The following is a 123,741-nucleotide window of genomic DNA, read 5'->3' as shown; positions in this document are numbered from 1 at the left end:
GGAGGAGCTTGAAGGGGGGGCGAACCGAGTACTGTACGTGTATTCTAAGCGACTCGGCTGCGGGTTTCTCGTTTCTCCGCCCTTTATATTTTATTAAATTTCCACACATTTCACATATACATCCCAATATATAATTGATTTTTTTTGTCGACTTCCCACCCCATTTTCTAGGGGTTCACCCCTTTCTGCACCCTATCTTCTCTCTCTTACAGTGCTTTTTTAAATAGAAAAATAGGTGCAGGTGCTCACCATAAAATTACAGTAAGTGCAACACTTTTTAACACAAAAAAGAGGGGCAGGTTCTGTGTACCCTGGAGTACCCGCTGAAAAGAGCACCGCTCTCTTATGACAATAAAGTAATAATCACTAATTCATTCTGTTGCTCATAGTTCAAATCTTGCTTGCGAATGCCTCATACTATAATATTTCTTTATATAGTCCAAAAAAGGCTCCCATAAAACAATCATCATTAGGCTCTCTTATTTTAGCTGTTAACTTTGCTGGTTCAGCATAGTTAGGGTTTCTAATTTCTTAATAGGCGATGCATGTGACTTTAGATCACTCTCAGTCAATTAATTTGCAATAAAATGGCTCTTCCTATCACTCTGGATTCTGACGTGGTTGCTTGATGGCCTCTGGTCCAAATAACAACAACTACTACTACTATTTTTATTTCTATACCACCCTTCATCCAAGGATCACAGGGCGGTTTACAATATAAAAAAACCAAAATACATTTTAGAAGTTTCACACTCTCTCTCCCCACTTGTTACACACTGTATATTTAAAGCCCGCCCCCCAATAACAATGCTGGGAACTAGTTTAACCTGCACAGGTCAGTGTTAAAAAGGCTGGAGGATGAGTAAGAGAAGACACTTTTTTCAAGACTCTGCTGCACCACAACTCCCAAAAACGCTTGCTGTGTTGTGTGAACAGAGAAACCCAGTGGGATGGAAAATACAGCCTAGTCAGAGCTAGAGACAAACTGCCATTGCAAGAGACAGGCTCTGCAGAGGGCAGGAAGACCCCCAGGAGAGCACATAGGCAGAGGCAGGTTAGGGTTGCCATATGTCCAGAATTTCCTGGACATGTCTGGGATCCAAATGGCGAAATTAGCGTTCGGGGGGGATTTTGAAAAATTGGTAAAATGTCCAGGGTTTTGCCAACAGAACCAGGAAGTATACGTTTGAGTATGTATTCTTTGTGGTGCAGCACCACTTTTGCTTGTATTTATTTTTTATTCATGACCAATGGCTAGTATAATAAAGTTATTTGGATTTGGAGTATCAAATTGGATTTGGAATATCACCCTTTGGGGGCAAATTCCCCCCAAAAGCTCTCTTCCCCCCAAAATGCATTTTGAGTGAACCGCCGCAAAAGCATGGGGCTGGGAAAGTAGCCCAACCTGGAGGGCCACCAAATACATGGTACAGGTCAGGTGGAAGCTCAACACCAACGCTGGTAGTAACATGTGCAGACCGTGCACAGCAGTTGGTGCCAGGGGGGCTCTCAGCACTGCAAGGGTGGCACAGATGGATGAGAAGGGAATGAAGGGAGTGTACAGCAACAGCAGAACGCCATGGCAACATTGAGTACCTGGGTGGTGGGATGGGGGCCAGCTGAAGGCAACATGTGTGAAGCTCAGGGACATGGAAGGGGGGATATAGGCATGGGGAGAAGCAACAGAGGCACATTGGCGTGGGCAGCATCATGGTCTGAAGAGCTCCATGACCTCCTAATCTGGCCACAGAGGGTCCTGCCAATCAATATGCACAATCATGACCAAGTACCACGGCAGCACCATGTTTTGGACCACCACTTTTACCACCTCTGCATTTATTCCTATGGAGAAAAACCATGAAACAGTGGGAGAAAAACTTAATCTGTATTCCTGTTGAGTACCCTACTGAGTGAGATCCTACAGGTGCGTGCATGCATTGCACAGTATGTTTTAGCGTGCAGAGCGCATGGAGTTACACTGTGCTCTAGCCAGGAGTCTCTTGAAATAGGGAAGACCTTCCTATGCATGTACGCACACACAAACAATAATAATAATAATAATGGGCATTTTAGGAGCATGGAATAATTCGCACACCCTGGTTTCACATTCACAGCCCATTTCCTTCATTTAAGTGTCTTGAAAATGTTGGTTAAAAATGCCATCTTTCAGTACCCTGACAGCATCATGCCCTCCAACATTTCTCTGATGAAAATAGAGCCATATAATAATAATATTTATATCCCACCCATCTGACTGGGTTGCCCCAGCCACTCTGGGAGGCTTCCAACATATATAAAAACTATAATAAAACATTAAACATTAAAGAACTTCCCTAATACAGGGCCGCCTTCAGATGTCTTCTAAAGCTTGTACTGTATGTTTACTTATCTCCTCTGCTTGAGTGTCACATAACCTTCCAACATTTCTCTGATGAAAATAGGGATGCCCTAAGGAAAAGTGGGACATTCCGGCATCAAATCAGGACGGCTTTTGTAAATCCAGGTCTGTCCCTGGAAAATAGGGACACTTAGGGGGTGGCTCTAGGATTTACAGGAGGTTTACTTAAGTCTCCATCTGGGAATTTCTAAAACAATGAGCCACGTCGCTCAAAGACCTTTCGAGGCAGAAACAATCCCGACTGCTACAATCACCTTCCGCAGATAGGGGGAGAAACTCTCCTTTCCTTTTTATTTGTTAAGTGCTTTTGGTTTTTGTTTTCCCACCACCACCACCACTTCATTTTAGACGGGGCGGCGGGTCACCGAGGACAAGAGCAGACAGAACATCACTAAGCCATGGAAGTCAGCATGGAGGCAGGTCAGTTTTCCTTTCCCGTCTTGTGATGAGAATGCACATGGGGGTTCCCACCTCCCCCCCCAAAAAAAAACAGATTTCACAGGGAGAGGAACAACAACAGGGTGTCCTCACCTAAGACTTATCGTAACCTTGAGTTCATTTGCGCGTGGAGCAACTGGGGCTTCCCTGGGTCAGGGAAGAGAGCGCCTTGGAGGAGGAAAACGTGGGGCGGCAAATAAAATAAAACAAGAGAGCAAGCTGGCGGGCTGAGCAATGTGCTCAGCCTTTTCTAAATATAAAACCCGAGCAGGGTGGGGAAGGGTGTGCAAGGCAAGCGTGCGAGGCACATGCACACGCGGAGGGGAGAGTCGCGGGGCATCGAGCCCCGCCGTCGCCTCGACGGTGGTTGGCGTTTCAGGGGAGAGTCACACGAGAGGGAGGAGGAGGAGAAGGAGAAGAAGAAGGAAAGCAGCCCTTTTCTCTGCCTCTCTTTCCCTCCGCGGGCTCAACTCTCAGCAAGAGAAGCTCATACAGGGGGGGAAAGCGGGGTGACGTCGGTGGAAGGAAAGGGGGCGACGGGTGCGGAGCCCGGAGGGCGACCGGCTAAGCCTCCCTTCTTCTCCTCCCTTCTTTTTCCCACACCCCCCCAGCTGACAACATGGCTGCGGCCGCTAACGCTGCCCAGGACGAGCTGAGTAAGTGGGGGGCTCTGGCACAGAGAGGAGTTTGGGGAGGGGGATTTTTTTTGGTGTGGGGGGCAGAGGTGGGCTGACAAGTTTTAATTCCCCCTCCCCATAGTCTTCTAGTGGCTCCCTCTTTTTTTGTGGGGCTCCTTGCAGCAGGGGAGTGGCCGGGCCCTTCTTTATAGGGCGGGCGCCGGAGGAGGGCCCTGCACCCCGCTCGCTTTGGAGATCCTTGTTTCGCATGGGGGGGGGCAAATGTGGAGCCGGCAGAGGGGCAGGAGGAGGGGGTTTTGCCCCGAAAGGATGGGGGAGAGGAAGGGAAGGAGGGAGGAGGAGGAGGAAGCCGGGCGCCTAGGCCTCTGTTGTGCAAAGTCATATTAGGAAATTGAAAGTAACGCATCGGGGCGGAGGAGGCTTGGGGAGGGGGCGCGCAATATACTGTATATATCTATCTATATCGGTGCCCTGACACCCTTCTTCTTCCCACCCTGCTTTTTTAATATATATAAGCCCTTCTTTTGAAGAATCGTGTGTACGTGCGCTTCGTTATTCTCGATGGAAACGAGGCATGCTTGCCATAGATATGCTCCCGTTGGGGATTTGACGAATCCAAAGCCGCCCTCCCCCCCCCCTTATATTCTTCTGGGGCAGTAAATCCAAAGCGCCCACCCCCCATAACCCCCGGTTGATTTGATTCTTCCTGTCCTATCACACTGAAAAGTGCAGGCCAGGCGGCAATAATGACTTTGCTTTTCCGGGTTAGCATCCGGCTCTAGGGAGTCTCTTGGATCCACCTAGAATTGGGATGGTTTTTTGGAGGGTGGGGAGCTGGGGTGGGGGAGATCCTGTTAAGGGTCACCTTCCTTTCACCCCCCCCTCCTCCGTCTTTCAGACGTGGAGATGTTGGGGAAGGAAAGAGCATGTTGCCAGCGCGAGAGAAGCTTTTGATTTCCCAACGTGTCTTGCCTGGTGCAAGTCTCCTTCACCCCCACCCCCCATTGCCTTCCAAATTTAGTGCTTCTCTCTCTCTCTTTCAAACCCCCCCCCCCATGTTAAAGGGACCCAAGCCTTGCTCTGCTGGGGCGTGGAAGTAATTCTTTGTGACAGGAAATGCCTGCAGTTTGTGGCACTGAAGCAAGCTGGGAAATGTATTTTTCTTTTTCGTCTCATTGAAAATGGTTCTTTCACAATCTCCGCATGTTCCTGCTTCGTCCCTGCAGAAGAAATCCTAGAGGAACAGTGATGGGACTTGGTAGAAAGTCACGTTGTGGAATGTAATATTTATTTTGAGCAAAGATGCAGAGGCTGGGGCTGTAATTGTGATTTCTGTGGGGCTTGGGTGGAACATTCCCTTAATAAAACCTTCTGATCTCCGTTTCCTCCTTCAGGATATGTAATCCTGTCTGATCTTGAGTAAGCCTTCTCCGTGCCCCAATCCTTTGGTTTTCTTGGGTTTGAAATGACATGATTTGTCTCTGTACTTGTTCCAAAATGTTGGGAGGTGAAATGATACAGTACTTAGAAATGCTTAGCTCGTGAATTATTCCATTTCTGTTATGCTCCTCACCAGAACGGCTGACTTAAAGCATAAGTAAACTTTCTCTGCCTTCTGCCTAATTTACCTGCAGCATGTATTTTTAAAAGCAGTCTTAGCTGATACTTGATTTTGGAGACTTGGTGTAACAAAAATTATTTGTACATTTCAAACGTGTAAAGCAACCCACATACATGCAGTTTCCATCTGTGGCCTGGTTGTCACCTAACTTAACAGGTCCACTTAGCATGTTACATTAAGCCAAACCATGGCTAAGTGTGAAAGAGAAACACTGTGAGTACATGGAACAAAAATCTGAACCATTTTGCTCCTCTCCGGCTCTTTCTCCAACCGGAAGCTAAGCCATAATTTTGCTCGGTGTGATAAGTGAAATTGGACCCATGGTTTGCCTCACTTCAAACAAGCTGCAAGTTGTAGCTAAGGTTTGTTCTTGACCAGTACTGTACTCATGGTTTGTTTGCTGGGAGACAAACTATGTGTGTGGGTTCGCACATACCTAAACCTCCTTGTCTTATCTCTGGGTAATGCAGCAGTAGCAGGACTGGGACTGGAGTGAAGTGGCAGCAGTTTTATTTATGAATACCTGTCTGCTTGCTTGTTCACACTTAGTTTTGGTTTGGCTTAGTCTGAGAGGGGATGCATTGCTTAATGCCATATGCAATGCATTCAGAAGCACCTTTACTGGGAAGTGAGACCTACTAAGTTCTGTAGAAATTTACGTACATTCTGGTGGGTGTGCTTAGACTTGTAGTCCCTTTGAATCTATGACAGAGGTTTCAAAAACAACAGATGCTGCCACGATTGTTGCAATTGTTTTGTGAAAGTCCATGATGATGCTAAGTTTGAAATGAGGAATCGTGCCAGCACTTGAGTGGCGTGCACCTATCGCATGCGAGATTTGGAAAGTGTGTGTCACTGGCACCATTTGGTCAGTACTTTTGACATCTCTGATGAAAGGTGACACAACATCTTTTGACACGCCACCTCATGATTTTTATTAAATTTACAATTCCTTCATGAAATAGTGCTGACTGTTAAGCTGTTGAAATATTAAGCAGTTTATAAATGATAATAAAATAAATAAATACCAGCAATACTTCTCTTTCCTAGTGTGCCCTGTAATTTAATTATCACTGTTAAGTCTGCAGTTCAGGAAGGTTTGCAGCACAATTTCTTCCTAAGGCTATCAGTGGTTACTATTATTATTGTGATTACATTTATTTCCTGCCCTTCACAAGCAGGTCTTAGGGCAGTTTATAACAATTTTAAACAGTTAAAACATATTGCATTCACAAATATAGGGTGGGTCCTGAAAACGCACATCTCAAGTGCCGAATGGCTGTACTTTGCTTCCATGGTTGGAGGCAGTATACGCCCTGAGTTGAGTATACTGGGTGGCGCTGTGGTCTAAACCACTGAGCCTCTTGGACTTGCCGATCGGAAGGTCAGCGATTCGAATCTGCACAATGGAGTGAGTTCCCGTTGCTCTGTCCCAGCTCCTGCCAACCTAGCAGTTCAAAAGCATACCAGTGCAAGTAGATAAATAGGTACCGCTATAGCTGGAAGGTAAACGGCATTTCCGTGTGCTCTGGCACTTGTCACGGTGTCCGTTGCACCAGAAGCGGTTTAGTCATGCTGGCCACATGACCTGGAAAGCTGTCCGTGGACAAACACCAGCTCCCTTGACCTGAAAGCAAGATGAGCGTCACAACCCCATAGTCGCCTTTGACTGGACTTAACCGTCCATGGGTCCACTTACCTTTATCTTACTACCTGAGTACTAGTTGCTGGAAACTGCAGGTGAGGAGGGGGTGCTGTTGTGCTCAGGTCTTGATTGTGGCCTTCTAGTTGGTAACAGGTTGGCCATTGGTCTGATTCAGCAGGCGGCTCTTGTGTTCTCATGTTCCTGTGCTGCCTGGGTAGCATGAAGAGGAGCATAAATAGAGCATCCTTCAGTGCCTTCCTGTGCCTGAGTAGCTGCTTCTGGAAAATGGTGTAACACTGTTGTAGGAAGGAGCGACCCCATGGGGTCAAATCATGTGTCCTGGGGCTTCTCACATTGGTCCAGGAGCGCAGAAGTATTGTGTTGTACTAAAACAACCTTTGGAGGTCCATTTGTATCAGGAAAGTTCATTCGCTATTGATGCCCATCATACTCCACCCCTCCCTCCACCTTTCATGGTAAAATAAGTGTGTTTTTAAACATAGAAGATGGGTAGAAATGATGATAATAATACAAACAAGGATTTCTAAATTCACCTCTTCCTGGCAAATGTGCTCTTCTAACAAGGTTTTGGGGAGAAATCAGTACACCTTACTCTTTTGAAGCGTTTTAAATTACGCTGCCTTTAAAAGCTGGATTCTCAACTATGATTACAGTGTTTAAAGTTTGCAGTGCCCTTGCAAATTGATGTCCTCACTTTGAAATTGGATGCAAGTCATTATCCCAAACCACCTTGCAGAACATTACTGTTGCAAGCCCTGTAGTTGAAAATTCTGTTGTGTAAAAGGCCTGTTCTTTGTGGCCACATTCCACAGATAATATTGTGCTGACTAGACTTACCCTGAAATGCATCTGTCTTGGCAAGCCCCTGACAGACGGCTGCCTCCGTTCCGTAGTCAGTGTATCAACATGATGTAGTGAAGGTATCTGGATGTGGTACTATGAAAATCTTATCTAAGGGGCATTTATATGCCATTACTTTCACTGTTGGGGTACCCCTTTCTTACCCGGACTTTGAGAAAGTGATACAAACAAGACATCTGCACACATGTTTACCAAATGGAAGAAGCTACCACAAAAAAAAGAATAAGTTTGAAATTGGGGTTCATATCTGAAAAGAGGAAGTTACAGTTTTAGAAAATCAATAGGGTACTTATTTCACTCTGTGTGTTTTTTTTTTTTAAGTGCTGTGTGTATCAGTTTTCGGTGTCATTGTCAAAAGCTGAACCTGTGCTGGTATTGTATGGCTAGCCTGCTACAGGACATTCATTTTAAAGTATTGAGGGAGGGGAAGTCACAGAAGTTCAAGGAGCCAAAAGCTGTCGTGTGAAACAGGTGCTACATTCTAATAAAGTAGGATTTCTTATTTGGGATTTCTTCCAAATTTTTACATGAATATAATCCGCTCAAGGGATATGGAATATGGATTCCCTTTTTTCCAGACTGGTCCTTGTCTTGTTTCTTCAGACCCCGAAAATCACATTTGCTGTGTTTGGAGCCATTGAGCAAGCAGCTCATTCATAGCAGAAGCGCTTCATTAGATCAGGATTTTAGCTCATCCCTTCTTGTTGGGTGATTTGTATTCTTTGTTTTGCCATTTTATGACAACCTGTGATTAGCAATTTACCTATAGAACCTGAAAAAAGAAGTTGGTGGAGGTGCTAGCATTGTGTTCAGTGTAACATAGCACACAGGACCAGAAAAATGTAGAGATGCCATAATGTAAGGAATATATGTACGACTACATATTACTGTGTGCAATAGTATAGGAAAAAACCTATAAGAAGATAGGAAATATTATTTGGATGGCTTAACGTTTGAAGAGCAAGGGGTGTAGATAATAATATTTCACTTCTTGTCTTGAACCATGCTTCTCTTACACACCTATTTGTAGAACTGAAAAACTTAGATGAGAGTAATTTTCACTTCACTGTTGCAGAGAAACAAATAGTGTACTGCAAAGCAGTATGATGATAAGGAATGTGATAAGGAATAAGTATGACAGTGATTAATTGAGGAATCACCTGTTAACCAATTAAATCATAAAGGCCTTCAGAGATAACTTAAACTTTAATAAAAATGCTACCTTTTTTGTCTTGTGTCGGATGATCAGTACACCAGTACTTTAAAAAAATAAAGAAGTGTGTCATTAATTTATGGCCTAGCTGATTAAAATTGTTAATCAACAAGTGCTTTAGTTCATTGACATCCATTAAAACTCTTATTGCAATTGTTGGAATAGGCCATCATTTGGGCAAAAATGAAAGCTAGCATATGATGTAAAAGCAGTTTAACAATATTTTCTAGGAAGCTAGTGTTCTAGATGCCTGACCCACCTGTAAATGAGCCATTCCAAAAGCCTGTACTTTGGAAACAGTGAAATATTCTTTTCTTCATTGGAGCTTTTGGTATCTACTGTTAGGTATGGCTAGACCCATACGCGTGTAGGTGGAGGTTGTTTGTGTGTATATATATATAATTAATCCACACTGATTTATTGAGATTCGGCTGGCTACCAAGTAAATCAAATAAATCAAAATGGCCATTGGTGACCCTGTTGCTGACACAAATATTCTCATGTGGTAGTGTGAGCTGTAAAATTGTCTGTGCAGTGGAAACACTGGTTACTGATATCGGCCCCCAGTTTGTATGAGATATTTTGCTGGATTTCTTGCAGTGGGATAATTAAATAAATCCATTCTTGGCAACCAAAGAGCTTTGATTAAACAGTACTGTAATGCAGTTGGTCCATTTTATTTTAGTGGTGAATAAAGTAATATTGGGTTATATCTGTTTTGCTGTTTGTCATAGATTTTGCTAGTTTTTAATTCGTCTTCCCCCTTTCTTTTTCATAGATCAGCTTGAGCGTGTCTTTTTACGTCTTGGCCATGCAGAAACGGATGAGCAGTTGCAGAATATTATATCCAAATTCCTACCGCCTGTTCTTCTGAAGCTTTCCAGTACACAGGAAGGAGTACGTAAGAAGGTAAGTATAGACTCCCTGGGCACAGAAGCATATACAAAGACAATGATTAAAAATCCTCCCATATGTTAGTTTTAGATGCATGCAATTTATTCTGTTTGGAGCCTGCTTGTGTATCATCAGATTTGTTTTTAAAGTCAAGCTTTTATTTTGGGCTGGCAGCCTGAGTATTATTCAGGGATGTGTTCTGGGTCAAAAAAATATAAATGTTTGGTTCATTTTTTGGGGTTCGGGTTCAGATTGTCTCTCTGACTCAATAGTGCATTTGGGCAAAAATAATAACTCATTGGACTCATTCCTTTAAAAAATAGTTACATGAGATACCATATAGGTATTGCATTCACTTTCCTTTGGTATTCTAGAAATTATTAGCTCATTATAGCTTGGACTTTGACAATTGCAGAACCCAAATCGGTCAGATCCAAGATGATTATTTTCTCTCTTTCAGGTTATGGAATTGCTTGTTCACCTGAACAAACGTATCAAAAGTCGCCCCAAAATCCAGCTGCCGGTGGAGACTTTGCTGGTCCAGTACCAGGATCCTTCCGCGGTGTCCTTTGTTACAGTAAGTGACTTCTTTCAAAAGTTGTCAGCTGATGAAATATGAGGGCTTATTATAGTTAGAAACTTCATCCAGTTGTCTTAACTATTCTGTCATTTCAAAAACTCAAATAGTTATGCCACTGAAAATGGATGGAGGAGACATGCGTTGAATTAGTAACATCAGTAGATTCTCATGCATGACCTTTAACATTCAAATAAGACCCAGACTCGTTAGGAAGCCACTGGTCGGTCTTGCCCAGTCTTGTCTACTCTGACTACCTGTGGTTCTCTCAGGGATTCAGTTGGGAGTGTTTTCTAGCCCTACCTAGAGATGCCAGGGATTTAATTTGGGGCGTTCTGCATTCAGAGCACGTGCTCCATCCCTGAGTTACAGCCTGTTCCATTGACACAGAAGATACACAGGCATCTAGTTAAGAGCTTGATAACCCAAACTTTTAAACATTAAATACTAAAAATAGATAAATAGATTCATAGACTTCCTGGATTTTTTTGTCAGAATCTTGAGTGCTGATGATTGCCTGTATTCGTTTCTTTTGAGTGCCTGCCCCGTTTCATTGCCAAAATTATTCTCAGATTTAAAAAAACAAATTTCAGGGTGAGGCTGAAACTTTGGCAAGTCAGTGCAGTAGTTGATTGACGTTGGTTACACAGCCACCCAAATGTCTATGTAAAAGCTCAAAGATGGTTTGGAGGGCTTTTCCAGTTGATTGTGGCAGGACACAGAGGGGGACGCAATCTCTTAGGTTTTAATAGGCACTTTCCATTAAGGGCTTTAGCAGTCAAAGCTACAACCTTGAATTTTGCCTGGAGTGTTGATGTAAAGTGCTCCGAGCAACCTACGTCTGTTAGGAAATGGGCTTCTGCAATCAGCCCCATTAAGAGCACATCACTTTTGCTCAAGGCGAATCAGGTTATAGTACTTCTGAAGAACTGGACTGGTTGACTGCCAAATACAGCCATACCTTGGTTCTCAAACGCCTTGGTACGCATACGTTTTGGCTCCCGAATGCCAAAAACCCGGAAGTAAGTGTTCTGGTTTTCGAACGTTCTTTGGAACCCGAACGTCATGATGCGGCTTCCGATTGAATGCAGGAAGCTCCTGCAGCAAATTAGAAGTCGCACCTTGGTTTTCGAACATTTTCAGAAGTTGAACGGAATTCCGGAACGGATTATGTTTGAGAACCAAGATACAACTGTATGGGGATTGTGATGGCGTTTGCCAATAAGATTATTCTGCACAGATTTCTTAAACCTTTGTTACTGTTGCATGTCGCTGTTGCTTTGAAGTGGTTCTGTGTAGATTTATCTTGTACTTTTGCAGAATTTCACCATAATATACGTTAAGATGGGTTACCCTCGTTTGCCTGTGGAAAAGCAATGTGAGCTTGCTCCCACTCTCCTTACTGCAATGGAAGGAAAACCTCAACCCCAGCAAGACAGGTATGATGTTCTAAGCATACAACTTCTTTTGTATTGTCTTAATTTTAATTGTCCCCCCAAAAAAAATTTAAAAAAAAATTGATGTCCTTTAATGGGTCTGACTGAATTTTAGACTGCAATTACATGTTGAGAAAAATCTTGCGGTACAACCTTTAGGGGGCTCTTCCACTTCAAGTTTAGACATTAGAGGAGAGGGTGTTGCGTGGTTTGGTTGTTTCCCGATGTGGAAATATCTCTTGTGTGCAGAAAACTAATAGGAGGAAGGCTAAGGGTAGAAATCAGAATAGCACTATGGAGATCATCCCATCTTTCTGCTTGTCTAATGGAAATGTCTCCCCTCTCCTGTCCCCATATGTTGTTCGCCGAACCCCAACGGAACTGTTTTGTGGAGAACTTGAGGAGAGGAGAGGAGGAAAGACATATTGAACTAGTGGGACTCATTATGCTGTCTCCCAGTAGCACAACTTTGTTGTTCGGTTCAGAGTTTAGTCTAGAATGATCTCCTTCATTTTCTCAGACAGGGAATTTTTGTTGTTGTTGTTGTTGTCAAGAGGCATACTCAACTTCTGCATCACAGGCACTTCTGGACATGTGGACTTTAGAACTGATATTGCTTCATTTGTTAAGCAACATTTCTACGTATATGGATTAATCATAATCTTGGTTATGATCTTTTGAGCTACAAATGGCCATTGGATTGAGTTAATTTCAGTGGAGTTTTGAAAATGCAGTTCCATTGGGATTAGTTGTTCTGTAGAAAGAGAAGCGTAATTTTTATGTGGACTATATTGCTTGAAGCTCCTGATTCTAGATTTAGAAAATGCACATCAAACTAAGAGTGGTTTTTTAAATAGCCTCTGAACATTTTCAGCATTTGCTTTGGGTGGACATGAATTTGCTTTCACTCTCAGTGTTCATTGTGATAGGTATCAAGTGAAAACTAATAGATCATGAAGGCATGTTTCACAGTGGCAGTAAATATAATTGTTTTTCAGCCTAATGCACCTTCTAATACCAACCCTTTTTCACATGAAATACCCTGTTGAACCTCTGAAAGCAGCTTCTCCGTTTAATCTTGCCGAGAAACCAAAGACTGTGCAGCTGCTCTTGGATTTTATGTTAGATGTCCTCCTTATGCCTTATGGGTAAGTAATGTTGCAGTTCAGCCATTGCTGTTTCTGTTCTCATACAAGTGTGTGGCCAGTATTGCCAAGATCACAAAATGGGCTAGGGTTTGAAAACTCTCATATTTAAAATGCTTTCCTTCACAGTGTATGGTTAAAGACTATATAGTAGTTGAAGAGACTATTGCATAACAAGAGTTTTCCAGTTTCTTGTTGATTAACTACTGTTCTCAATATTGAATGTTCTCTAAAACTTCACTTCTTTGAAATTAAACCGATGCCTGATAACTTTTAAGTTTCTTTATTTATAGCAATGATATTAATATTTTGGAAGAATTGTTGCCTTTTTGTATACATTGTACTTGTTTCTGAGCTGTTTAATTACTTTGTAGTAGGGTTTTATGGTAACACTTGGTATATGTAAGTCTCTTTTCTTGTTTGCGTTTTCATTCATTAGACAAAAAAGTAGGCTCTCAAGATGTGTTTGAGTGATACTTTCTTCCCAAAGGAATATGGAATAAGTTCCTTGGAGTTTGCTGGAGGACGGGACTGCTGGCCTGTCCCCTGCTGTGCTGCAGTGCCACCTCTGCAGATGACTAGAGAGGGGATTGCAGTTGCCTACTCTGGTGAAGTTTTTCCATCTGAACAACTTGTTACTGGCACATCCTGCGGCTGTTCACTAGCTCACCAGCCCTCACCTGGGAATCCGAATTCCCCCAAAAATATCCTCACGTGTTTTCCTTCTTCCTCTAGATACGTGTTGAATGAATCCCAGAGTCGCCAAAGTGTCCCAGCTGGACAGGGCTCTTCTTCATCAAGTGGTTCCGGAGTTTCTGGGATCCCTCAGCCTCCTCCAGGAATGAGCTTTTACGTGGCCAAGCGGGTAATCGGGGACAGCCCATGGACGCCGGAACAGCTGGAACAGGTAAAGCAAATGCGTCGCAGTGCAAGGCTGTGTCCGAGATGGGTGCAGATATCGCCAAATGCATGCATGCAAACTTGGGAGCCTGATATTTGATTGCATTCTCTTCCCCTGAACCCGGCTTTGCATTCACTCAAGTGAGATCTAATGGTAGGGGGAATTTGAAGCCATTTGAAGCCTGGCTCACTCGTGATCTAGTTACAAAGGTGACCATATAAAATACAAAAGGTTGTCTCCAATGTTAGCTCTACCTAGCACAGACCTATTAAAATGGGTGAACACAACTAACTCTCAGGCCCATTAATTTCACTGGGCTTAGTTTGGTACAACCCAAAATATCAGAGGGACAAAGAAACAATAGTGCATGCATGCGGGTGGCGCTGTGGTCTAAACCACTGAGCCTCTTGGGCTTGCCAATCGGAAGGTCGGCGGTTTGAATCCGTGTTATGGGATGAGCTCCCGTTGCTCTGTCCCAGCTCCTGCCAATCTAGCAGTTTGAAAGCATGCCAGTGCAAGTAGATAAATAGGTACAGCTGTGGCCGGAAGGTAAACGGTGTTTCTGTGCACTCTGGTTTCCGTCACAGTGTCCTGTTGTGCCAGAAGTGGTTTAGTCATGACCCAGAAAGCTGCCTGTGGACAAATGCCGGCTCCCTTGGCCTGAAAGCGAGATGAGCGCTGCACCCCATAGTCGCCTTTGACTGGATTTAACTGTCCAGGGGTCCTTTACCTTTTTTATTTTAAACCTTATTATGAGAGAGAATGTTCAGAAACCCTTCCTGCTTATCTGGTAGCTGCAAATCTAGCCCAAACCACCTTGCCAGCCCTAATAATAGTACAGTGGTACCCCGCAAGACGAACGCCTCGCAAGACGGAAAACCCGCTAGACGAAAGGGTTTTCCGTTTTGGAGGCGCTTCGCAAAACGAATTTCCCTATGGGCTTGCTTCGCAAGACGAAAGCCCATAGGGAAATCTCCGGGGACCTCTTTTAAATGCTAGCGGTGGGGAGCAAAGCCTTTCCCCCCCCCTCCGGCCTTCAGAAGAGGTCCAGGAAGGCTGGCGGGGGCCAAAAGGCTTTGCTCCCCAGCGCCAGCATTTGAAAAGCAGTCCAGGATAGCAGGGAAGCGCTTCCTGCTATCCCGGACGGCTTTTGAAGGCAGGAGAGATCCGCGAAGCCTGGGCGCGCTGCACGCAGGCTTCGGCATGCCGGCAAGTCTCCGCCAGCAGCGGCAGCGCTGCCGCTGCTGGCAGAGAGATCCGCGAAGCCTGGGCGCGCTGCGCGCAGGCTTCGGCATGCCGGCAAGTCTCCGCCAGCAGCGGCAGCGCTGCCGCTGCTGGCAGAGAGATCCGCGAAGCCTGGGCGCGCTGCGCGCAGGCTTCGGCATGCCGGCAAGTCTCCGCCAGCAGCGGCAGCGCTGCCGCTGCTGGCGGAAAGGTCCGGGAAGCCTGGGCCGGACAGCTTTTGAAGGCAGGCGGGGGGAGCAAAGACTTTCGCCCCCGCCAGCCTTCAGAAGAGGTCCAGGACCTGTTCCGAAGTGGGGAGGGGGGGCGGGGACACCTGGCCCCGCCGCCCCACTTCGGAAAGCTGTTCCGAAGTGGGGAGGTGGGGCGGGGACACCTGGCCCCGCCGCCCCACTTCGGAAAGCTGTTCCGAAGTGGGGCGGGGGGGCGGGGACACCTGGCCCCGCCGCCCCACTTCGGAAAGCTGTTCCGAAGTGGGGAGGTGGGGCGGGGACACCTGGCCCCGCCGCCCCACTTCGGAAAGCTGTTCCGAAGTGGGGCGGGGGGGCGGGGACACCTGGCCCCGCCGCCCCACTTCGGAAAGCTGTTCCGAAGTGGGGAGGGGGGGCGGGAACACCTGCCCCCGCCGCCCCACTTCGGAAAGCTGTTCCGAAGTGGGGCGGGGGGGGCGGGGACACCTGGCCCCTCCGCCCCACTTCGGAAAGCTGTTCCGAAGTGGGGAGGTGGGGCGGGGACACCTGGCCCCGCCGCCCCACTTCGGAAAGCTGTTCCGAAGTGGGGCGGGGGGGGGGCGGGGACACCTGGCCCCGCCGTCCCACTTCGGAAAGCTGTTCCGAAGTGGGGAGGTGGGGCGGGGATACCTGGCCCCGCCGCCCCACTTCGGAAAGCTGTTCCGAAGTGGGGAGGGGGGGCGGGAACACCTGCCCCAGCCGCCCCACTTCGGAAAGCTGTTCCGAAGTGGGGCGGGGGGGCGGGGACACCTTCTGAAGGCGGGCAGGGGGCGAAAGTCTTTGTCCCCCCTGCCTGCCTTCCCAGGGGCTTTTAAATCGCCCCGGACAGCGGAGAAGTCCTCCGCTGTCCGGAGCGATTTTAAAATGCCGCCCGCCAGCATTTTAAGATCGCCCCGCACAGCGGAGAAGTCCTCCGCTGTCCCAGGGTTTTTTAAAATGCTGGGGGTGGGAAGAAAAGCCCTTGTCCCCCCCCCCCCAGCCTTCAGAAGAGGTCCGGGGACAGACTGTCCCCGGACCTGGCCTGAAGGTGGTTTCCCTAGGAACGCATTAATTGATTTTCAATGCATTCCTATGGGAAACCGTGCATCGCAAGATGAAAAAACCGCAAGACGAAGAGAATTGCGGAACGAATTAATTTCGTCTTGCGAGGCACCACTGTACTTTACCGTCACTGGGGGTATTTTATGGTTTACCCCATTAACACTCTCATAGCATAGCCTATGATAAACTGACCATCCACCCTTATCTGGCTCTACCATCCTGCAATTAAACACATAAAAGAATCTCAGTCCTCGTTATTGCAATTTGAAGATCGTGTTCCTGAATAGACTGACGGATTTCCCTCCTTTCCCCCTCCCTTTGCATTGCCTGGCAGTGTAAACTGGGCATTGTGAAGTTCATCGAAGCTGAGCAGGTGCCTGAACTTGAAGCTATCATACACCTGGTCATCGCCTCCAGTGACACAAGGCACAGTGTAGCCACTGCAGCAGACCTTGAACTCAAAAGCAAGCAAAGGTAATTACTTGGAATTTTTCTTTAAAAAATAGGAACCAGTTGCTACACATTTACATGTCAGCTTGTAAGCCAAAGGCCTATCTAAATAAATAAAAAATGGCTTTGCCTACCCCACTAAGTCAGGTCTCCTTTAGAACTCATTTGACGTAGGAGAGGGAGCTCACAGCAATTTTAGACTCAGTAAGTGTGATATTTAAGTCTGCTTCTGGAAGGAATGGAGGAAGGAGGAATTAAAAGTAAATGCTATGTAATTATCATTAATCCTATGACCTTACCAAATATTTATCCTTTTTGACACATTCTTTAGTTTGATTGACTGGAACAATCCAGCCATCATCAACAGGATGTATAAAGTGTACCTTGGGGACATACCACTAAAAACCAAGGAGGTAAGACTTGCTTTCCTAGCTCCACGTTCCTTTTTTGATTCATGTGAACTAGACATTTCCATCTAGATACAAAAAGCAAGCCATTAAAGACATTGCTGTTCCATATTAAGACCTCTTTGAATGGAGGTTTTGCATGTGTGCAAAGAACCAGATGCAAATAAAGCGCTATGTAAGCCTCATCCGTTGCCGCAAGAAGAAAGTTAATCCTTAAAAAAAAAAAAGATAAGAATTTGTCACGTCCCCATGAGTATTAAAGAAAGGTCAGAACTCATGAGATCATTTTGCAGTTTAAACGGATTTGATACACAGTACACAAGAAATAGAAATTACGTCTTCACACAAGGCACAATTGATTTTATGGAATTCAGGGCCGCTCTTAATTTAAATAGCTTTGAAAGAGAATTTGACAAATTAATAAGTAGCGGCAGCTGTTGGCCATAAGAGAAGTGCCAAGTTCAGAGTGACTCTGGGGAAGGGCTGTTATTTTCACATACTTGTGCTCTTCTCTGGGCCTAAGTCATGGCCGCTGGTGTGTTCACAAGATTAATAAGTAAATGAGTGGAACTTTTCACACCAGCCTCTAGTATGGAGATTTACAATCGCTTAAAACTGTTGTGAATAGAAATTCATGGAAGCATTTTGCTGCCTTGCTAAGCATGCTTACTACAAATGAAGTCCTACAGTGGGAATAACTTTTGAGTAAACATGCTTAGGATTGCCTTGACGATCATTAGCTTTATGCCTTTCCTGAAGTCACCCTTAACCCCTTATTTGTTCATAACAGGGAGCTGTTCTGAAACCAGAATTGAAACGTGATCCAGTCAGCACACGGGTAAAATTAAAGATAGTCCCTCATCTTTTGCGCTCCAGGCAAGCTGCAGAAACGTTTCCTGCAAATATTCAGGTAATGTCTTCACCTCATGATTCTCAGCCTCTTTGAATCCAGGCCTTAACACTCTGGCTGTAACTGTCACCTTACATCATGGGCAGTGGCGGTTACCGGATCGTTTTGTTTTGTTTTTATTTTATTTATTAATACATTTATATTCCACCTTCCCCTCCCTATTTCATTCACACAACAGCCACGTGAGAGAGGTTAGGCTGGGAGACATGGAGTGGCCTAAGGTTGCCACCCATCAAGCTTTGGGGCGGAGTGGGGATTTGAACCCTGGTCTCCCATGTCCTAGTCCAGCCTTCAAAGAACTATATGACACTAGCTCAAGGAGTGTGATACTTGGACTAATGCTATACAATAAAGCTTTTTGGGTACTGGATCTGAGAGCACTTCTATGCTAAACAAGACTGGGTGCAGTGAAGTGTCGCATACAAGATACCTTTTTTAAGAGCAATTTATGTTAGGCACTGTTTTTCATGAACTACTACTGATTTTTTTTAAAAAAAAAACAATAATAATTTGATAGAATATGATCTTTAGTGAGACACAGAAAACTTTGAGAGGATTTTTTTAATGTCGCTCCATAAACATTCAGTTCCTAATTATGCCTCCTTTCATAAATAGGGCAGATAGGTTCAGAAAATAACTAGAAATAATATTGACTGTTTCTAATGAGCTATTTTGTTCTGTTAGGTGGTCTACGATGGACTTTTTGGTGCAAATACCAATGCAAAACTGAGAACCCTGTCTCTTCAATTTGTGCATCATATTTGTGTAATGTAAGTACTTTAATATTGGTCATGCCGCCATATGCGGAAACATATTAATGGGAAATGGAATATAGAGATAAGCCTGAAGATTTATGTTTCTGAGGGTTTTGTCCTCTTGAGCAACAATATGGCACTATGCCACCAGGAGAGATTTATTACTATTATTTTAATATTCTATTTTATTTCATACGCTGCGCTTTTAGTCCTGACAAATAAGAAAAATAAAAGAGTATATTAGTTGGATTAAAACTATGTTAAGGTGGAGAGTAAAGTTTAGTTGGATACAACCTGAAAACTAAAACACAGCAAAGCAATGTAGAATATTAAAATAACAAAAACACATGAAATTGGCAGAAGGATACCTAAAAACTGCTACATTAGTACAGTGTTACAACCTAAATGCTTCCTTGGAGAGTTAGGTTTTCATTGGATACCGAAAAGTGAGCAGTGACTGGGGCCAATCAAGCTTTCATTTGGGAGGGTGTGGCACAAGATCTTGTTCTATATCAGGGATGTCCAACAGGTTGATCGCTATCTATGGGTTGATCCCTGGGAAGTTTTGGTAGATCACTTTCGATCGCTGGCTCCTCCATCTGGCCCCAGTCCCTTTGCCCCGCCCTCTAGAAGCTCAACAACTTTGACCTGAAACCCTGCCCCCCCAAAAAACCGGGAAGTTATTCCTAAAAAAAACCTCAACAACTTTGACCTGAACCCCAAAAGAAGGGGTCGATCACTGCCAGTTTTTAATTGTGTGAGTAGTTCGCAGTCTCTTGGAAGTTGGTCACCCCTGTTCTATATCAAGGAAAACCCGTGGCTATAAGGATGTTGTCAGGGGCAGGGGAGGAAGCCAGGGGGATACAGAGAGCCTCTGGCGTTCCTGAGGAGCGATGGAGAAAGCCACACCTCCAGTGGAGCAGAGTGGGAAGCGGGGAGCCAAGCGAGGGGAGGGCTCGAAGATGCTACTGAGAGCCCAAGCGCCTCACCTAGCCCTGCTGGCCAGAAGGCAGACATGCTGTTTCCGTGAAACGTAAGGAGGGAAGGCGGAGATTTGGGGTGTCTAAGTTCTTATGTTGGGGGAGAAACCAGAAGAGGCCGCTCCAGGAATCTTGTCAGTGACTAAGACAGACATGAACTTTGTGTTTCTGCACTGTATATAGTTTGCACCAATAAAACCTGTAAAAGACTAGTTACTCACGAGCAACCACCACCAGCACCTGACAGATGTCTTATTTAAAAATACATCAAAACCTTTAATCTTCCATGTGTTGCATTTCAGTTGCCCGGATGGTAAGATAAAGCCACTGGGCCCGATGCTCCTGAATGGATTGACAAAACTGATTAATGAGTATAAAGAGGTGAGTTCAAAGGCTATTTCTAAAGAGGGACTTCAGTCGAGGAGTCCATCCACATGCCCATTTTTTTTGTATCTGGGGGAGTCACTTCATATTTGCTATAGCTAGAACCAAGAAAGAGAACAAGGAGGAGCCTGCAGTGCAACAATTCACTGACAAACAAGATGAATTTTAACAGGGAGAAATGTAAAGTATTGCACTTGGGCAAAAAAAATGAGAGACACAAATACAAGATGGGTGACACCTGGCTTGAGAGCAGTACATGTGAAAAGGATCTAGGAGTCTTGGTTGACCACAAACTTGACATGAGCCAACAGTGTGACACGGCAGCTAAAAAAGCCAATGCAATTCTGGGCTGCATCAATAGTATAGCATCTAGATCAAGGGAAGTAATAGTGCCACTGTATTCTGCTCTGGTCAGACCTCACCTGGAGTACTGTGTCCAGTTCTGGGCACCACAGTTCAAGAAGGACACTGACAAACTGGAACATGTCCAGAGGAGGGCAACCAAAATGGTCAAAGGCCTGGAAACGATGCCTTATGAGGAACGGCTAAGGGAGCTGGGCATGTTTAGCCTGGAGAAGAGGAGGTTAAGGGGTGATATGATAGCCATGTTCAAATATATAAAAGGATGTCATATAGAGGAGGGAGAAAGGTTGTTTTCTGCTGCTCCAGAGAAGCGGACACGGAGCAATGGATCCAAACTACAAGAAAGAAGATTCCACCTAAACATTAGGAAGAACTTCCTGACAGTAAGAGCTGTTCGACAGTGGAATTTGCTGCCAAGGAGTGTGGTGGAGTCTCCTACTTTGGAGGTCTTTAAGCAGAGGCTTGACAACCATATGTCAGGAGTGCTCTGATGGTGTTTCCTGCTTGGCAGGGGGTTGGACTCTATGGCCCTTGTGGTCTCTTCCAATTCTATGATTCTATAAGAATGTTCCTCTTTAGGGTTCCAGCCATGCATTCTCTCAAAACAGGCCATTTGGTCCCCTTTCCCATTTCTGTTTTTTGCTCATTCATCTTTCTATGGCTATTGAGCATACTCTGTCCTCATTGGGCTATTGATTTTTCGTTGTTTCTTTCCATTTTGGCTCCATTTCTTTTGGCTGCCACCGCCTGGGTTTCCTAGTGAAAGTAGGTTTGGGGTTCTGTCCTGGACCGACAAGGGCGTCTCTGTCTGCATTCCTGGGTATGGTTTGGCACACTCAAGTTTCGCTAAAAAAATAAACATGCTTTACACTAATGTAAATAGCCCGTGTTTGATACCTGCAGCCACAATTCCACAGGGTGTGTTCAGCTCTGGTGGCCTGATCCTCCTCCTTCCTTGCAGCAGCACACGTGTGTAACACCAGCAGATCCAAGGGGTTCTTGGAAGTCATTTCCTGTCTAGGAGGTTTTGGCAGCTGGCCAGAGCAGATGCAGAATCTCTAAGCCACCAATCTGCAGGCTGTGTGCAGGCCTGGGGGTGTTCAAGTACTCTGCCCAATCTTCTCATGCACGGTTAGGGAATAATAGGATAAACTACCTGCCCTGTTTCATGGGTATGATGCTCCCACCTCTGTGACTGCCAGAGATCCACATGTGAGTGTAGTAGTAGTAGTAGTAGTAATAATAATAATAGTGTATGTATAGCCTGCCCATATGGCTGGGTTTCCCCAGCCACTCTGGATGGCTCCCCACATAATAATAATAATAATAATAATAATAATAATAATGCGATAAAACATCAAACATTAAAAACTTCCCTAAACAGGGCTGCCTTGGATCATTTGAATAGTGTTTCTTCTGTCATATGTAAGTCCAAATTATACAAGTGATATATTGGGCTTGCACTGCCCAAACCTACGTGCTGTTTCAAGCTCTTGTCATGGTGCCTTATTGTATCTGCAATTTTCCAAGGCTCCTTTTTCCTTCTTGACAAATAAAATTAAAGGAACGAGAAGTAGTTTCACTGCCATATGTTGTGATTTTTCATCTCTGCGTGAAGAACACAGTCCCATCTGTTCCTTCACTCAGAAATGGCTCGCTGTAGATGATTATTGTATTTTTGGAACTTTTGTGTCTCTGAAACCTTTATTGTTAGAGAAAAAGTGGGAAGGATGATGTAAAATGCAAGTGTAATAGTTGGGGATAAAGGGCAATGAAAACCTGATTGTGTATTGTTTCTCTCACTTTTATGCTGACTGGCTTTTTTTTTTTTTTTAATAATTCAAGGACCCCAAATTGTTGTCAATGGCCTATTCAGCTGTTGGAAAACTTTCCAGGTAACAGAAATGCACTGAAACATGTAAGATGTTGGTTGATTTTTGCAAAGCGCTATGTTGCTCTGACCGCGGGCAAGCAAGTTAGTTTACCACATCACATGGCAATTCATAATGGTGTGTAGAATGTGGAATAGATAATGATCTTCTAACTGCTCCGCAGCTGTTCAGTTAAATTGGTGTGGAGGGTTGTTACTGAATGCTTGGGATAACCCACTTTTTTAAAAAAAAGGGCATTGTTGAAAATCTATCTGTTCTTGACATAGCTTAAAACTATGTTGGGTAGGTAGTCTTGGAGCAAAGCCTGTGATGGCATGCTTCATAAGTTCTGTGTATAGAAATTAACCTTCAAAAGCCCTATCAAAATTTACCTCTAAAAAGGGGAAAGATTTGTACGATCCGAAGAGATGCCAACGGCGACTAATCAAAAACATCTCCAAAAAAGATACCTTTGACATGCTCTGCTCTCCCCTTTTCTCTTTTATTGAAGAAGAACAGGATATTTTAATGCCACTGTTACCACAGAGGTGTCTGTGGAGGGAATATATTTGTCAGGGAACTGACATTGGAGCGAGAGGCGAAGGGGAGGCTCCCAGATGATGCTGGCGAAGGACCCAGCAGCAGGGGGAGAAACAGCTCAGTAGAGGGGGAAGCCAATCAGCGCAACACCAGGGATAAAGGGGGGCAGACGGGGGAAGTGGAGAGAGGGCTCCAGGACTCTTCACTGGACATCAGTGAGGAGAGCCCAGGTCCTCCGCTACCCACACCTTCCCTCACTCCCGCGCAGTGAGAGGAGGAGGAGACTGGGTGTCAAACAACTTTTATGTTGGAAGAGGTTCAAGAAACACCCACTGACGGATTCTGCCAGTGACTGAGGCAGCCACGTTGAGAAGGGGCTGTGCAGTCAGAAAGGTTTAACAAGGCAAATTAACCAAGAAAGGCACCAGTTTACGCACGAGTAACTCATACCTATTACAATATTGGTTGAAAATGTATTGTAACTTTTGAATAAATGTTTTTTGAATTAAAAATAATAATTCCTATTTCTATAACTTGGTGGTTATTAGATAAAATAAACCTTTACCAGTAGAGGCAGGCAATTTAGATCTAGCCTGTGATTACTGATAAAAGTAGTTGCCTGCCCTGCTTAACAGCTAGTGTTGCCTAGTGGCTAAGACACTTAGGTATGAACCAAGGCATTTTTGGTTGAAATCTTACCTCTGACATGCATTATGCCAGTAAGTGCCCTAGGGTACAATTGCAAACACAATTACTAGAGAATAAGTTATACTGAACACAGTATAACTTGCTTTTTCAGTGCCTGTGCATAAGATGCACCTTGTCAGGCTCCCATTTTTGCTATACAGGGCAGTGATACTGGGCTACCTTACAGATCGTTTGTAAGAATTTCTGCGTTACCATCATTATTAGAATGGCAAATCAAGCTCTGTGAGTTTGTGGAAATGGCAAAATTGATGGCAATTATTAGAGGCCATTCAAATCAGAGAATAATTAAAGAATGGAATGGAGTGAAGGAAGACATGAAAAAATATAGTTCCGGAACTGGAATATCAATAGATAATGTGTAAAACGTGCAGGGGTAAGCAAGGAAACAACAATAAAAGAATCAATTGAATAATTATTAAACTACAACAACACAAAAAGATGGAAGAAGTTAAAAAAAAAATGAGATCACACATGGGTGAAGGGGCGTGGGGGGTATAGGGAAATTTATAAAAATTCCTAATATAATATTTCTAATTGCGTTGCATTTATATATAGCAAAGGGAAGTCTATAGCAATTAGGTATATTTTAATCTAGTCCACTATGTAATAGGCTTATGTTACAAAACGAATATGGATTTTGAATTTGATGTTTGTAATTCTTTTTCGGTTTTGGAATAAAGTTAAAAAAATAAAATTCTGCGAATAATTGCATGTGGAGTGGTTTTAACCTTCTAAAGCAGTACACAAATACCAGGCAACATATCACTATGTTAAACGCAAGGGTATATATTTTGCTTCAGTCTCAAAAACTGATCTTTTGAAATGCTGACGTTGTCTTTCAGCCGAATACCTCAGCTGTTCACCAAGGACCTGGCACTAGTCCAACAGTTTTTTGAGGCTCTTTCTAAGGTTAGTAATTCCTTTAATAACATGCATGCGCGGACATAGGTTGTCTAGAAAACACTCCTTGTTTGTAAGGCTGGGTACTAAAGGATGTATCTCATTTCAGGAAGATCCCGACACCAGGCTTGCTATTCAAGAGGCTTTGTCCATGATGGTTGGGGCCTACACAAATCTAGAAGGAGCCCCGCGTACTCTTATGGAGGCCCTTGTGGCCTCAAACCTAATTAAGGTATGTCAACAAAGGGGTAGAGATATATGACTGAACCTCAAGACTTGAAAGTAGTGTGTTTAGAAATATCCAATGTTTCTGTTGTGAGAGATTATTCAAATCCAGTTCTGTAGCAGGTGAAGACTGCAGAGAGTAGTCACAAAGTTTACCTGTTAATGATCCTGTTTACCTTTACTTTTAGATGGACCTTAAAAATATTGATTCACTGTCGCTTCAAAATTGAACACAACAATAAGCAATTACAGTAGAAGTTTAGAATTTATTTTTTAAAAAACCTATAGAACCTTCTTGTACAAGCTGAATTATTTAGATACGACTATGAGAAAATTCAGTATGGTTGTAGTTCTACAAGAGAGTTCATGTATTGCAAATTCTGTAATTGGATAGAAAATATGAACATTGGCATACGCTCCAAAAGGTTGAACATTATTGCAAGACCATATGGTATCTGTCTTTATGCTAGACACCTGATGTTGTACTGTGTTACACTTTAATACCAACACTTTTGGTGCTATTTTGCTTTCTGGCCTCTATAAACATTTTACTGGGCGAAAAGGGGAAAGGTGCTGAAGAAATGGCAGCTTGTAGCATTTTTTAATATCTGGAGTGCCTCTGCTCCACTGTTTTCCACCCCCCACCCCCGTAGCTGCCTTTCTGCTTCATGTTTATTTCATATAAGCACCTGTATTTTTAAACAACATGAATGTGATTTGTGTAGTCTTCCTAGAGGTGCAGTGATAAAACTGCTAGCACATTTGCAAAGCTAAGCAGGGTGAAGTATGGTTTCAAATTAGATGGGGGAGAACCTCGTGTTGAGATTCCTTCATTGAAGTGGGTTGGATTAGATGACCCTTGGGATCTCTTCCAATTCTATGATTTCTTCTTTTCAGCCTCAAGTCCAAGTACGTCAGGTGGCCGTAAAGTTTGCCAGCACAGTGTTCCCTTCAGATCACATTCCTTCAAGATACTTACTTCTTTTAGCTGCAGGAGACCCGTAAGTTTAATGTTGCACTGCAGGTCAGATCTGTAAGAAGAGATTTACTGTTATAATAAGTGGTACTCTTAAATGGTGTAATTGTCTTCTATGGCTGGCATGCAGCAGGCATCCAGAAAACAATGGGTTAATTTTCCCCATCCTTCTAGGATGGGCATGATCACATGACAAAGGTTTGTATAGATTGGCCAGCTGGTGTGCCAACTTCCTTCCCTGTCTCACCTTGGAACAGAGAAATTGCTTTATCTCTTCTTCTGTCAGTTTTCTAGTTCCTGCATTTCAGCATTTTTCTATAATCTTATTCCTACTTACCCTCAACTACTAGTCTCTTATTGTTATTACTTTCTTTTTTTAAAAAAAGAAAGTCTGTTTCTTTCAAAGATTTAGTTAAAACAGAATGGGGAGCCCCCCTTCAGGGTAAAAAGGCTACTGTAGTGGCACAAAAATTCTACATGTTTCCGGATCTCTTCGAAGTTTCCCTGGCTGACACTGATAGTGGCTGCTGTAATCTGTGCAGCGGTCTCTTAGGACTGATACACTCCTCCTTTGAAGATACGGTGCCATTATCCGCCTACCATTTGGTCCTAGAACTTTTACCAAGAGCATCTCTGCTTAAAGGGGATTCTACTGGTCTCTCCTCCAGACTGCATTTTCTTCTTCTTCCATATCATTTTCCACCCCCTCTGTCTTTTGCTAGGGCACGGTTCAGTATTGGGATGTAGGCATAAGAGGCTGGTCAGTCTGTAAAAATGTTTGTCAATTGGGATGTAGGCTGTTATGCCTATCGGGTGGTTGCTCAAGAGCGCACAGATCCCTCACTGGTCTTTTTAAAGGCTTTATTATTGGTAAAAAGCATTTACAGTGCAGAACGCCTAAACTCCCATGTCTTCCTCAGTCACTAGCAGAATCTGGGAGTGGGCAGTCCTTAAACTTTCCCCAGCAGAGTAGTTTCTTGACCCCCACCCAATGCCTCCCCTCTCTGCGCGAAAACCTACTGCTCAGGGAAGGCTTGGGTAAAGGGGGACCTGCCTCACCCCCGCTTTGCTCAGGCACGGTATCCTGGCTCTTTCTTGCATCCTCCGAGCCCTGCAGCTCTTCCCCACTAGAGGCGGAACCTCCCTCCTCCGCTGAGGAAGTGCTGCTTCCCACGATCTTTAGGGGCTCTCTGTAATCCAGCTGCCTTTCCACCTCTCGCCTCTGAGCTGATGGCAGTTCCCTGACATAGGCATAAGAGGCTGGTCAGTCTGTAAAAATGTTTGTCATTTCATCCTGCAGGCAAAGGCAAGAAGGGAGGACAGCTTTATTGTAGCTGCACATCGTGGCTTGATGGTATGAGGGGGTTAAACCAAAGATTTGCAGTTGGTACAGTTTTAGAGAATTGGTCTTGCATTTGCCCTGTTGCATTAAGACATGCTCTAATTTCATTAACAGAATGCAGAGTGAAACAGATTATAAATATAAAAAACCATTACACATACCTTTGTAAATAAACCTTTTTAAATACTGTACAGTGTATAAAAACATTGGCAATAAAAGCTAGTCTAAAAGGAAACTGTCACCTTGATAAATTCATCTCCACTTTAAGGGCATTTGAAACTGATTGGTCCCAGCGGTTCTCAACCTGTGGGTCCCCAGATGTTGTTGAACTACAACTCCCATCATCCCTGAGCTCTGAGCTTGCTGGCTAGTGGTGATGGGAGTTATAGTTCAACAACATCTGAGGACCCACAGGTTGGGAACTGACAGGGCAGTCCATGCTTTCTTTGGTGGGAAAATTTCTCAGATTTGTGGCCATCACTGAAAAGGCTCTGCATTGCGCTCTCAATGTGTGTGTATGTGTGCACAAACTGGCTTTCCCCCCTTAATTTTTGAAAGACGGGAAGAAGTACATGGAGAGGCACAACGCGCGCTGAGAACGATTCCCGGCAAAAATGAAAAGGAGAGCGGTGGTAAACAGATGCCTTCCTTCCCAGAAATGGTCCAGTATATTCAAGAGAAGGTACAGAATTTCGACTTAACTCCTGTTGACTAGTAATGTCTGTACAGAATCTAGTCATAATAATGCAACATACACAGCCCACACCAAAAAAAGAGAATCGTGTGAAGACTGATGCTTAATCTTAACAAGTCTGGTGCCATAAGCTGCCTCGATGGCTGAACACCTGGCAAGCCTTTCTGAAGAAAGGGTGATAAAGAAACACCAGCCCAGTAAATATTAAGCAGAACCTTGAGAAATACCAATGAAAGACAGCTGTTTCTCTTTCTTAGTGCTTCCTGGACAAGGTACTTTGAGATACAGTGGTGCCTCGCAAGACGAAAAGAATCCGTTCTGTGATTCTCTTCGTCGAGTGGTTTTTTCGTCTTGCGAAGCAAGCCCATTGACGGATTAGCGCTTTTAGCGGCTTTTAGCGGCTTATCTGCTGATCGGATCAGCTGATAAGCGGCTTAGCGGCTTAGAAAAAGGGGGGAAAGGAAAAAAAACCAGCAGGAACTCGCAAGACATTGTCGTCTTGCGAAGCAAGCCCATAGGAAATTCGTTTTGCGAAGCACCTCCAAAACGGAAAATTCTTTCGTCTAGCGAGTTTTCCGTCTTGCGAGGCATTTGTCTTGCGGGGCACCACTGTAATTGTGTTTCTCTGCTACCTTTTGGATACCAGCTCTGTTCCGATACTAATAATAAAAAGAGCAATTTGCATTAGTCCTATGGGCCACACCTCATTTGTTAAGGTCTTCTGGGGAAGTCCTTCATTGGGTGTCTTCTCTGTATGTGATTAGGCTAGAATTCATTTTGTTACAAACTAGTCAAGTATGTGCTTCTGTTTTGCCTCCCTGCAAGGCTCAAATGTTGTTGGGCGATACATTTTAATTGCACAGGAATTAGGTTATGGTTGTTGAGTTGTTGAGCACAAGCTGCCTGGACATCTGTTAGATATTTTGTCCCCCCCCTGCTTTAGGCTTCTCACAGAATGAAAACACCTGCTAAATATATGACAGGGACTACAGTCATGCCTTTCAACCCAGCTGCTTTTGGAGAGGTATGTGTATCACTTTCGCAAAATTTTGTGTCCGTTCTGATAGCTCTAACCATATACCTTTCTCCCACATGAACCTGCCTGAAATTTAAGATTTGCGTTGATGTCCTCTGGCTTCTCACATTGGATTGTTAGGTGGGAGATGGCATTCCTTTTGTGAAGCTCTGTTGCCCAACAGGTGAGGGAGGCACCAACTTTATCCTTCAGAAGACAAGCTGTGTGGTTGTATAGAGTTCTGACATGAACATTGCCCTGCGCATGATGCAGTCTAAGCTAAACAAATTAAAGTCCTATTGATTCAGCTGAATGGTTCAGCTAATTTTAACACATTCCCATAGAAACAATGAGGACAACACTCTTCTGAAATCATACTTAGACTAACATTTGAGCTGCAGGCTGCTTAACCAATTTTGCAGGCGTTCGCGCCAAGGCACTATACAAAATGTTGTTTTTCACAGTTGCAGTTCTTGCAGAAATGCACATATTGACTTTTTTATTTGTTTCTTTAAAAAAGAAAGAAAGAAAGAAATGCCCGAATTTGAGTGCTGGAATAGTGTAGTAACCAAGAGACTTAATTACAATTGGGAATTCACCATTTGAATCTCAGCTCAAGCTTTGAACTCACTGAGTGGCCTCACGCAAGCCACGCTGCCAGCCTCAGACTCCATGTGCAACTCTGAGATAATTATACTGACCTACCTTACAAAGCTGAGGCAATATATTTGGGGTGCTTTGAACTTTCTGAAGCTATAGGAATGCTAGCTAGTATTAGTAAATTGGGAATCTTGGTTCAGGGAATGAAGCCTTCTGACCGATAGTGATTGTTGTTCCCAATGCCAAGTGGCCTGTTTCCCTAACCTTTTATCTTGTTTTCTTCTGCTGCTTAGATCGTCCTGTACCTCCGAATGTGTCTCGCTCACAGTTCTGGTGTGGTGCCCACCTCTCAGAGCTTAGCCGAAATGCAAGATCATGCTCCAGCTATTGGCCGTTACATTAGAAACCTTCTCTCTGGACACGTCATAACATCCTCTTCCTCAAAGGGAGGTGAAAGCAACCCTGTGCAGATCTATATAAGCCTTCTTCAGCAACTGCTGTCTGGTGTTGGAGGTGAGAAACAGCGCTCTGCGGAGGTTGAAAGAAAAGACTCCCTTTGCTATCTTTTCCTTTCTGACTTAATCTATTAAAGGTTTAAATGAAGACGAGTACAAAAAGTGAGTATAGAATAAGAAGGAACCCCCAACCTCCCCTTTAATCCAGTAATACTAGGTCCACATTTTGTAGTACAGTATTGCAGTATGAATGCAGGAAGGGGGAATAAAATTAGTAATATAAAACATATTCTCTAAACTGCGGTAATACATATTACAATGCTGTTCCAGATTGGGGATTCAAGAGAACTCTAATTATACCAAATTTATATAGACAATGCAACTATCTAATAATAATAACAATAGTATTTATACCCCGCCCATTTGACTGGGTTTCCTCAGCCATTCTGGGCAGCTCCCAACAGAATATTAAAAATAGAATCAAACATTAAAAACTTCCCTAAATAGGCCTGCCTTCAGATATTTTCTAGAAGTCGTATAGTTGTTTATTTCCTTGACATCTGGTGGGAGGGTGTTCCAGAGGGCGAGCGCCACTACCAAGAAGGCCCTCTGCCTTGCTCCCTGTAACGTCACTTCTTGCAGTGAGGGAACCGCCAGAAGGCCCTCGGAGCTGGACCTCAGGCCATTTTGTTTACGTAGTCTGAAACCCCCTGCCATTGGCCCCCTCCTATATAAATCCGTGTTGTTACCGAATTCATTAAAAAGTCTTAATGAATGAGCACTGAAAAGGTCAGTGCAGTGACTGCTGTCAGTCACTAGGTCAGCAGCAAATAAATTTGTTTCCTGAAAACATAAGAATTGTTTTGATCCACCAGGAGGACAATGCTCCTGTGCTCTGGCATTCTGTTTCCATTGCCAGCCTGCGGTACTCATGAGCAGGGCATGAGAGCTGTGGGCTTTCCCAGTTCGCTGTCTCCACAGCTTGGTATTCAGAGGTATACCACCGTTGTACATGGAGGTTCAATGTAGGTATCATGGCTAATACTCATTAATATACCCATTCTCCATGATTCTGCTTCTTCCCCCCTGCCTACAAAAATGCATCTTATGTTTCTGGCCATCATCACATACTGTGGAATTCTGTAAGTTTAATTCCCCTTCCTTGCTTTAAACTATCCAGGTCACGGTGTGTCTTAAAAGGCTTCTGGATGTGTCACCTTAAGCTAGGTGTTAGGGCTGGGGAGAACATGGAGACGTCTTGACTCCTAGAGAAGAACAAGGAGGAGTGATTACTGTTTTTTTATGCGTTGTCTTGTGTACGATGCCTTTTTTAAAAAACAAAACAACTCTTTTCTAATCTTGCCTTTCCACCCACATAAGCAGAGTGTGACCCTTTTGTAATTCCACTGTTCGGCATGTCTTCCATTTCCTCCTAAATCCTGGGCTTTCCCCACCCCCATCTTACATCACTTCCTCTCATCACAGCGACACCGGAAGTGGCATCACTTCCAGTATCGCGGGATTTTGGCAGCTCCTCCATCTTTCCTGCTTTCTGGTTCTGTTTGGGTGAGTCTTTGGTGGCGTGGCTTCCCAAACTGCCATGCGGTTTTGAGAGAGTTGCATTCAGATTTCTGTCTTTCTTTTAAGAGAGGAAAAGGAAATGCAATTTGTTTTGGTTTTTTCCTTTTCTCCACAATTCATGATTTTTTTAATGCATTACCAAATTACCATCTTTGGCGATAAGCATTTTCCAGTTTTCAGCTATTGTGCTGTTTTGGAATAAGCTGTTGTATCTCAAGGTGTATCTCAGATTGACACCTTGTGGCATCGCTTTCTGGACTCCAGAGGCTGGCGATCCTGTCTAGTCTCTGGGTTGCATTTCACTCTCTTTGGCTTGGACTTGGGTGAGGTGCATGTCATGAATGGTCGCATTTGGCTTGGTTTCAGCTTCTTGCTTCACTTCAGCTGCCTGAAACATTTAGGAGCATCAGAAGTGACTTGCCAGCAGTGCATGTGAAATTTCAGCCCATGGATATTGCGTTGCTCTTGGGCAGAATGACTCCTGTGTTCTTGTAGCATCCTGATGTTAGAAACAGCTGTTGGCGCTATGCATGCGAGATGCTACACCTCATCTTTCTGCTAGTCATTATGTGATACATTTGGCCAGCTTGAGTTCTCAATGCTTTTAGGGGACCAGCAACACAGTCCTAACCATATCTAAAGGTAAAAGTAAAGGAACAACTCTGGGTTTGTGGCACTCATCTTGCTTTACAGGCTGAGGGAGCCGGCATTTGTCTGCAGGCAGTTTTTCTGGGTCATGTGGCCAGCATGACTAAACCACTTCTGGCGCAGCGGAACACCGAAACCAGAGCAGTGCACAGAAATGCCATTTACCTTCCCGCCGTAGCGGTACCTATTTATCTACTTGCACTTTTGGCGTGATTTCGAACTGCTAGGTTGGCAGGAGCTGGGACTGAGCAACGGGAGCTCACCCCATCACGGGGATTCGAACTGCTGACCTTCTGATCGGCAAGCCTAAGAGGCTCGGTGGTTTAGACCATAGCGCCACCCGCGTCCCAGTGCCACCAATCCTCTTGACTTCATTGGGTCTTAAACCCAGATCAGTGGGGTTAGGATTGCAGCCTAATTGACTTTTAATTTAGTATTCTAAGTATCCTAGATTTATTTATTTTTGAAGCAGTTCCTAACAAGTTTTCAAATGTGATGGCAATTTTCTTTGATAGGAGCTTCAGTGTTAAACGGTATTCTTATTTCTGCCAAATGTTTTGACATGCAAAGTATACCTGTAAAAGAAAATCAGCCTTGGTGTTGCTTTATATATTTGTTTGCAATGTTCTTGGCATGTTTACTTTGTAGGCAGCAAAGGAGAGAGCATACCAAAAGCTGCTGTGTATTTGTACTGACTTTAAATAATATGTCAACTTGCCACTTCTCTATTTTTGTTTTTATAATACTGCGTAGGTTTGCCAGTGATGTACTGCCTGTTGGAGGTTGTTTCTGTCTATCCTGAAAAACTAGCTGCAAGATTTGTAGACAAAATGGATTGGATAAAGGTATGTTAAAATACTACGAAAATTGTGCATTTCCCCCCCAGGAAATGATGCATTTTGCTCCAGTTAGACAGACTCTTTTGCATGACTCCCAAAAGATGGAATGTATGTTTTCCAAGCTTGGGGCCTGGATTTGTTGACAATGGTTAACATGCAACCTGTGTCACACCCGTGCTAGCCCGGTATCTGCTTATGGCGAGGAGTCTATGTAAATCACTTAGGGATTCATTTTAAAGGTCTGCCATTGGGAAATTGGTATGGCATTGCCCTTGAATATATGATAATATTAATGTTCCAAACAAAGTAAGGATGAAATACAAAAGGGTATTGTGACAATTTCTTTTTAAAGAAGTCGTTTAAAAATGACTTTCAAAGGCAAAATGGTACAGTGTCCAGTTCTAGAGCAATTAAAACAGGAATAGAATGGCTTCTCAGGAATTGGGTCTGTATTGATTACTTACATTGTCCAGGCTGTCTTTAGTGTCCTTGAACTTGGTATTTCGTCCACCTGAATTGCACACAGGTATGGTATTGGAACAACTTTGTAGGTTTGGCCAAATTCCCTCAGAAGTAATGTTGGTGCACAGTTCTTCAATTCTGCTTTTTTTTGGGGGGGGGGTGCTTTTGCAGTTACAACTCTGGAAAAAATGCCATTCCGGAGTAGTAATAATAATTTATTTATTTATACCCCACCCATTTGGGTGGGTTTCCCCAGCCACTCTGGGCAGCTTCCAACAAAATAGAAAAAATACAATAAAACATCAGATACTAAAAACTTCCCTAAACAAGGCTGCCTTCAGATGTCTTCTAAAAGTCAGATAGTAGTTTATTTCCTTGACATCTGATGGAAGAGCATTCCACAGGGCAGGCGCCACTACCGAGAAGGCCCTCTGCCTGGTTCCCTGTAACTAGTCACTATGTGGTACATATTGTCCTAAGAAGTGTCCTAAATCAAACCTTTTAGGTCAATTGGATCATTGTTTTCATTGTTGAAATTCTAGTGAAATTTTTATATGTACTGTAACATGGTTAAATTGTATATGTATCTTTCATTCTCTTTTCAGAGCCTTATGAATACCAATAAGGAAGAAATGCGGGAGCTGGCCGCTCTGTTTTATTCAGTAGTATTGTCGACAGTGTCAGAAAATGAATTTAAAACATCAGTTCAGCACCTGATAAAAGCAGCAAAAGACAATCATGTAAGCTTTGTCCTCCTTGTCTGTTATTCTGTGTTAACTTTTATTAATGACTGTGACAATTAGTAAAGGTACTGTAGGCCCCAGATGATTTTCTTTTAATCTAAAGAAGTTGAACTAACCAATATTTTGGAAAGCAGTGATTTGTCTATAATTAAAATAGGCAAACAAATTGGGGGGGAATCATTTTGTTATGCAAGTTATGATTTGAAAAAACAGAATGCATCATGTCACTAACTTGAATTTAATTTAATGGTATGCCAGATATTTAAAAATATCCTTACAATTCTGTGTTTGTAGCAGATAATATTTATTAAAGGGTTTTAAGTGTTGTAGAATTAATGGAGGCTGCTGTTTTAGATGAGTTAGATAACCAATAGAAAGTCACATCACTGCTTTTATTTGTATGGAGAGCTTATGATGCCCTGGTATATATCCTTTAGTGATTTGCGTCTGCTTTAGTAAGATTGTTGCTTTTTATCTGCAGAATCTGGAAATGCAACATGGATCCTTGTTGGCTCTGGGATTTACAGTTGGACGGTATTTGTCAAAGAGAAAAATGAGGATGGTGGAACTGCATGACTTGGAAGATCCAAATACCATTGTTGCCCCAGAACAAGACCAGTTGATAAAGTCAACGACAGAAACCATCGGTCAGTTTATGCCTTTTGTACTTGGCCTGCATTCTTGACTCATTTGGTTCCATTTCTCTAATCCACACGGTGCGGACAAACAGGGGGCTCTGCTACAAAGCTCTCAGTACACGTTAGTAATCTTAAACCCACTACTTAGGAATGGGCACTATGTTTTGTTTGTTGCTTTGGCATCAATTCATAAGATGAGATGTTTTGTGTTGCCTGGTTTGCACATAGCACTAAACCATACAGTTGTATGAACTTGCTGGAACTTCATCTTTCCCCAGTTATTCTGCTGCTGCCCTGAACTAAGCCATTAAAGGTAAAGGGACCCCTGACCATTAGGTCCAATCGTGGCCGACTCTGGAGTTGCAGCACTCATCTTGCTTTATTGGCCAAGGGAGCCGGCGTACAGCTTCCGGGTCATGTGGCCAGCATGACTAAGCTGCTTCTGGTGAGCCAGAGCAGTGCACGGAAATGCCGTTTACCTTCCCGCCGGAGCGGTACCTATTTATCTACTTGCACTTTGATGTGCTTTCTAACTGCTAGGTTGCCAGGAGCAGGGACCGAGCAACAGGAGCTCACCCTGTTGCGGGGTTTCGAATCACGACCTACTGATCGGCAAGTCCTAGGCTCTGTGGTTTAACCCACAGCACCACCCGCGTCCCGAACTAAGCCATAGTTTGGCTTAATATGTCATCTGAATTTGGGCTTTTCATGTAGCTTTCTCCAGGCTAACCATGAGCTTTATATGTCCTATGGTTTTACAGCTGTGAGCTAAACCTCAAGCCTGGATTTGGACAGCACACAAAGCCAAACTATGGTTTAGCTCAGTAGAGCACAGCAGCAAAACTGAGGAGGAGCAAAGAGACTGTAGATCTTCTCTCCCAGAACCCACGTCCCTGTGCATCCATGCTAAGTTATGGTTTGGCTTAGCGTGCGGTGCAAACTAGAACCAAGGTTTCTCCAGTTGCAACCAAGATATCCACATAAAAAATTCCAGTTGGAAGAATTCTAGAAATGAGAAATGTATCATTATTTTTCTAGACGTGAGACTATGATGGTGCTCATTATCTGTGGGTACAATGGCGAACTAATTGGTGCTCTCCACTTTATGCAATTTCACTTACACGTGTGGGGCTCCAGAATGTAACCCCCACGTAAGTGGGGGAAAGGCCTGTACCCTTAAAATATAAATGGAGTGGTCCCATGAATACAGAAATTAGTCTTCTGTGATCTGAGATACTAGACCCCGGTATGCCCCACAGAGAGCCTCAAGGTCCATAAATAGCAACACCCTAGTGGTCCCGGGCCCTAAGGAAGTTAGATTAGCTTCAACCAGAGCCAGGGCCTTTTCAACACTGGCTCTGGTCTGCCTCATGAGACCAGGGCCCTGCAGGATCTGATTTCTTTCCGCAGGGCCTGTAAGACAGAGTTGTTCCGCCTGGCCTTTGGCTTGGAGCCAATTTGATTCCCTCCCACTCTTCTTTTTTTCTTTTTTCTTTCTCCTCCTGTGATGAGGCTGCATTTTTAATATTTTACTGTTTCAATATTTTAATGTTGTATTTTAATCTTGTTTTTAAGTTGTATTCATTCAACTTGTTTTTATTATTGCTTGTTAGCCGCCCTGAACCCGGCCTTGGCTGGGGAGGGTGGGGTATAAATAAAAATTATTTTTATTAGATAAAGAAGTGACTCAAGCACTGTAGGTGCAATATTCTTTTTATGCATACGCTGTTACTTCAGTTTTGGAGATTCTGACTAAACATGAGGAAGAACTTTCTGATAGTAAGAGTTGTTTGACAGTGGAGCCGACTCCCTCGGAACATGTTGACTTTCGTTTCTTTGGAGGTTTTTAAGCAGAGGTTTGAGATTCTTTAGCTGTGATTGCTGCATTGCAGGGGCTTGGACTAGATGACTCTTGTAGTTCCTTCCAGCTCTACAGTTCTGTGATTTCAGACCAGGCACCCCCAAACTCTGGCCTCCAGAAGTTTTGGGACTACAGTTCCCATCACCCCTGACCACTGGTCCTGTTAGCTAGGGATGATGGGAGTTGTAGTCCCAAAACATCTGGAGGGCCGGGTTTGGGGGTGCCTGTACCAGGCGAATATTTTGACTTCATTCTTGACGATACCTGTTGGAGAAGACTGGAAGTCTTACTGTCTTTTAGGCCTCCTTAAATATTTGAATTATCGTCTTTTTAAAGGAGAAATTCAGTCATCCTGTTTGTTTTTATTTTAGGTTCTTTTCTGGATAGTACCTCACCCCTTTTGGCAGTAGCTGCTTGTACAGCACTGGGGGAAATAGGCAGGAATGCGCCTCTGCCCATCCCGAATGAAGGGACTGGATTTACAAAGCTTCATCTTGTTGAAAGTTTGCTAGCCAGAATTCCCTCAGGCAAGGAAACTAATAAGGTAATGTTTTGCAACGGTTCATTGTTTCTTTATGCATGTGTGTTTATAGGTTTACTCATTTGAGGCAGAAAAATAAAGCCCATCTTCTTATGGATAAAAGACTGATTTTTATAAAGCTTATTGTCCAAAGAAAAAGTGTGGGGGGGTTATGTTGTTATTTTTATTGAGAGCAAATCAGTTGAGCATGGATTTAGAATAATCTTTTGGGTAGGCAAATTGTACCACTCATGGCAAACACACATTTCTGTTGGCTTTTCATGCATCTTACAGTATTTGCACAGGACTCAATGTTTTGTGCAGCGTTTGTGATCATTTAGCCAGCTTGATGTACTTCTGAGGTTAGGAGTTTTGTCTTCCCACCTATATACATGGACAGGTGTTTTTATAAAATTCCTTTAATTTCTTTTAGATGAAGGAACGAGCTATACAAACGCTGGGTTACTTTCCAGTAGGGGATGGAAACTTCCCCCACCAGAAGCTACTCTTACAAGGGTTGATGGATTCTGTAGAGGTAATGCTCTAATGCTATACATTAAATATGAAGGGTTAAAATTGGTATTTAGTTATTTGTGTCACACTTTCAAAGGGGTATGCTTTAGCATCTTAAATTTTATTCCTTTTTTTAGATAAGTTGGTGTAGCAGGCTTGCTTTCGTATTTGTAGATTTTGAATAATAATAATACAACAAAATATTAAAAGCACGATAAAACATCAAACATTAAAAACTTCCCTAAACATGGTTGCCTTCAGATGTCTTCTAAAAGTCAGATAGTTGTTTGTTTCCTTGACGTCTGATGGGAGTCGGCGGCCATTTCACATGGTTCCTGGCCCCTGCACCTTATATAAGCGGGCTCCACCTTGTTCTGCCTCGCCCTTTGAGTGACACGTTTTGTGACGTTTTCGGTCACTTAGAAGTTTTGTTAGAGTGTTAGTTCCCGAACACAGAAATGAGTTGGCAGATCCTTCAGAGCAGTTCAGCAAAAAAGGCACGCCTCCCTTTGCTCTCTAGAATAGTCAGAACTTTCATGTTGCCAATGGAGAACTGAGCAAGTTGAAATGTAATTCCTGTTTTGTGTGTGTGTGTTTCTCAGGCCAAGCAAATTGAACTGCAGTTTACTGTTGGTGAAGCTATTACCAGTGCTGCTATAGGAACTAGCTCTGTAGCTGCCCGGGATGCGTGGATGGTAGCTGAAGAAGAATATACTCCTCCAGCTGGTAGGTTTGGGGATAAATGACTACTTGTGTATGAAATCCTTTATCCCCCTTTTCATCAGTTCAGTGCCAGACCAGTAACAGTGTAAACTAATCTCTTCTATTCAGTTTCTCTCCCCCTTCCCTTCAGATGCTGGCTTCATACTCAAATGCTTAATAGCCACCTGGGATTAAGCCTTTCTCCAGCCCCATAGCCTTGTAATAGGATGTACAGTGGAACCTCGGGTTGCAAATGTGATCCATGCGGAAGGCACGTTCGCAACCCGCAGAGCTGCGTGTGCGCACATGTGGGTCATGATTAGGTGCTTCTGCACATGCGCAAGCTCTGAAACCTGGAAGTAACCCGATCTGGTACTTCCGGGTTCAGCGCGGTGTGCAACCCAAAACCGCGTAACCTGAAGCGTCTGTAACCCAAGGTACCACTGTAATATCTTCAGTTCATAATTGAGAGGAGAAAAGCACCTGCAGTTAAACATACCTGGTTTTCCAAATTTGCGTCAAAGCTTTTTGTCTCTGCACATTATTCTGAGTTTGGTCCTTTTGAATTCTCGCTTGATGCTGAATGTACCTCGGCGAGGCCTTAAGCCAAGAACACTGACGCACCAAAGTCATGATTTATATCCCACTCTAACCGTATATAGGGTATGTTGCAGATTTTTCTAAGCACGAGCCTACAGGAGGTTACCTGAACTTGGACAAAGGGCCAAAAAGGGCCAAAATGCTGAACTTCTAATTTGAAAACATTAAGTGCTAACCAATGGACCAGTTTGTTTTTCCCAAATTCTTTTGTTTGGAATAAACTTCTCTCCCCTTCTCTGTTCGTTTAATTAAAATAGATGTGAAAGTTAACGACGTGGTTCCCTGGGTCTTGGATGTCATTTTGAATAAGCACATTGTCAGCCCCAACCCTCACATAAGACAAGCATCCTGCATCTGGCTTTTATCACTGGTGAAGAAGCTCAGCACCCACAAAGAAATTAAGGTATAAAGACAAAACAAATTTCCCTTTTCTCTTTCTTTCTTTCTTTCTTTCTTTCTTTCTTTCTTTCTTTCTTTCTTTTTTTCCTCTGTTTGGTTTTGTCAATCTTTTGTGCTCTCTTTTCTCATTGGCCTGGTTTGCATGTCATGGTAACCCAAACCATGGTGCAGGGCAACTGCGTAGGCTCAGATGTTTCTTTCATAGAAGGCAACACGTTAACATAGGGAATGAACCTTTGTTTCCTGCAAACCAGGCTGCACCGAGTTCATACGCAGCCTTGGAATTTCCTGCCCTGTGATCTAGTCCTCCCCCCGCCCCAGGTTTTATTCTTCTTTATTTTAATGGGAGACTTTTTCAGACACTCTAGTAGGAAGAGTCTCAGAATGTGAGAAACAAGCTGCTTCCCCCCCCCTCTTCTTTTGCAGTCTCACCTCAAAGAAATCCAAACTGCATTTGTGACTACTCTATCTGACAGTGACGGTAAGTAGAATTCTACTTGCTTTCCTCTTTACATGGTTTGTTTTGCACATCTCCAGCACGACACCAGGGTGGCTAACAAAGTAGTAAGAAAAAAATAACATTGCAGTTTTAGAAACCCTATAAAATGAATCATACAGACTAACATTAGGGTCCCGAACATGGTGCCCATATCAGCTCAGTGCCAACAGACACTGACATTCCCCTTGGCGCTGTCAAGGCTCTCCTACTGTTTTATTTTGTTTTGTCTTGTCTTGTTTTCTTGCCTTGCCTTGCCTTGGGCAGCAGTGGGCTGGCTGTGGTTTTGCCTGATTTTTGTTTGTTTGATAGGAGTGCTTTGCCATCTCCCTACCTCCGTTTTGTTTTGTTGGGTTCACAAAGGCAGGAAGAGATGGTTATTGAGCATCCATCCTCCAGCAACAGCAGGCAAAACTTGCAGCTGCAAGGAACCAGTAACAATAAGGCAAACAATAGTGCTTCTTAAAACCCTGGGGGGGGGGGAATCTTACTGAATTATAGCAGTGAGGGCTCCAGATAGGACTCTGTGGGGAGGCCCTACCAGTTCTTACACAGTCTTGCCTCTTGATTAAAAACCTGCTGTTCTCCATTAGAAATGGAAACCATCATCAGGCATTGTCGATGAAGGAAAAAGTTGATGCAATGCAAGTTAAACAGCAATGGCATACAGTTTACCTGGGAGTATCTTCCATTGAACTCAATAGGAGTTGTTACTGAATAGAGTTGCATTCATTTTATCTTTTTGCTGGCTTTGCACTTTTAAGAACAAGTTCAAAAAATAAACTGGACTATCGAAATTGGGCGCTTTTTTTTTTTTTAAGCATAGCCTTCTTGGAATTCAGATTGTAACCTAATTTTTGTTTATTAGTATTTTTGCTACAAGTATTGATACAAGTAGAAGAGCATTATCCAAACTGTTATTCTTAAATGCAGCCCTGTATATTTGTTTCAGTGCCATGTAACAGTAAAGTTTATTGTTCAGCAATGCAGTGAAGTAAAGCAACTACTGAATACGAACAGAGAGTGGAAATTAAAAATATAGACTGCTACTGACATGCTGGTTTCAGAAAATTAGTGCTGTGAGATAGATAAAGTGATACTTTCTGATGGATCAGTGTGTAAAGCAGAGACTCTAAAAGTGATACTCTTTGTTGGATCAATATGTAAAGCATATTGTAAAACAGACCACTATGACCAGAACAATGGGCTGGGAGAGAAGTTTGTGCACAGTAAACAACGCTTTCAAAGTTTTTACTACTATTGTACCTAGCTAAGCAGGCAGCCACAGAACATGCAATGTTCCCATTCCCCCTGCTTTTCTCTAGATCCTAAGGCACTGTCCTCTCCAATAGAGTCGTACCTTGGATCCCGAACGCCTTGGTACTCGGACGTTTTGGCTCCCGAATGCCACAAACCCGGAAGTTCTGGTTTGTGAACGTTCTTTGGAAGCCTAATTTCCGCCGCGGTTTCCGCGACTTCTGATTGGCTGCAGGAGCTTCCTGCAGCCAATCAGAAGCAGCGATTTGGTTTCTAAACATTTGGGAAGTCGAACGGACTTCCAGAACGGATTCTGCTTGACTTCCAAGGTATGACTGTAGTTATCCCCAAAGCCTTACACCGTGCACGCCCTTCTCCTCCAGAATGCACAATGGCATTCTGGAATTGCAACCCAAGTGTACAAAGGCGCTTTTTCCTGCAATCTTCTATAATGTGCCAGAAGCACCGTGGGGAATTGTCATGCATCAAGGCAACATTCCTATGCATGAAAGAGGACTCCCCATAACTTGTAGGACTTCAGACTGTCTAGCCTGATTTTCTGGATCACAATGATAGCTAGTTCAAGGTTGTGGTGGTGTGTCAAACACTCAGCTCATTTGCAGAGCTTCTGTACTTTTTATGCATGTGAAGCATATCTTAATTTCATCCTTATTTTGCTAGAGCTCTAATTCTTATTCCCTATTCATACGATTTTGTTTTCTGTTTCTTGAAGAACTCAGTCAAGATGTTGCTTCCAAAGGCCTCGGTTTGGTGTATGAGCTTGGGAGTGAGCAAGACCAGCAGGAGCTGGTTACTACTCTTGTGGAAACTCTTATGACTGGGAGAAGGTACTTGTTTGCACCTCGTTGTGTGTGGAATCCGTGTCAGAGAAGAGGAGAGTGTGGTTTAAGAGACAAAGCTTTGAAAATAAGGGACTTAAATATAAAGAGTGTGGTATTCCAGTAAGTTTTACTTAGAGTAAGACCTATTGAAATTAAGTAACTTGATTAAGTTAGGTCCATTAATTTCAAAAGGATTACACTGAGTAAAACATGGTTGAATACCAGCCACAGATAGGGTGCTAGCTGGTGTCTTTGAAAGGAAGACCTGAAGCCCCTTTGCCTACATTTGCTGTATTTGCTAAAGGGGGGGGGGGCACCATTTGTGAATCACGAGTGTGAAATATTTCACTTAAATCCCCAGGTATGTTTGGGACATGCTGGTTATCCACCACATGCTTAATAGAGACTGCAATTTGGATTGAATGTGGGCTTCCTTGGTGTAAAACCTTTTTGCACGGTGGCCCAATCCTAAAGGTGAAAATTCTGGTCTGGGTGTAGAGGTCAGGACTGAATGACCTTGTAGCTCCCTCTATCCTGGCAGTGGCGTGATTATGAGCTCATTTATAACATTTGTACAAGTTGGTGTATTCAATGTGCATGCTGCAGATCCAAGTCTTATCAGAATAACTAAAATACTGCTAATCAGGTGGGGCAGAATAATAACAACAACAACAACAACAATAATAATAATAATTTGTATCCTGCCCTCCCCAGCCGAGGCTGGGCTCAGAGCAGCTAACATAAAAACAACACAATATGCATAAAAACAGACATCAATTAATTAAAATACATCTTAAAATTAATTCAGACAAGTTAAAATCTAGGCAGGTGGCAATTATCAGGTTGGAATTGAGAGTGGTTGATACTTGCCAGGGCCAACTGTTTCCACTCATCATACAAGGACCTGTGAGCAGGTTGGGGGGCGGGTTGTCAGACAAACAGACTTTTAAGCATTTTTGAAACTGTTGTGTGCACACAATCTGTTACATGAGAGAGGGGACTCACAGATGCGGGGTGCATTAGTTTTTTACCCTCATCTTCCTTCCTAATTTTGTCAGGTGGGTGCACTCCTTCACTCTACCTGACAGATGAAAGTGGAGTGGAGTCCTTGAAAGTGAATGTGATCTATTGTCCATTATACATGCCTGCTTTCATGATAGGTTCTTTTGTGTGTTTTTTCCAAAACATTTTTATTGGTTTTCACAATATTATAAACAAACAAACACATAAGACAAACAAACATAAATCATAGCCTTATTGAAAATGACACTTACTAACTTTAAGTGACTTCACCGCTTCCCCTTGGTTGAATTTCATTGCATATCCTTTTAACGGTTTCCCAAGGCACAATTCTTATAAAATTTAACTTAAACATTAACATCCTTAAATCTTCACTTTATGAAATTAAACATATTAATTCATCACTTAACATAAATAAAATCCTAAGCCAATTAAGTATCTGCAAGGTGTTTTCAGTTAATTTAACTTAACATATTTAACTAAGTAATCATTAAATTTAATCCACTCTTCCTGATACTCCTCCTCCTTCTTCGGCTAGCTCCAAAAAATCCATCATCTTCATCTGCCATTCTTCTATCGTTGGTAATTCTTGGGTTTTCCACTTTTTAGCTAACAAAATATGAGCAGCAGTTGATAGGTTCTTTTGTATGCTCAGTGCTGGTACTATTTTGCTGGTACCAAGAGTCCTATGTAGTCCATAGCCCTGTTCAGGTTTTCTAAGCAGCTAACATAACGGGGGGTGTTCATGGCTGGGTACACAGTCCCTGCCCTTGCTATCGCACATCATCCTCCACAAGTAGGAAGAATAACTTCTGAAGCAGGGGGTTTTTAACCCTGCAAGCTTCCTGTGGAATTTGGAACCTTGGAAAACCAGGTTCTGAATCAGGCAGGGGATTTGCACGTGTTGAGTAGACCCGCACCCCACTGCCAAAGTGACCCCCCCCCACTTTATGGAGAGCGATGGGAATGGGAGCGGAAGAGCTGATGTGCTCACTCCTATTTGCTTCTTCATCGCGTGATGGATTTCAAACACTTGAATAGTTCTCTAATCTTTTAGGGTTTGTTTTTTGTTTTGTTTTTACTATAAAAGCATACTTTTTTTCCAGAGCCAGGCATGAAGTGACTGGGGAGACAGTGATGTTCCAGGGATCAGGCCTCGGCAAGACTCCAGATGGGTAAGCCCATTGACTAATTGCAATGTTTGGACTCTGAAAAAGGCTTCCTTGGGTGTGCCCCCCCCCCGCTTCTTTCTCTAGAGCATGGGTAGGCAAACGAAGGCCCAGGGGCCTTCTAAATCCAGCCCACGGATGGTCCGGGAATCAGCATGTTTTTACATGAGTAGAATGTGTCCTTTTATTTAACAAGCATCTCTGGGTTATTTGTGGGGCATAGGAATTCGTTCATCCCCCCCCCCAATATATAGTCCGGCCCCCCACAAGGTCTGAGGGGCAGTGGACCGGCCCCCTGCTGAAAAAGTTTGCTGACTCCTGCTCTAGAATGATGAATACACTAAATCTGAAGGTGTTGGTTTCCTCATTCAGTTTTATCGGGAAGTTTTCCCATTTAAGAGTTTTGAAAAAGTATTCTACTGTCCAATAGCTGCTATTTAAATCGACGCCCAGGGTGCGATTTCAACAACATAAAAGTCCCATTTCCTTGTAATTTTTCCAAGTGGAGGGTTTTTTTGGTTTGTTTTTTTTTTAAAAAAGCGGCATTAATTTTTCATTCCTGTTTTCCCAAGCCAGGGTCTTTCTACTTACCAGGAGCTTTGTTCGCTCGCTAGCGACCTCAACCAGCCGGACTTGGTGTACAAGTTCATGAATTTGGCCAATCACCATGCAATGTGGAACTCTCGGAAGGTAATTGCATTTAAGGCTACTAAAAGTGTGAACGGTGGAACGGGACGAAACCAAAGCCTGTAATAAGGTGCACATTCCGGGTCATGCTGTAGGAAGTTGTTCCCCATTTTTGAACTGTGAGCTGAAACCCAGCATTGCAGAATCTTAAAAAAATTAGAAGGGATGAGAACATAAGAAGACTTTCTGCTGGATGAGACTAGTGGCTCTTCTAGCCCAGAATCCGGTTCTCAGCAGCCAACCAGGTGCCTATGGGAAGCTCAAAAGCAGGACAAGGGCTCAGCAGCATTGCACCCATTTGTGATTTCCAGTAATTGGTATTCAGAGGCATACTGCTTCTGACAGTGGAGGTACAACATAGCCATTGTGGCTAGTGTTGTTGTTTAGTCGTTTAGTCGTGTCCGACTCTTCGTGACCCCATGGACCAGAGCACGCCAGGCACTCCTGTCTTCCGCTGCCTCCTGCAGTTTGGTCAGACTCATGTTTGTAGCTTCGAGAACACTGTTCAACCATCTCGTCCTCTGTCGTCCCCTTCTCCTTGTGCCCTCCATCTTTCCCAACATCAGGGTCTTTTCCAGGGAGTCTTCTCTTCTCATGAGGTGGCCAAAATATTTGAGCCTCAGCTTCAGGATCTGTCCTTCCAGTGAACAGTCAGGGCTGATTTCCTTCAGAATGGATAGGTTTGATCTTCTTGCAGTCCATGGGACTCTCAAGAGTCTCCTCCAGCACCATAATTCAAAAGCATCAATTCTTCGGCGATCAGCCTTCTTTATGGTCCAGCTCTCACTTCCATACATCACTACTGGGAAAAGCATGGCTTTAACTATACGGACCTACCATACAGCCTACCTCCAGGTTAATCAAGCATTTTGTTCAGAATATAGGGATCATTGGTTCTTGCAACCACCGATAAAAAACTTTGCCGCTGCTAATGTTCTAGCATTTGTCCGGTCTTCCAATAGGAACCTGACATAGTGAGCCTCTGATTTTCCTGGGAAAGGTACCAGCAAGGGTAATATCAGTTCAGCCCTGGCTTGCTCATATTTTGCACAGTGCAACAAAATATGTTTTATGGAATCAAGCACATGTGCAAAGTCAGTCGTGGTAGGGAACTCCTCTCAACCTGCCATCCAACACTGCAGAAGGAAAGACGTTTAGTCTGGCTTTGGTGAAAAGCCTTCGATAGTTTGGCACGTCAGGTTTTTAATGTAAGATGTTAACTTTATATAAATATTTTCAGTAATTCATCACATTAAAGAAAATTAAAAATGAAACATAAAGTAAATACTATTTAATACTGGCCTCGGCCCAGTATACCTGAAGGAGCATCTCCACCCCCATTGTTCAGCCTGGACACTGAGGTCCAGCTCTGAGGGCCTTCTGGCGGTTCCCTCACTGCGAGAAGTGAGGCTACAGGGAACCAGGCAGAGGGCCTTCTCGGTGGTGGCGCCCGCCCTGTGGAATGCCCTCCCTTCAGATGTCAGGGAAATGAACAACTATCTGACTTTTAGAAGACATCAGAAGGCAGCCCTGTTTAGGGAAGTTTTCAATGTTTGATGTTTTATTGTGTTTTTAATATTCTGTTGGGAGCTGCCCAGAGTGGCTGGGGCAACGTAACCAGATGGGCGGGGAGCAACATAAAAATTACAATTGGTCATAGCATTAGTATTATTAAGATGGAGGTTTTTAAGTTATTGGCTTTAACTGTACTTCTTTTGTTTTCTCAGGGAGCTGCTTTCGGTTTTAATGTGATCGCAACCAAAGCTGGGGAACAGCTCGCCCCTTTTCTCCCCCAGCTTCTTCCTCGTCTCTATCGCTACCAGTTTGACCCCAATCTAGGGATCCGGCAGGCTATGACCAGCATTTGGAATGCGCTTGTGACAGACAAATCTGCAGTAAGTAACGGAAAGCCGTTCTCTATCCCCGTATTTTTGTGATGGTTCTGGCAGCTCATAACATGTAAAAGAGTTTTAGATAGCTGGATATTCTTTTAAACGGGCAAGACGCTAGGAAAATAGTCCGTGACGAGGTCAGATAAGGCACACTTTGCTAGATGTGTGCGTACACAGGCATGCTGTGCATAGTACAGGAAAAAGCATTTCTGGATACATGGAAGCCGTTAATGTTTACAGTTCATTTTCATTTGATCAGGTGGACAAATATATGAAAGAAATCCTTGATGATTTAATAAGCAACTTGACCAGTAACATGTGGCGGATCCGAGAGTCCAGGTATGTCTTTCTGAAACCATTTGTTCCCACGTAAATAAAAAGTTTCGTGCTTTTGGAAGGTTCGGGGCTCGACATGTAGATTTCCAGCATTGGGTGATTTATTTATTTTTTAATCTCTGAGCAACAGGCAGGAGGAATAAAGGAATTTGCTGTTAAATTTGCATCACTCATAAGACCACATATGCACCTGCTATCCTAAAGCCTCTTTTTGTAGAGGGAAGGGAGTTTTAAAATAGGAATGAATTATATTTGAAGAGATTTGGGGGGGCTAGATGAGATTTCCCCCCCAGTGAAATTAAGAGGTCTTTTCCTCATAGGCATTACTGTTTGGAAAACGATCCTTCTAAGTTTTCTTTCTTTCTTAATATTATTGGTTTTGAGAAACTTGGTGTTAATAAAGTATAATGACTAAGCTCTTGCCATAGCTGTCTAGCATTGAATGATTTGCTAAGAGGAAGACCCTTGGACGACATTATTCATAAACTTCCAGAAATATGGGAAACTCTCTTTAGAGTGCAAGATGACATAAAGGTACTAAAGTTTTTTACGTGTCTAGTATAAATTGTTCCGTTTCTACAGGACATAGAAACAGGCTTTCACAAACAGTTTGCTCCTGAGGACTTGGACATTTCCTTTTTCCAACTGGAATCACTGGGAGAATTCCAGCTGGTTCTTGGTGTCAGTCAAACTCAGATCCGCTGTTAGAATTTGCTTTCCCCTGAATATAGTGTGATGTTGCATACAAGGCCTGTCCCTTCACTCCACAGCCAGCGCAAATTTTGGGTGATTTTCAAGGCCTATAAAACAAAAACCACGAGGAATCTTAATAAAAGCAACACTTTCAGGGATATTTACCGCACATACTATTTCTAGTTATCTGAGGATGCAGTTTTGAGGGTACAATGTATCAGAGCTTACGTCTTAACTTTTGAAGCATCTTCGTATAATTATAGGGTTTGTCTCCAATTACATTTATTAATTTTTTTAGGTAGAACCAGGGTCAAGCTACCCTGGACAGATTAAGTGAGAAGATCAGAAGGCCTTCTCGGTAGTGGCACCCACACTGTAGAAGGCCCTCTCATTAGATGTTAAGGAGTAATTATACAACATTTAGGAAACAGCTAAAGGCAGCCCTGTATAGGGAAGCCTTTTAAGGTTTAATGTTTTGCTATGTTTTTAATTATACTGGAAGCCTCCCAGAGTGGCTGGGGCAACCCAGTCAGATGATTGGGGTACAAATAATACATTATTATTATTATTATTATTTTGATCTCTGTATTTTTAATTTTGTACATTAATAAGGGTAGTATCATCAAACGTAATCAGTTGTGGTAATATAGCAGGGAGGGGGCTTAAACCTTTCCATCCTGTTTTAAATACCCTTCACCCCAGGTTGCCATTGGAACCAGTGGCCTGCAATTTTTCCACTGTGAAGCTTAACAGCTTGCAGCATCCCCTTTCTGCCCCGCTCCTCCCCTCTCCACCACAATTAGTCTTGCAAAGGGTATAAAGGGCATTCTGCTGGAGGCAATGCAAACTTCTTTCAAGCCTAGTTGTATGGTGGTTACAGCTGGGACAGCAATGATCTTGGCATGTACAGTGACACTTGCCTCTTCAGGCCAAAAAACACTTCTGCTCACTGTAATTAGGCTGGGGTGGGGAGCCTATTGGCTTGAATATACAATTTGCCCCCTATCAGCTTAATGGTTGCTGGAGGGCAGAATGTGATTTTCCTGGAAAGGGAAGAGTTAAGACTTCCTCCCTAGGTTCTTGGGAGACCAGGATTCCCCTCTAGCATTTAGGCTTGCAAAACAGCCAGATTTCTTTTTCAAGCCTAATTGCTGGAGTGAGCCGGAGAAGATTGTGGGTGGGTGGGGGGTTGCGTGGGGGGCCACACCCACTTTCCCTTGCTGCTGATACGTGATTCCCATAGAGTTGACCAAGAGGAAATGTGACACTCGGGCAAAAAAAAAAAAAAAAGGATCTTCCCTCCTGCCCTACTGAATCTAAGTTTTGTACTCATACCATAGATGGTTAGTGAGCTTGATCCTGTAGTGTGCCTGTGTCTTACCTGTCTGTGCTGTGTGCAGCAGGGTTGTTACTGTATTTTTCGCTCTATAAGACACACTTTTCCCCTCCTAAAAAGTAAGGGGAAATGTGTGTGTGTCTTATGGAGAGAATGCAGGCTGCGCAGCTTTCGCTGAAGCCAGGAGAGGCGCTGCACAGCTTTCTAAAACGCACCTAGTTTTAGAGGAGAACAAGAAAAAAAAATTCTCTCCCTCTCTGCTCAGCGCCTCTCCAGCAAAGCGGGAGGAGAAACGGAGCCCCTTCCATTTTTCCTCCCACTTCGCTGAAGGGGCGCTGCGCAGAGAGGGAGAGAATATTTTTTTTTCTTGTTCTCCTCTAAAACTAGGTGCGTCTTATAGAGCGAAAAATACGGTAACACCTGAACTCTACATGCAAGCCCTTACATTTGCCCTATGGGTCATCTCCCATACTGATTCAGGTAATACGGTTCCCAAAATGAGCAACGCAGGTTAGGACAAAAACATCAGGATGAAATCCCTCTGTGGTTCATAGTGACTTAAATTACATTGAACAGCTTAAAATCAAAAACTTCCCCCCCTACCCCCCCTTTTTTTCTTTTGCAGGAATCTGTACGGAAGGCAGCAGAGTTAGCCCTGAAAACATTAAGTAAGGTAAATTTTCATTGAATCTGCATGGACCAAAGCCATTCCACTGACCTGCAGAATTTCCCCTCCCATCACAACCTGACCCCATGTATTCTTGGTTGAGGCTTCTTATATTCATCACAGCAACACACATGTTCATTCCAGGAGGAGAGCTTGCGGAGGGTCACACTGGATTGTCTTCTTTTTCTTTTCAGGTGTGTGTGAAGATGTGCGACCCGTCCAAAGGAGCTGCAGGCCAGAGAACAATAGCTGTCCTGTTGCCATGCCTGCTTGATAAAGGAATGATGAATACTGTGACTGAAGTGCGGACTCTCAGGTGCGTTCTCACATTTTCACATTTTCCCCAATTGAATACCTTGAGTATATCCAGCCAAAGAATCTTTCTTCTGGCCTCCATATGTTCTTAACTGAGATGACCTAGACAACCCCATCTATTGATATACTTACTTAGGGGAAGACATTTCTGCACTGTTGTTCTGTCTGTCTCAGGAGACAATGGAAGAGTATGCCTTCGGGGGTATGCCTTTCTTCCATCCTTATTCTCCGTACCTTTTGCTATAGCATTAACACCTTGGTGAAGATCAGTAAAAGTGCCGGGGCCATGCTCAAGCCACACGCACCCAAGCTCATCCCAGCTTTGTTGGAGTCTCTGAGTGTGCTGGAACCCCAGGTCCTCAATTACTTGAGTCTGCGTGCTACGGAGCAGGAAAAGGTCAGTGCAAGCAAATACACATATATAAGTAAATGGACATCAGCGGTTATGTGTTAAAAGCTTTTGCGGCTATGGAGGAATGAGATGGTGGATTTAATGGAATTAAACATTGTAATGCACTTTATTTTTAAAATGCCACTTGAATTTGAAAGGATATTGAACCTGTGCCTCTCCCAGATGTTGCAAAACTACAATTCCTATCATCTCTCACCATTGGGCATGCTCGCTGGGTCTGATGGGAGTTGGGAGTTCAACATCTGGAGGACCACAGGTTCCCTACCTCAAGTTAAAATATAAATCTCAGGTTAACGAAACAAGCAGTCAAATACTTCTAAATCCTCCTGCTGCTCATGGGACTTTTGTTCCTCTGACTCTCCAGACGCTTTTAATATTACCGTTCTTGCTTCTTGCTTGGTAACCATATACACCTTCTGTTTTCTCTTGCTGCTTTACTAATTTCAGATTCTGCTTATACACGTTTTTTGTTTTTCTCTGTGTCCTTCAGGCGGCAATGGATAGCGCAAGACTCAGTGCTGCTAAGTCCTCCCCCATGATGGAGACTATCAACATGGTAGGTAACTTGTGTTCACTTAAGAATCTTACAGTTGCAAGGGACCCTGGGGTCATCTCTTCCAACCCCCAGGCAATGCAGAAATCTCGATCCGATCATATATGACAGATGGCCCTCTAACCTCTGGTTTCAAACTTCCCAAGGAAGGAGAGCCCACCACCACTTGTGGGAGTCTGTTCTACTGTTGGAACAACTCTTACTGCCAGAAAAATCGTCCTGATATTTAGTCGGAGTTACCTTTCCTGTAACAAATCCATCAGTTCAGGCCCTAGCCTCTGGAGCAGGAGAAAATAAGGTTGCTCCATCCTCTATGTGGCGGCCCTTTAGAAGTTGGAAGAGGGCTACCATATCTCCTCTGTACCAGGCTAAACATACCCAGTTCTCTCAGCTATTCCTTATAAAACTTGGTTTCCAGGCCCTTGATCATCTGAGTCTCCCTCCTTAGCACACAGCTCTCCCTTTGCTCTCCGGCAGGTGATCGGTTATCACCCAGGTTGCCCATCACAGGTCTAGCATAGCACAACTAGATTGTCCCTAAGCCTTCTGGTGATGCGCTAGCAAACAGCTTATGAACAGCATTTTTTTATAATAGCACCAGCATTCTTTACTAATGGCACCAGTCTTGTCAATCTTTTGATTTTCACCTTTTGATTTTTACTTTCTATAGTGCTTACAGTATTTGGATGTTTCTGTTCTGGGTGAATTGGTTCCCAGGCTGTGCGAACTGACTAGAAGTGGACTAGGCGTCGGCACCAAGGTATAATTATTTCTCTAGGAGGCTGTTTTGTAAGGAGGACAGAGATGGGAAAGCACAGACTAAGTGGCTAGGAAAATATGTATTGGGTCTGCCATATAGCTCTGTGATCGTTTGATTTTAAGATATGATGAGGAGCTGAGCCCTCAGGTGGGGCGGCAACTGTCAATGTGAGGCAGGCTTAGTGGTAATGAAAAGGCACACACACGTGTGTGTGTGTGTGTGTGTGAGAGAGAGAGAGAGAGAGAGAGAGAGAGAGAATGGGTGCAATCCAGCTCCTCCATTGTGCATAGATTCCCCAATGTTTCAGGTACCTAGGGTGAATATAGAAACTGCAAGTACCAATAGAATGAATGTCAGGGACTGGACTGAGGAAGAATGGTGGGAGCCACCCCTCCTTTTTCTGAACCTTTCCAAGGGCAGGAGGACAGTATTGATTTAGGACAGTGGTTTGCAGAGGGGAATAGCCCCGGGGGGGGGGGCTGGGAAATACTGGGTGAGGAACAGCTAGAAGAGGAAACACCAAGAGAGAGACAGCTGGCAGATTCAGTCTCCTTGGACAGTATTCCTGAGCCCCCTTCACCTAAGACTAGAAGGGCTTGGAAAGTGATAGATCAGAAAGCGCAACGGCAACAAGCTCAGATTACCCAATGTAGGAGTGATGTAGATTAATGGGGACAACCTTTACTGGGAGCAACACCATTTTTTTTGAGAGATAGGCATTCCGTTGTCTCTCACTGTGATTATTAAAGAACTTACCTGGTAAGAACGCTCCTTTCATTTGATCTGCTTAATTACTGCCGCTGGTGGAGGGATCTGATTCTCTGAAGCCTGACAATGAATGACTGTGAGACCGATCCTAGGCATATTTATTTCAAAATATGTTCTGATGAATTCAGTGGGGCTTATTTCAAAGCAATTCATTTATTTATTTAACAACATTTTACTTACCACTTAACTGCAAAGAATATAATATGTATGTTAAAATTGTCGATGAAAATAGACTTCAAACCAAGTTTTTTTTTTAAAAAAAAAGCAAAATGAATGAAACCCAAGAGTTAAAAGTATGCATTCTAAGCTGAAGGTAAATATTAAAATGCATATCAGGTTTACATGTCTGGTAAATGTGCATAGGCTTGCAAAACCTGTATCTCGCGCAGCAGAGTAAGCTCATAACTGGATTTCGCTTTTCCATATTTTCAGGGCGGTTGTGCTAGTGTAATTGTATCACTGACCACTCAGTGCCCTCAAGACCTGACGCCGTATTCAGGTGGGTGCCCCCCCCTACCTTACACTTTGGTTGTTTTCTGTATTCCTTGTCTCTAGCGAGAAGCACGTTTCCTAATTATAATACACACCTAATTATCTGTGCTTGAATAATCTGCTTTAACAAAGATGGCGTTTAGGTTGGGATAATGGGCAACTCTCAGATTGCTCAGCTAAGGGCTTGGCATCATCGTCATCATCATTTTAAATAATAATATCTCACACCTCAGCCCAGACATAAGATGAAGGTAGCATATAGCCGATGCGCCCCTATCCTTTCCCAATTATGCCTCAAATTATTCACTTTGCTTGGAACAGGGCATTCTGCTGCTACTTGAAAGGTATGGTAGCTTGACTGTCACATTGGTATCAGGTGTCTGACTGTTTCACTGAGTTCCTGGGATATGTGAATGTTGAGTGCTGTAGTCTCTAATCTGTCCTCCGTCAGCAGTGTTAATAACAAGAGAGGCTTTCCCTAAATCTTGTGCATGTGCCAAGGGAGATGGCAGTGAGCAGCTGAGATTCCTGAGGCTCTGCTGCAGCCTCAATTGTTTTGCATTGTGAGAAATTGGATTAAAGCAGGGGTCGGCAACCTAAGGCCCATGCGCCACAAGCGGCCCACGGGGGTTGTTTAACCGGCCCATGAGCCGCCCCCGAACCGAGCCGCCCGCTCGGTGAGTCCCTGCGTGCTGTGCTAAACCAGCATGGCGTGGGGACTCACTTCCGTGGTGCTGAAAATTGTGTCTGTGCATGCGCAGACACCAAAAGGCACATCTGCACAGACGCAGATGCCGAAAAGCGCATCTGTGCAGACACAAGACGCCAAAAATTGCAGGCATGCGCTTGATCCAGCCCACAGAGGGATCTCCGCAGGAGTGAACCGGTCCAGGCAAGGTAAACCTTGCCAACACCTGGATAAAAGAGCCCTTTTGCCTGCGCTGCAGTTTATGTAGGACTGACTCAGTGAATGGAGAGTCATCCTGGTCTTTCAGTCCTTCCCTGTATTAAAAACATCACTGCAAACAAATAAAAATTATTAAAAAATAAATCACTGCAAACAAATGGTGTAAAAGTGTGTTTGGGGAAAGGGATGCTTCTATAATATAGAGGTAGCCAGCTCTTGTTTCTGCTTTGTGTGTTTTTATATTGAAGCATTTTAAATAAAAAGCAGTAAGCACTCTGGATTAGCCAGGGAATCTTTTGGGCTGCGTAAACCAGATCTTTACCTGGCCCCCACCCCATGGGCCGACTTTGGCAGCTGGGTGGCACAACCTAGCTGTCAATCACAGGGTGCCATTATGACATCACACGATTGGCAGGTGTCAGTCTCACCAACCGGTCAGTCCCTTAAGCGGAACTGATGGGAAGCACCAAGCAGTAAACTGGAAAAGTGCTTCTTTTGCCTGCCTATGAGCTGATGCAGTGGGGAGAGGGAGGGAAGGAAGAATTGAATGGAAGCTACTTCAGCTGACAAGCAGTTGGAGCGCACCTTGCTCCAAGCAAAGGAATGATCAGGAGCTCAATTTATTCCCCTGATTGTTTCTGTGAAGCCACAGCTGTACTTGGCAGACATATGATGCCACATATGCATTAGGAGTGGGGCAGATGAACATGGTTTGCAGGGAAACGTGAGCCAAATTGGGACTTTTGGTGGGTTTAGCCTACAAAGCATAGGCTTAATTTAGGTTCTGGAACTCAGTTTGCCCCTTAATTCAAAACCGGTTGTCAAAGCTACCATTTTGGCTCATTGTCTTTTTCACGCAGGCAAGCTCATGAGCGCTTTGCTCAGCGGCCTAACTGATCGAAACACCGTGGTGCAAAAAACTTTTGCCTTTGCCATGGGACATCTAGTCCGGGTGAGTGGAGCTTTGGTGCCTCCTCAGTTTTATATTTTATTACTTCTGGGTTTTTTGCGTTCAGATGTCCCAAAATGATTTGAGCCTTTCTAATTTTGTTTCATTTAAAAAGACCTCACGGGACAGCAGCACTGACAAATTGCTGCAGAAGCTGAACAGTTGGTACATGGAGAAAGAAGGTATGTTTGTGTGTGCATGTGCATGTGCATTTTAAACCTTGTCATTTAATGAGATGATAAATACCATGAGACAGGAAAAAATATGACTGTTCTATAGCACAAAGGTAATGCTGGTATTCCTTCTGACCCATGCTCCCAAATCATCTTAAAATGAAACACGGAAGGGTCAAGATGTACCTTTCTCTGATAAATTCACCAACTAGTTGATGCTGGTGCCTGTCTCTTCATTGCTTCCATGATAAATGTTTTTTTAAAAAAATTAAATAGAAGTGCCATGCATCTATATTAATTTGTGCCCCTACCAAAGAGCAGACAACTCCTCTGTGAATTGAAAGCCAGGTGGCCACACCTATAACTTTGTTCTTTACTTCAGAACAAGTCTATAAAATGGCCTGTGCGTTAACCATCCATGCCATTGGGCGCTACAGCCCAGATGTACTGAAGAATCAAGCCAGACATGTCTTGCCCCTGGCGTTCCTGGGCATGCACGAAGTCCCCGAGGAAGAAAAAGGCGAGAAGGAAGAGGGCAACCTGTGGACTGAAGTCTGGCAGGAAAATGTGCCTGGTAAGTTGGTCTAATGAGTTGTAATTGAATATGTTTAACCCCCTTGAGCTGCTATTAATGAAATAGAAAGGGTGGGATACAAATCCAAAAGTACATACAGTGGTACCTCGGGTTACAGACACTTCAGGTTACAAACTCTGCTAATCCAGAAATAGTACCCCGGGTTAAGAACTTTGCTTCAGGATGAGAACAAAAATTGTGCAGTGGTGGCGCAGTGGCAGCAGCGGGAGGCCCCATTAGCTAAAGTGGTATCTCAGGTTAAGAACAGACCACCAGAATGAATTAAGTTCTTAACCCGAGGTACCCACTGTACATTGATTTTAATAGTGAATGAACACAGTCCTCAGTTTTGGCCTCGGAGAATTCCCAAGTCACAAGATTTTCTCTCGGTAAAGATTAGAGTAGTTCTCATGAAGCTGTATTCTAAAGCTAACCTGGTTCTGCTGCTCTTTACTCACCCTGTGAATCTTGTGTGTGTTTTGAAACTTAGGTACTTACGGTGGCATAAGGCTTTATATGGAGGAATTGATAGCAATCACCCAGAAAGCTTTGCAGTCCCAGTCTTGGAAGATGAAAGCTCAAGGAGCAGCCAGCATGGCGTCCATTGCAAAGCAAACTGGCTCCCTGGTCCCTCCGCACTTGGGCCTGGTGCTCTCTGCTCTGTTGCAAGGCCTGTCTGGGAGAACGTGGGCAGGAAAGGTAAGAAACACAGTTACTGTGCAATGCATTTTAAGGGAGAAGGTGATTAGCCCCATACTTAAGTAGATGGGGATAAAAGACATCACAAGCATTTGTATCTTCTTCTTCCTTTTGCATGGATGCCTTCTATTTCGATATTGCTGTCAAGCAAAGAAAAATTCTGATCTATAACGTGAAACTGGATGGGGCCTGAATATTGTTAGACCTCAATCTTGCTTTGGCAAATCTTTTCTCTCTATCCCTTGCTCTCTCCTCCCCGCTTTTTGCTGCTGCTGTTCACAGCCAGGTGTTGGTGTATGAAATGTACAAATCTGGTTGGCTACAAAGGATACCGTATTTTTCGCTCTATAGCACGCACCAGACCATAAGACGCACCTAGTTTTTGGAAGAGGAAAACAAGAAAAAAAATATTTCTGAATCTCAAAAGCCAGAACAACAAGAGGGATCGCTGCGCAGCGATCCCTCTTACTGTTCTGGCTTTTGGGATAGCTGTGCAGCCTGCATTTGCTCCATAAGACGCACACACATTTCCCCTTACTTTTTAGGAGGGAAAAAGTGTGTCTTATAGAGCAAAAAAATACGGTAATTATTGAGTGATGTGAGGAGGAGGCATTTTAAAAGTGCTTCGTAGCTAGGGCGTGAATGAATTAGTATTTTTGTGGGCTGTATCACTTTTGCATGTGTCCCTTTGTCTTGTTTCCATATTAATCTTTAATTTTTTAATTTAAAAAAAACCCCACATGAAAAGTTGCATTTCAATACGTATTTCTGAGCTTATTTTATCTCAAGATAGGTATTTCTAAAGATGAGTTTTTCAGCTGAGGCATGTTTGAACATTCAAAGCAAGAAGCGTTAAAGTTGGCGGATAGCTAAGTTCCGATATGCATGTTAGTTTAGGAGGTGCTGATTAGGCCAGTCAGTTGGTATTGGAATTTCTTAAAGATGGGCTTGCTCAGGCTTTGCTACTCATAACGTTGTTCTGCAAACAATGGTCCCTGGACCCTGGACTGGCCCATAGAACCATATTTCATGGCTTACAAGGAACCGTTGGTAAGCAAAATAATATTGAGGCTCAAGACAGCCAATATCCTTTTCTTTTATATTTTTAATGATATGGCTTGGTGGCCCAGTGTTAAAATGTGTTGGAAACTATGTTACTATTGTATGTATCATGGTATTTGAAAGTCTCTGCAATTTCTGCCCTATCCAGAGTAGTTAAAAACTCCTCTAAGTAACCACTTTCCCTGTGCACTTCAGAAATCCCATGCTAAAAATTCTTCCCATTTCTTGTTTTGTGATAACCCTTTTAGGAGGAGTTACTGAAAGCTACTGCCAGTGTTGTCTGTTCATGCAGGTAAAAAAGTCCATCTTCTACTGGTTCTGAGCTTTATAAAAGTTGGCATTATTTAATAAGGTGGGCAAACAGCGACCAAATCTGTTTGTTGTTGGTATTTTCAGCACAGAGTTGCAGAAGTCTTTACCCAACCAGCCCAGCGTTGACGACATCCTACAGGCCTTGCTGAAGGAGTGCCGGAAAGAGAACCTCAGGTACAAGATTGTGGCTCTCCGGTGCACAGCTGATGTGCTCAAGGCCACGCAGGAGAATCGGTTCAAGGAGCTGACAGACATCATCTTTCCAATAATAAAGAAGGTGAACTTTCAGTCCATGTTGCTCTTGAATAGCCCACTAAGAATGAATAATACCACCCTTTGCCCATTGTATCAAACTCGCAGACCATTCACATACATTCTCAGCATTCCTTACAACAGCTCTCTAAGGTAGGCCAGTGACGTCATCCTCGCAGATAGGGGATGAAGCTGAGAATTAGCTGGCTTGTCACCCATTGGCTGAGTCACCCGTTGAGTTTGTGGCAGGACCAGGATTTTAACTGATGGCTTCCTATTTTGCTGCTCAGTCTCTTCACAACAATATGCTTTCTGCCGCTAGCACTGGCCGAGGGGGAAACCAGCAAACCTTAACCTTCTGCAGATTCTTTTCTTAAGTATGTTGTCCTTCTGTGAGAGAATTAAATGGAGCAGCACTCATTTTAATACATGGGCTGGGATGTCCAAACAACACCATAGAGTTGGAAGAGGTCTTGGAGGTCCTTGTCTTCAACATCTTGCTCCGTGCAGGTTCCTGGAGGCACCTGAAGCATCGCTGAGAAGTGGATGCCCAGCCTCTTCTTAAACACTTCCAGCAAAGGAATGACCAGCAGTTCTCAAAGCAGCCTGTTATATAGTGTGGACCCAGATCATGCCCTTGGGAAGCCTTTCTTAATGCTATGCAAAAACTAACCTGCCTTTTTCTGGTCTCTCTTTCCTCTTCCAATTTCTTCCCTCTGGTACCACTGCAGAACTGCCCTGAGAACATGGGGGCCAGTTCGCCACAGAACGATGATGAAGATGAGAATGAAAACGAGAAGGAGCTCCAGATGGAATCTCTTCTCTGTGCCTTTGAGAGTTTGGGCAAAGCGTGGCCCAGAAACCCAGAAACGCAACGTAGGTTTTTCCCTTACAAATATTTATACTAATTTTGTGCAAACTGCTTTTGAAAATCATCATCATCGTCATCATCATCTCTATAACCATGTGGTCTACAAATCTTGTAAAATAAATATAAATAATTGAAAGGTTTAATCCCAAAAACTCAAGCGGCATTTCATCTTTTAAAAAAACCACCCTCTCCAAAAAGTCAGAGAATGAGAAGAAACTTGAGGACACTCTTTCAGTGTATTTATTGTTCTATTTGTTCAAATTGTTATTTTTTAAAAACCCCAGCTGCTTTGATATTTAGTGATTTCACTGTAGCGTTATTTGTTGTATCGTTCCTTATTAGTTTTATTACCCCATTGAAAGGTGGGATAAATATATATATATTTAAAGAAATGGATAGACAGGAAAATGATTGCCAGGCTATTTGATCAAGAGTGTTTTGCTAATTTTTTGGCCCTGAGTACTGCGGTGGGGACAGTAAATAAATACAATGCAAAAAAAAAACCACGCAAAATACATTTGCATTCATTGTAATAATAAAAGGTGTGGATATTGTTTGTGTTTAACGACATTCAGCAGGAGATAGTTGGAATCAGACATTTGTGTTTAATGCACAGAAGTCTGCCCCCACTCTAGATGATTGCCCTCTACACCCTTTTAACCCAGGGAGGTTCAGGCAAACATCTGTACAGGGGTAATGTTGTAGTCCTGTCTAAATGTAATGAATGGGATAGTGATAAAGCAGAGTGCGTCTGCAAGTTTGCAAAATATAGGAGGCAGCTTTGAAGGGGAGCGTGGAGAACTTCCGGTGAGAATTAAGATCCGGCCTTGGCTGCTGTGTCCTAGTCTCTCTCCTCCTCCTCCCCCCTCTCCGCCAACATAGATTAATTGGCAGGTTGCTAGGATTGAACCCTACTTAGAAATGATGGCCTCTGACTTAGGAGGTCCTTGCTGCAGGTCCCACGGGGAGCAGTATAAATGGGAGGAGGGGGGCTGTGTTTTCTGCCATTTCAGCAGTCCATTGTTTTAGTTGTCTAATGGCTTTGAGCACCTGCATTTTTTAAAACCCCTGGTGATAATGTGTCTAGAGAACAGGGGGAGAATGTAGTTGTCTTCCTTACCTTTCTCTGTCTTGATTCTCTTGAAAACCTTTTCTTCCCCCAGGCTGCTATCAACAAGAGGTGTGCAAACTAATGTGCGACCGGCTGAAACTCAGTACGTGGAAAGTGCAACTCGGAGTGCTCCAAGCTATGAAAGCTTATTTTCAAGGGTAATTTCCCTCCAGGTGCTGAACCTGCCTTTTCCTCCTGTGACATTTTGTGCCTTCACGTGCAGTTGCATCAAATCTCGCAAGCGCGCCGTGTGCCTCCCTTTTGTGGGGGCTTATCTGCTGATGTGAACAGAGACAGCAAAGCAGCGACTTGCTTAAGTTGTGTTTTGCAAACACCCGGTAGGCCCTGCCGTCTGTACTGTCTCCACATTTGGGGAGGAGAAGGCTGCCTTCTACATCACGTCAGAGAAAAGTAGAGAAATGGGGGGGGGGAGAGCTCTGTTTGGCCTAGATAAGTAGGATAAAGGTAAAGGGACCCCTGACCATTAGGTCCAGTCATGGCCAACTCTGGGTTTGTGGCGCTCATCTTGCTTTATTGGCCGAGGGAGCCGGCGTACAGCTTCCGGGTCATGTAGCCAGCATGGCTAAGCAGCTTCTGGCAAACCAGAGCAGCACATTGAAATGCCGTTTACCTTCCCACCGGAGCGGTACCTATTTACCTACTTGCACTTTGATGTGCTTTCGAACTGCTAGGTTGGCAGGAGCAGGGACCGAGCAACGGGAGCTCACCCCATCGCGGGGATTCGAACTGCCGACCTTCTGACTGGCAAGTCTTAGGCTCTGTGGTTTAACCCACAGCGCCACCCACGTCCCAGATAAGTAGGATGCACCTTTGTAAATGATAAAAACCTTTCAGTGGGGCAGTGCGAATGATCAGCTTCAAAAGTGGTGGACGTTAAGCACCACTGTAATTTGGTCATCTGCAAATGGTCTTCTCTCTGGGATCAGCTAATGTAGTACATTTCTCCTCTGCATTCCATGACTTTATTCCAGTGCAATGCCAAGTAACCATCAGTAAAAGGGCTTCCATTTGTGCAACAGAACCACTCCCCCTCTCCTTCCCCCATGTGGAAGCCCTGTTGTCCCCGGATCAACTTTGGGGGAGGGTTGGTGGGAAACACCCAGGAAGAAAAGAGGAGAAAGTCCCTTGCATCAACAGGTATTCTTTTGCTGAAGAGACTGCTTTGGCTAAAAGCCTATATGTGTCGTGGGCTTAAGCCCATAACCAACCCTCTCTAGCTAGGACTAATTTTTGCAGGCTGTTCCGTTTGCAGACTTACCACTAGCCAAGACTCAGAGAGTTAAAAGGTTTCCTGCCTCTTCCAGAGACGCTTCCCATGTTTCCTACAGTTATCTCTGATAGCCCTAAACTGGGTAGCTACTGTTCCGATATTGTCAGCAAGCTCTTTTTGACATAAGGCAACGGTGCTGTTCTTCCTTTGGGCAGGTTACTGTTGCTTGAAGCAGAACACTCAGATCCTGAGGCTTTGAGAAGAATACTGTTTGAAACCTGTTCCTCTATCACCCATTCTCTAGGTAAGTATCTTGTCAGCGGTACCCAGGAAACCCATTTTAAAGCTTTAAATGACTAGCTTTCACTAGCAGAAGAGAGGGGAGCCTTTTGCGCTTTGGGAATTTCTTGTATCCATCTGTATTGAACGTCTCTTAGAGACTGATGGAGGGGCTGTAGGAACTAAAGGATTGATGCATGACTAAAAGAGATTCCCCACTTCAGACTTTTGTAGAGGGTGGTGGGACAGAGGTGGGGGTGGACCTTACTTTTTTCATCTTTGTTCTCCTCAACAGAATCCTACTCGTGTGTGGGATTATAACATCAGAAGATACTAGAATTCTGCCCTGTAGCCTTTTAGATATGGGAACAGGGAAGAAACTCATTTTTGAATGCTCCATATTTTGCGGGGAGGGCAGTTGTGAACTTGTGGTGGGTAAGACAGATGTATTCCCATTAACTATATGCATCTGGGTCATTGCATAAATAAATGCTGGGTTCTCGTTTAACTTCTGACAAAAGTTCTTCCCTGGCAAACATTTTGTCGTTTCTTTGAACAATAACAATACAGTGCTACCTCAGGTTACAAACACTTTGGGTTACAAACTCTGCTAAGCCAGAAGTACCGTATTTTTCGCTCTATTGGACGCACCGGACCACAGGACGCACCTAGTTTTTAGAGGGGGAAATCAAGAAAAAAAACATTATCCCCCCCCAGCCCCAAAGAGCAACGGACAGGCTGCATGCAGCCTGTCCACTTCTCCCAGAGCTTCTCGGGGCTGCGGGGGAACCCCAGGTTCCCCCCCCCCAGCCCCAAAGAGCAAAGAAGCCAAGACAGCGTACGGGATCCATAGCCGCGCAACCTCTCCAGCCAGGAGCTAAACCTCTCCAGTGCAGCTAAAGAAGACAAGGCAGCAAGCGCGATCCATCCCGCTCACTGCCTTGGCTTCTTTAGCCTTGCGCAGCATCTTTAGTCTTGCGCAACAGGATGGATCGTGCCCGCTGTCCACCGGGGCTGGACTAGATGACTCCTGGGGTTCCCTTCCAACCCTGCAATTCTATGACCTCGGAAGGTGTTTGGGGTCTCCACCACTGGAGGCTTTTAAGCAGCGGTTGGGGGACCATCTGCCTGGCGTTCTTTAGCTGTGATTCCTACATTGTGAGGGGGCTGGGCTAGATGACCCTCAGGTGGCCCTCCCAACTCTATACAGTCCTACAGTTCTGCAGCAGGAGATCCACAGCCACTTCACACAATGCCCACTCCCAATTTTCATCTGAGAGACATGTGTCTCTCAGTACCCCCCTACCTGCCACACTTCCCCCACCCCACTTAAGCTGAGGGAATTCCTGCCCAGAGAAACTCCCAGCAATGAAGGAGGAGGAATCCGCTGCAGCCGTGAGCAGCAGAGGATCCATGGTCCCCTTCCTTCTCTCCTCCGTAGTTGCTTTGAAGCAGGAAAGTGGGAGAGGAGCTGCTTACACGAGTGTAAGCTGCTCCCCTCCCGCATTGCCGCTTTAAAGCAATCACGGAGGAGGGAATCTGCTGAAGCCTCCAGCAGCGGAGGATCCATCACAAGTGTAAGCTGCCCCCCTCCCACTTTCCTGCTTCAAAGCAACCACGGAGGAGGGAAAGAGGGGACCCATGGATCCTCTTCGCTGCTCGAGGCTGCAGCAGATTCCCTCCTCCCGGGCTCCCTTTGAAGCAGCAAAGTGGGAGAGGAGCTGCTTACACCTCGTAAGAAAAGCCCGCAGGAGCCGCGCAGCCTTTAAAGAGGGTGCCGCTCTTGGGGGCTTTTCCCCCAGGAGGGAGAAGGGACTGCTGCAGCCAGTCAGTCCCTTCTCCCTCCTAGAGAAAAGCCTGCAAGAGCGCACGAAGCTTGTGTGCGGCTCTTGAGGGCTTTTCCCACCTGCCTCCCCCTGCATTCGCTCCATAGGACGCACACACATTTTCCCTTGCTTTTTAGGAGGGAAAAAGTGCGTCCTATGGTGCGAAAAATACGGTAGTACCTCGGGTTGAGAACTTTGCCCCAGGATGAGAACGGAAATCGTGCACCGGCGGCACGGCTGCAGCGGGAGGCTCCCATTAGTGAAAGCACGTCTCAGGTTAAGAACGGTTTCAGGAACGAATTAAGTTTGTAACCTGAGGTACCACTGTAAATCTGTACCAAAATTGGGGTTAGAAGAAATTAAGAAGTGCATGTTGCCCTGCAAGATGCTTAAAAGATGTATGTCGCCCATATGAATCTCTGGCATGAAGTTACATTTCCCTCAGGTTATATTCACTCTTGACTAATGTTTGTTCCCTCAGAGAATAGAAGCTACACCTCCATAAGAACTGAAGCCTTGTCAGTGATAGAAGTACTGTTCACAAAACTTGAAGGCAAGTTTTTTTCATGATTTTGGAAATGTTGATCAAGCAAGTTGTCTCTTAACTCCAGAAGGCTAAAGAATGCTGCAGTTCAGTGCTAGTCTAGACTGATTTTAAAGCAATAATTGGTATACATTTATTGGGGTGAGTACTCTGCTCTTTTTGCTTTGCAGGGTAATTTTGGCCAGGCTGCTTCCCATTTTGTATTATGGAAGCTCGGTTTCTGTGCATGAACTGCATAAGAGTCACACCAGTTGTTTGTTTGACATAAACTTTCCTGCTTGTATTTGCTTTATTGTGTATTTACTCATTTTTGTTAGGAGCCGGCCAGTGGCTAGGGCAACCATATGGGCATATAAATTGTTGTTGTTATTGATAATAATAGTAATAGCCAGTGTGGTGTGGTGGTTAAGAGCGATAGACTCATAATCTGGTGAACCGGGTTCGCTTCCCCGCTCCTCCACATGCAGCTGCTGGGTGACCTTGGGCTAGTCACACTTCTCTGAAGTCTCTCATCTCAGCCCCACTCACCTCACAGAGTGTTTGTTTTGGGGGAGGAAGGGAAAGGAGAATGTTAGCTGCTTTGAGACTCCCTAGGGTAGTGATAAAACGGGGTATCAAATCCAAACTCTAATAATAATAATAATAATAATAATAATATAATTAAAAAAAACTTTTTGATGTTTGAAAACCACATTTCGTAACAAACAAACAAACCAAGGAGTATCGTTATGGGGATAATGGGAAACCTAACAGAAGGCTTTGGAAAGGAGCTCAAGACACCTAGGCTCCTGTAGTCATTTCTAGGCATTGTCTTGTATGGTTTGCAAAATGCCACTCGATATGTTGGCAAATGCCTTTGCAGATAAAGGGTAGAATTGTTATTTTGGGGCTTGTATTCCTACAGTCCCTGTTTCCTGCTATGGAGCACTTTACATTGCCCATGTTTATGTTTCTGCTTCTCAAAACTAAGCTGAACATCTTATTGGCTTCGTGTGTTTGGTAACATCCAAACCAAACCTCTGGTGTGTGTTCCATATGTTGGGGCTGCCTTTGAAAGTTCCTGGTGCAGCAGCTGGACCCAGGAGTAAGCAGTGAGATGGACTCCAGAACTTGATGGACTGCATTTCCCATCAGCTGAACTTCCCTTTGGCTATTCTGGCTGGGGCAGATGACAGTTGGAAGTCCACCATCGTTGGCTCCCGCTGGGTAAGCCAGCCACTGCATTAAGTTTAGGAACACCTTTCAAAGGCAGCCCCACAAATAATGCACATGATTCGAGGGACCATATAACCCCAGTCCTGAAGAAAGTTACACTGGTTACCAGTTAGTTTCTGATCTTTCAAGCCGTTAGTGATCTGGATATCTGAAGAAGCACTTCTCCCATGTTTGTCCATATTTATTTCTATTTATTTCCTTGATATCATCTGAAGGCTCTTTCACCGCCTGAAGATCAGTGGATGGTTCCCAGGGCTGCCTTCTGATTTGTCACTATCCAGAACCCATTGATGCTTCTTACTATATTTTAACTAATCTTCTTATGACTTTTTGTTGTTTTTATAAGCTATTTTGTATGGCTTGAAAAGCCCAGTAAGTGGGAATGCATGAAATAACATGATGATGTCCTTCTGCCTCCTTCTCCTTATGTAGAGTCCAGACAGTGGGAAAGCCTGAACACAGAAAGCAGAGAACTCCTCATTGGCTCCTTAACAGCCCTGATGTTGGACAGCAGGCCTGAGCTACAAGAGAAAGCCACTTTGCTAAAGAAAACCTTAGAAAAACTCGATTGAATTGACAGCCAACCAAGTGCCATGCGAAACGAAACAAGCAAAAGCGAAAGCACGCAGTGAGCTCTGAATACAGAGAGGGAACGTAAAGACGACTTTGTAGCATGCATCATTCCTTGGCTAAAATAAAGATCACCTTGAATTCTGTTCCCCATTAATTTTATCCTCCTCCTCTCTCCCCCGCCCCCCAAATTTTTGTAACCATTTCAAGCAGTTTGGCTAGAATGAAAGCCTCGAGCGTATTTAAAAAAAAGCCAAAAGCACACAACCGTAAACCCAAGCTACGTAATGAATTTTTGGGAAATTGTCCCGGCCTGCGTGCAAATAAAGGAGGGGAAGAAGCAGCTCATTTGAAAAATTAACACCAGCCAAAATCTTGGGTGTGTACCTGGAAATGATGTTTGTAAGAATTATCAAAAGGTGTTCATTGGAGCACTGGCGATCAAATACTCTGGCCTGTATCTTTCATGTGGAGTAATTATTACTTAGTGTTGTATTGGTAGGACTCTGGCTCTTTTTAGGACAAGGTAAGCTAATGCTAATATGGAGAGGTCCGCCTTCTGTTGGTTTAGCCTGACTTCCCTTTTGGAATCCCGTTGATGTGTTCTGGTCCTCCTGGTCCACATACTGCCATGTCATCCGATGTAAAAATGGAGCAATTGCACACTGGAAAGCACTTTAATTAGCTGTCTGGAAACAAGGGTGTACTTGGTTTTAAACAAGCAAAGAAAGAGCACTGCCCTTTCCCGAAATGAGTTTTGCATGACACTCAGTAATAGCAAAGCCCTTATCCAAAATAATGGTTTTCAAGAGTGCTCTGCATTTTCCATGAACTATCTCATAGTAGGCTTCCTTTTCTCAGGTTTGTAACCCCCGTCTTGCTTTGAAAAACTGTACGTGTTTTAACATTATTAAGAAGGTGCAGTTAAATAACAGCGTTGTATCTGACACGGCATATTCTGGTTTATAAGAAAGTACTTTTGTTTTTCTGGGTAAGGTTTAATGTTTGCATCCATTTAAGAGAGTGGAAACGCATTGCATTAAGCAGCCCCCTTTTCTTTAGTGGCAAAAGCATTTTTTGGGATGGAGGGGGAAATGACATTTGCTCCAGTTTTAATAAAGGCTCCCTAGACGGTGCAGTTAAAACATTTTAGAACTTCACAACCATAATTTAAGGCTCATCACCATACATCCACAGAATACCGTGTAGGAAATAACGTGTGCTACTTGCTAACAGTTTTGTCATGTGTGGTGTCCTTGCCCGTAAGATGTTTGTAGGATTTGTTTCACATGAAGATCTATATGCAGGTAGCACGTTAATTCCTACATGGAAGTGCCTTCTGCGTAAGAATTTTGCAACGTACAAAACTGACCACTGGTTCTGTTTGATTGGCACCCCCACCGACCCAGTTGCCCTGTGGCACCTTGGAGGGCTGCCTGACTCAGCCAGGATTACTTGGATGCATCAGTTACATAAATCGATCCTCCCGCAGTGCAACAAGCCCCTTTCCAGGTGCCTTTGATCACGAACCATCGGCATCTGCATGGACTGCTCCCTCGCAGAGACACTTCATACATTTGGTGCATACATCCCAAGGTGCGAGGGCACAAGCTGTTTGTAAATTGGCCTTTTTAGGGAGGTTCAGGACATTTGACAGAAAAAGGGGGGTGTTTAGGGCTGCTTCACATTTAATGGCCACCCAGAATTCTGGGGTGGGGGTTACATGCCTGTATCCTGAGGTTACAGGTTACCTCAAAATGGCGGCGAGAGGCATGTTCCTGATGTGCCGCCACATTTTGAGGACTCCTGGCCATTGTTACGATCTCGCTCTGTGGAAGTCTACTGAGAAATTAATGACTGGTGTGTGTGTGTGTCTCGTGTGTCGTCAGACTCTTTTTGTCTGTTGGTTAAAGGCCTTTGTCTTCTACCTAGCACTGCCCCGTAGCTAAGGAATAGTAAAGCTGGTCTAAAAGATTTTAATGTATTACGGAAAGCTGCTTGTTGTTTACGCTGAGTTTGAATTTGCCAAGCACATCTGTAAAACGGAATGTTTGTAGGCATAAGATCTTTGCATAACTTTTAACAAAATAGCCCATTTTGTCTCGCAGGAGCTCTCTCTCTCTTTTTGTATTACGCAGAAATGTCAAGTGTTGCTCTTTTTCTTTCTTTTTGCAACAGTCGTTTTGAGTGTTTTAATAGAACCTGTGACAACCATATATATATATACATGTATATATATATGACATGTGCTAGGTCTCCGATATGACTCTTCAGCAACGGCTTCAGTATTTTGAGGTGGAATCTAAAAACTTGAGTTTGGAACAGCTGCTGTAGTAAGTATTTCCAAATGGAAATTTATATTAACCGTACTGAATACTAAAATTCCAGAATAAGAACTACCTGGAATGTGCAAGTTTGGTGAATAGCTTCTCTGAATAGCTTTTTTTCTTCTAAATTTAGATTATGAACTTACCAAACAAACATGTGCCTCTATGAGAAACCTACCTGCAAAAAAAAAAAAAAAAAAGTTGACTTAGAGGTCAGATACCCGTCCCTCTTTTAAATTTGTTGACTTGATAGGAAAAAAGTGGCCTTTGGAGAGTTATGTTTTCCTCTGAAAACAATTGCACTATAAAACACTGTTGCCCAAATGTGGGCGCTTGTGCTGCTGTTTAATGCTGCTTTGTATACCTGGATTGAAGTGTGTAAATTTGACACTATAGCACCCGCTGAATTTACAAACTTGTTTTGTGTTTTAAAGATTTCTAATGTTGCAAGAAAAAGGTCTCCATTAAATTCACTACATTCATTTTCTGTATCTGGATGTCAAGTTATGTAAGTGGATTGACCGAAAGAAACCTCCCCACCAAAAGGGTAACATTAAAATAAAGGCACATGACCTCCTCTTGGATAGAACTGGTAATTCTGTTGGGGTGGAGGGTGTACAGATTGGGTTATCTGCTCCCATTTGCTCTTGAGACAGGGCTATGCAAATCCACCAGGAGGAAACCCATCCCCATTTCAACCCTCCCTGCTACTTGGAGAGTCACATGACCTTTGGGGAGGCCATGGTTGGGTATTTCCTGTGGGATGAAAAATTTCCCCTCCATTCCAATCACGGGTAGGAGCTGGCCTTTCATTCTCTCTGCAAGTCAAAATCACTGATTACAGTGGTACTTCGAGTTACATACGCTTCAGGTTACAGACTCCGCTAACCCAGAAATATTGCCTCAGGTTAAGAACTTTGCTTAAGGATGAGAACAGAAATCGCGTGATGGTGGCACGGCAGCAGCAGGAGGCCCCATTAGCTAAAGTGGTGCTTCAGGTTAAGAACAGTTTCAGGTTAATATTGATTGATTGATTGATTGATTGATTTGATTTATTACGGCCATTGGCCCATATCTAAAACAATACATCAAGATTTATCCATAAACAAACAATTTAAACAATTCCAAGTTAAAACACCCATATAAAACCAATTTTACTTCAATTAAGTAAACACTATATACAATAAGCTCCCTCTATGTCAACCGTAATTCAAATCCCTCGGGGATATGCGTCTTAGTTCTGGCACTTATTGATGGTTTTTAAGTTTGGCTAAGCTGTCAGAGTCATACAGTGATCCATTTCTCCTCTTATGAAATAAGACATTAATCAGGTATCTAGCGACTGCAAGGGATCTACTTGAGTCTTCGTCGTTTAATAAGTATATTATTTTCAGGTTAATAATGGACATCCAGAACGAATTAAGTACTTAACCCGAGGTACCACTGTACATATTAAAAATTTCTCTCCTGCCCTTCCTCTCAAAAGGAGCCCAGGTGGCAAAAACGCAAAGCCATAAAACAAATACTCTATTCAAAGGACTTGTTGCAAGAGGAAGTTTGTCTCGCAGTAGCACTGGGAAAACAACAGAAGCAGTGCCTCTCTAACACGAGGGAATGCCAAAGGGCAACACTAAAGGCCGGGTTCTTGCATTGTGCAGAACAGACCTGATAAGATGATAGTTGCAGGAGGCCTTCACTTGCAGAAGGCAGTGATCAGCTCGCTATATAAAACGTGAGATGATATGTCAGGTATCCTGGCCCCAAGCAGCATAGGGCTGCAGGCACCCAAACCAGAACCTTGGAAAAACAACAACACTGAATTTAGCTAAGTGACAAATGCAACAATGAATGTGCAGCTGCATAAGCTGCTCTTAAACCATCTTCCAGGATTACCCCATCATAAAACCGATCTCAGATACGCACACCGTTATCTTAAGATTTCTGACTGCAAGCCCCTGTGTTTATCACTTCAGTAACCTGGAAAAGTATCAACTGTTTACATATTCAGTGTCATGAGTCATGAACAGAGAAAACACCCAGGACTGTTACACTCAACAGTAGAGGTATTTGTGGCTTGACTCCTGCTGTGTGTGGCAGGCCATCGGAGCTATTGCTCCAGCCATTCATTCGAGGACTGACATTGTTGCTCACCTGTGGCAATGTTCTGCAGTGAGCTAAAAGAGAAAGAGCTCTCCACCTTTACTGCCCCCTTCCCTTCCTTCCCATACAGCTGAATCTATTTTAGTTATTTTCCTTGGCATCATTATTTGGTATTTTGACACAACTCCACACGTTCATGAAGTTACAAGCCATAATCCAGAGAGCGGCAGGACTCTGCTGCAAGCACAGCTTCACAAAAGCAGACTGCTTATTTTACTAAGGGCGGAAGTTTTACGCTCCTATCTTCCCAAGATGCAGACGTTAAAGAGGAAACCCACCCTCAGAACATCAGGGGCTAATCTAAGCTACGACACTTAAGTCATACGCAGCATACAATACACAAGAGGTTTCCAAGAAAATATTGTTGTAGAATGCACAAGAATTGCTTTTAAGAAGACAATCCTTTGTCAGATGTACTTAGGTTTTCACAAAACAGTAAATTTCCCTAATCGTTGAGGAACAAAAAATACTGCACTTGGAACGAAACGTATCAGCATTTGGCAAACAACAAATCAAACCAACAGTTGAACAATGAAATAAAAATAAAACCGCAGCACACACTGAAAAGATCTCAGGTGCAACGTGACATGGAGATTTTTGCATGTTTGCTTTGTAAACCTTGCACGTTAGAAGGTGTATGAATATTTCCGATTATACAGATGGGAAAAGTGGCAAGTTTATATTTTGTCTTTTCCAACGTAGGAAGAGCCAAGAGACAAATATATTGGAGTTAAAAGAGATAAAAACAGTTTGCCACTAGTATTCCCTCAACTGTGTTCTGTACGAAGTTTGGCTGTAATCGGTGCCCACCCCAAACTCTTAAAGAGCAACAAGGAGACATAGGGCATTTATATTGCTTTTATTCATCAGGATAAGCTTGGCAATTATTTAGCCCAGTAGTCGTACCTTGGAAGTCGAATGGAATCCGTTCCAGAAGTCTGTTCTTCCAAAACGTCCGAAAACCAAACCACAGCTTCTGATTGGCTACAGGAAGCTCCTGTAGCCAATCAGAAGCCGTGGAAGCCCCATTGGACGTTCAGCTTCCAAAAATAGTTCACAAACTGGAACAGTCACTTCCGGGTTTGCGACGTTTGGAAGCCAAAACGTTTGGGAACTAAGTTGTTGGAAAACCAAGGTACGACTGTACTTGGCTTTTTCTAATTTACACTCTCATGATCTGCAAATATGCTAGCCGTTTAAGTGTGCAGCATGCATGATGGTCTTAACACAGACAGGGGTGAGGCATCTCTGTGATGGGGGAAACGCCAGCCAACCCTGATCATTGCTTTGCTGCATGGGGCTCAACGGCAGCTGTAGTCGCAAGACCACCGGGAATGTCAAATGTCCCCCATCACTGTTTGGATGCAATCGACTGCTTGCCAGTTGGGCACAAAAGCATGGCTTCTTACGACCCCGTTTAAAAAACAGTATTTGTGCAGGTTCAGGTCCATTCTATGCAGGACCAGGTAAATATTAAAGGAAATCACTTGCCTGTTTTCACGTTTATGCATTTAAATGCCTGGGTGTCAGCACAGGTTTCGGGTGGCTTCTGAAGGGTATGTGAAGAAGGGGCAGGTGGAGAGAGCAACACGGATGGCACCGTTCATCATATCAGATACACTGGAAGCGATGGTCTTAAAAACCACTACTGCTTTTCAATCAACAATCCCCAGAGAGAAAGAGACAGTTGCATTATTTCACCCAGCACCATGCTGTATAAGAAAAAGTGACAAGTCCAGAATCCCATTAAAATTGTCCTCTTTACTTTGTGGTTCAGAAAACCCCATTAAGCTGACATATATACAATTTTTTTTGCTCTGACTATAAGTGAAATGGAGCCTCGGATGCATGTCTAAGGTGAAGTGACTCGATTCCCAATAGTACAGTGGTACCTCGGGTTACATACGCTTTAGGTTACAGACGCTTCAGGTTACAGACTCCGCTAACTCAGAAATAGTACCTCGGGTTAAGAACTTTGCTTCAGGATGAGAACAGAAATAATGCTCTGGCGGCACAGCGGCAGCGGGAGGCCATATTAGCTAAAGTGGTCTTCAGGTTAAGAACAGTTTCAGGTTAAGAACGGACCCCCGGAACGAATTAAGTACTTAACCCGAGGTACCACTGTATTCCCTCCTCCTCTATTCTGCTGCAGAGGCAGTTTTAGGGCTCTTACAGTGTCCTCATGCCCTCCTTCCCAAAGCTGAGCAAATGCTTACAGGGCTTTGGGTTTTCTTTAAAAAAAAGGTAAAGGACCCCTGGACAGTTAAGTCCAGTCAAAGGCGACTATGGGATGTGCCACTCATCTTGCTTTCAGGTCGAGGGAGCTGGTGTTGGTCCACAGACAGCTTTCTGGGTCATGTGGCCAGCATGCCTAAACTACTTCTGGCGCAATGGGACACCGTGATGGAATTGAAATGCCGTTTACCTTCTTGCCTATTTATCTACTTGCACTGGTGTGCTTTTGAACTGCTAAGTTGGCAGGAGCTGGGACAGAGCGACGGGAGCTCACCCTGTCGCGGGGATTTGAACTGCCGACCTTCTGATCGGCAAGCCCAAGAGGCTCAGTGGTTTAGACCACAGCGCCACCCACGTCTACAGGGCTTTGGGAAGGAGGTGGGAGGCCTCTAGGGCCATCCAGAGCCCTCAGGCCTCCTTCCCAATCCCTGACTCCTTTTACCCGGGCCAAGGGCTGGAGACAGTGTCAGCTTTTTAGCCTTGCACATGGCACCATATCACCAAGGTTGGAGAAACTCAGGTCCAGGGACCAAATACAACTGGCCCTCTGAGTCCTCCTCAGGCCACACTCCACACTGGCCACCATTTGGAGGACAGAGAGGGGTGTTTGAGTGTGCATAGATGCTACCTCAACATACAAAGCACAAAGTTGCAATCATAGCTCCAACCACTTCTGCTCCTGGTCTCCACCACAAGCATGTGACCCTCAGAAATTTGCCAGTGGCTGAGAGGGGCTTGTCACTCCTGTTTCACCCCACATGCTGTTGCATCGGGAGAGCAGAGGAACATCACATTCCCTTCACCAGTGGCATCTTTGAAAAGCGCCGTGGAGCTTCACCAACCCACACTGGAAAACGTCTTTAAATCGACAACAGGACATCGCGTTCCTGCACACTGGTATAGAAAGGCCGGCCAAAGTGAAACAAATGCAAACCAGCTAAAGCCATCACTATGTACAGATCGCCCTCTGCTGTTAAGTCCAGGTCTATCTTCAAGTTCCGGAGTGATTTCAGAGGCTTTCCCCCTTTTTGCCTGTGGGGTGACAGGGAAAACTGTGGTTGAACAAAATATTTTCATTTCAAACCATGCCAGGGTACTGAACGCACTGCTTCCGCAAGCTCCTATATACTTATGTATCGTCTTCTACATATTTGATGAGAGTTAAGGCTTTTCTGTGGAGGACCAACAAGAATTGGGCAAGGAAGAACCCTCCTCAGAGACAATCCAGGTTTCAAACAAAAGACCTGTTAAAAAACTGCCACACAGGAAAAATCAGCAAACGGTCTCATCTACTGGCATTTTCTCATCAGTTCTATTCTAGCAAAATACTCATCGTGATGGCAGGTGAATGAGCTTGTGCGCTGCAGGGACTCTGGGGAGATGCAGCACATCTCTGAGTGCACAACACAAACAGATGCATTACAAACAAAATCTACCATTCATTTTGAAAGCATGAATACATCAACGTGTTTTTACAGTTATATGCATCGCCCTTTCTATTATGTTTATGCGTTGGTTACATTTGGAGCCTATGTATAACACGATACGTATTATGTGCCATTATAGACTTGGTAATATTTTTGCAGAACTTGTAAAAAAAAAAAAATTGTCAAGATTAAAGAGCAGGTCTGAATTTGTAGCTCTCATAACTTGGTACAATGCTGGGAACTGGCTTTTACAAAGAAATAGATGGGAGACAGACCCACCCATGTTTAGATACTAGCTGCCAACAAACTACTTGAGTGAGCCCTTGACTTAACCTCAGAAGGGTCACTGAAATCAGTGGTTTGTTGAATATTATGCTAAATACTCCATCTTAACAATAATGCTTTTATTTCTACACTTGAGTGCTTTCCCCATGTATAAGATGCCCTCTATTTTTGGGGACTCAAATTTAAGAAGGGGGGGGGGAGAGAGAAACATTGCCCAGGGTTGCCAAGCTTTTTTTAGGGGGGGTTGCCGAAAACCACTCACCCACACGCATCGCAAAATATTCTTCCTGTCTGTCCCATCGCCGACAGAAGCTGACAATCGCCTGCCCAACTGCCGGAGCATCAGCCAATCAACACCACCCATTGACGCAGCAACCAATAACATGCACAATAGCCGCTGACAGCCGAGGCAGCAACCAATGTGCACTACCCATGTATAAGACGACCCCAACTCTTTTGCATTATTTTACAAGAAAAAAACATAAGTCTTATAAATGGAAAAGTACGGTGTGTGTGTGAATTTATGTCATAACAGGCAAGTAAATGTGACCTTTCAATTAAAAATAAGGCTTTACTGATGTTTAGTTCAGCATCTTACTGTTCAGTTCTTAGCATGTTTACAGTCCCACCAAGTCCAAGAGGACTTGATCCCTAGACTACATTCTTACACACACACACATGTGGGAGCAAGCTCCACTGAATTTAAGTGGGGGCTTGCTTGCTCAGGCCTGAATTGTAAGACTTCAAGCGCTCTCCACAGAGAATTGGGGCTACAATCCTAACCTGCTCCTGTCTTGAATTCAATGGGACTTTCCCCTGAGTAGATGTGGTTAAGGCTGCAGCCTCAGTGAAACATCCTTACATTTCGGTTCAGAGATACTTACTTGACTCGTTTTATGACTTTATTTAACCAAATGTTTGTACTGCCTTAATCGTTTCACATGAAATATTTAATGCATCAGTGAAAATGGTGAAAAGCAAATAATTGAAGCATTCCAAAGGTAATAGACAACAGAGTGAAAAGAGATTAAAACCTGCCAATGTCTACATGTCTTGGATATGCTGGTCTAATTTAAAAAAACGCTTCGATTGCTTATGAGTAAACATGCAATGATGACCCATGAAAATGAAAGAGACTGCAAACTTTTGATTCAAGCAGCGTTATCACTGGAACTTACTTTCTTTTTTAAAAAACAATAACCATATGATTTGAAGTTTCAGTTTGAGGCTATGCTTCTCAACTGCTGATGCATGCCTTATTACAGAGACAGGAACCCTGCGGTGGTAATGCGAGTTTCTTTCAATCCCCATGTCTTGTCAGCATTTGAACAAATTGCTAGGTTGCTTCTCCATCCCTTCCCAACTAATTCAGGACGTGCAGCTGATCGGCCACAAACATGGTATGATTCCTTCCTTCTGACAGAACCACAACTGGCCCATGAATACTTACCCCTATCAGAAAAGGGGAAAGAACTGTAGGGTTTGCAGTTTTGCTCACATAGAATCATAGAATCATAGAGTTGGAAGAGACCACAAGGGCCATCGAGTCCAACCCCCTGCCAAGCAGGAAACACCATCAGAGCACTCCTGACACATGGTTGTCAAGTCTTTACTTAAAGACCTCCAAAGAAGGAGACTCCACCACACTCCTTGGCAGCAAATTCCACTGTCAAACAGCTCTTACTGTCAGGAAGTTCTTCCTAATGTTTAGGTGGAATCTTCTTTCTTGTAGTTTGGATCCATTGCTCCGTGTCCGCTTCTCTGGAGCAGCAGAAAACAACCTTTCTCCCTCCTCTATGTGACATCCTTTTATATATTTGAACATGGCTATCATATCACCCCTTAACCTCCTCTTCTCCAGGCTAAACATGCCCAGCTCCCTTAGCCGTTCCTCATAAGGCATCGTTTCCAGGCCTTTGACCATTTTGGTTGCCCTCCTCTGGACACGTTCCAGTTTGTCAGTGTCCTTCTTGAACTGTGGTGCCCAGAACTGGACACAGTACTCCAGGTGAGGTCTGACCAGAGCAGAATACAGTGGCATTATTACTTCCCTTGATCTAGATGCTATACTCCTATTGATACCATTACTGTTTGTTCCTTAAAGTAAGGTAAAGGTAAAGGGACCCCTGACCATTAGGTCCAGACGTGGCCGACTCTGGGGTTGCAGCACTCATCTCGCTTTACTGGCCGAGGGAGCCGGCATACAGCTTCCGGGTCATGTGGCCAGCATGATTAAGCCACTTCTGGCGAACCAGAGCAGCGCACGGAAACGCCGTTTACCTTCCTAACAGAGCGGTACCTATTTATCTACTTGCACTTTGACGTGCTTTCGAACTGCTAGGTTGGCAGGAGCAGGGACCGAGCAACGGGAGCTCACCCCATCGCGCGGATTCGAACTGCCGACCTTCTGATCGGCAAGTCCTAGGCTCTGTGGTTTAACCCACAACGCCACCCCTGTCCCTTGTTCCTTAAAGTACTCTGAGATTATTTGGCCATGGGTGCTTCTAAAGGTACCCAGTGAATTTGGACTGCCGAAGTTGGCAAAATTAAACTGATTCGATTTTTTAAAAAATGATTAAAGATTTCTAGAATATAATGGAAATAACTGCATATTAAATAGGGGTCTTTCATGCTAGTAAACGGTATGCAAATATTTTTGAGTAAATAAATCAAAATAATTATGTCAGTTGTAAAGCTAACTTTCACAATACAGTCCCATCATTTCTAAGAGAGGTGCAAATTTAATACACTTTTCCAAGAAAGCAGCACTAAGCATGAATTCAGATTAGCACTTAAAAATTATGCTTCCTTAGTTGTGCTGGATAAACTCCCTTTAACTTCCTCATTCGGGGGTGGGTGGGGGGTGTGGGCCCGCTCAGTGGCCTGCCTACCAAAATATCTAAGTGGAAACCTTCATTTTAACCTCAAAGGGAAAATACAAAAACTGCCTGGAAAATCTTATACCCCTAGAAAAGACATCTAGTCAGAAAGAGGACAAGGTAGACATCATAATGACTAAGAGATAATTCAAAAGCTTCTAAGCACAACATTACTTCTTTTCATTAGAAACGAAGGAGCCAGTGGCATTTGGGAGAATTTAGCGGAGGAGATCAATGACCTTACCTTCAGCAATCCTTGCACAAAAAGACCCGACTCGTAATGAAAGGAGGTTTCATTTCTGCAAAGCCTCGAACACTTCCTCTCTGTTAAAGTGAGAAAGAGGCACAGTGTGTGTACCATCTGTAATAAAATATCATTTTAATAGTACAGGCAGTGAAGTTTAGCCAAGAGAAAAATAGGCAGTGGTTATATATTGCACAGGAACTGGGGCAATTCTTTCAGGGATCCACATATATTTTCTAACATATATGTTTCTCCAGCATGCAAACTGCGAATTTTGTGGCCAGAGTAATGTTCTTTCCCCCCCTTCCAGCTTGGGCACCCACCTCCACTGGACTGTCCAGAACATCACTAGAGGAAATGTCCAGCCCACCATATTGCTGTTTGGATGTTTGGAGACCATTTTTACAGCCTCCTTTTTTTTTTTTGTAGCCTGAATTTGCTTCACCATAGTATCGCAACAGAAACAAATAAAACAACAACACCCCCCTACTCCCTCTCTATGTGTGAGGGAAAAAGAACACAAGCTTAAATTAATTGTTGTTGTTGTTTAGTCGTTTAGTCGTGTCCGACTCTTCGTGACCCCATGGACCAGAGAACGTCAGGCACTCCTGTCTTCGCTCAAATTTATAGTTTCCCATTTTTTCTGATTACAGGAAACCTCTTCATTCATTAACTGTTTTTAGATTTTTTTTTTGTCGCTATTGTTGATTCTCCCCACTCCCCGATCTCTAACAGGTAATTTATTCTAGTTGGAATCAAGTTGGACTCTAGTTGGAATCAAAATGGGAAGATTGGACTAAGTACAAGTATCACTTACCACCAATATCACAAGAATGAAAATTTTAAAATATTCAAAGGGAAAAGCAGCAATTCTGGCCTGTTTCCCCCATTGCACTTGATACATATACAAGCAATAAACAAAATCAAATAACTGATTGCCATGTCTTTAATTTTAGCTCACACACTGGTCACTCTGGTAACTGAGAAGCTCTCCTTTATAACCCATAGAAAATGCTTACCCTGTTAAGTTTTTCCATACTGCTCCCCACAACTACTGAACAACAACAGGTCTGCAGGTGTGAACTGATGGCTCTGTAAATTGAACACAGATTTAAAGTAATGTACAATATTGGAGAAGCATTTGTCTGCTGGAAATTAAAACACACACACTATGAAGGCATCTCTTTCTATTGATATGAACATTTGCAAATTTGGTAGGCAGCCTCTAATAAAATCTAACAACAACAACAACAACAATTTATTATTTATATCCCACCCACCTGACTGGGTTTCCCCAGCCACTCTATAATAAAATATGGCTACCTCAGCCACTGGAAATCAAATTACGACAAATCCAAAGCCAAATGTGACTTCAGACAAAAAAATTCTAAACGAAACAGATTGAATTATACACACAAAAAAGTAAGCTGACAGAAAAATGTTAAGTATCTTCTCTTACAGCCTTGCTTTGCTCTTCAGTAATTACAGTAGTTTCAAAGTAGCACCGGGGGGGGGGGGGCTATGTATACTGCTAAGTAGATATCAGAAGGGCTTCATTATATATGCGTGTTATGATGTAATTTGGGTTCATAATAGTAAAGAAATTATAGCTGAGCAGAATATACTGCCTTTGGATTTGCACAAGTAATGCATAACCTCTATTAAATTGGGACATCTTGTTTTGGGGGACAGTGCACTTGTGCTGGTCATGTGACTCACGAGGTAGCGCATCCCGGAAGATGTGCATCCCGGTTTTCGGCTTTGACATGTTGGAGGGTATTGTAATGTGCAGTGTAAGCTAAACAAGCTATAGCTTAGGGCCCCACTCACTTGGGGGCCCCAGAAAAAAATTAAATGGAAAAAACCCTGGATATATTTTAATAAAATACAGGATAACCTCCCTTGGCTCTAAGAGATGTGCTGGATTTAACAAGGCCTAAGTTCCATTAACAGACCCTGCTTGGAACTAAATGCAATCAAACCCAAACTGTTGATGTAAATTTCTTACTTCTTCAGTAGGCTTATAATCAATTGCCAGAGTTACAAATAAAATGCAGTTACTAGTTTTCCCCAAACAAGCCACCCGTCCCCTCGCTCCATTCCCAGACTTTAGTTTTACAAGGATTTTCACAGAAGCCATTTTTTAAACAAAAGCATACTTAAGCAGGAAACCTTCATGACAGCTGTCTCCAATGTCATCATCGCTAAGGATTGTATCGCTTATCTGATTAAAAACAAGAGGAAGAGCATCTTGGGAACCACCACTGCGTGCACGTGTACTATAAAGGACAATTTTTAGTGCAAAAATGCCTGGGAGCCATAGAAAATGAGGAAATACACAATCAGAATTCTTATATACCGTTCATTTCCAGGATGAAGCAAGAAGCGCTGAGCCTTAATCATGTTTCAAGCAAGTCAAGAGATTTCAAGGGTGGAAAACCATTCTCCGTCCAATGGCCACGCTCCTTTGTGGGTAATTTTCCAGGTGACACATGCCAAAAGTGGGCAGAGCTCAGGGCAAAAGTGTGCCAAGAAATCAATATAATTTTTTTACCTTTGTGCAGTAGACTAGCCTCTACACCAGGGGTCGGCAACCTAAGGCCCATGGGCCACAAGCAGCCCATGGGGGTCGTTTAACCGACCCATGGACCCCTGCCACCTGCTGGGTCGGCTCCCATGCGCCGTGCTAAACTGGCACGGAGCAGAGTGGGGACCGCCTTCTGCAGCACTGGCCAGCTTCCCATTGGCTGCAGGAAGCTCCTGCAGCCAATGGGAAGATGCACGCCTCCTCTGCGCCGCAAACAGCGTTGTGCGTGCATGAGCACTCCGGCCCACCGCGGCGTCTGCGGGACCATGAACTGGCCCAAGCCACAAAAACCTTGCTGACCCCTGGTCTACACACACTCTATCCTTTCAATCTGGGATGCGGGTGGCGCTGTGGGTTAAAGCACAGAGCCTAGGACTTGCTGATCAGAAGGTCGACGGTTTGAATCCCCGCGACGGGGTGAGCTCCCGTTGCTCGGTCCCTGCTCCTGCCAACCTAGCAGTTCAAAAGCACGTCAAAGTGCAAGTAGATAAATAGGTACCACTCCGGCGGGAAGGTAAACGGAGTTTCCATGCGCTGCTCTGGTTCACTAGAAGCGGCTTAGTCATGCTGGCCACATGACCCGGAAGCTGTACGCGGGCTCCCTCGGCCAATAAAGCAAGATGAGCGCCGCAACCCCAAGTCGCTCATGACTGGACCTAATGGTCAGGGGTTCCTTTACCTTTTATCCTTTCAATCTAGGAGACAAAGAGTCATTATTAGAGTTCATGGCCACATTCCTGCCAGGTCAAAACACATCAGTAAAAGACATTCCAGCATCCTGAAGATCCTACATTATGGCATTTCCCTATTTTACGACCAATCACTTTTTATAAACCTTTGCATGTAAAAAGCAACAACAACTGCATACGGTTTTGGTCAAGTACAGTAAGAAAATGATTTCAAGTGCTGTCATGCTTATGAGATGGAAGCTGGTATTAACTCGGCACTCCCGAAAATCTAGAAGTATTCTTATTTACGATGTGTAATTTATTTTACCGAAGGCAGATCAAAAAGGAGAAGAATGGAAGAGCTGTTTCCTTTCATGACGCAGCTAAGATAAGGGCTTACATCTATGTCTTCTGGAGCACTTTGTGATTTCATAGATGAAAGGAGTTCCATTATAGGAATAACTTCCCCCTTCAGCACTGGAAAGCTGCTCTGGCCCTGGACAATAAATAACATTTTATGAAATAAAAAAAAAGCAGAGCATGCACTTACAAAATGTGACATGAAAGGACTGGGAGGTTGTTGTTTTTTTTGAAGAGAACAGAGTAATAGGGAAATAGTCAAATACTTTATTTTCCAGGTTTGTTCCAACGTAACCGTAACCAACAGAAAGATAAGGAAATAAATCAAGAAAATAATTTTAAAACTGAATGCAATTTTAAAAACTGGATTCATAATCTTTTTATTTTAAGACTGTTCAGTGAAAGTACCTGGGACAGATCTAGGACTTAAACTGCGAAAAGATTAAATGCAGTTAACAAATTTACTGCTGCATTTAACACTTTATCAGAAGAAAAGATATGGGGTTTCATTCCTTGTTAATTACTATTCCCCAAGTATCCTCTACAATATTCCCCCTCTCAGCCAGATATAGCTTAAGAAGCCTGCAGTGTCAGTTCTTTTGCCTGACAAACAACTAATATAGAAAAACCTTCCCTTTTTTTGTAATACCATTTTCTTTTTGTTTTTTCTATTTAGAAAATTACATTTGTTAGGAGGCTGATAGTAGTCAGCCTGAGGAAGATGCTACCTTTGTTTTTTTTTAAAAAAGATTCAAAATTCATCTAAACTGCCTTATATAGTGAGAATAAAATATTAATCAGATTTCTACTTTGCTCCAAAATAGGCAGGGTTCTCTGTGTTAAGTTTTTCAGAATCCTCAGAGTTCCTATCACATCTTCATGGATATTGTTCTCGTATACAAAGCTTCCAGAATATCCAGGAGAATCCAAAGTAGCTCCTTCTTCGGATGGGTATGATGCAACAGGAAAGGAGCAAACACATTCATAACTCACTGAAATTAATGGAATTTGCAATCCATGTTCATACCTTGTCTTCCAGTCTCTCTGTGCTTCAGAAAGAGAAGCTGCTGAATTGCAACTCATTACCAAACTTAAAACCATGGAGAGACCTGGTCTGAACAAAGACATTGGATTCTTATCCCATTATACATGACTAAGCCATTTCTCACCTTCTCACCCCTTGCCTTTTCCTGTAAGACCTATTACAGTCGTTAAGAGTCGTCAACAGGTTCATCTCAGCTATCTGCCAAGCTCCCATTCCCACCACCCTTCTGAGTAATACCCCTCCCCACCTTCTCACTATATAGAAGGATCTGGCAACTTCTGTTTCAGTGTATTTGAAGAAGTGTGCATGCACACGAAAGCTCATACCAAGAACTAACTTAGTTGGTCTTTAAGGTACTACTGGAAGGAATTTTTTTATTTTGACTATGGCAGACCAACACGGCTACCTATCTGCATCTTAACCATGTCATACATAAAAAGACACCAGATCCACAACCTACCGTACGTTTCTGTGTACTAAGTTTTTTTCTTTAAAAATTATGCTAAAAAGTGGGGGTCGTCTTATACATGGCTAGTGCATAGGGTGGGTGTTTGAGCAGCTATTTGGTGTGTTATTGGTTGATGCGTCAATGGCTGGTGTTGATTGGCTGTCGCTGTGGCAATGCGGCGGGGGGGGGTGTGTGATCGCCAACTTTTCGGCGAGGGGACAGATGAGAGGCGGATTTTGCGACTTGTGCGGGTGAGCGATTTCCGGCAATCCCCGCTAGAAAAAGCTCAACAACCCTGGGTAATTCTCCCCCCCACAAAAAGCTCAAAACTCTGTGCCATCTCCCCCCATTTTCTTAAATGTTCAGAATATTAGCTGATGTTCTTTGGGTGTATAACATGAGGGTGTTGGCTTTTTGCAATATAGTAACGCTGCAGAGAGCTTGCTGGGGAGATCATGCATTAAAAAGAAAGGACCCAAAAATAACTTAAAGGTTTTAATAAGAAAAACAAAAACTCCATTTACACTAAATACATCAACAAACAAACATGACCCAACCACCAACCCATCCCCCAGGGTAATGGGAGAGCTAGGTGCTGCTCCTTATATACTCTACCCAAATGCTGACACGCCTTAATCAAATACAACTCAGCAGCACCTGCTATGTTTCGCAGCTGTAAAGCTGGGTCTCGTTAGTTTGCTCTGGCCCTTACTCCGGCCCCTTAAAGACATACACATGGAGTGGAACAATGATGAACCTTTACATTTAAAGAAACCATTCAACAGAGGGACATCTTAATAACATCTCCAGCAATATATACGTCTGTAATGCAGTATGGCAGGACGTGGGTGGCGTTGTGAGTTAAACCACAGAGCCTAGGGCTTGCTGATCAGAAGGTTGGCGGTTCGAATCCCCGGACGGGGTGAGCTCCCGTTGCTCGGTCCCCGCTCCTGCCAACCTAGCAGTTCGAAAGCAGTCAAAGTGCAAGTAGATAAATAGGTACTGCTCTGGTGGGAAGGTAAACGGCGTTTTCGTGCACTGTTCTGGTTCGCCAGAAGCGACTTAGTCATGCTGGCCACATGACCCGGAAGCTGTACACTGGCTCCCTCGGCCAGTAAAGCGAGATGAGCGCCACAACCCCAGAGTCGGCCACGACTGGACCTAATGGTCAGGGGTCCCTTTACCTTTTAATGCAGTATGCATTAAAACAGATTCTCATCTCAAAATGCCAACATATAATTTTGGGAAGAGTTTAGCCTGCAAGTAGATTTGAGCTGACGAGGCATGAGTTCTGCTGTTTCAAATCACTGTGCCCTAAGAAAACCACTTCTGGGATTCAAAATTTAACATGTACACTGTTAAGTGAAGAAACTTGAACAGTGGTACCTTAGTTTTTGAACATAAAACATTCTGGAAGACCGTTCGGTAGCCTTTGATACAATTCAATTTTTTTATATGTATTTGTTGCAGTTGTGCAACACCCTCTACCATTGCCCACTTGGCAGCTGAAGCTGATGGGAGATATAAAAATGTAGTGTAAACACCGAGAACTGGGAAACACTGGCCTGCAAGCGCTCCAGTTGGAGAACAGCCTTTACCAAAGGTGTCATGGGTTTTGAAGACGCTCGAACTCAGGACGAAAAGGAGAAATGTGCTAAGAGGAAGGCACACTTGAAGCCCATTTACACCCTGATGAGCAAAATACAATACAACAAAATGCTGATATATGGGTTCCAGTAAGCCAATGTTGCATGAAATATTAGCAAGACCTTAAACATCAAAGTTTACTTCCATGGGGTGCTTAGACAAAATAGACTTTCAGATGCCATTAATTGGGAGACTTCTAGTTTGGGGGTGACAGGTGAGAAACTGTAACAGGTGAGAAGAAACATCAATGCTCAGAGGTATGTGAACATAAGCACAAACAGTGCTTATGTATGTGCAGTATAAGTATGGAAATTTGGGAAACACTGGCTTGAGAGCGCTTCAATTGGAGAACAGCCTTTACTAAAGGCGTCATGGACTTTGAAGAAGCACAAACTCAGGACAAAAGGGAGAAACGAGCTAAGAGAAAGGTGCCTTTGGCAAATCCACACCATGATCAACTCCCGCCCAGAAACCAACATCCCCACTGTGGAAGGACGTGTGGATCCAGAATTGGCTTCCACAGTCACTTACGGACTCAAACCATGTTTATGTAAGGCAATCTTACTTGGCTATGAGTGATCACCAAAGAAGAAGATGGGAGATATGGTACTTTAACCACACCAGGAGGGCATCAGAGTGGCAGAAAAACAGGTTGCCTGCCCCTCGACCCAGCCCCCTAACCAGTTCCTCTCCTGCATTACAGATCTACCCCCATCGGTGTACACACCATATATTTAAAGGACATTCCCCGGCCCCACTGAAGAATCCTGGGAACTGTAGTTTGTCTGGGGTGCTGGGAGTTGTAGTTCTCTCTGGGTGCAGAGGTTCCCAGGGTTCGCTTTCCCGGTCAATGCATGCTGTGAAAGGGACCCTCAAAGGGAAGTTGCAGCTGCCCCTGTTCGGCAGAGTCACTCACCCTGGGACTTTAACGGGGGGCGGGATGCTCACCTGGAAGCGGCTACTCAGTCTCTGTGACTGCAAAGCTTCAAGGAGAGGGAAGGGGAACCCACTACCGTGGGTGCGCGCTGTCCAAGGTACTGCGCATCCCAGAGATTTGCTTGCGCGTTTTAAGAAAAAAAAGGGGAGGAAGGAAGGCAAGAGTAAGGTATAGTGTCATGCACCTCTCATTTCCGGCTCTACAATGCATTTTTAAATTTTTATTTTTGCATTTTCTGCATGCGGTCAGATGCAATACAGAACAAGCCTGCATCTGTTCGCGGCTGCTAAAGCTGCAGCACCCTTTCAATTTCTTTTATTTTTGCAAAAAAAGAAGTGGAAGAATCGAAAGAAGCAGCTCCGACACAGCGAGCAGAGGTTTTTTTTCCTTTTCAATAATCACATCCCCAGTTTATAAGTAACAAAAGCCGAGGATATGAGTTTTTCAGGACCCTCTTCTTGTCCCCGCCGTCGTTGGAGCTGCTCTGCATTTTCAGCCTTGTAGCACAACGGGCAGACATTCAACAGATAGAGTTGACAGAGTAGCGCATGGGTGCAGCTAGCATTTATTTTCAAGCAAAGGACCTTCCAGCTCCGGATTTTTTTTAAACCCTTTTTAACATTTCGTTTCACTTCCACGCATGCAGGATCCTAGGATCTGTAATTGAGAGCCGGAAGTCTCTATCGAAAAGAAAGCCTCACCTCTTAGGTGTGACACTTGCCTATCCAGCGCTGCAAGAAACACGCAGGCGCGAAAGGTGGTTTGTTGCTTTTAAATGCGTGTTTCAATCTGTGGCCCGGTCCACCGGTTTCACCCAGGTGATCCGTGGCACCTCTCCCTCAAATATTCATATTGCTTTTCAGTTGCATTTTATTTCTTCTTTCATTTCTTCTTTTATTTCTCATATTGCATTTTGTTATATTGCAATTGCAACGCTATGGAATTCGAATTGCATTGCAGCACAACACAATTCAATGCAAGAAGGGAAGCAATAAAAACCGCAAGTAAAAACCACGCAGCTTTCTAGCACGATGCATTGCAATTGCTGCAACAGGGAGAAATATCAGTGCACGTTTCACCAAGCCCGTCAGCAATTTTCAAGTGTCCCATGGGGGTGAGTTTGGGAACCACTGCTTCTAATTTTATATCACGTTTTGCGTCAGTGGCTTCTTAATGCTCACAAGAAACGTTTGCCTGTTTGGGATGCTTCCAACAGGTTCAGTGCTGACCAGGCCTGACACACACAAATAAAGCAAGCTTTCAAGGCTTATATACAGTGGTACCTCGGGTTACAGATGCTTCAGGTTACAGACTCCACTAACCCAGAAATAGTACCTCGGGTTAAGAACTTTGCTTCAGGATGAGAACAGAAATTGCACGGTGGCGGCACAGTGGCACCAGCAGGAGGCCCCATTAGCTAAAGTGGTGCTTCAGGTTAAGAACAGCTTCAGGTTCAGAACGGACCTCCAGGACGAATTAAGTTCTTAACCAGAGGTACCACTGTATAGTGAATGGGACAACAACTCACATTTCCAATTCCAGTGTTCACAAAATGGTACCTGAAAGTCACCTCATCACTTTTATATCTCTTCTATAGACTGGGAAGTTGTGGGAGGCAGGAAACTAAATTTCGAGTTAATTTAATACAGTACTTGCATTCCGCTTTTCTAACAAATGTCGAGCTCAAAAGTGGCCCGCAATAATCCCAATAGCATTAACAAATGTTGCAGTCACTAGAATATCAAACATTATAGCATGTAAAGCAAACAACAACAAAATAACCAGTGCAATAAAGTCAGTGTAATTCAGAGAGTTTTGCCATGCCAGGATACTTCCTAATCACATGGAACCTTTACTCCAAAGCCCCTGTCTACACAAGGAACATCCCTTTCTGGGAACACCCCTTTCTGATTTCTTGAGATTTTGTGTAGAATTCTAGAGTTGGGGTCCAATCTGAAACCATGCTGGACCATTGCTTCGCTTTGCAAATGCGCTAGCAGTTTTATTGCTGCACCACTGTGAAAATCACTTGCTTATTTTTTTTAATGAGAAGACTGTGCACTTGAAACTGCCCAAAGCTTAACATCCCAATCTATACAGTATAAATGTTAGTTCTGAAAAAAATGGCTGCCATATGTTAACAAAATTCTTGAGGCCGTTTGTGCATCCCTGTGCCTGTCTACTCAGATGCCAGCCCCACTGCGTCCAGTGAGACTTACTCCCAGGCAAATGTGTAAAGTCTTGTAGCCTGAATCTTACTGAGATAATTCAGTTATGCTGAGTATCTCATTTTGGCAAGCCTGCTGAGTGACAGTAAACTAAACTAAAGTAAGCCAGATGGATTGCAAAACAAGCTGATACTTGCACAAGCTTTTGACAATTTAATTTTGACAAGGCTGAATTCAAGACAAATATTGAAAACGCATTAGGATAAAACCAAACACTATTTGCTAATTGCCAAAAATTACTATAAAGAGGAACAGAAATGATTTTTACAGGATATACTTTTTTTTTGGCAGTCGCTCTGCTTTTACAGCTTTCCATGAATTTTTTATCTTTAATGAAGACAAGAGGAGGGTTATAACGTGATCTTACAAAGCTAGTAAGATATGGAGCCAGCTGCATTTAGCACACCCTGTACAGAAATTCTGGCAGATTGCTATGTAAGCAGATCTTATTTTGAAACAGAAAATACAGCTGGCTGCAAAATGTGAGATGGGAAATTCATGTATTTTATTTTTTTAAAAAAACGCAAAACAAAAGAAGAGGGCTTAACTGAGCCCACAGCCCAGACAAAGAATTAGTCATACCCGTGAATTTCAGTAATTTACTTTGAGTAAAACTTAAGTTAAATGCCCCTCAAATAACAATAAGATAGCAACAAAACAACAACAGAAATATTAATTTATTTTATATAGTGATTTTCTAAACCACTTAATCAAAGAGGTCTGTAAGCAGTATAGAAATGAAATGGTTGATAAAACACAGCAAAAAGCCACAAAACAGTTCATAAACAATTGTACTCTAAAAACAATAATCATTAAAACACAGAGCAAAACCACAAAACTTTTATAACAAATATGGACAACAAAATTTGGGTCTGGGTAGGCTTTGAGACACAGATGTGGACTTGTTAGTCTAATCCAGACATGGCCAGACTTGGCCCTCCAGCTGTTTTGGGACTACAACTCCTATCATCCCTAGCTAACAGGACCAGTGGTCAGGGATGATGGGAATTGTAGTCCCAAAACAGCTGGAGGGCCAGGCTTGGCCATGCCTGGTCTAATCTGTAATTTTCTTCTGCAAATCAGCCAACAATGAACTCTAAAGAGCAGGGGGAACCGCACAGCAAACATTATTTTATAATACATTATCCTTGTTTCCATCGGGAGACAAGCCTTGAACCCTTGTTACCTGTAATCTGTTGACTTCCACCACCATTCCCAACATCAGGAAAATTGTGTTTCAAGGACTATTGCTCCTAGACATTTTTCTGTGTGTGTCTGTGAGCTTACGGTATTTCTAAGATTACAGGTAGCAAGCAATCACCATAACTCATGCAGGCAATCTGTGATTTTGGACAGCGCTTCAGTGTAATTACCAATAATAGTAATGAAAAGAAGCCTTACACCTGACTCCTTTGCAAACCTCCTTTTCAAAGCGCATCGCCTCTCCCTTGCTATAATGTGCCATTTGGTTAGATTTATTAGGCCATAATTATAAGCATCCAAATCTAATTTGACTTGGATGTGGGAATAGATTTTCTTTCCAACCTCTCCGGTTCTAGAAAAGAAGCCATTTATTATGTTCAATGAGGATCCGTTATTTGCATTTCCTGTTGTGTCCCTTCAGCAGCTGCTGATTTGAAAAAGCATTCCTCTTAACCTTGTCCAAAGCCCATTGAATTCTTTCCAGTAACTTCCAAATCAAGGCCCTATTAGTGTCAAATGATGGCGGCGGCTGTGAGGCAGAACTTGACAGATAAGACAGGAGAAGCTTTGTAGGTTGAAGACGGAGAGAAAGAAAACAAAAAGCAAATAGTCAGATGCAGAAAACAATTATTTAATAGCTGTTGTTGGTGCTGGGTTTTCCTGCTAGTTGTGGGGGTGGAGTTGAATTATTATTGTTATTAATTATTATTTATTAAATTTGTATACTGCCCTGTAACCACAGGCCTCGGGGCGCTTCCCAACGCAAAAATCAGAATAGAAAAACACAAAATGCATAATAAAAATTAAAACAAGAACAACCCAATACCACCCCCAGCATATTTTAAAAGGACAATGGACGTCAATCAGCTACAGGCCTGGTTAAAGAGGAATGTTTTTGCCTGGCACCTCTCTCTTCCCTGGGGAGAGCGTTCCACAAATGGGGAGTTAAAGGGCAGATCCTAACAGGATTAGGGATAGAGTTGGATGAAGCATTGGCAGATCCACAAGGGGATCAATCCTGATACAGGTATTTGAAGCTAAGTACTCCTGACAGTAGGGACGCGGGTGGCGCTGTGGGTTAAACCTCAGTGCCTAGGACTTGCTGATCGCATGGTTGGCGGTTCGAATCCCCGCGGCGGGGTACACTCCCGTTGCTCGGTCCCAGCACCTGCCAACCTAGCAGTTCGATAGCACCCCCGGGTGCAAGTAGATAAATAGGGACCACTTACTAGCGGGAAGGTAAATGGTGTTTCCGTGTGCGGCTCTGGTTCACCAGAGCAGCTTCGTTACGATGGCCACGTGACCCGGAAGTGTCTGCGGACAGTGCTGGCTCCTGGCCTCTAGAGTGAGATGAGCGCCACAACCCCAGAGTCTGTCAAGACTGGCCCATATGGGCAGGGGTACCTTTACCTTTACTCCTGACAGTACTTAGTACTTATAGGGATGTGGGTGGCACTGTGGTCTAAACCACAGAGCCTTGTGCTTGCTGATCGGAAGGTCAGCAGTTCGAATCCCTGTGACAGGGTGAGCTCCTGTTGTTCGGTCCCTGTTGTTCGGTCGAAAGCACATCAAAGTGCAAGTAGATAAATAGGTACCACTCTGGCGGGAAGGTAAACAGCATTTCCGTGCACTGCTCTGGTTTCACCAGAAGCGGTTTAGTCATGCTGGCCACATGACCTGGAAAAACTGTCTGTGGACAAATGTCAGCTCCTTCCGCAACCCCAGAGTCGTTCGCGACTGGACTTAACTGTCAGGGGTCCTTTACCTTTACCTTTTTACTCCTGACATTAGCTACAATCCATGTGTAGCCTGTAGCTTCGTGAGAAATACTGCTTTTAATGTGCTTCCCCTCAAACCAACTTCCCTTCTATTTGAAAACGTAAGCTGCAGTTAAGCTGAGGTGTGTCCACTTCAGATAGCCATTGCACATGCTCAGATGAATGGGAGTCTAGGGGGTTACAGGCATGGGAAAACAGTTCCAGTAATGTGCACGGGGGCGGGGAGAGAGATTCGTGACCCTTACTTTTACAGCAAAGTAAAAATGTGCTTTGAAACAGCGATGGGAAACATTGGGAACCTTGCTGTGTTTCAAGCTACTACTAATTTGTGTACATGTTATTGTGATGACATTTCACTATTAGGCTGTATTTTATTATGTTTTTATCATTGATGTTCTGTAATGTGTTTTTAATGTTGTACACTGCCCTGAGATCTTCTGATGAGGGTGGTATATAAATTGGAACAACAGGAATGGTCAGTTCAACACCAATTGTCAGGAGAGGGAATGAAGAACCCAGTTTTCTTTCCACTGTTAAAAATATTCATAGAATCATAGAATCATAGAATCATAGAATCATAGAGTTGGAAGAGACCACAAGGGCCATCGAGTCCAACCCCCTGCCAAGCAGGAAACACCATCAGAGCACTCCTGACATATGGTTGTCAAGCCTCTGCTTAAAGACCTCCAAAAGAGGAGACTCTACCACACTCCTTGGCAGCAAATTCCACTGTCGAACAGCTCTTACTGTCAGGAAGTTCTTCCTAATGTTTAGGTGGAATCTTCTTTCTTGTAGTTTGGATCCATTGCTCCGTGTCCGCTTCTCTGGAGCAGCAGAAAACAACCTTTCTCCCTCCTCTATGTGACATCCTTTTATATATTTGAACATGGCTATCATATCACCCCTTAACCTCCTCTTCTCTAGGCTAAACATGCCCAGCTCCCTTAGCCGTTCCTCATAACTCAGTGATGGACCTTATTTTAGAGCATGGGTAGGCAACCTAAGGCCCAGGGGCCGGATCCAGCCCAATCGCCTTCTAAATCCGGCCCATGGATGGTCAGCGTGTTTTTACATGAGTCCTTTTATTTAAAATGCATCTCTGGGTTATTTGTGGGACCTGCCTGGTGTTTTTACACGAGTAGAATGTGTGCTTTAATTTAAAATGCATCTCTGGGTTATTTGTGGGGCATAGAAAATCGTTCATTCCTGCCCCCCCCCCAATATAGTCTGGCCCCTCACAAGGTCTGAGGGACAGTGGACCGGCCCCTTGCTGAAAAAGTTTGCTGACCCCTGTTTTACAGCTACGAAGGATGCCAACTACAGGAAGCAAATGAATGGTTCTCCTCTCTACCGTGCGTCTGTTTTAGATCTTGTGCCAATGGAATACAGCATCAGCTACACTGATCAAGAGGAAAATTCAGAAGAAGAACTACTTACCTAATACCAAAGGATATAAGCCTTGCCTTACTGGGTCAGACAAACTGTCCAGCTACAATCTTGTTCAGTTTTTCTGCTTAGAACTTCAATATTAAGCCTGTTTCTTAAGGAGCAAGTCCCACTGAACTCAGTGAGATTTGCTTTTGAGGAAAGAAGCATAGATTCAAGCTGCAATGGGGCATGTCTCCCAACAGTAGTCAGCCAGTTAGGTTTAGGAAACACACACGCCGGGCATAACCATAACTAGCCATATCCTAAATGAATCTCCCTTTAAAGCCAGGGGGGACAGGGGCGGGCAGGTGTGGAGGACTCCCTGGTCCTGAATGGGGTAACTGTGCCCCTGAAGGACCAGGTGCACACCCTGGGAGTCATTTTGGACTCACAGCTGTCCATGGAGGCGCAGGTCAATTCTGTATCCAGGGCAGCTGTCAACCAGCACCATCTGGTATGCAGGCTGAGACCCCGCCTGCGGACTGTCTTGCCAGAGTGGCGCTTGCTCTGGTTATCTCCCGCTTGGACTACTGCAATGCGCTCTACGTGGGGCTACGTTTGAAGGTGACCCGGAAACTGCAAATAATCCAGAATGCGGCAGCTAGACTGGTGACTGGGAGTGACCGCTGGGAGCACATAACACCGGTCCTGAGAGATCTGCATTGGCTCCGAGCACAAAAGTGTTGGTGCTGACCTTTAAAGTCCCAAATGGCCTTGGTCCTGTATACCTGAAGGAGCTTCTCCACCCCATCATTCTACCCAGACACTGAGATCCAGCACCAAGGGCCTTCTAGCGGTTCCCTCATTGCGAGAAGCGAGGTTACACGGAACCAGACAGAGGGCCTTCTCGGTAGTGGCGCCCGCCCTGTGGAACTCCCTCCCATCAGATGTCAAGGAAATAAGCAGCTACAGTGGTACCTTGGGTTAAGTACTTGATTTATTCCAGAGGTCCGTTCTCAACCTGAAACTGTTCTTAACCTGAAGCACTACTTTAGCTAATGGGGCCTCCTGCTGCCGCCGCACCGCCAGAGCACGATTTCTGTTCTCATCCTGAAGCAAAGTTCTTAACCTGAAGCACTATTTCTGGGTTAGCGGAGTCTGTAACCTGAAGCGTATGTAACCTGAAGCGTATGTACCACTGTCTCTTATTTTTAAAAGCCATCTGAAGGCAGCCCTGTTTAGGGAAGTTTTTAATATTTAATGCTTATTGTTTTTAACACTCGATTGGGAGCTGCCCAGAGTGGCTGGGGAAACTCAGCCAGATAGGCAGGGTATAAATAATAAATTATTATTATTATTATCCTTTCTTTCTTTCTTTGGCGATTACTCGTTGCCGAGTAAGAATGTCTTCCATGAACACAGTCTTAGTGGTGTGTCCATTAGTGACTGTGGAGGCCAGTTCTGGATCAGTATGTCCCTCCACAGTGGGGACATAAGTTTCCAGGAGGGAGCTGATCACAGTGAGGTTTTGCCAAAGGTGCCTTCCTCTTAGCTCGTTTCTCCCTTTTGTCCTGAGTTTATGCTTCTTCAAAGTTCATGATGCCTTTGGTAAAGGCTGTTCTCCAATTGGAGCGCTCTCAAGCCAGTGTTTCCCAAATTTCCATACTTATACTGCACATAGATAAGCACTGTTTGTGTTTATGTTCACATACCTCTGAGCACTGATGTTTCCTCTCACCTGTTACGGCTTCTCACCTGTCACCCCCAAACTAGAAGTCTCCCAATTATGGCACCTGAAAGTCTATTTTGTCTAAGCACCCCATGGAAGTAAACTCTGATGTTTAAGGTCTTGCTAATATTTCATGCAACATGGGCTTAATGGAACCCATATATCAGCATTTTGTTGTATTGTCTTTTGCTCATCAGGGTGTAAATGGGCTTCAAGGTAATTTTTAATCTATATGGAAATTAGGTGTTATTACTGCAGCCACAATACAAATCAGTCAGCACAGGAAAAGGAAAGAAGGATAATTTGCCGAAAAGCAATATTTATTGGGGGGAAAAGACAAGTTGGCTCTTAATAATTAGTCACCTGCAGATGGAGATGGATTTGATTTATTTTAGGAACACTTTTGATGAATCTGTTAACACAGTCATGTGGGTTATGTTTACAGAATCTGTTTCTCAGTGTGGAAATGGGTGCTATTCTGATTATTCCTGATATCTTCATTATGTACCTTCCAGAGCATGCACTTCAAGATAGGACTATGGGCTATGAGCAGCTTAAGTGTTAACAACAAAGAGTCCTATGGTACTTTAAATGCTAACAAATATATTTATTATGGCATAGGCATCAGTGGACTAAAGCCAGGTTTCTCAGATGCATCTGACGAAATAGGTTTTAGTCCCAAAAAAACTTATACTATAATTTATTCCCAGGCATGAGGTTGCTGCCTTGCTAAAGCTCTGCAGGTCATGGTGTGGTTAGCATCTGGAAGAAAAACTGCTCAGGAACCACATACACAACACCTTGGGTTCCATGAGGGTTATAAATGTAAGGAGGTTGATAAATAAAATATACTGTGAAAATACATTTGTCAGTCTTTAAGGTGACACAGGGCTCTTGTTGTAATGTATTAGCAATGCTTTTCTTCTAGATATTGTTGCAACAAAAAATAATCTGATTGTGCTATAACTAGAGCTCATATGAATGAGCAGAGTGTACTCTGTAAATGCTAAAAGTTACAACCAGGAAATTTGGCACCTATAATCTGCTACTAGATGATACCAGGCCTAATTTCCAGAGCGTTCTAGTGACTGCACTGAAACAAAAATGTTCCATATTCAAGCCACATGATGAAAGCTACGTATTTGCAAATAGAAAATTACCTGGCCACTTTCATGTTTATTTAATCTATATTATTATTATTATTATTATATATGTTTATATGACATTTTTTGTCACAAGCGACTGCAAAACAGTTCTCATAAATAATAATATTAATACAAATCTCAGAGCACAATTAAGGTAACAGTAAAATATCACCAATATCAACAAGAAAACTACAAAACCAGTACTATAAAACAAAGCATACTCAAGGCTCAAAAACAGTCTAACCGTGACCATCAAAAGTTAGGAAAAAACCAAGTAAATTTCCATTGAACTCCCAAGGAGCATGTGGCCATTCAGAACTGTTCCAGACCTGGTACCAGCACGGTACTAGAGCCATTGTTCTAGAACCTGAGGTCTGCATTTGGTCCCTGGATTCAAGCTTCCCCAGTTCTGCGGTAGAACATTCAGTTAAGCTTTCTGAGGGTTATACTCAACAAAGCCTTTTTCTGTTTTCAAAAGATTAACAGCATCCTCATCTTCAAAATATTACAGTTACTTTTTTTTTAGCATCTCTGTCGCAGCAGGAAGACCTAAATCTACCCTGATAACTGTAAAAAAGTATATTAACTTCACCAAAGTTGCTGCTGTCTGACAGCGATTTGGCTAGGCTATAAGTCACTGCGGAGCGTTGCTGTCAGGCTCGAGATGTACATCAGCCGACAGCTGCAAAAATAAAAGGGCCAGATGTAAAAGTTATATATTAATGTAGTCTGAAGTGGGGGGGGGAGGAGTGGGGGGCTGGAGAGAAAGAAGCCATTCCTCAACGCTTTAAAATAAGCAGCTGTACTTAAAGTGACATCGTCAGGTGAAATACATTATGAGACGGCACCTTGACATCTACGCAGAATGAGCCCAGCGCGGCTGGGATGAAACAGTCTGCAAAAGATGTAAAATCATGAAACAGGGGAAGAAGAGACAACTATTAAGGAAGAAGAGCGGGAGATGCTGCTATCCCACACTCCTCCATAGCAAAAGTGGTTAGAACATGGGGGACTACCTTATACCGTACTTCTCATTGTATAAGACTATGTTTTATTCTATAAAAATCATGCTAAAAAGTGGGGGTTGTCTTATACATGGGTAGTGCATAGGATGGACGTTTGATTGGTTGCTGCTGAGACTGTCAGCGGCTATTGCACATGTTATTGGGTGCTGCGTCAATGGGTGGTGTTGATTGGCTGACGCTCCGGCATTTGGGCAGTCGAATGGCAGCTTCTCTTCTGCCAGCGATGCGACAGATGGGAGGCAGATATAGCGACGCATTTGGGTGAGCGATTTTTGGCAATCCCCCCCTAAAAAAAGCCCAACAACCCTGGGTAATCCTCCACACAAAAAGATCTGTGCCGTCTCCCCCCCCCCATTTTCTTAAATTTGAGTCCCCAAAAATAGAGGTCGTCTTATACATGGGGGCGTCTTATAAATGGAAAAGTTAGTCTGACATAGAGGTTCAGACAGGGGTATTTGTCAGGAGCTCATCCTACACTCAAGTAGGACCCTGGCAGAGACACATGCCCGAATGGCATGTTCTCTCCCTCCTGGTCGATTGTTTGGGAGCTTCAAAAGCTTTCTTCTGCCCGAACATCACAGCGACTGATGCCAACAGACATTGGCACACTTAGGGATCCACAGAGTTTGGGCAGCTTGCGTAACAGAACCCAGCAACTCAGCATTTTGGCTAATCTACTTTACATATAAACAAACATGGAGCACTGCAACATGGCTCCCTCTCTCTCTAGCATCAGAAAGCAAAGAGAGAAAGAACAAAGGACAATAGTCCAACTTCACGAAACACAGTAACACAAACATGTCTCCGTTACTTCCCACTCTGTGGAGTCAAAACATATACCGTCATGTGATAGACAACAATCCCATGACTGCAATCATGGAGCAGGAATTCTAACAGTATTTCCTAGCTGTACCTGGAGATGTTGGGGATTGAACCTGGGGCATTTCTGTTCACTCAGACTCTTTAAAAACATGCTATGTTTCATAGCTTGGGCCTCTACATTCATAAATACATTCATGGAATTGCCAAAGCCAGAACAGCAATTCATTTTTGGTTCCCTTGTTCCTTTTTTGGTTTGTTGAATGAAGAATGGAGCATGTTAGGAAACAAAACAGGAAAAGGCTGGGAAAGGGTGACCTGTGACAGGACTCACAAATAGTCATTAAACCCGCCATGCACAGTAAAAAGAGAGTGAATTACCATTGTATAAGCTCTAAACCACTGAGCCTCTTGGGCTTGCCAATCAGAAGGTCAGCGGTTCGAATCCCCGTGACGGGGTGAGCTACCATTGCTTGGTCCCTGCATCTGCCAACCTAGCAGTTCGAAAGCACGTTAAAGTGCAAGTAGAGAAATAGGTACCACTCTGGCGGGAAGCTAAACGGCGTTTCCGTGCACTACTCTGGTTTGCCAGAAGCGGCTTAGTCATGCTGGCCACATGAACTGGAAGCTGTACGCCGGCTCCCTCGGCCAGTAAAGCAAGATGAGCGCCATAACCCCAGAGTCGTCTGCGAGTGGACCTAACGGTCAGGGGTCCCTTTACTTTGAAGCTCTTGGATAACAGACCGTGGCTCTGTCGCTCTGGTATCACATTCCCTCATCCTTACTCTTTTGCTCGGAACATTCTTTTGCTAAATTCTGCAGAGTAAAGTTTTCAACATTCCATTAGGTTACATGTAAGCAGCCATTAAAAAAAAAAAAAGTCTGCAGGGAAATCCCTTTTATGTAGAAATGTTCACAGCTGTTGTCATGGAAACATGACTTTCTTCCAAGGACCAAGAAGAAAGAAATGCATTTAACAACTCGGTCCCTAATGGAATGATGCACTCTGGGTTGCATATGGAGTGCCAAGCTAACCATGAATTTTCATGTCCACACCAATGAGCCCATAGCTCTTTGCAGTGAATAAAGTCACTAGATAGACAGACAGACAGACAGACAGACAGACAGACACATAGATATATGATAGATAGATAGATAGATATATAGATAGATAGATGGCTAGCACAGCAGATAATCAAATATCTCTGCATGATGAGTAAATGCAATATTTATTAAGCATAGGCTGAAAATAGTTATAACACCTTAAGGCTGCAATCCTCTACCTATACCTAGTTGTTGGCATCTATCTATCTCGGGAGACAATGGAGGAGTGCACCTTTGGGGGTGAAGTCAAACTGCAGGAAGTTTACAGGGCCTACTGTGGCTGTGATATGGGAGAGACATGTTTTGTTGCAGCTGAGGCAGATGAAGCTCTCCTCTTGCAGTGTTGGGAACAAGGATCCGTGCCACAAGACATTCACAACTCCAACATTCTTGACCACAAGAACAAAGGCAACCACCCTGGCTGTAACAACTACAGTGGGATCTCACTTCTGAGTACTGTGGGGAAAGCCTTCGTTCAGCAGATTACCTGAAGGTCTTAGGGGAAAGCCCACTTAAATCGTAATGGGCATTAATTTATTCATTTCAAAATCTAGTAAATTAGTCCTGGTGCATTTGGGAGCCACCCTACCCACCCTGCTGAATGGGCCCTGGACTTTTGCACAAAATACCTGCTCTGATTTAACACTGTCATGAAATCAATGGGCCTTTAAAGCCCCATGTGGTCTCTTTCACTTCGTATAAATACTCAGAATCACAGAGTTAACCTTTTTGTACTGAAAACCAGTTGCTCTTGGGCTGTGCTTTAAACCCAATCAGTATTTGTATTTTGTTTCTTGCAGATTGCTTCACAGCACATACTTACCATACAAATTTATATTGGTTCTGTACCACTCATGGCATTCCCCTGGGAATGCTGCTTTGGTGAAGGTGCAAATAATACTGTTGGAAAAAAACAGACAAATATTTCCCATGCAAGAAGGAATGTGAATTTAAGTCTGTGTTGTAGACAATAGATCAGCATGGGCAACAGTAGCTGCTCCTATCCTCTCAGTAATGGAATGAAGGGAAGGTTGTGAGAGTTGATCAATGTCTCAGTGGGATGTGAGATGCTTGGAATAGATTCATTTTCATCAGCAAACTTAAGCAGATCTGAAAAGCTCTTATATCAAAGCCTGCTAGGCAACAAAGCAAAAGGAATCAAGAGGCTAATAAGAGGCATCAAAGTGGCAGTCTAGCAACACCTGCTTTTGTTTCATGAGTTTGGTTCTGGGGAAAACACACACCACCTCTGAGTTACAAGTATATGTGCAGAATACTACATATAAAGCTGTTGTGAGTACTGTGCCAAGGGAGAAAAGCACAGCTCTGGACATGTCAAACCTGCCTGAGGTAGGAATAAGTTACAGGGAACCAGGCAGAGGGCCTTCTCGGTAGTGGCGCCCTCCCTGTGGAACGCCCTCCCACCAGATGTCAAAGAGAACAACAACTACCAGACTTTTAGAAGACATCTGAAGGCAGCCCTGTTTAGGGAAGCTTTTAATGTTTGATGTATCATAGTATTTTAATATTATTTTGGAAGCCGCCCAGAGTGGCTGGGGAAACCCAGCCAGATGGGCGGGGTATAAATAATAAATTATTATTATTATTATTATTATTATTATTATTATTATTATTATTATTATATTGAATTTCAGCAACAACATGCTTCCTTTATGTACCTTAAGCCTGATGAGAGCTTGAACTGTGTCAGGTGATCAGTGGCTTTATGCTGGAGGGTTAAAAACCTAGCAGTTTGCTGAGAGTTAGAAAACAGCTGTATCTTATCTATGCACCACAGCCTTTCCCCCCAGAAGCTTCTGTGCAACTCTAGAAAGCCAGATGTAAAGTGCCCAGCCAAATGTGCCTTAATAATAACAACAATAATAATTTTTTATTTATATCCTGCCCTCCCCAGCCGTAGCTGGGCTCAGGGCGGCTAACAACAATAAAATAATACAACATTCTAAAATCATTTCATTATAAAATTAATTAAGCGGACCTGTTAAGGATAATGATTTCATTTACTGAAATGGGCTGTTACTGGAATAACAGTCACAACAGAATGGGATGCCTCTCTCATGTCACTCGCAGTCAGCCAGTCACATGAGAGCTACTGCCAGAGGGGGGAAAAACACTATGTTAACACAGTAAAACATTCTCGTGTAATTTTAACATTATATTCAATCCTCAAATCCTAATGTCATTATTTCTTTTTCTTTTTCATGCAAAAAGTCCACGAGATGTTTCTAATAAACACATGGCCTAACTCAGTATAAAAGGGACGCGGGTGGCGCTGTGGGTTAAACCACTGAGCCTAGGGCTTGCCGATCAAAAGGTCGGCGGTTCGAATCCCCGCGACAGGGTGAACTCCCGTTGCTCTGTCCCAGTTCCTGCCAACCTAGGACTTCAAAAGCACATCAAAGTGCAAGTAGATAAATAGGTACCGCTCCGGCGGGAAGGTAAATGGAGTTTCAGTGCGCTGCTCTGGTTTGCCAGAAGCAGCTTAGTCATGCTGGCCACATGACCCGGAAGCTGTACGCCGGCTCCCTCGGCCAATGAAGCGAGATAAGCGCCGCAACCCCAGAGTTGGTCATGACTGGACCTAATGGTCAGGGGTCCCTTTACGTTTACTTTTAACTCAGTATAAAGAGGTTTCTTACATTCTTATGATACTGTGGCATCGTTGCGTAATCATCACAGTTTTCTCAGCTTACTGGTTTGCACTGCCTGTGAAATTTACTTCCAGCCTTTGGACTCTGCCTGGAAAAGTGAAGATAGCTGTGCTGGCTTTGTTGTTTCAAAATGTTTGCTGTCATGTTCACAACTTGAACTGTCCTGTACAATATGTTTCCTTTTCTACCATCTCTCTCTTAGTCCTTCAATCTCCCAAACAGCATAGAGGGAAGCAAAGAGCAGGCTGGTGAGATCACAACACTCCATTTTTGCAGCTGTGTGCAGACAACCACAACAGAAAGCTAGTTGTTCAGCTGGTCGCTCTAATGAAAACAGCACAAGCAGTGCTTTGAATATAGAAGGTTAATATTTTGTTCGTACTTTGTAAGACAAGTTCATCACCAGCATTTAGGTAATGCCCCAATCTCAGAGCAGCGCAAGATTGCAGGGGTTTCAGGCACACACCCAGGGATCGTGTTTCCTTTTGGAAATGAGGCACAGTGGGAGCTGGTGTCTTTAGGATATATAGATTATTCTTCTTTGGAGATCACTCGTAGCTGAGTAAGATTGCCTTCCATAAACACAGTTTTAACAATGAGTCCGTAAGTGACTGTGGAGGCCAATTCTGGACCCACACAGCCTTCCACAGTGGGGACATTAGTTTCAAGGTGGGAGTTGATCATGGTGTGGATTTGCTAAGCATACCTTCCTCTTAGCATGTTTCTCCCTTGCGTCCTGAGTTCGAGTGTCTTCAAAGCCCATGACACCTTTGGTAAAGGCTGTTCTCCAACTGGAGCGCTCGCAGGCAAGTGTTTCCCAATTGTTGGTGTTTATACTACATTTTTTTAGATTTCCCTTGAAACAGTCTTTGAACCTCTTTTGTTGACCACTAGCATTACGCTTTCCATTTTTAAGTTCGGAATATAGTAGTTGCTTTGGAAGACAATAATCAGGCATCCGCACAACATGACCAGTCCAACGAAGTTGATGTTGAAGAATCATTGCTTTGACACTGGTGATCTTTGCTTCTTCCAGTACACTGATATTAGTTCGCCTGTCTTCCCAAGTGATGTGTAAAATTTTCCGGAGACACTGTTGATGTAATCTTTCCGGGAGTTGGAGGTGGCGTTTATAAGTGGTCCATGTTTCACAAGCATACAGTATGGTTGGCAGTACAATAGCTTTGTAAACAAATATAGACTACAGTGGCACCTCAGGTTAAGAACTTAATTCGTTCTGGAGGTCTGTTCTTAACCTGAGGTACCACTTTAGCTAATGGGGCCTCCCACTGCTGCCGCGCCACTGCTGCCCAATTTCTGTTCTCATCCTGAAGCAAAGTTCTTAACCCGAGGTACTATTTCTGGGTTAGCGGAGTCTGTAACCTGAAGCGCCTGTAACCTGAAGCATCTGCAATCCGAGGTAAAGGTAAAGGGACTCCTGACCATTGGGTCTAGTCGTGGACAACTCTGGGGTTGTGGCACTCATTTCGCTTTACTGGCTGAGGGAGCTGGCGTACAGCTTCCGGGTCATGTGGGTAGCATGACTAAGCCACTTCTGGCAAACCAGAGCAGTGCATGGAAACGCCATTTATCTTCCTGCTGGAGCGGTACCTATTTATCTACTTGCACTTTGACATGCTTTCGAACTCCTAGGTTGGCAGGAGCAGTGACCGAGAAATGGGAGCTCACCCTGCCGCGGGGATTCGAACCACCGACCTTCTGATCGGCAAGTCCTAGGCTCTGTGGTTTAACCCACAGCACCACCTGCATCCCATAACCCGAGGTATCACTGTATTAATACATATATGAAACCTGAACCTACGATGGAGGGCTTCACAGCATCAACACCCCAAAAGGGTCTTGCTTCTCCTGTAGCCGCAGCCTCAGACTAGCCTAGACACAGATATTTACTTTGGGCCAGATTGGATGATATTCCCGTTCTGTTCTGGCCCACTGTGTAGATTGGGTGGGGGGCAAATGCACCTGCCACCAATTGCTCATCCTACATATCTGCATCTGCTGACCCCATTCACACGGAGGCAACACATGAGAACACAATCTGTGAATGAAGTGAGCATAGTGCTATGGCACTCGCGTCCTGCTTGTGAGTTTCCCATAGACATCTGGTTGGCCTCTGAGAGAATAGATTGTTAGACTATATGGACCCTTCGCCTGATCCAGCAGGCACTTCTTAATTATCCAACTATAAGAATACACTTTATATTAATGGTTTGATAGCTTATGATGTTAGTTTCTGTTGTTATCACTGTGCAGCTGCTGGGAGTCACAGGACTCTGTTTACATTCCACAGAGTCCAGAGACTATTGGAAGTCTCACGGGAGGGGAGACAGGATGTGACGTTACTGGTTTCCGGTTTCCTTTGTTCCTTTGTTCAGTTGTTCTCTGCTTTCATAGAGAGAGGATGTCTTTTCTGTTCTGCGTAGTTTAGAAATAAAACTCTTTAAAATGTAGCCATAAATCTCATCACTTCCGCATGCTGTTTTGATGCTCTGCTGGGAGGACATGCCTTGGAGCCTCATCAAAGGCTCGAGATCGGTAAACATGTCGGGAGGTGATTCTGAAGGCTAGGGAAGAAAATGAGCTTTATCAGCTTGGCCAAGCGGAGATCCCGATATACTTTGCGGCACCGAAAGGCCAAAAGTTGATAGAATCATAGAAATGTACAGTTGGAAGGGACCTCAGGGGCCATCTGGGGTCCAACCCCATACAATGCAGACATCTTTTACCCAACGTGGACCTCGAACCCACAACCCTGAGGTTAAGTCTCATGCTCTACCAAAACGTAATTTGTCTTAAACTACAAAGTATTGAGATGAAATTAGAAGTACAAACAGCGAAGGCCTTGTTCATATTTGTGAAGTATGAACCCAGGTACTTTGAAGCACACTAGGTTCAGTAATACAAAAACCAGCAGGGACCAAATTGCTTTGTGGATTGAAAATCAATTAGGTAATTCTACAGGAGTAACTATATATAGACGAAATTATGGGATATAAGATTCCCGCTGATCTTCTATGAATTCTTTTGAACGACCTACATTCTGAAGACACCAATCTAGAAATGATTAACTTCTTGATGGCAGCTAAGATTACAACTGCATTACACGGAGAAAAAAAATTATGTCACCATTATCTGTTGGGTTCAGTCTACTATTGGATGTGAACATTGTGTCTAACCTAAGAGACATGCATTTGAAAATTGCTTTGAGGAAAGTTGGTCCACATTTCTTAGGCTCTGCATAAATTCCAGGATGACATCAGAACCCATAATTAAAATACATAGTAAACCAACTACATTAAAACATCCATAATTAAAATATACAATGAACAAGCCAATTCAAATAGTTTAACAGCTAAAACAACAATCAAAGCAGAAAATCAGGATGGGCACACAGAGAGGAGGGAAGAGAGGAAATAAGCACAGTGGAGACTGCAGGATGTATGGTCTGTTTACACAGATATATAACCTGCACCTATGGTGGAGGGTTTCATAGCATTAACACACCAAGGGGGTCTTGCTTCTCCCATAGCCACAGCCTTGGATTCAAGCAAAAATCAGCCCTGGCTGTCTGACCCTTGGCTTGCTGCTTTGTCTTCTCTCTTCCATCACATGCAACACAGCCCTTTTGTATTCCTAAGACAGTTGGAGGAGGGAGGCAAACCCATTTGTCTTCTGGCTCAAAGTCTCTCCCTTTAGCTGGCTGCTACAAGGCTGGCCTGGCTATTCCAGCAATTGAATGCATGCTGGACCCAGGAATTAGAAGGGGGCCCAGGCATATAGCCTAGTCCCCCTCGCAAAAAGCCTCTTAACAATATGATGTGGGGCAGTGGGTTTCCTGCTGCTGCTCTGTTAGTTTATATGCTGTTTTATGCTCAGAGTGCTGTGGTGACTGCCATCACTGAGCTGCATATCATTAATAAACTCAAATATTGCAGAAATATCTGGCATCATCAGTGCTCTCTCCTTAAAGGAAACCAAACTCAAGGAAGTGCTACCTTAGTATATAAAAAGCAGAGACATCACCTTGCCAACAAAGGTCTGTATAGTTAAAACTATGGTTTTCCCAGTAGTGATGTATGGAAGTGAGAGCTGGACCATAAAGAAGGCTGATCACTGAAAGAATTGATGCTTTTGAATTATGGTGCTGGAGAAGACACTTGAGAGTCCTATGGACTGCAAGAAGATCAAACCTCTCCACTCTTAAGGAAATCAGCCCTGAGTGCTCACTGGAAGGACAGATCGTGAAGTTGAGGCTCCAATACTTTGGCCACCTCATGAGAAGAGAAGACTCCCTGGAAAAGACCCTGATGTTGGGAAAGATTGAGGGCACAAGGAGAAGGGGATGACAGAGGACGAGATGGTTGGATAGTGTTCTTGAAGCTACCAGCATGAGTTTGACCAAACTGCAGGAGACAGTGGAAGACAGGAGTGCCTGGCGTGCTCTGGTCCATCGGGTCACGAAGAGTTGGACACGGCTAAATGACTAAACAACAACAACAAAGAATATGTTATTGTTTGGGAGAAGTGGGGCGCATTGAGTATTAATGTGCATTCATGGCAAATTGCCTTCTGTGAACATGTGTACCCATGGCCAGTGGTGTAGCGTGGAGGAGGGGGCGCACAGGGACGGTTGCCCGGGGTGCAAAATTACTAGAGGTGCAATATTTCAACGCCTGGTGCTGCCTCAGTGCATCTGTGCACTTCCATTGAAAATGGCTTCTCCATGCGAACCAGGAAGTTACCTCTCCAGACAACTAACGGATCTTATTTTCTTCTCTCTGCGGCTGCAATTTCCTGGGTGATGCAGATGCCATTAGGCAGTTTAATGCACATGCGTACTCCATCTGTTTCCCTCCCTCCCACTCTGCCTCCACGTGGCCCTGGGCACTGGCAACCCACACTACGCCACTGCCTTTGAGCAAATTGTTTTCAAGGTTTTGAGCCCTGTTTTCTGTGAAGCCTTACATCACAACAGTGTTTCTATAACCGCAAAGTGTAACCTCCTGAACCAGTTACTGGAAACAGACATGACTTCATTAGTTAGTACATGGATATGCTTTCATCATTAAACATAAAACATAAAATGCAACTCTCCTTATCTTCCACATTAGTTACAGTTGTAAGAATAAATTACGCCTGTTTGAGGATGCAACATTATAATCATCCTCCCTAATTGGTTTTGGTGGCTTCAACACGGTCTGCCATTCTTTTTCCACCAGCAGTAAATAGTTCTCTATTGAGCAGTGTAGACCACTTATTACTTATTTCCTAAGTGAATTATGGTCTGGTCTGCAGCGCTGTAAATAGCTCAGCAAAATTATATTTATTGGTTGCAGTCTAGTTTGAATGTCTGTACATTCTTTCAACAATATTATATTTTAAAATGTTGAAATACCTGGAACTGGTCATTTTGCTTGCTGCGGAGCTTCTTGTGTTGTTCCTGGAAGGCCAAATAGATTGTGTTCCTGTTTTAGCAAAACACTTAACAGAGATTAAATGAAACAAATGATCTCTGTAGATCATGCTGTTTTAGCAAATTTATTTTTTATTTAAAGTATCTGATTTCTGCTGCAAACACAAGGTATCCCACCATGCTAATCTAGAATACCCCCCCTCAAATACCCATATAGAATCTCTCTCTCTCTGCAAAATACAGGGTGATATTCAACATTAGTCATTGATTAATCCAATGATTTCATTCTGTTTATTTTAGTCATCCCATATCACAGTATAATGCACCCAGCTGATCACGTCAGCCAGGCATTACTTTATTGCTGAAACACCCTCTCCGATTGGAAGGACTGTAAAAACTAAAGGCCATCTATTTAACCCAACATGTTCTGGAAGGTTGTTTCATAGTTTGGGGGTAGTCCTGGCTGTTACAGAATTCCCTTCATGTAATTCAGATTTTTCTGAACAGAGTTCTACTGTAAGCCAGGGGTGGGAAACTTGTGCTCTCTAGAGATGTTACTATACGACTCCCCTGATCACTGAATATGCTTGTTGGGGCTGATGGGAGTTAGCTTCCAACAACCTTTGGTTCCCATCCCTGCTGTAGGCAGTCAATACAATGCTTGATAATAATTCATTCTCAGGAATGGTAAGGATAACCTGCAGTGATGTGAACTTCATGACATCAAAGCTGGGGCCATCATTACAGTGGTACCGCCCGTTAAGAACTTAATTCGTTCTGGAGGTCCGTTCTTAACCTGAAACTATTCTTAACCTAAGGTATCACTTTAGCTAATGGGGCCTCCTGCTGCTGCCGCACTGCCAGCGAGTGATTTTTGTTCTCATCCTGAAGCAAAGTTCTTAACCCAAGGTACTACTTCTGGGTTAGTAGAGTCTGTAACCTGAAGCGTCTGTAACCTGAAGTGTCTGCAACCCGAGATATCACTGTATTTTTATTCTATCACATTTCAAACACCTGTAAAAACATCAAAGCAGCATACAAGCTCAACAGTTTAAAACAGAAGTTCTAAAAAGGATGGGCAGATAAAAAAGAACTTTGCCTAGTACCAGAAGGCAACCAGAGTTGGAACAAGGCAAACCTCCTTAGAAAGGACTGTCCAAAGACAGGGTAGCTGTGCTGAAATGACCCTCTCTTAGATCACAGAGCTACAGTTCCAAACACCCTTAGCACCCTACAGCTCCTACGATTCATTGGGGGGAAAGCCATGATAGTTTAAGCAGTATAAAAGTGCTTTAAATGTTAAGCCTCAGTGAACAAAGCAAGCATGCCTAGATCAGGGACTTTAGCAGGCTTCTAGAACTTTCTAGAAGACAAGGATAGTGGTTCCTGAACGGAACACTGTTTCTCTGTGAGATGGGAAAGTAACAGCCATGCTGTTGACATAGCAAACCCACAGGAATCCATAAAATGAAGGGGAATGAAGTTTGCAGTACTCAGGTATTTGGAGTACAGAGACTAGGATCTTCCAGGTGAGTTACAGGTGGATATTTCCAGCAATACACAGGATTCCAGTGCTTGTGTTGACTTGCTAGTCACTGGGACATGTAGGAAGTCTGTAATTATAGATACAATACTGTATACAACATACTGTATCATTTATAATGTGCAACTTTAAAACTTAATGCTTCCCTCTTTTACATAGAAAAGAAATCAGTATATTTGATGATTGATTATCATGATTCAGTTTTCGGTATAGGCGTTTAGCATGTTTCTATTAAATCTAGATTTCCTTTGAAACCAGGTTATTTCTTACAAAACGATTCTTTCAAATCTGTTTTTTTTTGAAAACCAATAACTTCATTTCTAGCCATCCCGGGTAGCACCTCGAACACTTTCAGTCCATTATAGCTTGATTAATCACGTTGCTTCTTTTCAGGCAGCAATTCTGTTCCCATTCATTACTCCCCCCTCCTTTTTTTTTGGTGCTCATTACTTTAGTATTTGCTTTCTGCAGAAATGAAACGGGCTTCTGCTCCACTCAGGTCACTTAATTACAGCAAGCACACTCACCCCCCCAAGAAGGTGAACTTTTTGCTGAATCGTGGAATTATGATCAGCTCGAAATGACTCTCAAGCACAGCCCATGATAAAACCTGCTCTCAGACCTCTCTTGCTTTCTTGAATGCCAGCACATCTTTGATCATTTGTTATTTAGTTGTTTCCAACTCTTCATGACCCCATGGACCAGAGCACGCCAGGCATTCCTGTCTTCCACTGCCTCCTGCAGCTTGGTCAAACTCATGCTGGTAGCTTCGAGAACACTGTCCCACCATCTCGTCCTCTGTCTTCCCCTTCTCCTTGTGTCCTCAATCTATCCCAACACCAGGGTCTTTTCCAGGGAGTCTTCTCTTCTCATGAGGTGGCCAAAGTATTGGAGCCTCAGCTTCACGATCTGTCCTTCCAGTGAGCACTCAGGGATGATTTCCTTAAGAAATAATGCGTTTGATCTTCTTGCAGTCCATGGGACTGTCAAGAGTCTCCTCCAGCACCATAATTCAAATGCATCAATTCTTTGGCGAACAGCCTTCTTTATGGTCCAGCTCTCACTTCCATACATCACTACTGGGAAAACCATAGCTTTCATCATAGCTTCTATCTATTAATTGTTCAAGTTTAAGAGCTCTCCTGGCACTTCTGCACATTTAAAAAATAAATAAAAAACCAACACTCTTTTATACCAGGAGTGGGAAAAGCTTATCAACCTGAGGGCCACATTCCCTTGTGGGGGACTTTCTGGGGGCCAGAGGCAGAAGTGAGTAGTAGAGCAATAGATTACCTTTAGTACATTACCATTGTGCAGTAAGCTGAATTGCATCCATGCAAGAGCAGGTACACTGCCACTGAGCTCTTATATAATTATTTATTGCCTTTTTATTTCACCTTTCCTCTAAGGAGCTCCTTTTATCTTCACAACAACCCTCTGAGTTAGGTTAGGCTGAGAGTGAGTGACTGGCCCAAGGTCACTCAGTGATCTGCATAGCTCAGTGGAGATCTGGAACCTGGTTTCCCAGGTCCTAGTAATAATAATAATAATTTTATTATTTATACCAGGGGTCAGCAAACTTTTTCAGCAGGGAGCCAGTCCACTGTCCCTCAGACCTTGTGGGGAGCTGGACTATATTTTTTTGGGCAGAAATGAATGAATTCCTAAGCCTCACAAATAACCCAGAGATGCATTTTAAATAAAAGGACACATTCTACTTATGTAAAAAACACACTGATTCCTGGACCATTCACAGGCTGGATTTAGAAGGTGATTGGGCTGGATCTGGCCCCCGGGCCTTAGTTTGCCCACCCATGATTTATACCCTATCCATCTGGCTGGGTTTCCCCAGCCACTCTGAGTGGTTCCCAACACATATAGAAACATAATATAACATCAAACATTAAAAGACTCCCAATACAGGGCTGCCTTCAGATATTTTCTAAAAGTCATTTCCTTGACATCTGATGGGAGGGCGTTCCACAGGGAGGGAGCCACTGCTGAGAAGGCCCTCTGCCTGGTTCCCTGTAACTCCACTTCTCGCAGTGAGGGAACTGCCAGAAGGCCCTCGGAGCTGGACCTCAGTGTCCAGGCTGAATGTTGGGGGTGTAGGCTTTTACAGGGCTGAGGCTTTTAGGGATTTAAAGGTCAGCACCAACACTTTGGATTGTGCTCAGAAACAAACTGTGCTTGGAATTGTAAAAGGTAAAGGGACCCCTGAATATTAGGTCCAGTCGCAGACGACTCTTGGATTGCAGCGCTCATCTTGCTTTACTGGTTGGAGGAACTGGTGTTTGCCCCCAGACAGCTTCTGGGTCATGTGGCCAGTATGACTAAGCTGCTTCTGGCGAACCAGAGCAGCACACGGAAAAGCCATTTACCTTCCCGCCGGAGTGGTACCTATTTATCTACTTGCACTTGACGTGCTTTCGAACTGCTAGGTTGGCAGGAGCAGGGGCCGAGCAACGAGAGCTCACCCCATCACAAGGATTCGAACCGCCGACCTTCTGATTGGCAAGCCCTAGGCTCTGTGGTTTAGACCACAGCACCACCCACGTCCCTTGCTTGGAATTGTGCTTGGTTCTAAATCAGCAGCGGGATGAGCTATTCTAATATAAATAAATACAGCATACAATGGGGAAAAACATCAATATGCAAAAGAGCCAGAAGGCATGTGAGAATAAGGATGTAAGAGATAGCAAAACAATACTGAAAGGAGTGTCCCTATTTTTGTATGTGAAATGTTGGAGGTCATGAATACATTATGTTGAGTGTTCGCATCTCTCTTGGCTTCTAGTCAAGAGATCAAAAGCTGTTCTTTCGAAGGGGCTAGACTCCTACTCAAAGTCATGGAGGGCTCCAGCGATCCATAAATAACTCACAATGAAATGCAAACTCTCCTGCTTGTTGCATTGAAGGTACAGACACCACAGATGATATTACAGAACAATACTGTACATATAAAGGGCTTGCTTAAGTGAACAGCTCAAAACTCCTAGCTAGAAATAAAGGAAAAAAGAAAATTAAAGCTTAGCACCACAGAGCAATTAGCAAAGGTGTTAAGTCAACTTGCTAGGCAATCTGTGATATCAGACATGCAATCAACATGGGAGACAATAAAAAAGACACTGTAATTAATGATTAAGTGGCACTGCAGGGATATAAAGCACAGGAGGTTCCTGAATAATTGAATTTGAGAGAGGTCTGATCTTTTCACAACAGTGTGTTTTTTTGAAATCCGTTTGTTCTTAGATATATATAATTGTTTTTTGATCCAGAAAGCTTTTTATTGGTGTGAGAAATTTATTTCTGCCCCAAAGCTCTCCTTTGTTAATGGTATTTTGAAGGAAATCTTTATGTAGGCCTCTGAAGCCGCAGTCTCAAGATCATACCCAACCACACAATTTTAGATTAATCTGGAAGGGGTCCTATACCTTGAATATGCAGTCAAACCTCCACCTCTTCATCAGGCAGTATGTGTCTTTGGCCACCTCATGAGAAGAGAAGACTCCCTGGAAAAGACCCTGATGTTGGGAAAGATGGAGGGCACAAGGAGAAGGGGACGACAGAGGACGAGATGGTTGGATAGTGTTCTTGAAGCTACCAGCATGAGTTTGACCAAACTGCGGGAAGCAGTGGAAGACAGGAGTGCCTGGCGTGCTCTGGTCCATGGGGTCACGAAGAGTCAGACACGACTAAACGACTAAACAACAACAAGCATTTTAGTATGTGCTTGTGTGCGTGCTTTGTGAGCTACCCAGAGATGTTACGTGGTGTCTATACCAGTCCATTAAGTAAAAGAAAACAAACAAACAATTCCTTATGAATTTGAAGAGGAATTCATTTGGCCCAAATCCTTGCCTTTTCACGTTTGCCAAAAAGTGGAGCCCTGTAAATCTTTAAAGCTTTGCACCCCCCTCAACAGCTAAAGGTGACCTGCAAGAAGATAGTCAACCTCCCTGGGTTTTTTTTGTGTGTGTGTCTCTCTGTAGTGGAAATGCATATATTTTTCCAAAGCACATCTCTTTCTTCCCCACTGTCACCTTCTCCCTGAGAGGAAGTCAAATGCACAGCCTATTAGACAAGATGGAAAGGCAGGCTTTTTCAGCGATAACAAGGAAGCAATAATAGCTTTGCAGCCCCAACAAGTATTAAGAAGTGGGTGCTATCTGTGATATACTTTTTTCCCTTTCACTTTTCACAGTAAAAGGGAGAGGGGGAAGGGGAATATTTGAACTCCACATAAAAAGAAAGCTGTCTGTTTAGAAACTAAGAAGGGACAAGATCCTTGTACAGATATTTGAAGTACCACAGGTTAAAAAACAAATCCAGTTGGAATTCTATGCACATAATCACGGTGGGTCACAGAATCCATTCTACAAGGAACTCTGTAAAAGCTTTTGTAAGTGAAATGAAGTGATTCAGCTCCTCCTGGTTGCCAGTGAGTGCCTTCCCTCTACATAGGCTTCAGAGTGAGGCCTGAAAGCATTGCCCTCACTCTGATCGCTTCATGACAATGCCATGAGATGATGTCATGAAGCCAAAGCGGAGTAAGGGCAATGCTTCTTGCCCTCATTTTGAATACTTGCAATTTAATAGTACAGTGGTACCTCGGGTTACATACGCTTCAGGTTACATACGCTTCAGGTTACAGACTTCGCTAACCCAGAAATAGTGCTTCAGGTTAAGAACTTTGCTTCAGGATAAGAACAGAAATCGTGCTCCGGTGTGGTACCTCAGGTTAAGAACAGTTTCAGGTTAAGTACGTACCTCCGGAACAAATTAAGTACTTAACCCGAGGTACCACTGTAGTAGTAGTAATAGTAGTAATGGCACCACTGGGAGTGTGATCACTACCCTTGACTGGACCACAAGTGGCAAACAAACCCAGGTGGGTTTGTGGTGGCTGTTTAGCCCCAAATTGAAACATTCCCCCCCACCCCACCCCACTCCAGACCAAAGAACCTTAGCCTCAAATTTATTTATATAGTTCAGATTCATTGCAGGATGCATGCGGACAGCTACTCTGTAGTAAAGACCTGTGCTAAAACCTGGGATTAAATGTCGGTTCAAGTGTCACCTACCTGTGTAAAAGTTAAAAGATGTAGGCATTAACCGAGGGCAGAGTTAGGTCATGCGTATGAGGCTGAGCACCATCAATCTGAATGTACAGATTGTACATTTAGAAAGTGTGAGCTGTATTTATTCCTTCTGGACCGGGGAGTTTAGATACATGGGAAAATTAAATGCTTATGCTGAGCCAGGGCTAAAACTTGTTTGGCATTTTAAGACTGTTTTGAGTCACCTTCCTGCACTTTGAATTTGGTGAGCCAGCTCCGGTGGATTTCGAGACCATTGGCACCTGCCTCACCAAGTGTCCAATGTAATAAGAGCAGACAGACCCGGCTTTCCGCAGGCCCCTGTGTAATTGGCAGGTCGCCAAGCGTCACCCCATGCAGAATCTCTCAGGAGGCTTGCATAAACGAAATTCACTACCTTTAAAAGAGGACACGTTGTCGATGGAGCTTTCCGTGCAGACAAAGACAGATCGCTCCGCCAAAGCCATATGGGTGGAGCGCAAGTGTATTCCGATGGAACGGGAAATGATGATTCGTTTCCATTATCTGTCAACATTATTATACCCAAGGAGTGGTTTATGGCCTGAAATCGCACCTCTATTTGCAAGTGTATGCAGCGCATCAACAGACTGCCTATATTGCTTAGGCTGGGCTTGTAGCTGAACTCTAATGATGCCTGTTAGAAGTGCTATTACTGCATTACTTTGGGTCAGCATTGCTGATTTCATGCAACCTGTTATAAATATTATTACAGGTCGGAATTAATGGCATTGTTGTCTCTGTTCTGACTTTCATCCTGCCTGGTGCTAAGGTACTCTTCCAGTTGCCTAGACAACTGAAGGATAATGTCACTGAACTATTGCTTGTATATTTGAGAAACCTGTAGAAATTCTGCTCCCTCCCCCCCTTTAATTTGCCTGCAACTAGTTGTAGAGGTGAGCATATTGTGCAAAAAGCAAAAAAACCAACAAAAACCCAAATTGCAAATGCAAATACAGTGGTGCCCCGCAAGACGAATGCCTCGCAAGATGGAAAACTCGCTAGACGAAAGAGTTTTCCGTTTTGGAGGTGCTTCGCAAAACGAATTTCCTATGGGCTTGCTTCGCAAGATGACAATGTCTTGCGGGTTCCTGCTGGTTTTTTCCCCTTTCCCCCCTTTTTTCTAAGCCGCTAAGCCGCTTATCAGCTGATCCGATCAGCAGATAAGCCGCTAAAAGCCGCTAATAGCGCTAATCCGCTAATCCGTCAATGGGCTTGCTTCGCAAGACGAAAAAACCGCTAGACGAAGAGAATCACAGAACGGATTCTTTTCGTCTTGCGAGGCACCACTGTACAAGCTTCATTGTGCTGGCGAGAAGAATTGCTGGGGGTGTAGGCATAAGGAGAGGGCGGTGTATTACGTTACACCAATAAAGAACTGCCTTCTTGCACAAGCTCCTTAGAATCGCATTGGAAGCGGCAGCAGGGGCAAGCAAGGCACTCATGGAGACCCTGTCCTGTGGGATTTAACCACCTGAGGCAGCAGTTTCAGTCTACCTCATGGGGAAGTGCCTCTGACTGGCATTTCACCAGTCAGTAATCCCAGAGTAATCCCACCACCAAGTAATCCCAGAGACTATTCCCACATCCTTAGGAAGCAGGAGCTGGGCTCTCATGGCTGATGGCATAGTTCTGGGCAAAGAGGTTTACTGCCAGACACTTTCTCAGTACAGATAACAAGTAACTAAGGCTACGTCCACACAAAGACTGTCTGACAGGATAATGATGTTGTGAATTTCAGATGAAGGGTGGTATACAAATTTAAATCATTAAATATACCTGAAGGAGCATCTCCATCTCCATCCTGCTGCCTTGAACACTGAGGTCCAGCTCCGAGGGCCTTCTGGCGGTTCCCTCACTGCGAGAAGTGAGGTTACAGGGAACCAGGCAAGAGGGCCTTCTCGGTGGTGGCGCCTGCCCTGCGGAATGCCCTCCCACCAGATGTCAAGGAAGTAAACAACTACCTGACTTTTAGAAGACAGCCCTGTTTAGGGAAGTTTTTAATGTTTGGTGCTTTATTGTGTTTTTAATCTGTTGGAAGGGTGGGGTATAGATAATAAATCATCATCATCACTGCCACCGTCATCCCTGACCTCCCAGCCAATAAGCCTGCAGTGCAAAAAGTTCTGCAATTTCACACAGGAAAAACTGCAACACATTAGGCAATGTAATCATCTTTCGCTGGGACCCAGAAAGGAAAACAATTATTGGGTCAGAATCAGTGCTATTTCTGTGGGACTATGCTTTGGGTTTGACTCTGGACTGTGTTTCCTGATCTTTGGACTGACGCTGGACTGGGGACTTGACATACTGACTTGCTGCCAGAGTTTGAAATACCAAAACAGCAGAAGAAGTGCAGCTGTGATATCCCATCATTTCTGAGTTGCCTCCACTTCCCGCTTCACCAGCAGAGGAAACTGCAACTTGCTCTGGATTCTGCGCTCCTCACGAAGCTGAACCTGCAAACCTAGCTGAGACTGAACCTGCAACCCTGGCCAGGATGGAAGGAGGAAGATGGACGGGTGACCTGGTCAGGCTGTCTCCCGCATCCCTCCCCACAACCTCTGAGCATTCCCTCCCAGTACCCTTGGAGAAATCTGCCGCTTCCATCTGGCTTGGGGCGGGGCCTGGGGCCTCACAAGGACTGCTCTGCTGCCCAGGAAGACTCTCCTGCGTGAGTGCCTGAGGGCCCTGCTCCTTCTTGCCACTTACCACCTGGCCTAGGGAGGGCCTGACAGGCCTCACAAGGACTGCTCCTGCCACTTACTATCTAGCCCAGGGTGGGGCCTCACAAGGATGGTTGTTGCCATTGATGCTGCTACTGCCCAGGAGGACCCGGAGGAGTGCAGAGCCCTTTTTAACATGTTTTGTTTTGTTTTTGTTTTTTAATATTTCCTTTCCCTTTCGACTCTATATATGGGGTGGGATGGATGTTTGGGTGGGCTGGGGAATTTGTTAGATTTTGATGAATTTGTAATTTTTGCAGTTTTTGTTTGTATTGTTTTATTGTTTTCTGGGTTGTTTTTGTTTTTTGTTTTTACTGTTTTAAGGTTTTATTGTTCTAGGCTGCGAAAGAATAATATTAATTGCCATCAATGGAGGCCACTATGAGGCCTGGGATTGCTACCGTGGAGGGGCGAGGGAGGTATGGCGGTGGGGGCAGATGTTACAGGCGAAGGGGATCGAGATATGGATACGCTCGTACCCTTTCCAATCTGCGCCCCATCCCGAGGGACGAGGGTAGGGTGAGCAAGGATTACTCACCTCCGTCACTGGTGCTGTGCAATGCCAGGTCTATAGGCAATAAAACCGCCACCCTGCGAGATTTCTTTATCTCGCAGGGGGTCGACCTGGCTTGTGTGACGGAGACCTGGGTGCGCGAAGGGGCAACAGTTACCTTACGAGAGATGGCGCCCCCGGGTTTCTCTGTCCTCCACCAGTCGCGGACTGTGGGCCGGGGGGGAGGGGTGGCATTATTAATCCGGGAAGATTGTCCTTTCAGGGCTCTACCATCGCCATCGATCTCCGGCATCGAATGTGTTGGCCTAGTGTGGGGCTCCGAGGAGAGCTTGGCTGTCTGGCTGGTGTACCGGCCACCTAGCGCACCAGCAGCCACCCTGTCAGGCCTGCTGGAGGCGGTGGCCGGCTGGGCCTTGGAGTTCCCTAACCTATTGGTATTGGGGGACTTCAACATCCATGCCGATGCCACTCCCTCCTCACAGGCTCTGGACCTGGTGTCTTCCATGGCGACACTAGGGCTCTCCCAGTTTGTTTCGGGCCCCACACATCAAGCAGGCCACACGCTGGATTTGATCTTTGGCGTCGGTATAGATGTGATCATGTCTCCTTCGACGAAGGTGCCATGGTCTGATCACTACGCTCTGAAAGCCAGGATTGACTTTCCACCCCCACCCTGCTTAGGTGGCGAGCCAATTTGGGCTCGCCCGCAGAGGCTGATGGACCCCGAGAGATTCCGCCAAGCCTTGCGGGACCTTGCTCCCCCTGGCGACTCATTGACTGAGCTTGTTGAGGGCTGGAATGCCCAGCTCCTGGCAGCCATCGATGAGATCGCACCTAAGCGCCCTCTGCGACCCCGCAGAAACCGGGCTCCCTGGTTTACCGAGGAGCTTCGGAAAATGAAGCGGGACCTCAGACGGCTAGAGCGAGTATGGCGGGGTGCCCGTGACGGAGCCTCAAGAACATCTTATAGGGCTTTTATGAAAACCTACGAGATGGCGGTGAAGGCTGCTAAGAAGTCATACTTCTCGGCCTCCATTGCATCCGCTAGCTCTCGCCCAGCGCAATTATTTAGCATAATCAGGTCTTTAACGTCCCTTGAGGGACAGCCAAATTTAAATAACAAATTGACACACGGCTGTGAGGCATTTGCGAGCTTTTTTGCGGAGAAGGTCTTGTCGCTCCGCCATGACCTCCCTGCCAATTTGGATACAATAAAGGAACTGGAGGCCCCTCGACTGTCCTCGGGTCCAGTATTGGACCACTTCGACCAGATATCCCCAGCCGATGTGGACAGACTCCTCCGAGCTGGAAAGCCCACCACTTGTCCTCTCGACCCATGCCCGTCTTGGCTGATTAGAGCGTGTCCAGACGAGGTGCGGGCCCTCCTGGGGGATATCATCAATTTGTCCCTTGGCACGGGGACATTCCCAGGGGAACTGAAGGAGGCAGTGGTGCGCCCGCTCTTAAAGAAAACACCATTAGATCCTTTAGATCTATCCAATTACCGCCCGGTTTCGAATCTTCCGTTCCTGGGTAAGGTGATTGAGAGAGCGGTTGCTGAACAGCTTGGTGGGTTTCTGGATGAAACATTGGCTCTGGATCCATTCCAGTCCGGCTTCCGCGCTGGTCATGGGACCGAGACGGCTCTGGTCGCCCTAACAGATGACCTTCGTAGACAGCTGGATCGAGGCGGGTCGGGGCTGCTGATTCTTCTAGATCTATCAGCAGCTTTCGACATGGTCGATCACGAACTTTTGGACCACCGCCTTACCGACGTGGGGATCCAGGGCACAGTCCTTCAATGGCTGCGCTCGTTTCTCTCTGGTCGGGGACAGAGGGTGGCGCTTGGGGGGGAATTGTCATCGCGCCACTCCTTGGTGTGTGGAGTACCTCAGGGCGCGATACTCTCCCCGATGCTTTTTAACATCTTTATGCGCCCCCTCGCCCAGCTTGTCCGGAGTTTTGGGCTGGGTTGCCATCAGTATGCCGATGACACCCAACTCTATCTGTTGATGGATGGCCATCCTGACTCGGCCCCAGACACACTGACCAGATGTTTGGAAGCTGTGGCTGGATGGTTACGTGGGAGCCGGTTGAAGCTAAATCCTTCGAAGACAGAGGTCCTGTGGCTGGGACGGGGCGATATGGGATTGCGGGGGCAACTCCCATCTCTTGCGGGGGCGCAATTAGTGCCAGCACCGTCCGTTAAGAGTTTGGGTGTAATCTTCGACACCTCCCTTTCCATGGAGGCGCAGATTGCAGCTATAACAAAGGCGGCATTTTTCCATCTCCGCCAAGCTAAGCAGTTGGCTCCTTACCTCTCTCGCCCTGACCTAGCCACTGTGATCCACGCGACGGTCACCTCCAGACTGGATTATTGTAACTCGCTCTACGTGGGGCTGCCCTTGAGACTGACCCAGAAACTCCAGCGGGTGCAGAATGCTGCAGCGAGACTCCTTACGAGGTCTTCGCTGCGAGATCACATTCACCCGGTGCTATACCAGCTGCACTGGCTCCCGGTGGAGTACAGGATCAGGTTTAAGGTGCTGGTTTTAACCTTTAAAGCCCTATATGGCCTAGGACCCTTGTACCTACGGGACCGCCTCTCCTGGTATGCCCCACAGAGAAACCTACGGTCTTCAAATAAAAACATCTTGAAGGTCCCAGGCCACAGAGAAGTTAGGCTGGCCTCAACTAGAGCCAGGGCTTTTTCGGCTGTGGCTCCGATCTGGTGGAACACTCTGTCACAAGAGACCAGGGCCCTGCGGGACTTGACATCCTTCCGCAGGGCCTGCAAGACAGAGCTGTTCCACCAGGCCTTTGGCCAGGGCACAGCCTAACTCCCTCCCTCGGCAATCTTCGCAGAGCTCTGGCCCAATGGTTGCTAGTGGCTTGAATTAATTAATTTTTATAATGAATGATTTTAGAATGTTGTTTATGTTGTACTTTTGTACTGTTTTATTGTTGTTAGCCGCCCTGAGCCCGGCTTCGGCTGGGGAGGGCGGGATATAAATAAAATTTATTATTATTATTATTATTATCCAAGGCTGGACAAAAAGAAGTCTTTACAAGCTAGTACATGGCACAGATTGCCCTCAACACCCAAGCCTTTGCCTCCTGCCTTCCTGTTATCACCTTGAAGTCACTCAAGTATAGTCTGTGCACATTTGTTCTAATACCGCGTATCACAATGGCCTGGAGAGGAACATTTTACTGCAGAGGACATTGTGTGCTTGCTATTAGCAGCCAACTCTCTTTTCGCACATAGCCTCGCTTTCCCAGACCTTTGAAGAAACCCCGAACAGCCAGCCAAAATGATTTTACGCAGCCATCTATAATGAACAATTATTTCCTCCAATTACCTATTCAGTGTTTTCCATTCCAACCACTCCAGTAGATGGAAATTAACAAATAGGTAGCACTTTGAAACCTATTTACACTGTATGCTCACACAGCTAAAATCCCATTTGCAAAAAAGCAAAGCTGAGAGCCAAAAGAGGACAGACAAGAAAATTCCATAAGACCACATCAGTGACAGAAAGAAAAGCCAAAGTTTGTTTTGACATCGCTGGATGACAGAATAGTTTAGACTATTGAACTGTATCACATTCCCATGACTGATTGGCACTTGATAATTATGAATTGCTTTAGACGCTCCTTTATGGTAGACAAGTAATACAGAAAAGAAATGTGCATTTGTCTTTTTAAACCACCAAGTTTTATCAGTTCATGATGAAAATAGAAGAAAATTAAGGCCTTTTCAAGAGCAACCGGTGATGAAAATGAAAAGAAAATTCAGTTCCTTCTGCAATCTGACACCAATAGCTGTCCCCTGGTAATTATCTGAGTCAGATGTTCCTTTGAGCATCTTCTGAGGCAGTCGATCAAGAAAAGACATATGACCAAGTTTCTCTCTTATTGGTCCAACCAGCCTTTTCTGGACTTCCAGTTGCTCTTAAATGGTGAAATGTGACTCTCTTGTTTAAATAGCCCATTGGGCTGCCTAGAATGGAGTGGCTACTTCTGCAATGTATTTAACTTTCAGTGGTCTTGTGGTGGTGGCCCAAAGGGCCACAATGAATATGATAATGTGAACCCCTATAAATCGTTGAGTGTGCTTCTAATAGAGAAGTTATGGTAACCTGCTGCTTTATGAAAGTGATGATTTTGCAAGTTGCCCCCCGCCCCCAAATTGGGGCAGAAGTACAGCTAATATGTGAATCACGAAGATGCAGCTCATAACCTAGAACATAAGTTGATACATGGTGCAAATGGCCACGCGTAACACAGGTTCCCAACATGCACACTAACACAATGCAACAGAAATTAGTATTTTAACAGAGAGCGGTGGGAATCAGAGCTGAATCAACAGAAATTGCTAATGCTTATTGTGCCTGTGTATTAAACATGAAATGAGGTAATGATGTACATGATTGGTGAAAATTGAAATCCTTTGTTTGAAATATTATAAATACCACCTCCTGGACCCTTGGGTGGGGTTGCAGTTTTGTGAAACAATTCGACTGTGACCTATTGCCTAGCAATAAACAACAATGGACTCCTAACTCCTCTTGTCTCTGAGTTTTATTGGCGTAAACAGAAGATAAGCCATTTTGGGCTCACAACAGTCTTGTGACACTTAAAAGACTATGGTTGCAAACCAAACCCTACACATTTCGGGGTAGGCATGGTTAGGATGGTGCTCCAGCAGACGTTCATGCATTTAATGGCCACCCAAGTGGGCTATATATTTTAAACACTGGAGGCATCATGGATCATGGCTGGCTTTGCTATCGGCCAGCATAATTGACTGCTATACAGGTTGTTGAGAGACCCTCTGCAAATGACAACGTATCATTTTATTACATTTATGAACCTGTTGTTTTAAGGCATGACTCTATCCACTTGCCCCATATAATCTAAATGTTGAATGTACCAATGATTTTTTTGTCTCTATTCAGATGAACCACCCTTTCGTTTCAGCCTTGGTCCTAGTACTGAAAGCCACTTTGTACCCCATCACCCATTTGTTGGTGTCTTAATGCAAGGTTCTTGCTCTCCACCGAGGATATCTTGCTCACCATTCAAGACTCTGCTTATAACCCTTCACATAACCCCAGTGGTAAGATAATATGTGTACCAATTGGAAAGCAACAGCTATTGTGATGATGCAGCGCTATGCCTTCCTCAGTTGCTCACATGTGTGTGCATGCAGTGGGTGACGGAAACCTACGTTACGCCACTGTAGTGGAGTCAAGGTTCCAGTGGGTGCAGGCTATTTTATCCTCAAAATGCTTTACAAACAAGTCACAGCGAGCTACTGTCGGTTCTGCCACCTCCTTTGGGCCAGAATGTAAAAGGATCTGCACTACCCAGAAGAAAAGGGATGCGGATGGCACTGTGGGTTAAACCACAGAGCCTAGGACTTGCCGATCAGAAGGTTGGCGGTTTGAATCCCCACAACAGGGTGAGCTCCCGTTGTTCAGTCCCTGCTCCTGCCAACCTAGCAGTTCGAAAGCACGTCAAAGTGCAAGTAGATAAATAGGTACCACTCCAGCAGGAAGGTAAACGGCGTTTCCGTGTGCTGCTCTGGTTCGCTAGAAGCGGCTTAGTCATGCTGGCCACATGACTGTAGTCAAGCTGTACACCGGCTCCCTCGGCCAGTGAAGCGAGATGAGCGCCGCAACTCCAGAGTCGGCCACAACTGGACCTAATGGTCAGGGGTCCCTTTACCTTTGCCTTTACCTTTACCCAGAAGAAAAGCTCTGCTGGACGGCACAATGAGGATGCAATGGAGGCTTCACTACTTCACTACTGCTAGGTAAGCTCAATGAGCAGCCCTCACCAATGTTCAATTGCATTTGACTGGCGTTTTCCTCCCCTTGTGTTTGAGCCATCTCCCAGCATGTTTCCTCACCCTAAGCTCTGGAGCGTACCAGGGAGCCAAATGGAGGGACGGCACTCAGGGGTGATCGTGTCAATGGCCTGAGGCGTTCCGATGTCCCAGGTGTCAGCCAGGGCCACTGAGAACCATTAGAATGAGATTGTCGTTAATACACTGCCTTAGTGGGATGGATCTGCACAAGGGATCAGCAAACTTTTTCTTTTTTATATATATAAATTTTTATTGGATTTTCACAATTTATATTAACACAAACAATACACAATACACACAGACAAACACAAAAAACAAACATGTATAATTTCATATCCAATTTTCTTAAAACTTATTTCACTGACTTCCCCATACCTCCCCTTTCTGCATTCCAATTTCCAAATTTGTTTCAGCAAATCCTTCCCCTTAATTTCATCTAATTGTTTCCTTTCCTTTTCTTTTACTTAAACTTTTTCAGTTGTAATCCCTTATTTTCTATAACCACAACATTTTAACACTCATTAATTTTACAATATTTCTTAAGTTAATTTTAAATTTCTTCCAATCTTCTTCCGCTGTCTCTTTCCCCTGGTCTCGGATTCTGCCAGTCATTTCCGCAGTCCCATGTAGTCTATCACCTTCATCTGCCATTCTTCCAGAGTGGGTAGCTCTTGTGTCTTCCAATACTTTGCGATGAGTATTCTTGCTGCTGTTGTAGCATACATAAAAAAGGTTCTATCTTTCTTTGACACCAATTGGCCGACAATGCCCAAGAGAAAGGCCTCTGGTTTCTTAGGGAAAGTACATTTAAGTACCTTTTTCATTTCATTATATATCATTTCCCAGAAAGCCTTAATCTTCGGGCACGTCCACCAAAGGTGAAAAAAAGTGCCTTCAGTCTCTTTACATTTCCATCATTTGTTATCGGGCAAGTGATAGATTTTTGCAAGCTTGACTGGGGTCATGTACCACCTGTAAATCATTTTCAGAATATTCTCTCTTAAGGCATTATATGCCGTAAATTTTACGCCGGTGGTCAGGGATCAGCAAACTTTTCCAGCCATGGGCTGGTCCCCTGTCCCTCAGACCTTGTGGGGGGCTGGACTATATTTTTTTTGGGGGGAAATGAATGAATTCTTGTGCCCCACAAATAATCCATAGGTGCATTTTAAATAAAAGCACACATTCTGCTCATGTAAAAACATCCTGATTCCCGGACCATCCGTGGGCCGGAATTAGAAGGCAATTGGGCTGGATCCAGCCCCCGGGCCTTAGTTTGCCTACCCATCATCTGCACCATTCAGAGTGCACACCAGTGTCCATCTATGGATCAGGCAAGAGAAAGCGCTTCTTCACATGGCACGTAAGAATTTGAATCATAGGAGCCAGTGATGATCACCAACATGGGTAGCTTTGAAGGAGGATTTGAAAAATTAATGGCTAATATGTCATGCGTTGTCATACATGTGTCATACATGTGGAGGAAAACCTTAAACACGTTGTAGAGTTCAGCAGAGTTCCCCACAAATAGACCAGAGGCAGTAGTACTGCATTCAGCAGAGCTTTACTTGTGCTGAAAGCAGTGGCGTAGCGTGGGTTGTCAGCACCCGGGGCAAGGCAAGTAATTTGCGCCCCCTAACCCGTGGATTTGCGCCCCCTAACCTGTGGATTTGCGCCCCCTAACCCTAACCCCCAGATGTTTCACCCGATTAGCAGGCTCGGATCGGATCCTGCGGCAGGCGGCGCCTCCTCCTCCTCCTCCTCCCGGCTTTGCTGCTGCGCGGCTCTTTTCCCTCCACTGACAGCGCGCTGCGCCTTGGAGAGGTTCCCGCTTCCTCTAGGGGGGCCGACCAAACGGAGACGCCGACCCCCCACCCCAAACAAGCCTCAATTGCTTGTCCCTTCCCTCTGGACTCGCGCCCCCCCAGATGTTGCACCCGGTGTGGCCGGCACCCCTGGCACCCCCCACGCTATGCCACTGGCTGAAAGCAAATGTAGCATAATGGTTCTCAAATCTAGTACAAACAGGATTGACTCAGTCCATACAAAATCCAGTGGGAGCATTTATAAACTTAACTCATAATAAGACTAAACCAGCAAACTTTTTCAGCAGGGGGCCGGTCCACTGTCCCTCAGACCTTGTGGTGGGCCAGACTATATTTTGAAAAAAATAAATAAAAATGAATGGATTCCTATGCCCCACAAATAACCCAGAGATGCATTATAAATAAAAGGACACATTCTACTCATGAAAAAACATGCTGATTCCCAGACCATCTGCGGGCTGGATTTAGAAGGTGATTGGGCCAGATCTGGCCCCCGGGCCTTAGTTTGCCTACTCATGGACTAAACCTTAGCACTAAGCACCCTATGTACAGGAACAGAAACACCACACCAGAAGGAAGAGAGAGAGAAGAGAAAAGTAAGACCCGGGCTCCTTTTGGCCTATATTTATAGTCAGCATGACTCTGCAGAATAGAGATAAGAGAACTAGGTCAAAGCAGCTTCCCAGAAGGTATAACCCAAACAATCATTAACCCTTCTGCCTCTGCTCCTGTCA

At 44.1% G+C, this 123,741-nt stretch overlaps 2 protein-coding genes across 6 annotated transcripts; one reads left to right on the top strand and one right to left on the bottom strand.

Annotated features, from left to right (window-relative positions):
- The first annotated feature begins 2,671 nt into the window (after positions 1-2,671).
- Positions 2,672-68,556, top strand: ECPAS (Ecm29 proteasome adaptor and scaffold). Of its 5 annotated transcripts, none has more exons than XM_082204519.1 (50): positions 2,672-2,818; positions 9,614-9,744; positions 10,190-10,306; positions 11,627-11,745; positions 12,741-12,890; positions 13,623-13,794; positions 16,636-16,775; positions 17,083-17,164; positions 17,949-18,068; positions 18,753-18,838; positions 20,106-20,184; positions 22,396-22,445; positions 24,512-24,578; positions 24,679-24,801; positions 25,692-25,795; positions 27,671-27,794; positions 28,750-28,830; positions 29,715-29,934; positions 31,362-31,442; positions 32,859-32,950; positions 34,012-34,146; positions 34,631-34,796; positions 37,020-37,192; positions 37,602-37,703; positions 38,284-38,407; positions 39,241-39,386; positions 39,809-39,863; positions 41,869-41,983; positions 44,104-44,172; positions 44,739-44,856; positions 46,581-46,748; positions 47,005-47,084; positions 47,510-47,615; positions 49,736-49,783; positions 49,972-50,093; positions 50,339-50,489; positions 50,995-51,060; positions 51,728-51,817; positions 53,018-53,084; positions 54,845-54,936; positions 55,049-55,115; positions 55,489-55,680; positions 56,171-56,379; positions 57,690-57,733; positions 57,838-58,030; positions 58,737-58,881; positions 60,040-60,145; positions 61,434-61,522; positions 63,805-63,876; positions 65,515-68,556. In XM_082204519.1, exons 1-50 carry the CDS (start codon positions 2,797-2,799, stop codon positions 65,652-65,654), a joined length of 5,610 nt encoding a protein of 1,869 aa, XP_082060645.1. In that variant the 5' UTR covers positions 2,672-2,796; the 3' UTR covers positions 65,655-68,556. The 5 variants fall into 5 exon arrangements, with proteins under 5 accessions (XP_082060645.1, XP_082060643.1, XP_082060644.1 ...); XM_082204517.1 differs by lacking the exon at positions 2,672-2,818 and adding an exon at positions 3,327-3,492; XM_082204518.1 differs by lacking the exon at positions 2,672-2,818 and adding an exon at positions 3,327-3,492 and having other exon boundaries at positions 57,838-58,047; positions 58,763-58,881.
- A 2,426-nt stretch (positions 68,557-70,982) lies between these two features.
- On the bottom strand, positions 70,983-85,032 carry LOC309522075 (guanine nucleotide exchange factor C9orf72-like). The gene is made up of 5 exons (XM_082205291.1): positions 84,913-85,032; positions 80,793-80,960; positions 80,476-80,491; positions 77,210-77,289; positions 70,983-73,406 (listed from the first exon to the last, which is right to left on the bottom strand). Exons 2-5 carry the CDS (start codon positions 80,913-80,915, stop codon positions 73,209-73,211), a joined length of 417 nt encoding a protein of 138 aa, XP_082061417.1. The 5' UTR covers positions 80,916-80,960; positions 84,913-85,032; the 3' UTR covers positions 70,983-73,208.
- Positions 85,033-123,741: the final 38,709 nt, after the last annotated feature.

This window comes from Podarcis vaucheri (genome assembly GCF_965113315.1).
Source record: "Podarcis vaucheri genome assembly, chromosome: 17".
NCBI lineage: Eukaryota > Metazoa > Chordata > Lepidosauria > Squamata > Lacertidae > Podarcis > Podarcis vaucheri.
Note: the sequence above shows the minus strand (reverse complement) of the source record. Positions and strands in the feature narration are given on the sequence as shown.

Bases quoted from the DNA above. Each gene is read 5' to 3' on its own strand.
- ECPAS (XM_082204517.1), top strand. From the start codon at position 3,456: ATGGCTGCGGCCGCTAACGCTGCCCAGGACGAGCTGA. The intron at 37,704-38,283 runs GTAATGCTCTAA...TGTGTTTCTCAG, and splicing joins GGTTGATGGATTCTGTAGAG to GCCAAGCAAATTGAACTGCA. The intron at 39,387-39,808 runs GTATAAAGACAA...CTTCTTTTGCAG, and splicing joins GCACCCACAAAGAAATTAAG to TCTCACCTCAAAGAAATCCA.
- LOC309522075 (XM_082205291.1), bottom strand. From the start codon at position 80,915: ATGGAACTCCTTTCATCTATGAAATCACAAAGTGCTCCAGAAGACATA. The intron at 73,407-77,209 runs GTAAGGTCATTG...GTCACCCCACAG, and splicing joins TTGTGCAAGGATTGCTGAAG to GCAAAAAGGGGGAAAGCCTC.